At 43.5% G+C, this 123,133-nt stretch overlaps 3 protein-coding genes across 12 annotated transcripts in view; 2 read left to right on the forward strand and 1 right to left on the reverse strand.

The window, feature by feature from the left end:
* The window catches only part of slc12a7b (solute carrier family 12 member 7b), a 66,187-nt gene extending 24,708 nt beyond the window's left edge, over nt 1-41,479 (forward strand). For 6 of the 10 annotated variants that reach the window (XM_023972293.3, XM_070435693.1, XM_023972297.2 and 3 more), the window contains 25 exons: nt 6,893-6,987; nt 7,446-7,583; nt 16,803-16,949; nt 18,755-18,809; nt 19,058-19,188; nt 19,347-19,588; nt 19,758-19,969; nt 20,861-21,028; nt 21,364-21,462; nt 21,792-21,849; nt 22,316-22,490; nt 22,608-22,726; nt 23,027-23,125; nt 25,383-25,502; nt 25,617-25,721; nt 28,245-28,413; nt 28,823-29,018; nt 29,201-29,370; nt 29,586-29,717; nt 30,468-30,575; nt 32,361-32,474; nt 33,818-33,990; nt 34,566-34,580; nt 35,911-36,044; nt 37,700-41,479. In XM_023972293.3, coding sequence (XP_023828061.1) covers nt 6,893-6,987; nt 7,446-7,583; nt 16,803-16,949; nt 18,755-18,809; nt 19,058-19,188; nt 19,347-19,588; nt 19,758-19,969; nt 20,861-21,028; nt 21,364-21,462; nt 21,792-21,849; nt 22,316-22,490; nt 22,608-22,726; nt 23,027-23,125; nt 25,383-25,502; nt 25,617-25,721; nt 28,245-28,413; nt 28,823-29,018; nt 29,201-29,370; nt 29,586-29,717; nt 30,468-30,575; nt 32,361-32,474; nt 33,818-33,990; nt 34,566-34,580; nt 35,911-36,044; nt 37,700-37,791 — 3,266 coding nt within the window. In that variant the 3' untranslated portion in view covers nt 37,792-41,479. The remainder of the gene's footprint in view (nt 1-6,892; nt 6,988-7,445; nt 7,584-16,802; nt 16,950-18,754; nt 18,810-19,057; nt 19,189-19,346; nt 19,589-19,757; nt 19,970-20,860; nt 21,029-21,363; nt 21,463-21,791; nt 21,850-22,315; nt 22,491-22,607; nt 22,727-23,026; nt 23,126-25,382; nt 25,503-25,616; nt 25,722-28,244; nt 28,414-28,822; nt 29,019-29,200; nt 29,371-29,585; nt 29,718-30,467; nt 30,576-32,360; nt 32,475-33,817; nt 33,991-34,565; nt 34,581-35,910; nt 36,045-37,699) is intronic. The other 4 variants (XM_023972299.3, XM_070435694.1, XM_023972294.2 and 1 more) reach the window with 3 other exon arrangements.
* Nucleotides 41,480-48,841: 7,362 nt separating this feature from the next.
* Nucleotides 48,842-96,736, forward strand: gfod1 (glucose-fructose oxidoreductase domain containing 1). Its single transcript, XM_023972681.3, has 2 exons — nt 48,842-49,585; nt 89,216-96,736. The coding sequence occupies exons 1-2, from the start codon at nt 49,333-49,335 to the stop codon at nt 90,136-90,138; spliced, it is 1,176 nt and encodes a 391-aa protein (XP_023828449.1). The 5' UTR covers nt 48,842-49,332; the 3' UTR covers nt 90,139-96,736.
* Nucleotides 96,737-102,710: 5,974 nt separating this feature from the next.
* LOC111953426 (uncharacterized) lies at nt 102,711-106,599 on the reverse strand. Its single transcript, XM_023972680.2, has 10 exons — nt 106,425-106,599; nt 106,097-106,202; nt 105,520-105,715; nt 105,332-105,365; nt 105,134-105,237; nt 104,664-104,688; nt 104,444-104,551; nt 103,688-103,816; nt 103,401-103,524; nt 102,711-103,128 (listed from the first exon to the last, which is right to left on the reverse strand). Exons 1-10 carry the CDS (start codon nt 106,565-106,567, stop codon nt 102,955-102,957), a joined length of 1,143 nt encoding a protein of 380 aa, XP_023828448.1. The 5' UTR covers nt 106,568-106,599; the 3' UTR covers nt 102,711-102,954.
* Nucleotides 106,600-123,133: the final 16,534 nt, after the last annotated feature.

Below are 123,133 nucleotides of genomic sequence, written 5' to 3' on the forward strand. Positions count from 1 at the left end.
TAGCTAAAAAACGTTAGCTGACATGAGCTAGTTGATCTGGACATTTCTGACAAATTATAAATAGCTCTCTAAGGTATGCAATGACTGACATGACAAGAGGAAAACTGATTATGTACTACCCAATTTCAAAATTACACCATGTGTGTTCTACAATTACAGCGTTCAAGAGTAAGTTGAAAGCCGGACTGAGTAAGACTGTCTGCAACCATTTACCTTAGCAATGAAATATTAAACATTTTAGGCCAAGATGGTGCTGTAGAGGAGTCTCTATGGAGTCTCACTTCCTGTTGGCAACTCATTGGCTACTCACAACCTTTTTCAACTCAACCAAATTTTTGTGGGACATTGCTTTGTAAAATACACATTTTCCTTCATAAATTGACTAAAGGAGTCTTGATTCTGGTCTCTTTCTCAGTTCATTAGTGCTGTTTACAGTAGACTTTGTTGCCATTGTATGCTTCATTGGAGCACATTGGTTAGGTTTTACACAACTTTCACCAATGGCACAACAGCAAGACTAGTGAGCAACATGTAAGAATGAGTCAACCCAAGAAATATAGACGATTAATATAGACGAACCTGCCCCTTCATTGTCTGACCCTCAGGTCATTGTTTTGAAAAACTCCCGGGTGGCGCAGTGGTCTAGGGCACTGCATCGCAGTGCTAGCTGCGCCACCAGAGTCTCTGGGTTCACGCCCAGGCTGGGCTGGGTTCGCGCCCAGGCTCTGTCGCAGCCGGCCGCAACCGGGAGATCCGTGGGGCGACGCACAATTGGCATAGCGTCGTCCGGGTTAGGGAGGGTTTGGCGGTAGGGAGGGTTTGGCCGGTAGGGATATCGTATGTCTCAGTATGTAAAAAAAAAAAAAAAAAAAATGTAATAAAATGTATGCACTCTACTGTAAGTCGCTCTGGATAAGAGCGTCTGCTAAATGACTAAAATGTAAATGTAAAATGTAAAAAAAGATGAATGTGTCCTCAATAACAAACCTGGTTAAATTTAAGGCAATAATATTGTCAACCTTCGTATCAGAAATCTGTTGTGCAGCCTCTCGCTCTGATCAAAACATTTGGGAATAGGAAAGTTGTGAGAACTGGAGTTAAAGGGAATGTCGGCTACTGCTGTATTCCTGGATAACAATAATTGAGGCTAAATTCATGCAGTGCAAGGTATGCAACTTCTCTGATTGGATGGACTGGGATGGCATGGGTAGTTCTGGCATGTCTGCCTGTGTTGACACCTTGTAAATTGAATTTGAACAGCTAATCCTGTCTCACGATTGCAATTGAGCTGTATAAATTCATCTTTGACTTCATTATTCCCATACCATTATTACAGAGAATCAGACAAATTATGCTACCCTCTGCATATTGGCTACTTAGCTTATTCAAGTCTGTCTCAAAATACAAAAAAAAGCTGTTCACCTGACTCGCCTTCCAAAGATATCTATAAATGCACACGTTTTGTGCTCTTGTAGGAAGCAATCACTCCCCCATTGCTGACTACACATGATCTATAACTGGGCTAATAACTAACTAACTAACTAGCAAAGGATATGAACAAATGTACAAATGTGGTCGCTAGCTCTCGCTTTGATCTCAAAACAAGCGCATCTACTCACGACCGCTGATGCTGTAAATACAGTCCAGTTCAAAGTGAATGGCAGATCCATACAATGGTCTATTTGCATATAAACCTACCACAGCTCTGAGTCGTGCCTGTCAATGCAATAGAATCCTACTCCGATGCGCTCTGCCTGCAACAAAATCTCTTGTATAGTTAGTTTTGCATAGTTCATTTTGTTTCGGTATGTTGCAATGAAAGTGGCTACTATTGCGTTGATTCGATCACAATTCCCACAGTAAAGGGAAACATTGATAGTGTTAACTAACGGGGAAAATCTTGTGCTTCTCTGCGCGGGCTGATATTTCTTCTGGGCGACAGTTCCGGGGGAGCTTCGATGGAACATTTGTTGTAGGCCTTCATCCACAGCCTCAGTAAGATGTCTGCTGCAATAACAAGAGTTTTGACTGGGATAGGCCTAACTGTTGGGTCTTTCTCAGTCCCTATATACACACAGTGCTGCAAAGGGTAGGCCCAATGTTAGACACTTACATTACGATACAGAAGAGACTCAACCACTTAACTGACCACTTCTTGGTTAGCTTGTTTAATGCATGGCCAGGCAAAGCTCTGTGGTAGTTTGATCTTTATACTATGACCTAGATGCATCAATCCATACTATGCAGTCTCCGACCAAGAGAACACAGTGAAAATGGCACCGCATGGGTCCCATATCTTCTATGTGAGCTGAACTGGGTCCGGACATGGCGTGCGAGCATTTGTTGTGCACAGATTTGGAGAAGAATGACGAGAATTCAGGTATTCTTCTAGAGCAGCCAGCCGAAGTTACGCAACATGGGGAGACATGCAACATCGCTGCGGAGAATAACAACCGCCAGCCCCATCAATGGACATGGTATACTCTTTCCCGAACCGCACCCTTTCAGACCTCTGTGTGTATGTCTCTCTCTCTCTATATATCTCCCTCTTGTGTTCTCCGTGGCCTTCTCACCCACTCTGTTCTTTCTCTCTATTGCTCTCTCCAGCTAGTGCTCTGATTTGAAGAGGTAGGCCAGTCCATTGTCTGGGCCGGAGTAGCTGCCTATCTTGAGAAGGGATGAATTTGCACGTTCAACGCCAGCGATGATGTGCCCACATGTCCGTAAACTAGGTCACCAGCTTGGCCTTAGTAGGCTAGCCTATATGAAACTGGACCGTGTCTCCTGGGACTTTTCCAACTGCTCCCTCGATGTCCCTCCCCACTCCCTCCAACACTCACCCACCTACACACTCACGCATGCTGCACACTCAGACTCATTCACTCCCCCCCTCCTCCCCACACACACTTTTAGATTCCTACATATTGGTCTTGACGGGAAGAAGAAAAAAAAGTGTTGGGAGGTTCTCTTCTGCTGTTTTACCAGTCCAGTCAATTTAAAGGAGGATTTAGGACGGAGTGTCACTTTGTTACTGTCCAAAAGCGGAAGTTGCATCACAAGTTCTCTTTCCATTTCCCATGAAAACCGGAACATCCGGTTGTTGGGGACTGGGCACAGGCTAGTTGGCACATAGACCTATCCTGTGAGTGTCAGGGATAAGTGTCAATTCCTTTGGCATGGTGAGGATGTTTTGATGCTCACTGTGGGACTTTGTATCTCATCACCTGCTGTGATGTCTGCTGGGATGTCTCATGATTGAACATGATACAGGTTTTCTGCAGAGTCTTTGGGATTGAACGCCAATATATGGCCAATATACCACGGCTAAGGACTGTTCTTGCGCACGACGCAACCCGTAGTGTCTGGATACAGCCCTTAGCCGGGGAATATTGTCCATACACCACAAACACCAGTGGTGCCTTATTGCTATTATAAACTGGTTATCAATGTAATTAGAGCAGTAAAAATAAATGTTTTGTCATACACGTGGCATACGGTCTGATATACCACGGCTGTCAGCCAATCAGCATTCAGGGCTCCAGCAACACTGTTTAAAATCTACGTTTATAGCTCTGGGAAACTGAGGATCGGTACAATGCGTTAGGTGTTTTATGTTGATTAGATTTATGAACTTCACCTGAACCTTTTGAAGTTGTTCTTTTAATATGTATTGGTTTATGACATCAGAACACGAATAACAAATGTTGAATTGTCTCTAAGCAAATGATCCCGTGTCGCTCAGTTGGTAAAGATTGGTGCTTGCAACACCAGAGTTGAGGGTTCAATTCCCACTGGGGAACAAGTATGAACTAGTTCGAAATCCACTCACTACTGTAAGTCAATCTGGATAAGATTGGCTGCTAAATTACTAAAATGTTAATTTACGTAATTTTTACTTTAACTTTCCATAGGTCATAGGACCACCTGCTATTGGAGCCATAAATAGTTGCTATAATCCCCCATTGAAAAGCAATCCTGACTTCCAGGATTCTTGCTGGATCACTCCTCCATTGACATCCTTACACTGTGGTTCTCTTACACACGTGGCATGCTGCAAGTAGACAAGTACCACACTAATATTAGACACAGCACACAGGAATTAACCCTCGGTTCAAAGGGGATTTGATGACATTGGGATTTAGCATCATTAAAGCCTGTAGAGTGTACCGTCTGTCAGTGCAAGAGTGTGACATAGAATCGCTTCCTCTTGCCTCGGACGCCGCCACACATTTACTCACATTCCCTATATTTATGTTATCCTTCCCCACACACATGATCAATTTATTTGCCATAATATCTTCCCTCTACTCTGCTTTAAAGGCCCCTATCACACAATGGCATTCTGACTTTCTTTACAACTACCACAGGGCTTAGGCTGCAAGCTTCTTATTCCCAGCAGCTGGATCAAGCAGCAAAAGTTACACAGATGAAAGCACACAGCAGTCACAGGTCACACTTCACCAGGTCTGAATGAACGAATTTGGTTGACTCACATACTCACATAAATGGGTGTGGAAAGGAGACACTGGCTATTGGGTGTTGAAAGGAGACACTGGCTATTGGGTGTGGAAAGGAGACACTGGCTATTGGGTGTGGAAAGGAGACACTGGCTATTGGGTGTGGAAAGGAGACACTGGCTAATGGGTGTGGAAAGGAGACACTGGCTAATGGGTGTGGAAAGGAGACACTGGCTAATGGGTGTGGAAAGGGAGACACTGGCTAATGGGTGTGGAAAGGAGACACTGGCTAATGGGTGTGGAAAGGAGACACTGGCTAATGGGTGTGGAAAGGAGACACTGGCTATTGGGTGTGTTGAAACGTGAGACGCTCGCAAATGGTGTCTCGGTAGCGCTATACGTAGACCTACGGTATCTTAACCCCCATTTAGAGGCGGTCTGCTATTCCGCTTACTCTAAACATTTGCTTAGCCCAATGCTCTGCAGAATGCTGGTTAAAGGGCCGGCTCGGCTCACAGTTTGGTGCCAGAATGTTCTCCCCACACGCTGTTAGGCCTCAGGTGGGCGGAATGGCAGCGTAAGCTGTGGCCAGACACATGAAAGCAGCCAACTCTGACATTCCAGTCTGCTGTGTGTTGATATACAATTCCTCACAAGAGGAAATGTCATACTATTAGCCTCTGAAAACTAGCATTAGCTAAAGTAGCATTAGATAAAATATATGGGATGAATTATGCCTGCATATTTAAGATGACGATTTTATTGTTGCAAGGTGAACAATGTAGAGCCTTATATTGCCAAATAAATTGTCTAGTGATTGCTTAATGCGATTTAGTAGGCCCTAAAACATCTTATCAACCCTTTTTGAGGGAACTTTATTTAGCAAAACAGAATAATAAGATTGCGTAATTTGCTACAATTATCTCTAATTTTCTTTTGATTGTTGTAACAAAGTCGGTTGTTAGGCCTGCTTTGGTAACACAGACCAAAATAACTCATTCCCATTGTTTGTTTAGTCTTCACGCTCTGTCTGGGTCTGTAGTTTTTCCTCTGTTGATGGTATCGGCTAGCCAGACTGACGCTAATGCTTAAACAGAGCCCATTGGAAATGATAGAGTGGCTAAATAAGAATAATCTCCACTTGTCACTGCCCTCTGTAGCAGTCATCGTTTTAGAATTTTATTGACGTTCTCTTTTCTTCTGGTTTTCAAGCATTAGCCAACTCTATTTTTAGCCTTCGACCCAATGTAATCAATGAATATTTGTTGCTTCTAGCGAACTCTAATTACGTACTCGTACTACATGTTTTTGAACCATCTCAACCATGAGGAGGATATGTGTGTGTTCGTGGTTCATCCAGAACTCCATTACAAGCTGTAATAGCTGGATCAATGAACCATTACCACCAGACATCGATCACCATCATGGCCCCCAATGTCCCAGTAAAGAAAATCTATGGGGCTGAGCTGAAACTCAGTGAAGTGAAAGTTGGAGTCATTTTCTTGTCTTCCAAACAAACTGGGTCCGTTTCCCGGTAACGATGGAACTTAGGCGCACGAGTGTTTTTAGCAATGTGCTCTATCCTACGGCGGCCAGAGATTTAACATGTGTTTCCCAAAATGCCACGCAGAGAGAACGTTCGCTAAGTGTGTCATTTTAACATGTCGATATAGATAGGATCGAAAAATAGGGAACGCTGCTTTCGGATCAGCTTTCTCTATTCAAGTCTATTTTATCATTCGATTTATTTCACAGTACTGATGATGGATCAGCTCCTAGAGCAACGGTATCACCTGCGGCTGCAAATAGAACTCAACTCAATTGATTGAACATGAAATATATTTCAATATGATTCAAATAGGCCTATAGCCTGCTGTTTATATTTTAATGCAGTCATCTCAGTTTTCATTTGAAGAATTTTTAAACTGTACGTCGCTTGTTTCTATCAATTGAAAACAGATTGGCAACTTTGTATTTCTAAGTCAACATTCTTCTGAAGTTATCTGTGGTCACAGAGAGACGGATAAACCATATGATTCTATGTTTAGTGGAGATGTTCTGTGTAGAAAGTGACACGGGAGGGTAAAAAATGATCTAACGGCACACTTAGCTGTTCTACGAGTGGTCTGAGGCACGGGTAGATTACGAGTCGTTTTCAAGTGTAACGTTAATAGCAATGGTTTTGGGAAACAGCTGTGAGATTTAGAAATGCTCCTATAAAGATTCTAGCGATTTTAACTTTTGGGAAACCAGGCCTTGTTGGTTTGAGCTTTTACCATAGGTCTTCTGGTTGATCTCTGGTTAACAGCCAGTTAACCTACTTTGTCATCCATTTACACACCTCAGCCGAACAGTCATTTTAATATTATCTTTTCCACTTCATTTACTTTAATGGAGGTTTGTTTTCTAAAAAACTGTCTCTTCTGCTTCCACAGGCGATGGCATGCCAAAGGAGAGCAGTCCGTTCATAAACAACACAGACAATGACAAAGGGAATCTATACGATGGGAAGAACATGGCCCTCTTTGAGGTAACTGTCAACATCCAACAGCCTTGATTAATATATAAAATTATCTGTAGTATTTCATTTGACCTTTGACCTAAGCTTTGACTTAGGTCTGTTGGTCAGGGATTCAATGCTAAATGGAGTGGGACAAAAACTGTGCGGAAGGGGCTTTCTCTGTTATTTCTATCCACTGTCTAATGCCATTTGGCTGCTCTAACCTCTCTATGGTAGTGATACATTATATTGAATCCTATGAATAACATGAATTATGGACTGTGAAATCTATTTCTACTACTCTACTATAATTTGATCCAGCGAAGCTTTTCTAATCTCCTTTGATTTCTCTACAGTTTCTAAATTCCTCTTGACCGTTTCTCCCATCATTGCAGTTCTCAAGTTATTTCCTTGACCCATATGCAGAGAGCTTGAATGCTAAGAGGTGTTATGACACTTTTTGTGTTATGGTATTTTTTTGCTCACAGGAAGAGATGGACAGCAACCCCATGGTGTCCTCTCTGCTCAACAAGCTGGCTAACTACACCAACCTCACCCAGGGGGTGAAAGAGCACGAGGAGGCAGACGACGATGAGGGGTCTGCCAAGACTAAGAAACCAGTCAAGGTAAGCCTGTCGTCTCCACATTGTGTGGACAATAACGTTTTAAAATTCTATTTCTAAATTTTGAGATCCACTTAGTGACACAATCCACTTCCGTGCACATCCGACTCCTACTGCCTGATATTGGTGATAATGACAAAGCAAATGTAATCCTCTCAACGTGGGGACTTTGTGGCTGTTCTGAAGTGTGGCGGAAGAAATAGCTTTGTTTGGACTGTTGGTACTGTAGATGGAACAGCCTATGGTTTCAAGTCTATAAAATGTCTTCAATTGGTTAGTGTATCCCATCATGCGTGTTTTCTGCTGATTTTATTGTACCCTTTTTGAAAAACTGCTGAATTAATGATTGCAGAACAGGGTCTTTGACCAGAGCAAACATTCATTGTGCAGCACGTGTGCAGCACGAAGAACATGCAAACATTCCCACTTTGTTTGTCTACACTGTGATTGATCAGTGTTGCCTTTATACTTACTAACCCAACTTCTTCTATCTATCCTAGACTATGGTGACATGTATTACAACACGAATAAGACCTTACTTTGTGAATCAGATGTCATTTATAACAATCTTTGCAGATGAATTATTGAATACCATTATAAGACATCATTGCACAAAATATGAATCACTGAATTGTCTGTCACTCCCAAACAGAACACAACTGCATTGGTACCAATTTATTTTTGAGTGTATCAACTTAAATTTCCCTGTATATATTAACGAACACCTAACTTTACAAGAGTCACACTACTCCTTTCGACAACAGCAGCAATTACAAACTCCAAGGGTACGTCATGAGGTTAGAGTAAGATCTTTCAGATACAAAGGCCCAACTGGAATACTTCAGAAATCAGGGCATTACAATCACACAGTGATTTAAGAAAGCCCGTTTTCACATGTTAAGAACAAACTGTGTTTTTAACTAATAGAAACATGTGCAGATATTTGTAAATAAAAATGTATGTACTATGACTTCAGAAAGTATTCATACTCCTTATTCCATATTTTGTTGTGTTACAGCCTGAATTCAAAATGGATCCAATATTTTTTTTCTGACCCATACCCCATAATGACAAAGTGAAAACAAGTTTTTAGACATTTTTGCACATTCCTTGAAAATGAAATACAGAAATTTCTCATTTACATAATTATTCACACCACTGCGTCAATACTTTGTAGAAGCACCTTTGGCGGTGATTACGAGTATTTTTGGGTACACCTAGATTGTATAATATTTGCCAATTATTCTTTCAAAAATGATTCAAGCACTGTCAAGTTGATTGTTGATCATTGCTAGACAGCCATTTTCAATTCTTGCCAAAGATTTAAGTCAAAACTGTAACTATGCCACTCAAGAACATTGAATGTCATCTTGGTAAGCAACAACAGTGTAAATAGATATAGAATAAAAATACTTAATGACTGGGTTGCGTCTCTGGCAACCTAACCGCTAGAATGAACGGCCTGCCGGCTTGGCTCGCAACCATAGATGTGTCGGGGCAAGACCTATATTTTTGTTGAGGGATGAAATAGTAACCTATGAATACAATTATTAAAATTAAAGTTTTTTTTATTTAATTGGTAACCCATTGGAGAAAACCAATTGTACACTCGAGGTTTTGCAACGGCTGTACACTCGAGGTTCTTACCATGGCTGTGCTGATCTATGGTACTCGGCTCCGCCTCATACCTATGACCGCAGCACAGCCGTGCTAAAAAAAGTTGTTTAGCACACTGTCTCGTGTACAAGTTCTTTATTCCGAATCTGTTTTAAAAAATGTATTATTTTTCTCCTGTCACAGCCATTTAACTCTAACTGTTTTAAAGTCACCATTGGCCTACTGTTGAAATCCCTGAGCGGTTTCCTTCCTCTCCGGCAACCAAGTTAGGAAGGACGCCTGCATCTTTGTAGTAACTGGGTCTATTGATACACCATCCAAAGTGTAATTAATAACTACACCATGCTCAGAGATATTCAATGTCTTTTTTTATTTTTTTTTACCCATTTTCCAATAATTGCCCTTCTTTGCAAGTTATTGGAAAATCTCCATGGTCTTTGTGGTTTAATCTGTGTTTGAAATTCACTTCTCGACTGAGGGACCTTAAAGATAATTGTATGTGTGGGGTACAGATATGAGGTAGTTATTCACAAATCATATTAAACACTATTATTGACATAGAATGAGTCCATGCAACTTATTATGTAATTTGTTAAGCACGTTTTTACTCCTGAACTTATTTAGACTTGCCATAAAAAAGGGGTTGAATACTTATTGACTCAAGACATTTCAGCTTTTCATTTTGTATTCATTAAAAACAATATCTACAAAAAGAATTCCGCTTTGACATTATGGGCATTGTGTGTAGATCAGGGACACATAATCTAAATGTAATCATTTTAAAATTCAGGCTGTAACACAACAAAATGTAAAATAAGTCAAGGGGTGTGAATACTTTATGTATGTATTATAGGCACTTAATTTTATTAGTTATATTAGTAGTTGTAGCAGTTGTCTTCATTAGTTGTATTGTTAGTTGTTTTTGTTAGTTGTATTAGTAGTTGTAGCAGTTGTTTTTATTAGTTGTAGGCCTTAGTAGTTGTACAACTTTTTTTTATGCTGTTAATGTACAGTACCAGTCAAAAGTTTGGAGACCTACTTTATCTGTATTTTTACTATTTTCTACATTGTAGAATAGTAGTGAATACATAAAAACTATGAAATAACACACATGGAATCATGTATTAACCAAAAAAGTGTTAACAAATCAAAATATATTTCAGATTTTTATTCTGCAAAGAGCCACCCTTTGCCTTGATGACAGCTTTCCACACTCTTGGCATTCTCTCAACCAGCTTCACCTGTAATGCCTTTCCAACAGTCTTGAGTTCCCACATATGCTGAGCACTTGTTGGCTGCTTTTCCTTCACTCTGCGGTCCAAATCATCCCAAACCATCTTAATTGGGTTGAGGTTGGGTGATTGTGGAGGCCAGGTCATCTGATGCAGCACTCCATCACTCTCCTTCTTGGTCAAATAGCCCTTACACCACCTGGAGGTGTGTTGGGTCATTGTCCTGTTGAAAAACAAATGACAGTCCCACTAAGCGCAAAGCAGATGGGATGGCGTATCGCTGCAGACTGTTGTGGTAGCCATGCTAGTGAAGTGTGCCTTGAATTCTAAATAAATTACTGACAGTGTCACCAGCAAAGCACCATCACACTTCCTCCTCCATGCTTCACGGTGGAAACCACACATGCGGAGATCGTCCGTTCACCTACTCTGCGTCTCACAAAGACACGGCTGTTGGAACCAAAAATCTCAAATTTGGACTCATCAGACCAAAGGACAGATTTCCACCAGTCTAATGTCCATTGCTTGTGTTTCTTGTCCCAATCAAGTCTCTTCTTATTATTGGTGTCCTTTTAGTAGTGGTTTCTTTGCAGCAATTTGACCATGAAGTCCTGATTCACCCAGTCTCCTCTGAACAGTTGATGTGTCTGTTACTCGAACTCTGTGAAGCATTTATTTGGGCTGCATTTTCTGACGCTGGTAACTCTAATGAACTTATCCTCTGCAGCAGAGGTAACTCTGGGTCTTCCATTCCTGTGACGGTGCTCATGAGAGCCTGTTTCATCAGTGCTTGATGGTTTTTGCGACTGCACTTGAAGAAACGTTCAAAGTTCTTGCAATGTTCTGCATTGACTGACCTTCATGTCTTAAAGTAATGGTGGACTGTCGTTTCTCTTTGCTTATTTGAGCTGTTCTTGCCATGATATGGACTTGGTCTTTTACCGAATAGGGCTAACTTCTGTATACCACCGCTATCCTTGTCACAACACAACTGATTGGCTCAAACGCATTAAGGAAAGAAATTCCACAAATGAGCTTTTAACAAGGCACACCTGTTAATTGAAATGCATTCCAGGTCACTACCGAAGCTGTCATCAAGGCCAAAGGGTGGCTACTTTGAAGAATCTCAAATATAAAATATTTTACACTTTTTTTGGTTACTACATGATTCCATATGTGTTATTTAATAGTTTTGATGTCTTCACTATTATTCTACAATGTAGAAAATAGTAAAAATATAGAAAAACCCTTGAATGAGTAGGTGTCCAAACTTTTGACTGGTACTGTATGTTTTATTATTATTTAATTGTTATTATTATTGGATAGTAGTTGACATTTTTATTGTTACTGTGTGTGTGTATGCACAGTTAATGTCAGAAGATTACATACACCTTAGCCAAATACATTTACACTCAGTTTTTCACAATTCCTGACATTTAATCCTAGTAAAAATTCCCTGTCTTAGGTCAGTTAGGATCACCACTTTATTTTAAGAATGGGTTAGGGTTAGGGTTAAGCCATTTTGCCACAACTTTGGAAGTATGCTTGGGGTCATTGTCCATTTGGAAGACCCATTTGCGACCAAGCTTTAACTTCCTGACTGATGTCTTGAGATGTTGCTTCAATATATCCGCATAATTTTCCTTCCTCATGATGCCATCTATTTTGTGAAGTGCACCAGTCCCTCCTACAGCAAAGCACCCCCACAACATGAAGCTGCCACCCCCGTGCTTCACGGTTGGGATGGTGTTCTTCGGCTTGCAAGCCTCCCCCTTTTTCCTCTAAACATAACGATGGTCATTATGGCCAAACAGTTCTATTTTTGTTTCATCAGACCAGAGGACATTTCTCCAAAAAGTACACTCTTTGTCCCCATGTGCAGTTGCAAACCGTAGTCTGGCTTTTTTATGGCGGTTTTGGAGCAGTGGCTTCTTCCTTGCTGAGTGGCCTATCAGGTTATGTCGATATAGGACTCGTTTTACTGTGGATATAGATACTTTGTAAATGTTTCCTCCAGCATTTTCACATGGTCCTTTGCTGTTGTTCTGGGATTGATTTGCACTTTTCGCACCAAAGTACGTTCATCTCTAGGAGACAGAACACTACTCCTTCCTGAGCGGTATGACGGCTGCGCGGTCCCATGGTGTTTATACTTGCGTACTATTGTTTGTACAGATGAACGTGGTGCCTTCGGGCGTTTGGAAATTGCTCCCAAGGATGAACCAGACTTGTGGAGGTCTACAATTTTTTTCTGAGCTCTTGGCTGATTTCTTTTGATTTTCCCATGATGTCAAGCAAAGAGGCACTTGAGTTTGAAGGTATGCCTTGAAATACATCCACAGGTACACCTCCAATAGACTCAAATGATGTCAATTAGCCAATCAGAAGCTTCTAAAGCCATGACATAATTTTCTGGAATTTTCCAAGTCAACTTAGTGTATGTAAACTTCTGACCCACTGGAATTGTGATACAGTGAATTATAAGTGAAATAATCTGTCTGTAAACAATTGTTGGAAAAATTACTTGTGTCATGCACAAAGTACATGTTGTAACCGACTTGCCAAAACTATAGTTTGTTAACAAGAAATTTGTGTAGTGGTTGAAAAACGAGTTTTAATGACTCCAACCTAAGTGTATGTAAACTTCCATATATGTGTGTGTGTGTGTGTGTGTGTATGTATATATATATGTGTGTGTATGTATAATAATTTGTTTTGACACTGCAAAATGTTAAATAAATAAATACTTGTTATGCTCCAAGAAAGCCACCACCACACCCTCCCATAAAGAAATCAAACGACTCTGGCCACCACAACGACATCAAAAACACATTCTTGTCATATTTCTCACAGACGGTTGTTTTCTTCAGGAAATGTGGTCAAAACAGCAAGAATTGAATGCATGTCAGAATCCGAAGTGGAGCCCTAGTTCTTTGTATAGTGCACTAATTTTAACCAGAGCTCTGGTCACATAGTGCGCTATATGAGATAAGCTTTCATTTCGGACGCATCCTAGGTCTGGGTGTTGTGCAATAGGCTTTGCAGAGCACCCCCTCCTGAAATAGTTAGATTTTTTTACCTTTATTTAACTAGGCAAGTCAGTTCAGAACAAATTCTTATTTACAATGACCGCCTACCCCGGCCAAACTCTAAACCGGACGACACTGGGCCAATTGTGCGCCGCCCTATGGAACTCCCAATCACGGCCTGTTGTGATACAGCCTGGAATTGAACCAGGGTCTGTAATGACGCCTCTCGCACTGAGATGCAGTGCCTTAGACCGCTGCACATCTCGGGAGACCCAAGGGGCATGTGGTCCCATGGGGTGAAAAGCATGGTTGATAATCATTCATGCAACCTCTTTTTCTACTGGGCTGAATTTATCTGGTGTTCTGTTGTGTTGTCCTTTAAAGGGGCAATCTACAGTTTGAACAATAACAAAGCGGACACCCCGCCACTGATTTGCTAAACAGCTGAGGGATGGGGCTGGAGAAATATAACCACTCTCAAAGTCATGGACTGACCATCCATGATATAAACATTATAGGTTTAACCATGTTTTCAGCTACACAGTGTTTTGTTTAAAATGACATTGTTTGCAAACAAATGCTTTTATTTTTGGTTTTGATGGGGTGTGACAGTTGAACTAAGCTCATGAAGCTTCGAAGTTATTTTCTTCAAGAATCAATGGTTATTTACAGTGCATTCAGAAAGTATTCAGACCCCTTGACTTTTTACACATTTTGTTACGTTACAGCCTTATTCTAAAATTGATTAAATAGTTTTTCCCCCATCAATCTACACACAATGCCGCATAATGACAAATCAAAAACGGGTTTTTAGATTTCTTTGTAAATGTATAAAATAAAAACGGAAATATCACATTTACATAAGTATTCAGAGCCTTTACTCTGTACTTTGTTGAAGCACCTTTGGCAGCGATTACATCCTTGAGTCTTCTTGGGTATGACGCTACAAGCTTGGCACACCTGTATTTGGAGAGTTTCTCCCGTTCTTCTCTGCAGATCCTCTCCAGCTCTGTCAGGTTGGATGGGGAGCGTCGCTGCACAGCTATTTTCCGGTCTCTCCATAGATGTTTGATCGGGTTCAAGTTTGGGCTCTGGCTGGGCCACTCAAGGACATTCAGAAACTTGTCCCGAAGCCACTCCTGTGTTATCTAGGCTGTGTGCTTATGGTTGTGGTTCTGTTGGAAGGTGAACCTTCGCCCCAGTCTGAGATCCTGAGCGCTCTGGAGCAGGTTTTCATCAAAGAGCACTCTGTACTTTGCTCGGTTCATCTTTCCCTCGATCCTGACTAGTCTCCCAGTACCTGCCGCTGAATGGTGCCATGTTTAGTCCAGACGTGACGCTTGGCATTCAGTCCAAAGAGTTCAATCTTGGTTTCATCAGACCAGATAATCTTGTTTCTCATTGTCTGAGAGTCGTTTAGGTGCCTTTTGGCAAACTCCAAGCGGGCTGTCATGTGCCTTTTTTACTGAGGATTGGCTTCCGTCTGGCCACTCTACCATAAAGGCCTGATTGGTGGAGTGCTGCAGAGATGTTTGTCCTTCTGGAAGGTTTTCCCATCTCCACAGAGGAACTCTGGAGCTCTGAGTGACATTCGGGTTATTGGTCCCCTCCATGACCAAGGCCCTTCTCCCCAATTCCTCAGTTTGGCCAGGCGGCCAGCTCTAGGAATAGTCTTGGTAGTTCCAAATTTAAGAATGGTGGAGGCCACTGTGTTCTTGTGGACCTTCAATGCTGCAGACATTTTTTGGTACCCTTCCCTAGATTTGTGCTTCGACACAGTCGTGTCTCAGAGCTCTACGGACAATTCTTTCAACCTAATGGCTTGGTTTTTGCTCTGACATTCTCTGTCAACTGTGGGACCTTATATAGACAGGTGTGTGCCTTTCCAAATCATGTCCTGTCAATTGAATTTACCACAGGTGGGCTCCAATCAAGTTGTAGAAACATCTCAAGGATGATCAATGGAAACAGGATGCACCTGAGCTCAATTTTGAGTCTCATAGCAAAGTGTCTGAATACTTATGGAAATAAGTTCTTTGTTTTTTTATACATTTGCAAACATATCTAAAAACCTGTTCACTTCGTCATTATGGGGTATTGTTTGTAGATTGATGAGGACAACATTTATTTAGTACGTTTTAGAATAAGGTTGTAATGTAACAAAATGTGGAAAAAGTCAAGGGGTCTGAATACTTTCCGAATGCACTGTATCATAAATTTACGAGTAAAAAAAATAACGATGTTTATGAACAAACCTCATTCTCTTCCACGGGTCTGACACAACCCAGCCCTTTATACTTCTTCTCTCACGGTTTCAGCCTGGAGGAACCTTTTATTAAGTTGTTCTTCCAAGCCAGTTTGTTGCTAAAAATCTAAAGAAAATACCCACACTGTTTTCCAAGTGGTGCTGCAATTCCACAGTAACCACAGCCTCTGTCCCATGCCAATTGCCCCATCACATGTTCTGCATGGAGACCAGATGCGGATAGGCATTTCTGATTGGTGCTAGAGTGCCAAGGATGGAGTGAGAATAACACCCCTGGCCTGTCCAGTCCTCCACTCTCAGAACAGGATAGTGGGACTTTCCTTTAGTTATAGGTTGAGAGATGGTCGAAAAGGTAGCTACAACTTTGAAGAAATAGGGGACGGTACTCTACATTCAGGTCCATTTCCGTTTCTTTTAACAATCGCGGTATCCCCTCCTTTTTTGAGCTGTTGCGATCCAATTTCTTGAATGGATCTGTGAGGGCGATACCTGTGATGAAAGTTCTGGAAAGTTTAATCACAGTGCAGGGTAGAACTGTTTGCTTCGCTGTACATTTTCCAGGAGGTGATAAGGTCAAGATATTGATTATACTCTGAGAATGGGACATTTTCCTCCAGCAACAATGCTTGTACTGTATCTCCATGACTCCTTGGTATATTTTTGACCTTGAATGCATGTATTTATCAAAAAACACTAATTGGTGGGGTGTTTGATTTCAATTGCGGGAAACAAGGATTTAATTCAATGTATCTTACAAATGTGTTATTAAGCTCCTGGCCAAGGCAATGCGTCATATGGCACCAGACCAGACAATAATATTTAATGGTTAAAGAAAAATGCATTTTCCGATGCTTTTCACTTGGGCATTTTGTCCTAATAGTGGGTTTGAGTAATATTTATAGTTGCGTGGTACACTATGATGGTGGATGGGATTTCCCCCATATCAAATTGTCATGACAGATAATAGAAAGCAATATCTTAAATGTAATCCATTATAAATACTACAGTAGGTGAATATGATTGATATCGTGAAACTGACCTCCTTTACCTGTCGTCACCCTGCCCCCTCCCTTCTCAGAGTCCTGCGTTGGGCACATTAATCGGGGTGTACCTGCCCTGTCTGCAGAACATCCTGGGGGTCATCCTGTTCCTGCGCCTCACCTGGATCGTGGGCACAGCTGGCATCATGGAGTCCCTGGCCATTGTGGTTATGACCTGTTCCTGTGTAAGTAATATATTAATATTCTTATTTATCCAAAGCGACCTAGTCATGTGTGGATACATTTTATGTATGGGGGTAATTTATTTATTTCAAAACCTCCCTTTGTACAACATTTTTGAAGGCTGTGGTCATTGATGTGAATACTAACAGTATGTATATTATAAACTGTGCAGACAATGCCATCAGAATCTGCTAAATTACCAACCCATTTTGAATTGGTGGTGTTGTGTTAGTGTGAGAATAAGATTGAAAGGGAGGCAGTGTGAGAAAGAGAGCGGGAGAAAGATTGAGGGGGAGTGAGTGATTTAGTCAGTCCTGGTCACTGATCCCCCTATATTTAGCCGTGAATCTCGACTTAGAGGGACGTAGAGCTCCCGCTACTGATGACACCTGGCAGCTTGATATCTAATCCTCTCTGTCTTGTCTCGCCACAAGCCTCTCTGACACACAGGGGCCTGGCTATATTTATTAACCCAGCCCCCTCAGACAATGGTTCCTCAAACCTTTGGTGCGGCGGGAGAGAGAAAGGCTTAAGGCTAGGCTCGAGATTGTGCCCTTCCTGTCTTTGCGCTATCGGACGGAAGTACTCTCCTCCTCGCCCATCGGCTTAAGAGCTATGAACAATAGAAGCCACGCGACTCCCAGTGTGTTACCTAATGACTGTAATGGATTGAGCAGCTTTAGTGTGTGTGTGTGTGTGTGTGTGTGTGTGTGTGTGTGTGTGTGTGTGTGTGTGAATCTGTTGCTGTTGCTGTCTCTGTCATCCAAGAGCCACTGCTCGTCAAAATGTGTCGACATGATCACTAAAGTAATAGTAGGCTTTAATTGTGATTGGCATACAGTTTAGCAGGGGTGTGAACCAATATTGTTTTGGACATGTGGAAGATGAGTTCACACAACTACGAATAAATGCTTTCTGTCCTCTAGTAGGAATATGAATGAAGAAACGGTTTCTAACTTTCTACATGGCTAAATGCAAGGTATGTCAGTAAAGAATTGAAAGAATAGCCTACTTGTGCAGGAGACATGAGCCAGTGTACAACGCTCACCTATTCGATGCAATCAGAAATGCATAAAGAACCTTCATTTACTTTAAGGTTGTTGTGGAAAGGGTTCTATCTGAAACCAAAAGGGTTCTACCTGGATCCAAAAAGGGTTCTTCAAAGGGTTCTCCTATGGGGACAGCCGAAGACCCCTTTTTAGGTTCTAGATGGCACCTTTTTTCCTGAGTGTGTCATTTGTGTCTTCATAGATACACACATTCATCCTGTTCACTTCCACCTGGCTAGACATAGACACTGGACAGCACTTTCCATTTCACTCATTCCACACAACAGACACCAATGTAGTCTTCTGTTGAATGCTGCTTCCATTCAAATGGATAAGCTGTCTTTAGGGGGTAAATTGCCAGCTAATTGGCTTTTCTCCAGTTCAGCACATGGCCTGAAAGAAAATCAGGAAGCAGGGGACAGGGATTTATTTTGGTCAATCATTGCCACCCGTGTCAGCTCAAGGGCAGGAGGAGTGTTATGTAACCACCAACCAGTCAGATACAAATATCTTTGAAACCCATGAAACACTCCCAAAACAGACCATTTTCACGAAAACGGGGTTCATATCAATTACCCAGCCGCCCACGATTGTGTTCCCAAAGATTTATAAGCCATAGCTGAGTCGTTTAGCCACTAAATATAGGATAAGCTCCCCTTTTTGATTCTTTTTCTGTAGATTCCATGAGGTTTAGATTCAAAAATACTGCTTCTGCTGAACCTAATCTAATATTTTGAGATTCTTTCCCCTCTTTGCAGACAATGCTGACCGCCATATCAATGAGTGCCATTGCTACGAATGGTGTGGTTCCAGGTAGGTTTCCAACATGGATAATGGTACATTTCTACTTTTTCAAAATACAATTGAGCTGCCCTATAATTCTCTTCACCTCAAGACATTACATTGAATTTCAACTTCAAATGAAGATTAAATCGATTAGCGAGTTGGGTTCCAGCACCAGAGGGAACAATACCACTACTATACCACTACACTACACCCTAAAGTGAGTTCCCCAAAGGCTGTGGTTGTGACTGACTCTGTCCCCCGTTGTTGGTCTGTAGCTGGAGGCTCCTACTACATGATCTCCAGGTCCTTGGGGCCAGAGTTCGGCGGGGCCGTGGGGCTCTGCTTCTACCTGGGGACCACTTTCGCTGGCTCCATGTACATCCTCGGTACTATAGAGATTCTACTGGTGAGTATCCTTTGCAAAGATACCATCATTTTTGTGACCACCTGCTCTGAACCGATAACAACACTGCAAGATAAGGCTGGTTTTTGAACGTGCAAAAATGCTGTACCTTTACTGAACTGAACTTCCCTGTTGACACCCCGTCTCCCTTCTCTTCCCAGACCTACATTGTGCCTAGCGCGGCCATCTTCAAGGCAGAGAAGAAGGAGGATGAGGCGGAGGCACTGCTCAACAACATGCGGGTGTACGGCACCTGCTGCCTCACCCTGATGTCCCTGGTGGTGTTCGTGGGTGTCAAGTACGTCAACAAGCTGGCCTTGGTCTTCCTGGCCTGTGTCATTCTCTCCATTCTGGCCATCTACGCCGGAGTCATCAAGACCGCCTTCGAACCGCCAGAATTCCCGTGAGTCTAAACTCAGCCTTGTATAAAAATACAACCAGAAACATCTAGAAGAGATCACACACATGACTCTTACCTCGGATCATAAGTCTCCTCAGAACGTCAAAGGTCTCTGTTTTTTTTGTTTGTCAAATGTAATATTTCAATGTTTCGTTCTATGTCCTCCTCCCAGCATTTGCCTGTTGGGGAACCGCACGCTGCAGAACCACAACTTCGACCAGTGCTTGAAGACGATGGAGGTGGACAACGTGACGGTCACCACCAAGCTGTGGTCCCTGTTCTGTGACTCTCCAGACCTCAACGCCACCTGCAACGAGTACTTCACCCTAAACAACGTCACTGTGATCCAGGGCATCCCTGGCCTGACCAGCGGTGTCATCAGAGGTGACGGGCTACCTTTACAAAGATTGTTTTAGACGGTGGCTATCTGTTCTATTCATGAATTGGCATTTTGTTACGGCAGATTTCCCCTAATGCATATAATGAGATCTACAAAACTGATTTGGGATTAAATTATCCCAACAAACTTTGATTGTGCGGTAAACTATACCTTAATGTAAAGCCTCTGCTTCCTCTGTCTTACGACCCCTATTCTAATGGAAACCCGGATTACGATCATTAGTTTATTTGTAAAGCATAATGCTCTATATGCTCCTCTGACTACTTACTATATTGCCTTTGAAGCGCTTGTGAAAATTAGATTAGGAAGATGTACAGGAAACGTGATCCATTCCTGAGATCCAACAGAGTGATGCTTGAAGAAAGTCTTGTCGACGTGTTCCCTGGCTTATTTACTGACAGGATATTTTTTATATGATAGATGGGACTGTCTTCAATTCAGTCAGCCCAGTATCATCTAGATCCATCATAGATTTATGCTGAGCTGCAGGGCTACCACAGCCTCCAGAAGACTTTACACGGTCATAGTTTTGGGTTACCACAACGTCCAAGATGTTCAGGACATTCCAAATCTCTGACATTGATGTCCACTCCCCCATCATCACTTCCAAAGTCCTCAAATTCCCGAAGTTATGGAATTGGGCATGTGCTGACAGGTGATTGATGAGTTCCATATGAACTCTGTGTTCTTCCTTCAGGATAGTGACTAGTGATCTTTCTCCCTTCCTCTCTCTCTTTCCCCTTCCTTCCTTCTCCCTCCCTCCCTCTCGCTCTGTTAACCACCCCCCATCTCCCCCATCCCTCTCCCACCGCTCTTTTCTCCCTATCTCCTAACCACCGCTCCACTCCCTCTCCTTCTGCTCCCCCCTCATATAGATAACATCTGGGGGGACTACGGTCCTAATGGCATGCTGGTAGAGAATAAGCACCAGGCATCGGAGCCGGCTGCAGACACATCCCAGGACATCTACATGCCATACGTGGCCAACGACATCACCACCTTCTTCACCCTGCTGGTGGGGATCTACTTCCCCTCCGTCACTGGTACGTTCACATGGACATCCACTTGTCCGGGAAGCGTTGCTAGGGTACACAATAGTGGATCTTTGTAGATAGAAGGTGCTCTTTGGGAAAGGGATTAAGACCAAGGCACGTTCACTTGGTTCAATTGGTTATTCGGTTAACACTTTAGAAGAACTTTCATTAATAAGTAGTAAGTAAGCTATTTATAACTTTTATAACTTTATTTTTTATTTTTACATGAACTGTTGTTGCTGTGTTGATGGTAGACAGTAACCCGACCTAGACCCACCAAAGTACAAGCAGCAGCACAGCTCTTACTTGATAATGTTATAATACTTGCTTTCCCCTCTTCACAGGAATCATGGCTGGATCCAACAGGTCTGGTGATCTGAGGGACGCCCAGAAGTCCATCCCCATAGGAACCATCATGGCCATCGCCACCACCACCTTCATCTGTATCGTTAATGACAGCAACAACAGCCCAACCATACACGTGTCTAATAGGACACATTTAAGCACCTACCAAATTATTATAAAACATGACAAGTCATTGTGTTGTTATATGTAAACTGTAAAGCTAAGTTGTGTTCATTTGGGCACTCCATAGGAAAACGTAGCAAAACATTTTGCAATGGTAATCACAATTGAGAATTCCTTATTGGACAAGTCCAGGTAGTCTCTCCCTGCTATACTCTAATCCATTTGGTGCTCAAATGAATGTGACCCTTGTTTATTTTTCACCTCTTGTCCTCTGGAGGCCAATTTCCTTAATTGCGTCACCCAGACATTTCCTCTGTAATACTGTTTGGCGCCTGCATCGAGGGAGTGGTGCTCAGAGACAAGTAAGTGCTGTTTCACTTTTCGCACTTGGTATGAAAGCAGGACAAATGTCTTGTTTATTTCTTGAGCCTCATCTGGACATTCAATCTTTGATTGAATTATTGTAGTTACCTTAAAAACTCCTGTTTTTCTTAAGTAGGAACAGACCATGGGTTAAGGTGTCTCCTCGTTAAGAGATAAGAGCCCAAATAAGTGTTTTGGACATAGAAAAATTGGTTTGAAAACATCACAGTTTCCCCTTAAAAAAGCTATTTGTCTGTGACACATAGTAGCCCCTTGTTGTCAGGTTAAGAGTTCAAGTTAATTACACTGGGCACACAATGGTCAAAGGGTTTGTGTCCAGCTGGCAAGGTATTTTTCTACTTTCATCAGCGTAGGTATGCATGTCTCCGTGTGTATTGTCTGAGTACTTTTCTAATGAATACATCGGTCTGTCTGTGTGTGTGTCTGTCTGTCTGTCTGTCCTAGGTTTGGGGACTCGGTCAAAGGGAACCTGGTGATTGGCATCCTTGCTTGGCCTTCCCCCTGGGTGATTGTGATTGGCTCGTTCTTCTCCTGCTGTGGAGCGGGTCTGCAGAGTCTCACTGGAGCCCCCCGGCTGCTGCAGGCCATCGCAAGAGACGGCATCGTGCCATTCCTACAGGTCAGAACACACACACACACTGTACACACACACACAGCGACACACACACACACACACACACTGTAGACACACACAGCAACACACACACTAACTCTCTGGCATTTCCCTGTGTCCCAGGTGTTTGGTCATGGCAAAGCTAATGGAGAGCCCACCTGGGCCCTGCTGTTGACTGGTGGGATCTGTGAGATCGGCATCCTCATTGCCTCTCTGGACGCTGTCGCCCCCATCCTCTCCATGTGAGTACCCCCATTTACTATCATCTCCATCTCCTCCCTCTTCTCTCCTGGTCTCACACCCCTCTCCACCTGTCTGTCTGACTTTCTCCGCCCCTTCCTCACAACTTTTTTTTTCCATCTACCTCTCTCCCTTTCTCTCTTTCTTTCCCTTCTTTCTTCCATCCCTCCCTCTCACACTTGCTTTCCCATCTACTGTAGCCTAAATGTAGTGTTGCAGAACTGGTCTCTGGAGGTTTACTGACAAATGGTAGTCGTGTGTAATCTCACCTCTCCGTCATTGTATATCTCTCTCCCTGTCAGGTTCTTTTTGATGTGCTACCTGTTTGTCAACCTGGCCTGTGCCCTCCAGACCCTGCTCTGCACCCCCAACTGGAGACCCCGCTTCAAGTTCTACCACTGGTAAAAGGAAGCCCCTCTCTCTCACTCTATATGGTGCTGCCCTCTCAAATTAGCTTCACTGTTTTCTCCTGCTTTCTCAAGTACTATAGCAGTCTCTGTTAGCCTAGCATCAAACCTCCTTCCCTACCTGAGAATGTTGTAATTGAGCTGAGTGGCAGATCCCCCCCCCCCCCCCCCCCCAGAACACATTCTCTCTCTCTCTCTCTGAGATGCTGAAACATTGGACCAACACTTTATATGTTGCATTTTATAATTTTGTTAACTTCTTTGCCATTCGCCTCATTCACGGGGCAAGCGGCAGCCGTGCTCCTGCCCGCTCACGTGCCGTTTTCCTCACACAGCCCAGCGCCCTTCTCCTGACCGGCGACACTAGCTGCCAGTCGGAAGCGAGATGCTTTTTCGTAGCTATTAAGAAGTAGAATGCCTAATAAAAACATGTCCCAAAAACTCACAACTCAAATTACAAAATCATCAGTACTGACTTACCACTCGTGTATGTAGTAAATAAGTAGTGAAACAGCATATTATTGAGTAGAACTTGTAAGAACTTGGCCAGGTCGCAGTTGTAAATGAGAACTTGTTCTCAACTAGCTTACCTGGTTAAATAAAGGTGAAATAAAAAAAATACTAAGTTAATTTCTTTTCATGAGTTTGTGGTGATATACTGGCACCTGGTGGCGACTAGAAGCAATTGCATAATATGAACTATTACAAATTGATGGTCCTTTAAAATAATTATTACTGCTTGTAAAAGTACTTAAGTCCTTGAATTTGACTTGCCACTGCCTCCACCCCTACTCGGCAGCATAAATCTCATTACCCTAAACTGGCCAAGTATTCAAGGTCCACCCTACAGCTCGTGTAGCTTGTATAGTGAATGCACACACACACACACCTGTATGGCGTGTCCAGCGATAAATGGATCTGTACTAAAACAGATCTGTCTGGGATTAAGGTTTCACAGTAACAGTGAATATATACCACAGTAAAGCCCAATTGTGAGCTGCTGAGCTATTCCATGGAACTAGCTCAGTTGTTTGCAGTGCTATGGTGCATTCCGATTTCTATGGGCACATTAACTAATCAATCAATTTTATTTATAAAACCCTTTTTACATCAGCTGATGCCACAAAGTGCTGTACAGAAACCCAGCCTAAAATCCCAAACAGCAAGCAATGCAGATTTAGAAGCACGGTGGCTAGGAAAAACTCCCTAGAAAGGGAAAGTCAGGAACCTAGGAAGAAACCTAGAGAGGAACCAGGCTCTGAGGGGTGGCCAGTCCTCTTCTGGCTGTGCCGGGTGTAGATTATAACAGTACATGGCCAAGATGTTCAAACGTTCATAGATGACCAGCACGGTCAAATAATAATAATCACAGTGGTTGTAGAGGGTGCAACAGGTCAGCACCTCAGGAGTAAATGTCAATTGGCTTTTTATAGTCGAGCATTCAGAGTTCGAGACAGCAGGTGCGCTAGAGAGAGAGAGAGAGTCGAAAACAGCAGGTCCAGGACAAGATAGCACATCCAGTGAACAGGTCAGGGTTCCATAGCCGCAGGCAGAACAGTTGAAACTGAATCAGCAGCACGACCAGGTGGACTGGGGACAGCAAGGAGTCATCAGGCTAGGTAGTCCTGAGGCATGGTCCTAGGGCTCAGGTCCTCCGGGAGGAAAGGGAGAGAGAGGGAATTAGACGGAGCATACTTCATAAATTCACAAAGGACACTGGATAAGACCGGATAATTACACCAGATATAACTGACCCTAGCCCCCGACACATAAACTATTGTAGCATAGATACTGGAGGCTGAGACAGGACGGGTTGGGAGACACTATGGCCCCGTCCAACGATACCCCCGGACAGGGCCAACCAGGCAGGATTATTACCCCACACACTTTACCACAGCACAACCCCCACACCACTAGAGGGATATCTGCAAACCACCAACTTACTACCCTGAGACAAGGCTGACTATAGCCCACGGAGATCTCCCCCATGGCACGAACCTGAGGGGGCGCCAACCTGGACTGGAAGATCACGTTAGTGACTCAACCCACTCAAGTGACTCACCCCTCCTAGGGACGGCATGGATTGACATGTGCTATCTTGTTTTGAACCGAGTACCCTGCAGAGTATCTGAATTAATATGATAGGTTTAATTACTTAAGGAATCAGCTTGTCATTTTTGGGCTGTCAAAATGTACTCCTATATGACTGACTGTGACCTCCATGCTCTCGTCCGTCTCTCGTCCCCCACAGGGCTCTGTCTTTCCTGGGCGCCAGTCTGTGTCTCTCCCTGATGTTCATCTCCTCCTGGTACTATGCCCTGGTGGCCATGCTGATCGCTGGCTGCATCTACAAGTACATTGAATACAGAGGGTAAGAGTTACCGGATTCCACAGTAGCATGGTACATTGGTTCCCTTATCACAAACAGGACGCATGTTAGATTGTGTTTCTGAGTCCTCCTCTTTCTTGTTCTCTCAATCTCCAGGGCGGAGAAGGAGTGGGGTGACGGTATAAATGGTCTGTCGCTCAACGCCGCCCGCTACGCCCTCATTCGCCTGGAGGAGGCGCCGCCCCACACCAAGAACTGGAGGTGCGTGTGTGCGTGGTATTAGGTTTATGTGCATATACGTTTGTTTGTGCCATCATTGATGCCGCATTTCTGAACAACCAGCAATAACCAACTTTGGGGCTGAACAACCAGCAATAACCAACTTTGGGGCTGAACAACCAGCAATAACCAACTTTGGGGCTTTCTCAACAGTATAATTTTATGCTGGAGAATGTAGTGAATTGGTACCATTTGTCATCTGAGTAATCCAGAGAAAGAGAGTTACTATTTGATGAATCGCTGAGCCTTCTATGTAATCTCACTGTAAAAAAAGATACCAGTAAGCCTAAGCATAGCAGCCCCAGGACTGTGCCTGTCCAAAAAGTGGAGCATTTACATCAGGAAAGAATGAGGTCAGTCTTTGGTCCTCTCCCTCATGCACCTGGCATCACCCACAGTCCCATTTCCAGGGAAAGCCCTAATCTACAGCGTCAAAATCAATATTTCTCCCTGTGCCATCTGGCCTGATGCGAATGGCAGGCTACCAAGTACTTACTCCCATACATCGCCCACGCTCGTCTCGCGACGCGCCCCTAAGCCTCTTTACACAGTAACTGGCACTGTGCCACCAGCCTTCGACAGCAGGACCCATACTGGAGCCGTTAGGAATCCTCCATGTCTGACAAGTAGTATGGAGCTGCGGCTCAGAGGATTGTTTCTTCATTCTATGTCATGTATTCTCAGGGAATTTGGTGATGTTTCTTTTCCCCTGTTCAGAGAAATTTGTATTTGAAGTTGTTATGTGTATGTCCCATCATGCATTCTGATATTACCAGGTTCTGACCACTAGATGGTGCTGTTCCTGGTGATTTTATTTTTATGGGTTGGTGTCCATAAACTTCTTACAAGGTAAGAAAACCAATAGTTGGAACCGGTTCAGGGAACAGCTGGAAAATAGTTAAATTATTTGAGGAACAGAACCCGAACTGAAATCGAAAGTAATCTATACTGTTCTGGAACAGAACCGTTATTTTAAAAGCATGGGAACCGGTTACCGGCATTTTTTTCCTGTCCCTCACTCTGTCACTCAGAAACATATTCCAGCGTCTGCCTGCCAGCGGGAAATCTTTGCCAGTGGGTGTGCGTATGTGTAGGCTAGCTGCCCCTCCCCTCTGAAGTATAGGTTACTATAGCCTACTGATGACGTTACAGGTGTAATTCAGAAATTAGGGGGAGATGTTTAATAAGAGAAGAATGGATTTACTTTTTCAATGCTAGTTAAGGCTACTATAGTTATCACTTTTTCACATTGGATGTTTTAACTACAAAAAGGTAAGATGTGTTTTTAATTCCAGTGCTGCTCTGCACACACAAGCTCGTCAGCTAGCTAACTAGCTAATGTTTTCTCTGGTCCAACCTTAAACCAACTCGGAAGTTCAACGACATTCAAAGTTACTCCACAGAAGCCGCTCCTCCGTAGGTATAATTCCGTGGGCCTAATTCAGATAATGCATGTCATAACAAGGTGCCCAGCTCTTCAAGGCAATCTTCCTCCATCCTCTCTCGCTCTCTCCTCACCATCAAATGTTCAGTTGCATCTTGCACCCTACACTGTGATTGGCAGCACTGTGTGTGTGTTTGTCTTTCATTATGACTAAACCATGCTGTTACGGAAAAATACAATTTGCACTTAATTACTTTCCTATACAGATGAAATCGCTTACCCACTCCACAGCACTGATTGATTGAGTCATTTAATGTTGAGAATCACCTAACAGCACCATCTAGTGGTCAGAACCTGGTAATACCAGGATGTAGGATGGGACATAAACCTAACAACTTCAATGACTAATTACTCTGAACAGGGGAAAAGAAAAATCACCAAATTCACTGAGAAAACATTACACAGGATGAAGAAACAATACTCTGAGCCGCAGATCCATTCTCCTTGTCAGACATAGAAACATGATACTGTATACTCGTTGTCTGGGTGGGATTGACGTGGGGTGTGGGGGGTCCGTGGGTCCTCATATCTTACTCATCATTAGAAAAAAGTTTGGTCCAAATCGGATGTTAGGTACTATATTTATTTAATATTATATGAATCCTAGATTCCATTAAAATGGCCAATTTGGGTCAAATTATATTTCAACAAAAGAATGTTGCAGGAATGCTAATCTTATCTGTTTCTAACTACAGAAATGATTTCAGAAAAATCTGAGATGTTGGGTGTCATGACTTGCTGAGATGACATGGGAACGACCCATTACTTAATCCAATCAGCTGCAGCCATCAGGAATCCCATCAATAGATGTTTAAAAGTTCACCTTTAGCCGTGCAGGCTTATAGCAATCTCATTTTGAACTCAAATGTCTGTACAAATGTCACTGCAATGTTCCCAGGTGTTAATACAGATAGCTAGACAATAATCTGAAATTCAGTGCCCTTTATCATCTCATCATCAAAGCAATGTGTTGGACCAGTATGGGTCTTGGTCAGCCTTGTATAATACAATACAGTATGACTTGTCTGATGTTTCACCGCACCTGTCTTCCCGGGTCGTAGGCCCCAGATGCTGCTGCTATTGAACCTGGATTCTGACCACACCGTGAAACACCCACGCCTGCTCTCCTTCTGCACCCAGCTCAAAGCAGGCAAAGGCCTGACTATCGTGGGCTCCGTGCTGGAGGGCACTTACATGACCAAGGAGGCCGAGGTCAAGAAGGCCGAGCAGGTACTGTAGTGACGGGCTCAGCTTATACACCGTGGACGCGTCTCAATAGTCGTAAGTGGCTTCCAAGCCTTGTCTGTTCTGACGTGTACCTGGTAGGTGAGAGAAATATGGTGGGAAAGCCTTGAACGTACCAGTGATTATGGAGGAACGGGGGTCTGGAGAGAGACACGTTAGATTACTAGATGTGTCCTATGTGTCTGACAAAGACCTGTTAAGAGAACCAACCAGAGAGGTTTAGTGGCTGCTGACATTTCCAGTTTTATTCCACTGGCAGAGACTGCCTGCCTTCTACTGGTAGACCAACATAGACATTAATTACCAGGTTGAGTCCATTCCGATTGTGTCAAGTCAGTCTGGCTGTGGTAACTAGTGGAAACCTTCTCTCACTCTTCGTGACTTTCTCCATCAGAACATCAAGTCGTCGATGACGACAGAGCGTACCAAGGGCTTCTGCCACGTGGTGGCGTCATCCAACCTGCGTGATGGTTTCTCCCACCTCATCCAGACAGCAGGCCTTGGGGGCATGAAACACAACACAGTCCTCATGGCCTGGCCCGGCACCTGGAAACAGTCCAACGACCCCGTATCCTGGAAGAACTTCATCGGTGAGTCAGTGTGACCCACTTGGATTTGAGACCACACCAAAACTGTCTTAACATTAGCTCAGGATGTTTACTTGTCATGTGAGCATAACCCCTATCACATGGTACTAAACCCCATGCAATACCATTACGTAGATGGCGTGCATGCATGCGCTTAACAGCATTTCTCTCTGTCCCCTCCACAGAGACTGTTCGTGAGACCACAGCGGCCCATCAAGCCTTGCTTGTGGCCAAGAACGTGGACAGCTTCCCCACCAACGCGGACCGCCTGGGCCAGGGCACCATAGACGTGTGGTGGGTTGTCCATGACGGAGGACTGCTCATGCTACTGCCCTTCCTCCTTCGCCAGCACAAGGTATCTATAGTGGCGCCATTCACAGTCTGTTGGGATGGAATATTAAAAACACGCATGCACCACCAAACGCTCTAACATATGCACACACTTAGTTATTAACACACACAAATAGTGGCACATATCATTATACACCCATAACCTAGACTAGGGATGACTTGTGTTCACACTCCCCCTCTCTCTCTTGCTCTCTCTTCCTGTCTCTCCACGCATCTCAGGTGTGGAGGAAGTGTAAGATGCGTATCTTCACGGTGGCTAATATGGATGACAACAGTATTCAGATGAAGAAGGACCTGCAGATGTTCCTCTACCACCTCCGTCTGGACGCAGAGGTGGAGGTGGTAGAGATGGTGAGCTTACCTGTAGACCTCTGGGGCACTGACATCTCCCTATTGACCGATAGCTTGAGATGACCACACCTGAGGTGTAGCTCAATCAAGTCAAGCACTCTTAAATGTCTCTCAAATTTGTCAGTTTCTTTTGATATTCTTAGATATTAAAAGGAAGAAACTCTCGTACTCTGGAGATCTTGGAAGTGCCTCAAACACTTTAAAACTAAGACAATGTTTAATTCAATAGAACTTCATCAAGGGTCTCCCAAGGGGCGCAGCGGTCTAATGCACTGCATCGCAGTGCTTGAGGTGTCACTACAGACCCGGGTTAGATCCCAGGCTGTGTCACAGGCGGTTGTGACTGGGAGACTCGTGAGGCGGCGCACAATTGGCCCAGCGTCGTCCGGGGTGAGGGGAGGGTTAGGCCGGCCGGGATTTCCTTGTCCCAATGCGCTCTAGCTGACTTCGGTCGCCAGCTGGATGGTGTTTCCTCTGACACGTTGGTGCGGCTGGCTTCCGGGTTAAGCGAGCGGTGTGTCAAAAAGCAGTGTCGGCTTGGCAGGCGTGTTTCGGAGGATGCATGGCTCTCGACCTTGGCCTCTCCCGAGTCCGTAGGGGAGTTGCAGTGATGGGAGAAGACTGTAACTACCAATTGGGGAGAAAAAGGGGTAAAAATAAAATAGTTTCATCAGGGTTTTGTTAAATATAAAAAATGTATAATGCTTAGTTTACCCTTTGGATAATGTGTGTGTGTGTGTGTGAGTACAGCACGACAGTGACATCTCAGCCTTCACCTATGAGAAGACCCTGGTGATGGAGCAGCGCTCTCAGATGCTGAAACAGATGCAGCTGTCGCGGACGGAGAGGGAGAGAGAGGTAACACCGCCCCCTGTCTGCAGGACACACTCATTACAACAGTGCAGCAATCGCCCTTCAAACATGTGCCCCAAATGGCACCCTATTCTCTTCATAGTACACTACATTTGAACAGGGCCTATAGGCTCTGGGCAAAAGTAGTGCGCTAAATGCGGAGTGGGGTGCCATTTGGGATGCACACCAAGTCAATATGGGAATTAAGCGAGTATTGATATAATCTGATATTGTTTTGCTACACCTTTATCAGAAAATGAATGGTATTTTCCTTTAGAACTTTATCTTGAAGTGTTTTAAATGCAATGCCGTTGTTTCAGGTGTCTTTCTTGAGTGCACTTATTTTAAGTTGGTCTGTAAAGAGAAAAGTGTCATGGGAATGTGATTTAGTTTGTCAGTGCTTTGGGTCACATTGAACAGCCATGGATATACCCTGACCTCACTTGGCTGGAAAGCTCTGATATTACATTAGGGAGGTCTTATAAGCATACAGTAAATAGATAGGACATACAGTAAATAGATAGGACATACAGTAAATAGATAGGACATACAGTAAATAGATAGGACATACAGTAAATAGATAGGACATACAGTAAATAGATAGGACATACAGTGCCTTCAGAACGTATTCACAACCTTTGACTTGTTCCACATTTTGTTGTGTTACAGCCTGAATTTAAAATCGTTTTTTTTAAATCACTGGCCTGCACAAAATACCCCATAATGTCAAAGTGGAATTATGTTTTTTGAAATTATTTCAAATGAAAAGCTGAAATGTGTTAAGTAAATAAGTATTCGACCCCTTTTTTATGGCAAGCCAGAATAAATTCAGGAGTATAAATTTACATAACAAACCACATAATAAGTTGCATGGAATGTGTGCAATAATAGTGTTTAACATAATATTTGAATGACTACCTCATCTTTGTACCCCACACATACAATTATCTGTAAGGTCCCTCAGTCGAGCAGTGAATTTCAAGCACAGATTCAGCCACAAAGACCAGGTAGGTTTTCCAATGCTTAGCGAAGAAGGGCACATATTGGTAGATGGGTAAAAAAAAGCAGACAATGAATATTCCTTTGAGCATGGTGGTTATTAATTACACTTTGGATGGTGTATCAATACACCCAGTCACTACAAAGATACAGGTGTCCTTCCTAACTCCGTTGCCGGAGAGGAAGGAAACCGCTCAGGAACCGCTCAGGCAAATGTTGCACAATCCAGGTGTGGAAAGCTCTTAGAGGCTTACACAGAAAGACTCACAGCTGTAATCGCTGCCAAAGGTGCGTCTACAATGTATTGAATCAGAGGTATGAATACTTATTATGTAAATTAGATATTTCTGTATTTCATTTTCAAAGAAATTGCTACAAATTCTAAAAACATGTTTTCATTTTATCATTATGGGGTATTGTATGTAGATGGATGAGAAAGCAAATCAATTTAATCCATTTTGAATTCAGGCTGTAACACAACAAACTGTGGAATAAGTCAAGGGGTATGAATACTTGCTGATGGCACTGTATTGTTTTAAACATTTTAGTCATTTAACAGACATGCAGTTAAATACCTTGCTCAAGGGCACATTTTTCAACTAGTCGGCTCAGGGATTTCGAACCAGCAACCTTTCGGATACTAGCCCAGCACTCTACTTGCCACCCCTGTATGTTATTGGTTTGTGTGTATCAGGGCTATCCTAGCCCACCTTGGCCTAGTGTTCATTGTATGACCTTTGGCCCCCTCTCCTGTCTGGCTGCGTATGCGGTACGGGGCAACACGGCCCTCAGATTCAGAGTATCACTGACTCGTCACGTAGCTCCATCAGGAGGAATAACCAAACCGGAGCCACGGGCTCAGAATCTGGCCCCAGTCGAGAGCTGGAGGACACACAGGAGGACGAGGTAGCCAACACCCACCATCTGTACCCCCAATGCCCCTGTGACTGCAGCCTCTCACCCCCACTGAGACTACCATTACACCCCAGTCACCAACCCCCAGAGACCACACTTACACAGCCACATCCACAGCTGCTAACAGTCAGGGACCTAAAGTAAGTTAAAGCCCAGTCAAACTGTCCAGTTAGTCATCCCCGGATAGACCCTCTATGGTAGATGGTGACCGTGGCTGTGTAACTGTGCAGGTTACTCACCGTAGTGGCAAAATGGACGTCATGGACTCACCTCATTCCGCATGCGTGCACTGTGGTGTAATCCTCCTTTTTGTTCATCTCTCCTTCCTCCCCTCATCCCTCTCCACCTGGTTAATTCTCGGTGGACGTCACCATTACTCCATCTCACTGTGTTGTAGCTCCAGACAGTACTTTGTACCTCACTCATTATTAATGGGATATTGGCCTGTTTAGAGAACACTGGTGTTTGGCACGTCATGGATTTTGATTTGATTGCGTTAGCCAGTCATAAATGTTTTTACTATGTTTGTTGATTGTCTTAGTGGTGTTGTTCTTGCTACCAGGCAAGGTTATTATAGAAACTAAAACTAATTAGGAAAAAACGATTTAGTAAACTGAAATAAAATCATAAAAAATCTGTTCGGAAAAACTACAACTATACTGAAACTATTATCTTTGACTCAAACTAACTAAATACAATTAAAAAAAACATGAATTATTATGTTCATTAATTTATGATGCCGATGTTTCTAATAGGCCTAGCTTGTGCCTCACTATCACTAGCTATCACCAGCTATAAGGGGAAAAATTGGCTAGGTAGCTAACTTGATTATGTTTACATGTCCTACTAAAAAGCATTGGATTGGTGTAAACATGGGCGAGAGAGTTTTCTTCCACCATACTTTTTGCACCAGTCTGTGCTATTATTTTAAAATCCCAGTCACATTGAGATTTACTTTATAATTTAAACCTAACTAATGACCTGACCCATCACCTTAAGTATTACTGCCCCTCATTTGCAAGAAGTGACATCCTAAAAAACACACAAGTAACTATACAACACCAATGGCCCCTAGCGTCCCATGCATGCTTTCTGTCTATAAAACTAATACTAAATCATATAAAAAAAGAAATATAAATATTTTTACTTAACCTAAGTAAAAATGAGTAAATCTAAACAGAATTTTCCCCAAAATTAAAAAATGAATAGAAATAAAAACAAAGATAAAAACACAACTATAATAACCTACCTGGTTTGTGCAACTCTATGGTTTCTAGCCTGTAGTCTCTCTCTTTTGTTCTCTCTCACCCTCTCATCATCTCCCTCTCCTTCAGGCCCAGCTGATCCATGACAGAAACACGGCGTCTCACGCGGCGCTTAACGACAAGGCCGACGCTGGCCCTGACCGGGTCCACATGACCTGGACCAAGGATAAGTTCCTCACCGAGCGCAACCGCAACCGCGCCGAGGCCAACATGGGCGTGCGCGACATCTTCAACATGAAACCGTAAGTCAGGTGCTACTTATGGAACCCTCTTATCCTTAAACCTTCCAGAGCCAAGTGGACAGTTGCTCACACTGCAGGTGCCCCGGAGCCTGCCGGTTTGAAATGGTTACATGTCCTGCATGGTGTGTGTTCAGGCTGCGTTGGCATGTTCCATGTTGACCTGTGTGACTGTGTGTGTGGACACATCCAGTGCATGCCCCACCACGCAGACCAAATGCATTGTCTGAACTAATGATCATCATGTCTTTGTGTGTCAGAACCCACCATCTCAAAAAGGCAGATATAACCACTAGTACATTACATAGCCCAAAATTGTAACAAGCCCAAATATGATTTGGATACTATAAAGACCATTTTTAAAGGGATAATTCACTTCCAAATCAAAGTTTGTCTGATGTTTTCGTGCTTCTTGACTACTTTTGAGTAATGAAAACATCTGACTTTGACCATCCCTTTAAACTGAGGGAAGTGTTTAACTGTGGGGGGGTTGGCATGTGCAACAGGAGACATGCAAGGGGTTTCTATAAAACATCTAAGTCGGTTTCTGTTGTTTTGTCTCGTTTTCCTCCTTCTAGAGAGTGGGAGAGTCTGTAAGTCACATTTCTCTTTGCCATAGTGCCGTAGGCTGTGTGTGAATGTCTGTGTACAGTAGTCCTTTTCTGTCTCCTCCATATTGTTGACCTCCCAGCCACTGGGACTCTGTGTGTGTGCATGCAAGTGTGTTCGTGTGTGTGTTTGTTTGTGTGTGCGTACCTGTGTGATGGGAGGGTACACATGTCATGTTATGTAGCATGTGCAATCAAAATTGCGCTTTCCATACAGACCTTAGCCGTGTAAACAATATTGCTTTATTTCCCATGCATCTGTTCTGTATAGGAATAGAACCAAAGAATTAAGAATATCAGTGGTCCAAAATCCATTTCAATTGGTCATTGCAATCAACATGATATTGTCCTTAAATCTCAACTGGGTGGAAAGCGTATGTTTTTTTTGGAAGTGCCTCATTGTATTTGTGATGTGGCGATTTCTGCTTCAAACCATTTGCATATCATGCTCTGCATTTTTGGTGTTGCTGTGCACTCTAACTCAAGAAGGGCTTTCAATATTACACCCAATATCACATTGAACTGGTCAATTGAATATTGGAATACTGTGTATACAACGCAGTGCTAGGAACCAGGTAGTTTGACTCCTGGATGCTAATTGGCTAAAAGCCGTGGTATATCAGACAATATACCACAGGTATGATGCAAAACTACTTGTTTACTGTTCTTTTTATGTTGGTAACCAGTTTATAATAGCAATAAGGCACCTCAGGGGTTTGTGGTATATGGCCAATATATCACTGCTAAAGGCTGTATCCAGGCACACCTCCTCAGGCCTTTATTGCTTAGTTATACAATGGAATATTTCATACCCACAGGCTTGCCCATTGTATTTGTCAGTATACCAGGTCTACAATAGTTTATCTTCTCTACCACCCTACTGCCACTGCTGCTGTTTGAAGTGTGACGCTGCTTTGACTGCCCATCCTGAGCCTTCATTCAGAGTGACATAATAACTCCCAAGGCTTCACTATCATAACCACCAGCTGGCCTGCTTCATGTTCTCATCTGTGTGCTAAAGGCTGCCAATCTGCCAATAGCACTGTAATTGTTCATTTAAAAAAAAACATGATCAGGAAGTGTTTTGTCAATCATTAATGAATGTTTAGAGTAATGAGTGTTACGTGAGAAGAGTGACAGATTAGTTTCCATGTTTCTAGTTAGGATTCAATGTAAAGAGCTTTGAGCTTCTGAAAAAGTGTTATGTAAATTCAGTCCATTAATATTATTGGAGAAGTCAGGGACAGAAGTTAGAGGGTCAGGGTTGTGTTGGGTTCAGCCTGCTCTTCTTCACTGTCACCCTTGTGTGGTATAGGAACCAGTCCAACGTGCGCCGGATGCACACTGCGGTCAAGCTGAACGAGGTGGTGGTCAACAAGTCACAGGGAGCCCACCTGGTCCTGCTCAACATGCCGGGACCGCCCAAAAACAGAGGGGGCGACGAGAACTGTATCCTTTACAGCCAAATGTCTGTTTATTCAAATTTTACTATGCATGTCTTTTGAATTGTACATTGCTTAATTGAATATGTTTACCCCAAGTTAACTTGAAAGGTATCGTCATCAGCGATCTGACAAGGTCGAGGATGATCTCTTTACAAAGGTTGTTTAGTTAAGTTGTTGATTGTACACTATATATACAAAAGTATGTGGACACCCCTTCAAATGAGTGGATTTGGCTATTTCAGCCAGACCCGTTGCTGACAGCAGTGTTCTCTCAACAACAACAAAAATCTGCACTGAGCAAATTTCAGGTCTGCTGAGTGCAAACTTGAATGTGTGATAATTCTGTGCAACTACAAATGATCTATAACTGGGCTAATAACTTACTAACTAGCAAAGGATAAGAACAAAATGTGCATGTGGCGACATGCAGCTCTCGCTTTGATCTCAAAACAAGTGCATCTACTCACAATCGCTCATGCTGTAAACACAGTCCAGTTCAAAGTGAATGGCACAGATCCATATATGGCAATGGTCTATTTGCATATAGGCCTACAGGAGCTCTGATTGTTTATGCCACACAGGTCTGTGTAGAGTACGGGTTGAGTAGTGCCTGTCAATGCAATAGAATCCTACTCCGATGCGTTCTGCCTACAACAAAATCTCTTGCATAGTTCGTTTTGTTTCGGTATGTTGCATTGAAAGTGGCTGATATTGCGTTGATTCGATCACAATTGCCACAGTAAAGGGAAACTATAGAACAGTGGTCACCAACCTTTTCTGAATCAAGAAGATCACTTTGAGTCAAAATGCAAGCTGACATCTACTGTTCAGATTTATTTTTTAACATGACTTAAAAAACATTAACCAATTAAAAACAGCCCTGTAGCAATGAGGTTTGTGCTGTAAGCTATAGGCCAAATATATTATCGCCGCATACTGGCTTTGCTTGAATTGCCCTGCCAGTGCATTGTTGTTCATGACAATTAAAAATATATTTCAAAATTTGAGGTAGGCTATATGACACCATATCAAAACAATAGGAACACAAAGCTTTATCGTTGGGTTTTTTACAGAAATGTTTGGCAATCGACTAGGAATGCCTTGGAGATCGAGTGGTTGGTGACCATTGCTCTCGAAAGTTGAGTGAAATTCAATCTTGTGCTTCTCAGAGGGAACATTGGCTGACAGACATTCAACGTGGCACTGTCATAGGATGCCACCTTTCCAACAAGTCAGTCCGTCAAATTTCTGGCCTGCTAGAGCTGCCCCGGTCAATTGTAAGTGCTGTTATGGTAGGCCACACAAGCTCACAGAACTGCCGAGTGCGCGGAGCACGTAAAAATCATCTGTCCTCGGTTGCAACACTCACTACCGAAGCAAGTCCCCGCAGCAATGTTCCAACATCTAGTGGAAAGCCTTCCCAGAAGAGTGCAGGCTGTTGTAGCAGCAAAGGGGGGGACCAACTCCATATTAATACCTATGATTTTGTAATGAGATGTTCAACGAGCAGGAGTCCACATACTTTTAGTCATGTAGTGTATCTTTAAAACGTACTATAACTAATAGCTTTATAGCTAATGTACTCCCCTTGTCACGTGACCTGCATAAACCCCTGTCATGTGATGTGACTTGTTTCCTCTTTGACCCTTGGTGTCTCAGACATGGAGTTCCTGGAGGTTCTGCTGGAGGGTCTGAACCGGGTCCTCCTGGTCCGTGGGGGCGGACGCGAGGTCATCACTATCTACTCTTAAACGCTTGCGGCCACAAAACCTTGGGGTTACTGGGGGATTGTCAGAGGGGGGGCCATGTTACTGGACAGAGGGCTTTTTAGCCTCAGAATGGACGACCAATCATGGCAGTGTGATGTCATAGCATCAGCCTGATTAGTGGAAAGAGCACATGTGTCCTGGGGCCTATCTATCACGTCGACCGACTGGAGGATAGAGCATTCTGACACTAACATTTAATCTGACACGTGTTAATGTTTATTGTATGGATGTTCTTCCTTTTTCCCCCTTCACTCCCTCTCTATGTTCAGTTTTCATGTCTGTTCATGGTAATTGTGTATCATAATCAGCAGAGGACCACAGGGTTAATATGGACATAGGCTGTGTCTGAAATGGCATCCTATTCCCTATATAGTGGACTACTTTTGACCCGTTGGCCCTATATCATTTCGTACACAGCCATAGTCTCTCTAGTTTGTCCATCTTTGCCCTCATTTTGGTTTTGGTTTTGTGCTCATCTTTCAAGTAAGATTCAGATTGAGGATGCACAAAGTAAATGTGCTGCCTTTAAGATCTCCCTTAGCTCAGAACCAAATCTACTTTCAATCCTGAAAGAGATAAATACGGTTCCTGCTCTCACCTATTATCTACAAACTCGGTAGGAACGTTGTTATCTAGAATAATATGCTTCTGTGACTCTCCAGTATCCTAGCCCACAGCGGAGCTCTGTTAGAACGGGAGGCAGCAAGTCCAAAAAAAGCATACTTTTATTTTAATTCTGTTCCACAGATCAGGATGTTGCTATGGCTTTCCTAAGCTCCATTGTCCCTTGGTTATTAAAGGTGGGGTCATATTTGGAGATGTTCTGTCCTACTGGTATCCTCGTATACCCCTGGAGCTACTCACAGCGGAGTTCGGTCAACCTCAATTCTAATTGAGGAAGTTAGGGGGTCTAACTCAGAAGCGGACCCACCTTGTTAATCCATACTAGGACTAGGGGGAACTAGGTTTATTCATATATTTAATCTGTGAAAGGGATTTATTGTTTATTTTGCTTGTTGCTAATTGTCGTCTTGTTGTTGAGTGCAGCACGACATCTGAAAGAGGTCTGTGTATGGGGTGGGGAGCTTTGGCAAGGATAGGCCAAGGATTTTAATGTGCAATAGATGCTGATGATATGGTGAATTGCAGACAGGCCTGAGACACAGAAGGTGGTCCACCTTGCCTGGTGGGGTCTCCTTAATTGACCCTGTTTTATTGGCTCTGTAACGTTGGTCAAACCCCCCGACTTCAGCCATTGCTTTAAGAAATAGCCATAGTATATATCCTAGTATTTAGCCCATGTTAACTGTGTTACACCCGATACACAGCATAAAGCATATTTATTTATGTTGTGATTATTGGAAATTGTATGCAAGGGAGCAGGGCATGAAAGTAGTTTTTTGTAAAGAGCCTATTTTCAGGTACAGGAGTGCTGCTTTAAATTCACATACTGTTCCACAGCTTCACTAATCTAGGACAACTGGTGTCATCAAGGTATTTCACCTACCAGAGCCCATTCGATATATACATCAACATATAGGAAAATCATGAGATGGTTTGACACTAACACTGAATCTGAATTAATCATCAACTAAAGAATTTGTCAACTTCTCTGTGACCCTCAAATCAGTCATTGTGTTGCTTGACAGTTAAAACAGAAGGAAATGTGCTTGTTGGAGTCATCCTCTGATGGCCTAGCCACTGTTGACTGTTCAGGTACTGTAGGCTCATTTTCAGCACGGTGTCGTTAGAGACATCGGCAATCAGCGTTTAGCACAGTCTTCGATGTACAGTACTGCACTGATACGGTAGATTGCATTGCATTGTTTGGCTCTGATAATAGAAGTATTTAGGCTGGGATGTTGTAATACAGTGATGCCACCACATTCAAATGGTTGTGATTTGTGAGTATCACGTCTATCACAGGACACCAAACCAAGATGCTGTACTGGAATAGAAAAGTGTCATTATGAAATAGCTATGTCCCATGTTGTGCTCCGAACCATCAATGTTTTCTCTCTCTGATGAGCACCATGCAGAGTGGGTAGGTGAGTAGAGCTTCTGAAACCATGCGGTCTCATAGGTCAATCATATAGGTGTGGTCCGTAGGTATCAGTTGATCATACTGTTCGATGTCAGGATTTGTTCTTATGTTATTTGTGTTTTTAATTGTACGTGCATATTCTCTAGGTTTCATGTTTTCAACTGACCATGATGAATAATTTTGACTTTGTATAGGAAGAAACGTGCCAAAAAGACTAAGACTGAAAGTATATGCTTGTCAATGTCAGCCACAGTACACGCGCCAACTGTCGCCCGTGCTTGTAGGGCAGGGGGAAAAGCAAGATCACCTTCAAATTGTAAATACAATATACGTTATTATAACCAGTTAATGCTTTTGATTTGGAGACGCACAGAGGTCAACACATTTGAACTCAAATTCTTACCTAACAGATCATTTTGATGAGCAACAGAGTTTGTGGTTAAAAAAATGAGTTCCTTTTAGGCTACATATCAACAGTGGAAGGAATGGCATCTGTGATTTCTAGGGCATGTGAAGCCCAGTTTTATAGGCAACTGGAAGTCGCCAGATATAAGAAACTATTGGGGCAAAGAAAGGAAGGAATCACTCATCAAACTCGTCTGTATTTACATCCACAGTTTATTTTGAACCCTTTTCGTAGCTGTGCAGTATTTTATAACCAGAACATTGTATTTTTCTACAGTATGTCATGAAAACAACCTAGCGTCGACCATCAGATAATGTTTTTATGTTTCCAGTGTGTTTTTGTTTTGTTTTTCTGACATACACCTGTGTAACTTGTAGTCATAGTGTCTGTTTGCACTTAACAGTTATGTTATACTTGATTTTCTGATACTCTTTAAGTGTTACTYTTCAGGACTGGAGTATTTCGATTTTATGGAGGTGTGGGATGGATGGGGGGGGGGGGGGGTGTATATATTCCATGTTTGCAGATCTGTTTTGTTTGTGTGTTTCTCAAACACATTGGAAACACAGACTTTGGCAGAGATTTCACCGAAAGGATTTTTGAGGAGCCAGTTGGAGAATAGGTTATGTTACTGATTTTAAGTTAATTGAAAATGTATTTTTATTTTAGGTTTTTAGCCACCAAAGATACAATCTTTGAGTCTGTGATATGAAACGTCACATTGTTAATAGTGTAAGAAATAAAGTTGAACTAAAAACAGCGCAGCTTGCTTACTTGAGCTGAATAGCAGCAAAAGAGATGACTTCAAACCTTTTTAGAGAACACAAAACTAAGACTTCTGGATGACAGTATGCAAGCGGTATATGTTTCATTTACCTGGTTAAAGTGACGAGAGAATGTAATCTACCTCATGGTGGCCATGGAGGCTTCATCGAAGGAGAAGCAACCTGTCGAATCGCTTTCTCTTTTCTCTGTACATAGTTACAATCTTTTATATGAAGCGATTATTAGCGATTGGGGAGTGAGCCTCCATTCTGAGGGAGAACCAGCGTGTGTGTGTGTGTGTGTGTGTGTGTGTGTGTGTGTGTGTGTGTGCACAACTCACATATTGTACTCTAGTAGGAGTTACTTTTGGGCGCATGCGTAGCGAAGGGTAGCCCTTTAAATTATATCTGTGCCTCTGAGTAATGAATAAATAAAAGTGCTGAAATATGTCTGAACTGTACAAACTCCTGTCATTTGTTATGTTTTTCACTGTATTGAAGTATTTATTTTAACATTGTAATATCTCCTAATCCGAGTAGTGTGTTGAGATAAGTATATTGTGTAGAATGGACATAGTGCATTCTGGAAGTATTCAGACCCCTTGACTTTTTCCACATTTTGCTAAGTTACAGCCTTATTCTAAAATGTATTAAATATAGTATTTTTTCTCAGCAATATACACACAATACCTCATAATGACAAATACATTTGCAAATGTATTACAAATACAAAAGAACTTATGTACACAAGTATTCAGACTTGAAATTGAGCTCAGGTGCATCCTGTTTCAATTGATCATCCTTGAGATGTTTCTACAACTTGGATTGGGGTCCACCTGTGGTAAATTCAATTGATTTGACATGATTTGGAAAGGCACATGCCTGTCTATATAAAGTCCCATATCTGACAGTGCATGTCAGAGCAAAAACCAAGCCATGAGGTTGAAGGAATTGTCCGTAGAGCTCAGAGAAAGGATTGTGTCGAGGCACAGATATGGGGAAGGGTACCAAAACATTTATGCAGCATTGAAGGTCCCCAAGAACAGAGTGGCCATCATTCTTAAATGGAAGAAGTTTGGAACCACCAAGACTCTTCCTAGAGCTGGCTGCCCGGCCAAACTGAGCCATCGGGGGAGAAGGGCCTTGGTCACTGTAGTTCCTCTGTAGAGATGGGAGAACCTTCCAGAAGGACAGCCATCTCTGCAGTACTCCACCAATCAGGCCTTTATGGTAGAGTGGCCAGACGGAAGCCACTCCTCAGTAAAAGGCACATGACAGCCTGCTTGGAGTTTGCCAAAAGGCACCTAAAGACTCTCAGACCATGAGAAACAAGATTCTCTCGTCTGATGAAAATGAGATTGAACTTTTTGGCCTGAATGCCAAGCGTCATGTCTGGAGGAAACCTGGCACCCTCCCTACGGTGAAGCATGGTGGTGGTAGCATCATGTTTTTCAGTGGTAGGGACTGGGAGACTAGTCAGGATCAAGGCAAAAATGAACGGAGCAAAGTACAGAGAGATCCTTGATTAAAACCTGCTCCAGAGCGCTTAGGACCTCAGACTGGGGCAAAGGTTCACCTTCCAAAAGGACAACAACCTTAAGCACAGAGCCAAGACAACGGACAAGTCTCTGAATGTCCTCGAGTGGCCCAGCCAGAGCCCGGACCTGAACCAAAAAGTGCTTCAACAAAGTAATGAGTAAAGGGACTGAATACTTATGTAAATATTCTATTTCAGTTTTTAATTTGTAATACATTTTCAAAAATTTCAAAAAAACTGTTTTTGCTTTGTCATTATGTGGTATTGTGTGTAAATTGATGAGGGGAAAAAAAGCTATTTAATACATTTTAGAATAAGGCTTTAATGTAAAAAAAAAAGGGGAAAAGTCAAGGGGTCTGAATACTTTCCGAATGCACTGTATGCTACTCTGACATGTAGAGTAAGGAATCATGTCAGCTCTGTTGATGGCATTTCTAACCGTTGGACAACTTTCAGTACATTGCACCATCCTGTCCTGAACGTGACCCAGGATATTGCATCTGTCACATGGAGACAGAACACTGTAGAATCTCTCCACCAGGGGGCAGCCAACCCTTTATACATCTATGTGGTCTGAAAAGCCACATCTTTTGCACGCTTATTTTGCGAGAGAGCAAAAATGTGTCCCACTGCATGAATAAGAACAGAGTGAATGAGTGACAGAGTTGATCAGATGTCTGAGTTTTGACAGAGTTTGGGTATGTGTTGTTAGATCAAACCTTTTTCTGTATCCAAAAGGGGTCATCAAGACTTCTATAGCCTCCAGAAATCACTTTTATCTGGTTTAAGATGTAGTGGTTAAGCAGTGCCGTTTGTGTAACCTTTTACGACCTTAGTCACCTCTGATAGATACTGCTGAATTGTAGTTTCATTAGTCTTTGCATTAAATGCCCCTGTGATGAACCCCAAGTTGCTTAACAGGAGGACAAAAAGGGAAGAGAATGGTTTGGATAGTTTCAGTGGACATGTCGGTTTTTTTCCCTGTCATGATGCTGTTCCTATCACTTTTGCTCTCACTAACAGGTAAATACTTATCTTGGAATTTGCATTTGTGTATTTACAGTGTACTATGTGAATTATACATTAGTATATTGTGGGTTAGTACATTGTCTGTAAAACACGTGATTGTATAGTCAGAGGAATTGTTCGTTATAGTACAATCATGACAAGCCATTGGTGCTGAAAAACTGTCCAGTAGGAGCCTGCTAAATCCTGAATGAGACCGAGGTTACTGGATACCTGGGTGACACAGTAACCATCTCCTGTCATTATGAAAAATTCTATAAGCATCGTATTACGGAATGGTGCAGGGGCAAGAAAATCGTCATGTGTGAGCGGCTGGCTGACACCCAAGGTTTCAAGCGGGGATTCTCCATGTCACTATGAGTAACCTCACGGCAGAGGACGAGGACTGGTATTTGTGTCTTGTATCCTGGTCCGTCTACAAGGACATTTACTATCCAGTTCATCTCTATCTCAAACCAGGTGAAGGATTTTTTTTGTCTGTGTGTGTGTGCGCTGACAGTCCTATATTCTCATGCTGATGGACAGAGAAAATATTTTGAGAGTACATTCAGGCCTCCATACTCGTGCTCCTAACTCTGGACTTCTATCACCAACAGGTCCTAACAACCAGAGCCAAGGTACATGGTACTGGTCACTCCTCCTAGCCAGCCAGCCAGACCGACCAGACACCCCAGTCAAATGGCCCACAGCAGGACGTGACCGCCGTCTGTCTGCAGCAAATCAACGGCACGAGCATCTCATACAATGAGAGAGAGAGAGACACAAAGACAAAGTGTGTTGCAATGTTATTCAGTTCGTTTGTGATACTGTGTCATACCACACACACAGATGACTCACCTCGACATGACCCTGCTGGGCTGGCCCTCTTGCTCAGACATGAGAATGGTTAGTCATGATGAGTGTGAAGATGCACATAGCCTACGTGGCCTGCTTTGGTCTCTGTTACTGTAGGTGGGTTAAAACAAGCCTGTGGTTGTAACTTGTAAATGATGCCCTTTACTAGTCCGTCTTCCTATACCTACAGGTTTATATGGACGGTCACCAGATGGATTCTCTTTGCCATCCTGCTAGCCTGCACTGTGACTGCTTCAAGCCCTGCACCCCTCACTCCCCGGTTGAGTTGCCCTTACCGATTGGCTAATGTCAGGTATTCTCCTTTCCCCATAAAATTAAGGTTTGGATTGGGGTTAGGGTAATCTGATCCTAGATCTGTGGTTAGAGGCAACTTTTCAAATTCTTACTACACTGGACAAGGAAAGAACCAGAACCTTGGCCGTGAACGACCTTTGACCTCCTCTCTTACAGTATATGAATCGTCAGCACAAGCTGGGCAAAGTACTGCCACTGTTTTCCACCTCAGTTTGCTCTGTTTACAGAATCAACGGCACACTCTGCCAAAGACAAACTGATATAGACACTGTGGATTATGTCAGCAAGTCCACAGTGGTTACAAAATAAATGGAAGATGTGGTGCTGAAGGCTGGACTAATCTGTATATTGACTTATTAGGCTTATGTGACATTCAGCTTTGTCCATTCAGACAGAGAATTTATTTGATTGTTGTTGTTGACTTATGTCAATTCCACAGCTTGTCAGTTCAACATAGAGATAGTGATCACACTATGCAACATATGCCAAAGCAGACAGCTCTGTGCCCTCGCTCGGTAGGCCTAGAAATACACCATATATACAAAAGTATGTGGACACCCCTTCGAATTAGTGGATTCGGCTATTTCAGCCACACCCGTTGCTGACAGGTGTATAAAATCAAGCATACATCCATGCAATCTCCATAGACAAACATTGACAGTAGAATGGCCTTAATGAAGAGCTCAGTGACTTTCAACGTGGCACCGTCATAGGATGCCACCTTTCCAAAAAGTCAGTTCGTAAAATTTCGGCCCTGCTAGAGCTGCCCCGGTCATCTGTAAGTGCTGTTATTGTGAAGTGGAAGTTTTTAGGAGCAACAACGGCTCTGCCGTGAAGTGGTAGGCCACACAAGCAACACTCACTACTGAGTTCCAAACTGCCTCGGGGAGCAAAGTCAGCACAAGAACTGTCCGTCTGGAGCTTCATGAAATGGGTTTCCATGGCCGAGCAACCGCACACAAGCCTAAGATGACCATGCGCAATGCCAAGTGTCAGCTGGAGTGGTGCAAAGCTCACCGCCATTGGACTGGAGCAGTGGAAAGGCGTTCTCTGGAGTGATGAATCACGCTTCACCATCTGGCAGTCTGATGGACAAATCTGGGTTTGGCAGGTGCCAGGAGAATGTCACCTGCCCAAATGCATAGTGCCAACTGTAAAGATTGGTGGAGGAGGAATAATGGTCTGGGGCTGTTTTTCATGGTTCGGGCTAGGCCCCTTAGTTCCAGTGAAGGGAAATCTTAATGCTACAGCATACAACGACATTCTAGACGATTCTGTGCTTCCAACTTTCTGGCAACAGTTTGGGGAAGGCCCGTTCCTGTTTCAGCATGACAATGCCCCTGTGCACAAAGCGAGGTCCATACAGAAATAGTTTGTTGAGATCGGTGTGGAACAACTTGACTGGCCTGCACAGAGCCCTGACCTCAACCCCATTGAACACCTTTGGGATGAATTGGAAGGCCGACTGCGAGCCAGGCCGAATCGCCCAATATCAGTGCCCGACCTTACTAATGCTCTTGTGGCTGAATGGAAGCAAGTCCCGGCAGCAATGTTCCAACATCTAGTGGATAGCCTTCCCAGAAGAGTGGATGCTGTTTTAGCAGCAAACGGGGGACCAACTCCATATTAATGCCCATTATTTTGGAATGAGATGTTCAACAACCAGGTGTCCACATACTTTTGGTCATGTAGAGTACCTCCTTATTATCATTTCAGATTGAGTAGCAGTAAAATAAAGTGAACTGACAGAATCTGGGAGATGACGCCCACTGTGAAGGGTCCATGCCTAGGAGCAAGGCAGCGTACAGCGAACTCAATCCTGATAAAATTCCAATCCTTGCTGGCACCCAGGGCATTGTGCTCTGCTGCAGAATTCAAAGTAGCTCAAGTCCGTCATATGATAAGATATGCCAACTGCCAATGAGGTTAGAAGATTTTGCTTTTTTTTTTTGCTTATTAAGCCTGTAGTATTATCCAGCATTGCAGTGTCACATGGTTTATCAGTCTCTCTGTGACATCCAATAACTTCACAACAAAGTTGACAACAAATGCAACGTTTCCAATGTCTTTGCAATTGTTACAAACAAGCAACACATATAAATATGCTTTAAATGAAAACTGAGATGACTGCATTAAAATATAAACAGTAGGCTATAGGCCTATTTCAATCATATTGAAATATATTTTATGATCAATCGAGTTCTATTTTGCTACTTATAGGCTACTGTCTGTAATTTGTCTCAATATATTTCATGATGATGATGCCTAACGTGTGCAATGACATGCCAAATCGGTGGTTTAGTGCCTTTTTATTGGGTAAGTGTTAGAATAAGCCGCCTCGATATTTGCAGCTCTCTAGGAGCTGATCCATTGTCAGTATTGTGAAACAATTCTAATGTTAAGGAAATATTTGAATGGAGAAGACTGATCCGAGAGCAGCATTACCTTTCAAACACGTATGTGTACATTTATTTCGCAACTCTTGTGCACACAACCCGGGCGGTCTGGTTAGCATGTTAGGCTTATGCTTGTTTTAACAATGCATATTTCCAACAACAGCCAAAGATGTAACATTCGTTTCCCAAAACACCACACATAGAGAACAGTTGCTACGTGCGCCGTTGGAGCATGTGTCGATACTGATAGGATTGAAAGAAAGGCAGTGCTGCTCTCGGATCAGCTTTTATAATTAAAATCTTACCTTATCATTATTTCGCAATACTGACAACGGATCAGCTTCTAGAGAAATACAGTACAGTGGCTTCAGAAAGGATTCACACCCCTTGACATTAGGAGTTTGCTTTGTTGCAAACAGGATGCATATTTTGGAATATTTGTATTCTGTACTGGCTTCTTTCTTTTCACTCTGTTAATTGTGTTAGTATTGTGGAGTAACTACAGTGTTGTTGATCCGTCCTCAGTTTTCTCCTATCACAGCCATTAAACTCTGTAAATGTTTTAAAGTCACCATGGTACTTAAATGCTCATAATCTAACGCCTGCCTCAGACCACTCGTAGAACAGCTAAATGCGTCGGTCGATGTTTTTTTTGGCCTACAGCTTCAATTTGTACACCGAAGATGGTGAAATCCCTGAGTGGTTTCCTTCCTCTCCGGCAACTGAGTTAGGAAGGATGTCTGTATCTTTGTAGTGACTGGGCGTATGTAATTAATAACTTCACCGTGCTCAAAGGCTTGTTAAACAAAAATGTACTCCTGAACTTATTTTTGCTTTCCATAACAAAAGGGTTCACTACTTATTGACTCAAGGCATTTCAGCTTTCCATTTTTAATTAATTAGTAAAGATTTTGAAAAACATAATTCCACTTTGTCATTATGGGGTATTGTGTGTAGGCCAGTGACAAAAAGTGGACGTGAATACTTTCTGAAGGCACTGTATTACCACCTACGGCTGCAAATATTGATGTGGCTTGTTCTAATGTTTACCCAATAAAAAGTAACAAACTCATAGATTTGGCACATCATTGCGGCATGTTAGCCTGAAACGAAATAGAGACAAATTACAGATAGCCTACAAAGTAGCAAAATAAAATGTATTAAACATTAAATATATTTCATGATTGAATAGGCCTAATGTATGTGAATGCAGTCATCTCGCTTTTCATTTGAAGCATATTTTTATACGTCGCTTGTTTGTATCAATTGCAACGACATTGGTAACGTTGTATTTGTTGTAGGCAGCTTTGTTTTGAAGTTTTGGCGGTCACAGAGAGACGGATAAACCATGTGAGTTTAGCGGAGATCTTCGGTGTACAAATTGAAGCTGTAGGCCAAAAAAAACATCGACCGACGCATTTAGCTGTTCTACGAGTGGTCTGAGGCAGGCGTTAGATTATGAGCATTTAAGTACCACGTTATAATAAAGATAGTTTTGGTTAACAGCTCGGAGATTTAACGATACTCCTACTAAGGTTCTAACGATGATCTTAGCCGTAAGATGCTTTTTGGAAACCAGGCCCTGGTCTTTAAACTATACTCCGTTATTGCACCTGCTGCGACTATGATGGGCGTCAAATTCTAACCGCTTCATGCCAGGGGCGAGAGGGTTAAAACTGGGAGGGATCACTCTCCGGAGCCTGACGTATCCAGCACAGTCATTGCAGAACTGGGTTGCAACGTTAATAAAAACTGCATAATACTGCTGGATCATCGGCGTTGCATGCATTTAAATACAGGCATCATCCCAGGCCTATTGAAAGCGACTGGAATGCTTTTTCACACCTCTACAACGCTAACAGGAAATTCTGACTTATTTTCTTGGTTTCTATATCTGTACAGAGGGCGTTGCAAGAAAGACAGAAAGTGACATGCCCTTCATTCGTAGCCGGACGCGGTTAATTCAGAATGGTGCATTTTAATTTGTGTATCTAGAATACGCGGATTTTCGTATAATTGTTGTGATAACGGCGGACACGACAATATCTATTACAAATCGATCAAAACGGATGCTAAAATGCGAGGTGCCAGGTCGATTTGAGCGGGTGGATGGCCAATCTGATGTTAACAATTGCGTTTCTCCCCGCGTCTGCCGCGTTGCTATGCTGTGAAGCTGGTCGTGAAGACCGGGCACTCGAGCCATGCTTCCCGGGGTCGGCGTGTTTGGCACCAGCTTGACCGCGCGTGTGATTATACCTCTTCTGAAGAACGAAGGATTCGCCGTCAAGGCTCTATGGGGACGGACTCAGGAGGAAGCAGAGGAGCTGGCCAAGGAAATGAACGTACCGTTTTATACCAATAGAATCGACGACGTTTTGCTGCATCAGGATGTGGATTTGGTGTGCATTAACCTGCCTCCACCTTTGACGCGGCAGATTGCTGTCAAAACATTAGGTGAGTCGGGGATGCTGTGACATGAGCTTCCTTGGTGTGATAGCCTATATATGGCGTTTGACTTATTCCCCATTGATTTCACGAGGACTGTTATACAGCTTATTACAACATTGCCATGTATTATTTTCAATGAACAGACGTAGAGTAAGGTAGGCTTTTTGCGGAGAAGTGTATCTGATGTTGCCGACAGCTGTGTCAGTCTCTCCCAATCAGCTGCAATCCAAATGAATGAAAATGAGCAGCCTATAGGAAAGTCACTTCTGTATAATCACTTTAAAATCCCTTACTAATAGGCCAGGGTTCGGGACACAATGTCCGTGCTATCTTAATTACATCTTCTTCAACATGAACCAGTTGACATTTGGTAAAGCAGGAACTTTTGCAATTGAGTCTACAGTTATTACATAATTATGACAGCAATGACTGGCTGACTATTTGAGAAGGGTGCAACTGCAGCTGCAATTTGGGGTGTTCCTGCATGTGGGAATTCCTGCATCTGCAGGAACCCCTCTTTATTCTCGTCCATTTTTATTCTACACTACATGACTAAAAGTATGCGGACACCTGCTCGTCGAACATCTCATTCCAAAATCATGGCCATTAATATGGAGTTGGTCCCCCTTTGCTGCTAAAACAGCATCCACTCTTCTGCAAAGGCTTTCCACTAGATGTTGGAACATTGCTGCGGGACTTGCTTCCATTTAGCGATGAGCGGTAGGGACGTTGGGCATTGATGTTAGGCGAATCGGCCTGGCTCGCAGTCAGCCTTCCAATTCATCCCAAAAGTGTTCGAAGGGGTTGAGGCCAGGGCTCTGTGCAGGCCAGTCAAGTTCTTCCACACCGATCTGAACAAACCATTTCTGTATGAACCTCGCTTTGTGCATGGGGGGCATGAAAGGGCCTTCCCCAAACTGTTGCTACAAAGTTGGAAGCACAGAATTGTCTAGAATGTCACTGTATGCTGTAGCGTTAAGATTTCCCTTCACTGGAACTAAGGGGCCTAGCCCGAACCATGAAAAACAGCCCCAGACCATGTTTCCTCCTCCACCAAACGTTATAGTGTGCACTATACATTGAAGCAGGTAACGTTCTCCTGGCAGCTGCCAAATCTGCCTTTCGTGCACTGCTTTCCTGCAGTTCCGTTAACGACGGCAAGGGAAGGTGTTCGGCAGGCGGGAGCGAAGGACACTGCTAGCTTAATCAGCTTGTCCTAAGGAGGACTCCGGTACACGGGAGGCGGCGGGGGGGGCAGCACCGTGTGCTACTGTAGCTACCTAGCAAGCTAGCTAGCACACAATGTCGCTAGCACACAGTGTCGCCACCACGTGGGGGGCGACACTGGTATACCGTGTCCCTCGGTTTTCTATGGTGCACAGCAGGCAGAAGGCGGGGGCGAGAGCTAGCTAGTTAGCACACAGTGTTGCTCCAGACTCCTGCCTGCTTTACTGGCGGGAGGCGGGGGTAACCAGTAGACTGTGTCCTTTGCTACTGCCTGTCGGGCACTGTTTTCTTGCAGTTCTGTTAAAGACTGTGAGGGCAGGCGTGAGGGCAGGCGTGGGGATGTTCATGCAGGAACCAATGGTATACTCGAGGTGGGGGTGTTCCTGTAGATGCCCACAGGCAGGAATGCCCCAAATTGCGGGTTGCAGTTGCACACTATTGGACTATTTTCCTCTAGTCTAGACCATGTGATAATGGATAAATCAAATGGACAGACTGACACATGCAGGTGTCCAGTGACAATGATGAAATAGGAAATAACAATGGGACGGGACATGGGAGACCTAAAGATAACCCCATGCTGGCCGAGCCAGCAGAGGGCAAAACACATCACTAAGGCAACATCACAGAGAATGATACCCTTAATGAATAAAACCCTCTTAATATGCCTACTTTCTGCGGTCCTTGGAGCTGTGGCCTTGTTACATAAGTAGAGGCTGAATATATTTACATGATGTAGGATCTTAATTTGATCACTCTTTTGTTGGTGAGAGTTTTCCTACATAGCAGGATATGCAATCTTGTAGTGTATTCTAGGTTTAAAAAGGCTTCTAAAGTTTGTAATTTCTACTTTAACATTTCATTTTTTTATGTTATTATTATTATTATTATTATTATAACTTGTTCTCCCAATTTCGTGGTATTCAATTGGTAAGTACATTCTTGTCTCATTTCTGCAACTCCCGTACGGTCTCGGGAGAGGCGAAGTCGAGAGCCGTGTGTCCTCTGAAACACAACCCAACCAAGCCGCACTGCTTCTTGACACAATTCCCACTTAACCCGGATGTCAGCGGCACCAATGTGTCGGAGGAAACACTGTACACCTGGCGACCGTGTCAGCGTGCACTGCGCCCGCCCGCCACATGAGTTTCTAGTGAGCGATGGGACAAGGACATCCCTGCCAGCCAAACCCTCCCCTAACCCGGACAACACCGGGCCAATTGTGCGCTGACCCATGGGTCTCCCAGTCGCGGCCGGCTGCGACAGAGCCTGAACTCAAACCCAGGAATCTCTAGTGGCACAGCTAGCACTGCGATGCATTGCCTTATACCACTGCGCAACTCAGGAGGCCACCACTTTAACATTTCAGACATGATTTGCCCTGATATAACATTTATAAATCATTTTAATCCACATAATAATTCACATTTCCTGTTGCTGCAGGATTATGTCCCTGCTGTAGCAAACTGGCTCAAATTAAGATCCTACATCTGTAGCTAGCATTTGAGTCAGACTCAGCAGATAGGAAATGATGGACTTTAAGGGGGAGTTTAGCAGAGTAAAACTAGTAGTAATTACAGTGTAACAGTGGCGTTTGGTGCCGTTTTAAGATGAGGGAAGACAAGATTTTTTTTCATGAGCACGGCCTTATTTCTATTACAGAATATTGGATGACTGTCATTCATATTCAATTCACCCAGCTCAATGTAACATCGATAGGTTTAGGCTACTATACCGATTATGAGGTTGCTACAACCTAGCCTATGAATGAAAGTTTACAATGTAGACACAGGTGCACAGGTCAAGACAATTTTTTTTGTAAACAAGGTAACACACAGTGACACATTCAATACCACCTTGCACACTCTTGCCTGCATCTATCTTGGGTGTAATCACTAGTCCAACAGTTGCAAACAAGAGTTTCTATTGGACAAATTCAGATATGTTTATCCATGTTTTCTTCCGTTTTAAGAAAAACATTTCAACAGAATCGGCGGAATGAATACACCGCTGATCACACGCAAACACAGTTCACTTTCATAGGAGCCACATACAAACAGCATGATCACTCATTGTAGCTAACATAGCATCCCTCTCTGTTTGAGCCGGGTGTTTGAGTAGGCTAAACTAGCTAGCTACCACAGTTTAGTAAGTGAAAGTGAAAAAAATACTATGATACTCTCTCTCTTGCTTCTCCTTCATTTTTGAAGAAATGTATTTGTTCAAAACTGTTTAACTATTGTCTTTCTCTCTCTTTGAGTCAACTACTTACCACATTTTATGCATTGCACTGATATCTAGCTATAGCTAATGCCTTCAGTACTAGATTTATTCTCTGGTCCTTTGATTGGGTGGACAAAATGTCAGTTCATGCTGCAAGAGCTCTGATAGGTTGTACGACGTCCTCCGGAAGTGAATTACTGTGTAAGTCTATGGAAGGGGGTGAGAACCATGAGCCTTCTAGGATTTGTATTGAAATCAATGTACCCAGAGGAGGACGGAAACTAGCTATCCTCCGGCTACACCATGGTGCTACCCCACAGAGTGCTTGTGAGGCTACTGTAGACCTTCATTGCAAAACAGTGTGTTTTAGAGGGGTTGTGTTAAATGCATAAGACACGCTTCAATTGAATGCATTCATTCAGTGTACAACTGACTAGGGAAAGGGAGATACCTAGTCAGTTCTACAACTGACTGCCTTCAACTGAAATGTGTCTTACGCATTAACCCAACCCTTCTGAATCAGAGAGGTGCACCTGGGGAACAGTGGGTTAACTGCCTTGCTCAGAATGACAGATTTTTACATTGTCAGCTCAGAGATTCAATCTAGCAACCTTTGTTACTGGCCCAACTCTCTAACCACTAGGCTACCTGCCGCTAGGTATCTCCCTTTCCTTAATCAATTATTTGGTGATGTGAATATTTTATTTTATTTTACTAGGCAAGTCAGTTAAGAACAAATTCTTAGTTTCAATGACGGCCTAGGAACAGTGGGTTAACTGCCTTGTTCAGGGGCAGAACGCCCGATTTTTACCTTGTCAGCTCAGGGATTCGATCTTGCAACCTTTTGGTTACAAGTCCAACGCTCTAACCACTAGGCTACCCTGCTGCCCCTATTTAGTATAGTTTTATCTTAAAATGATAGCTTTTTTTAATGTTTCACTATTTTTATTTTTATGAAATCCACTGAGGAGGAGGGTCCTCCCCTTCCTCCTCTGTCCTCTGAGGAGCCTCCACTGCAGTGTCAGATACTACACAGGTATAAGAGCAATGTGAAATGTTGCCCGGATGAGTACTGGCCAGTGTGTGTTCAACATATGCCCATGTAGCTGATGTGATGTCAGCCCTTCCTAACCTGGAAGGCTTGTGCTCACTGTCCAGACCAATGTATTTGGTTATCGTTAATGTGTGAAGATTACATTTTACTTCTCATTTACCTTTCTTTTGAAATTGTTGCCAAAGCACCAGATAGCAGCCTCAAGGACACAGCAGTGGTAGAACTGGATGGTGGCGTCTCTTCGGTAGAAAATGCTTGGGGTCGTTAAGGTTCATTGACCATAGTAACAAAGATGGAACAATTGAAACAGATGTTTCACCGGATGTATGAGTCTGAAGCATCCGGTTAGCATTTCCACTCACCACCAAATATGGTGATGAGAGGAGGCCCAGTGGCCGGCAGTGGGAGAAGATGGAGTGTGATGGGTTTTGCCCGACATTCTGCAGATTTTCGCATTGATGAAACATTTGATCTCTATACGGTTTTCTGTTCCCAAAAGTTGAACCTGTTACGAACAAAGTGGACTCGGTTTTGTAGACTTTACCCGTTGCCAAAGTTTTTTTTTTTAAGTGTGTCATTTAGGAGTTCAAGGGCTAATTGAGTTATTGCACAGTTAACAGAGTAGGCGTTCCCTACCCTTTTTGTGGTACCTTAAATTGTCATGCTGGTATAACCAGAGCCTGAAGATATCAACAGTCACTGAGTAATCAATGTGTCATCATTGTAACTTTTGGAGTGAAATCATTGTACTCGTGTGTTAAAGGTGTGCTGATGTGCGTACAATGGTATTTGTCATAACTTAAACTTTACTCTGGCGTGTGTAAATAAAGTTGCCACCAACCGTGACCACTCACGTGTAAACATGTCCTCTAGCTTCTGTTTTGACAGTCTTTCGTAGAGCCCCTTATTACATTTCCCACCCCAGTTTTGTTGGTTTAGGTAAATTTAGTGACAGTCCTAGCAGATGATTGATGAGAGCAAGGCAAGCCTCTGTTTACTCCATGACTGGGCTAATGTGAAATATTAGAAAGTGTGACCACACACCACTTAGGATTCTGTTCCATTTTATGCTGTGTGACTGTCTTCGTGTTCCCTCCCCACCTGAACAGGTACTGGCATTTTGAGTCCTTTACGTTCTCATTTCTCACTATGATGTCAACCTGGAATGCTGTAGCCCTGCCCATCCTTGACCAGTTTCCTCCATGTCTCAAACATTCTCATCTCCATCTTCACTCTTCACACACACCACACAACACACACACACACACACACACACACACACACACAGCGGCCCATGATGGCTCAGGAACTTGCTTTGACCACCAACCCACGCTGACTTGGAATAGTGGCCGTTGAATGCAAAGCTACTTCCCCTTTTCAGGGTGTGTGACAAGGCAATGCTTATCTCTCTAACACCGGCTTGTTTACCTCGTTCATCGTGTCGATAAGCCTTAATCAGACGGTTGCTGAACTGGAATTTGCACTTGGAAGGCATTTGCCGACTGTCTAACAAAAAATCATGGATGGGGCCGGCCTGACAATGGACATTGAACCAAACTAAGGGGACCAGGGTAAAACACTGGCATGAGGCAAGTGATGTTTCCCAAGCAACTGGTATTGTTATGCGGTTTTACCCCTCAGTGTAACAATCTTGGTCACATTAAAACAAACGGGTCTAACCAACAAGGCCACATCTCTTCTTCAAAAATAATTTCTTCTTTGTTTTTGTTTTCTTCCTCCTTCCTACTATAGCATTACTACGGTATCTGATGTTGGGAGTCTGAGACATTTCTCAGGGAATTGGCGCCCTGGCAAGCAAACACGCTGGTTGGGATTAGTAGCTCATCTTACAGTCTTCAGTTAAAGGACTTGCGTTAGCACCTAGAATGTATTGCTCGACAGTGTAAAGTGCATCAGTGTTTAGAAACTCCCTTACTCAAGTTTTACCCAAATTCATTAGCATTTCTTCTGCACTCGAGCCCGAAGAATTTCCATTTGCTGCTGTGCATTCTAGCAACTAGCTGGAGGATAAGATCAGATTGTGTGATGCAGGACAGATGCTAGATGCAATCAGAGACTGGAAGCAAATGTATTTTGAGGAAGAGGTGCAGGTGTACTTTCCCTCAATTTTGCAGATTTGTCTTGTAGGCGGGAAGAAAATATAGGCGGGGAGACATTTAAACCTGTTTTGATGCACACTCACTATCTAGCATGTTCATCTGGTGTAGAGCGCGTGTGACACAGGTAGAGCCTTGAGCCTTGAGCCTTCCTGTGCAATTCATGAATGAATACAAAGCCAAGTAGTGAAACCACAGGGTTGACTTGGTACAATAATTACCAATCATTACCAAGCATACAAGCATTCATTCAGTGTACAAATTTAGTGACAGTGCTAGCAGATGATTGATGAGAGCAAGGCAAGCCTCTGTTTACTCCATGACTGGGCTAATGTGAAATATTAGAAAGTGTGACCACACACCACCTAGGATTCTGTTCCATTTATTGCTGTGGTGACTGTCTTCGTGTTCCCTCCCCACCTGAACAGGTACTGGCATTTTGAGTCAGTTTACGTTCTCATTTCTCACTATGATGTCAACCTGGAATGCTGTAGCCCTGCCCATCCTTGACCAGTTTCCTCCATGTCTCAAACATTCTCACTCAAACATTCTCACTCTCTCTCACACACATACACACACACACAGCATTCACTCACTATCTAGCACGTTCATCTGGTGTAGAGCGCGTGTGACACAGGTAGAGCCTTGAGCCTTGAGCCTTCCTGTGCAATTCATGAATGAATACAAAGCCAAGTAGTGAAACCACAGGGTTGACTTGGTACAATAATTAGCCTACAAATGGCATCTTATCAGTACATTGACCAAAGTATCACCTGTTAATCTTTTGGCTTATCTGTCTCTTCTCTCTATGGCATGTCAATCTGTCCGTCTGTTTCTAAGTGTCCCTGGTTAGTTGAGACTGCTCACTCCCACTTTGAAGTAGTTTCAAAGGAACAGAAAAACCTACGGAGACGTGATGGGCGAGGTGAACTAGTTGGGCCTGGGAGGGAGGAGGAGGTTGACAGACTTTATAGTCTTCTCCACATCCCATTTTCCTTTGACCTATATGTCGTTATCAATAAAACTTCACAATACGGTGCAGAGCATTCGATTTGACTCCTGGGGGGCAAGGAGACCCACAGCTCCTCTAAAGCCATTGACAACTACGTGCTGTTTTCAAGGGATTGTTAAATAAATGTTAGCAATATTTGGTTTTAATATCATCACTTCTCAAAGAGCATAGTCAGAACAACACATTTCAGATTATTCCACATTTGGCTCTATCATCAGAGTTTTATACAGCAAGCAACTGCATGCTTTTCATGACCAGTAAAACTCAATCGATCATGTAATTTCAGATATGTGAGGGTAGCCTATCCATTTGGCATGTAGCTAGCTAGGATCAGCAAACAACATGTCATATCGCTTCCTTCATCAGAGATTAGGCTTTTGGAAAGAGCTTGACATCGGCAAGTCCTCGTCCTGGTAAAGTCGGACTACTGTTATCACCACTAACATGGCAAGCAAATCTAACAATATTTGGATATAGCCATCTAGTTTACCTCCTGAAAGTTAGCTTGTTAACCAGCCATATTGAAGTGATCTGTTATTAGCTAGCTAGCCAATTTGACGTGGTCCATCAATCCATGTAGCCTATCATATCTGTCAGCAGCAATCGTGATGAAACAATCTTAAAAACAATGTTGAAAGTGGGATGTTAGCTAATTTAGCTAGGTAGACCTACATTGGTTGGAGGAAAAAGTACATTAGGTCTACTTACCACGATGTTTAGCCAATTATACAAAGTTTTTACCCGTAGCTTGCAAGGTCAACATTATCAGCTAACAGTAAATCGGCAACACAGGAGGCTGTTGAGGTGAGGAAGGCTCATAATAATGTCTGTCACAAAGCAAATGGAATGGCATCAACCACATGGAAACCATTTGTTTGATGTATTTGATACCATTCCACTAATTCCACTCCAGCCATTACCACAAGCCCGTCCTCCCCAATTAAGGTGCCACCAACCGCCTGTGATCGGCAAAAGTGCCCTTCTGCTGCTTGGCAGGCAGAGCCAACAAAGGATGGGAAATTAATCCTAAACCACAAACCACATACTTGTCAGTTACAGTTCACTTTTTATTTTTATACCACTCAAATATCCAATTGTAATGAACAAAAGTATATACAAAACATGCAACAATTTAATTGATTGTACTGAGTTACAGTTTATATAAAGAAATCTGTCAATGTAAATAAATTCAGTAGGCTCTAATCTATGGATTTCACATGACTGGGAATACAGATATGCATCTGTTGGTCAAAGATACTGTACCGTAAAAAAATGAGTCACACAATTGGCCTTAGGATCTTGTCACGGTATTTTTGTTCATTCAAATTGCCATCGATAAAATGCAATTCTGTTCGCTGTCCGTAGCTTATGCCTGCCCATACCATAATTCCCTAAAACGACGTTAGAGGCGGCTTATGGTAGAGAAATGAACATTCATTTCTCTGGCAACAGCTCTGGTGAACATTCCTGCAGTCAGAATGACAATTGCACGGTCCCTCAACTTGAGACGTAACATTGTGATGTGTGACAAAATTGAACATTTTAGAGTTGCCTTTTAATGTAATGATCATGCTGTTTAGTCGCTTCTTGATATGCCACACCTGTCAGGTGGATGGATTATCTTGGTAAAGGAGAAATGCTCACTGACAGGGATGTAAACAAATTTGTGCACAACATTTGCGAGAAATTTGTTTTTTGTGCGTATGAAAAAATTCGATGATCTTTTATTTCAGCTCATGAAACATGGGACCAACACTTTACGTGTTATGTTTATATATTTGTTCCGTGTAATTGTGTCCAATATTGAGTAATATCGTGAGGCTACCCTCACGCATCTGAAATTACATGATCAATTGATGTTTACTGATCATGAAAAGCATGCATTTACTTGCTGTGTAACTAAATGTGCGCAATTGTTTTGCATGGAATAATCAGACATTTGATGTTCTGATCTATGCTCTTCAAGGGGTGATGATATTGCAACCAAATAGTTAACATTTATTTAACAATCGCTTGACAAAGGCACAAAGTTGTTAATGGTTTTAGCGGAGCAGAGGTCTCCTTGCCCGCCAGCAAGAAAATCGAACGCTCTGCACCTTATTCTAACATTTGAATGATAACGACCTACTCAGACTTTTCTTATCAGTGCATGCAAAGGAGAAGAGACGAGGAAAGGAGGCCACTCTAGTCTATTGAGATGCAGCCTCTGCTCTCTGGCTCAGTGTTGGGGTCTGATGCAACTGACCTTTGCAGCACCGTGTGAGCCTGCCTGCACTCCTAAGCCTGACCCTGGCTTCAGCGGCCGGGGCTATCGGGTAACAGGTCAGCGTCCTCTGAGACGCACAGACAGACACTTCCTCATCAATAGAAGAAGTCCAAGCGGAGCTACCTGCTAGTGGTGTGCAGCTGTAGTGATTATAAACTGGGTGGTTCGAGCCCTGAATGCTGATTGATTGACAGCTATGGTATATCAGACTGTATACCACGGGTATAACAAAACATTTATTTTTACTGCCCTAATTACATTGCTATTATAAACTGGTTACCAATAATGCACCTCGGGGGTATGTGGTATATGGCCAACTGCGTTGCGTCGTGCATAAAAACAGCCCTTAGCCGTGGTATATTGGCCATTATACCACACCCCCTCAGGCCTTATTGCTTAATTATATCCTGTGGAAAGTAGGCCTCCTCTAGCCTAAACACTGCCCAGATACTATACTTCCAATACATCTGGTACCTACCAACTCTGCCTGGATTGGATATCGTCATGTCCCCTGCAGTTACCTCACATGCGTGTAGGTTAGGCTAGCTGAAACCGGCTGACCTCTGTGACACTTTCTGTGGGCTTAAAGCCTTGCAATTGCTCATCCTACTCTGGTGGATATACTACAGCCACCTATCATGCTGTGGAGAAGTCTGAAGGGTTATGTGAATGTACTAGAGCAGCCCTCCACATGATATCTTCCTCTGGGTGCCTTCAGGGCACATTGTGGTCTAAATTAACTATTGGTCTTCCACTTCCTTCCATGCCCTCTGTTCTAGGTCCCTATTGTGAAGACTCAAGCTGTGTGTTTGTAGCTTTTTTTGGCTCTGTGTTAGACGTATAGGAGACCAAATGACAGTGCCATTCCCATGCTTTTCCTCAATGTCGCCACTTGTTGTTTGGGAGTTTCCCGGCCCTTCATGTTCGATCCTGTTGGACGTCCATTTACATGCTAATAGAAGCTGCAGAGAGAGAGTGGGAAAGAGGGAGAGAGAGGGAGAGAGGCCCCTGGTCTTAAGGTCCTGTGAAATTGCCTTTGTTTGCTAACTGAATCGCAGAACAGGAGCTCTTTCAGGATACCTTCTCCCGGTGCTGAAAAGTGAGCGTTCCTCAATTGGGGGAAGAGTTTACTCTTCGAAGCCCGTCTCTATGAAATGAGGGTCTGTTCTTTCGTTGCTTTGTGCCTCCACTTGTTGTTCATGTTTTTTGAAAGTGCCGCAATGGTTACATTTGGCCATGCATCCCACAAACGCAGTGATGTCTGGATGCATAATTCCTTTTTTTGCTGCTGCCATTCCTTAGTTCTATTCATGTTGTGACACGCTGCACTAATCGCCAGAAATTGTGCCCGTCATCCAAATATCCATCCAAACATGTTCTGCAGGATTGCCTTGTTGTTGCCAAATAATGTATCTGCTGACTGTTGTGGGGGCATCTTGATTGATGTTCCTTTGACCAGAAGCGAAGCGTAGACATTTGCCATAAACCACTCCTTCTAGGTAAGGTTAAACAGGGCTAATCTTGTCTACACAAAGTACAGACTTGCAGCTACTGTACCAGTCAGTAAGAAATCAGGGATGATGTCATTTTTCTGCACTGCATACACTCATAGACACAGAACCTATTGTTTCAAGATTTTGAAAAGTGATTTATTGTTGTTAGGATCTTTTAAAAATTTTTATTTGCTGATATTATTATCATTACCAAGGTGGAATCCTCACGTAACAGCGATTCCATGCCAGCTTACCAAAGATATTTTCTGGATATCTCCGATTGTTCTGGCAATTCTTACATAGAAACGTCATTGGGATGTTTGAAATCCTTTTTCCATTTGTATCACTAACCATTTTTGAGAGAATCATGATGAAAGTGGCCATTTTAGGCCCTTTAAGACCATTTGATCTGTGAACCGTACATGATACAGACATCTTGGTGTCATTATACTCCTTATAGTGTGCTCTATAATATGGAGTATGTCCACATTCTGAAATAAATAAAAATCACAAAAATATTATCTCAAAAGTACTCTTAGTTTTTGCCATTTTAAGATATTGTTTGGAACAATATACTGTACAAGTACATCACATTTCCAGAGTGGGCTCTCTGCTAAATCTAATCAATTTTATGAGCACCACCAACACTGTGAATGGGAAAATGGATTCAAATGGAACTTTCTGAATGTGCAATCCTAAAGGGCTGTGATTGGTTAATAACCTATAAAGTCATTTTCTATTCATAAACTGGGTGGTTCGAGCCCACAATGCTGATTGGCTGAAAGCCGTGGTATATCAGACCGTATACAGTGGGTATGACCACAAAATATTTTTACTGTTCTAATTACGTTGGTAACCAGTTTATAATAGCAATAAGGCACCTTGGGGGTTTGTGGTATATGGTCAATATACCACGGCTAATGGCTGTATCCAGGCACTCCACATTGCGTTGTGCGTAAGAACAGCCATATACCGCACCTCCCCGGGCCTTATTGCGTAAGTATGGGTCACATAAATTGTTACAATGTCTAAAAATAAACAACAAAAAGGGTACTTTTGAAATATTATTATATTTTGATGTTGAACAAATGAATGTGAAAATGTTGATTTCAGAATCTAGATATACTGCATATTTGAGAGTACACTATAAGGAATATAATGACACCAAGATGTTGTCTGTGTCATGTACGGTTCACAGATCATAGGGTCTTACAGGGGACATGTATAGGTCTAAAAGGGCCACGTTCATCATGATTTTCTCATAAATAAAGCATGTCAAACAATGAAGTTAATATGTGCGAATTGACAGAACAATCTGAGATACCAAAAATATTTTTGGGCTACGCTGGTGTGGAATCACCCACAAATGTCTTAAATATCCTTTATGTGCATTTGCACGGGAGCAGCCGCACTTGTGTTTCATAATTGGACAATGGGGAATAGAGACAGGTGGCAGGCCCATATGAGGCAGTCCCATGAGGGGAGAGCAGACTACTCTGGAAGGCCCCCAACATTCACCTGCATTCCTAAAGAGCCTTAACATAAGATTTGGTCTGACAGTGCGGTACCCCAGTCAGATTAACAATTATAGGATGGTATCAGTAATGCATCTACAACTGTGTTTTAATGCTTATAGATGGGGTTTGTAACACCATTGAAAGAAGAGACTTCTTTTAAGACCTACTGTAAGAACAGGAAGGCCATGTTTGTATCAGATCTAGCCGCAGTACATATCTCACTTCCTGTACGAGTGTGTTTTTGTGTGGTCGTGCTCTGGTATTTGAGAGAAGTGTGAATTCAAGTTGAATCTTGCTAGCAGCAATGAACAACAGGAAAAAGGAAGTTCCCTGCTATGACAATGCTAATAATGGCCACAACCTACATACACCATGGGCGGCTGTCGATGAGAGCCTATTCAGGGTGCGACATCCGAGGAACAATGCCTCAGTGCCGTACTCAAAAACGTCCCTCTTGAGTGATTCGTATTTGCATACCCTGGTCTTGCTACTTGGGCCTCGCTGTCTAATTTCTCCACCAAGACGTTTTCTTCCAATCTACCAGCTACACAATTCTTCAGAACATCTACTTATATTCCATTTCTGGTCCTTGTCACCCTCAACCCTTCCATTTCCATCCTACATAGACCAGTAATTGTGGTAAGTTTCTCTCATTGAGGTCAAGCATCCTGGCAGTCCTGCATTGTAGCAGTACCGTGATTTCAGGTCTCCATTGTCTTTATGCCGCCTCAGAATGCAGATGACCATCACAGAAGACCAGTCCCAGGGGTCCTTCTGTCTGCTCCGTCTCTACAGCACAGGCTGAGCCAAGCAACCTGCAGTCGTCCCCAAAGCTGAGAGGGAAGCTTCTGTGCTCACCACGCACGTGCTCCCCTCTCCCGTGAAAGACAGACATGTGTTTTCCCCCTCAAAGAGATTGTCTTCACAGGGGGAGAGTCCAACATTATGTATATGCAGATTTATTTTAATTTGTAGCCATTGTGGGATGCAAAATAATCGTTTTTTATAAATGGTATTCAGTGACTATGTAGGCGCTTACTCTTGAAATTTCCCACATTCATCATTGCCATTGATGCAGAGTCACTTCACTTTTTTCTCTGTCTCATTCATGTAGTGTTATTTTAATGTCAAGCCTTTTTTAAGGGTGCCCATCTCCATCCTCGGTACTACCATCACATGCCAGGCACAATGGCCCTTTTCCATGAAGGGCTTAGTAATTAAGCAGTCCTAAGCTCTGTCCTCTGATACACTGATCTGCTGTGCATTGATATCAAATCAAATGTTATTTGTCACATGCACCGAATATCGCGAAATGCTTACTTACAAGCCCTTAACCAACAATGCAGTTCAAGAAATAGAGTTAATGAAATATTTACTAAATAAACTAAGGTAATTTAAAAAAATAAAAAGTAACACAATAAAATTACATAACAATAACGATGCTATATACAGGGGGTACCGGTACCGAGTCAATGTGGGGATACATGTTAGTCAAGGTAATTTGTACATGTAGGTAGGGGTAAATTGACTATGCATAGATAATAAACAGCGAGTAGCAGCAGTGTAAAAACAAAGGGGGGGGGGGTCAATGTGAATAGTCCGGGTGGCCATGTGATTGTTGTTCAGCAGTCTTATAGCTTTGGGGTAGAAGCTGTTAATTAAGGAGCCTTTTGGAGCTAGACTTGGCACTGTAGTACCGCTTGCCGTGCGTTAGCAGAGAGAACAGTCTATGACTTGGGTGACTGGAGTCTTTAAAAAAAAATTGGCCGTTCCTCTGACACCACTTTGTATGTAGGTCCTGAAGAGCAGGAAGCTTGGCCCCAGTGATGTATTGGGCCATACACACTACCCACTTTAGCGCCTTACGGATGCCGAGCAGTTTCCATACCAGGCGGTGATGCAACCGGTCAGGATGCTCTCAATAGTGCAGCTGTATAACTTTTTGAGGATCTGGGGACCAATTCCAAATATTTTCGGTCCCCTGGGGGGGAAAAGTGTTGTGCCCTCTTCACAACTGTCTTGGTGTGTTTGGACCATGATAAGTTGTTGGTGATGTGGACACCAAGGATCTTGAAACTCTTGAACCGCTCCACTACAGCCCCATCAATGTTAATGAGGGCCTGTTCGGCCTTCCTTTTCCTGTAGTCCACGATCTCCTTTGTCTTTCTCACATTGAGGGAGAGGTGGTTGTCCTGGCACCACACTGCCAGGTCTCTGACCTCCTCCCTATAGTCTGTCTCATCGTTGTCGGTGATCAGGCCTACCACTGTGTCGTGAGCAAACTTAATGAGGTGTTGGAGTCGTGCTAGGGCACTCAGTCGTGGGTGAACAGGGAGTAAAGGAGGGGACTAAGCATGCACCCCTGAGGGGCCCCGGTGTTGAGGATCAGCGTGGCAGATGTGTTGTTGCCTACCCTTACCACCTGGGGGCAGCCCGTCAGGAAGACCATGATCCAGTTGCAGAGGGAGGTGTTTAGTCCCAAGGTCCTTTAGCTTAGTGATGAGCTTTGTGGGCACTATGGTGTTGAACGCAGAGCTGTAGTCAATGAACAGCATTCTCACATAGGTGTTCCTTTTGTCCAGGTGGAAAAAGGCAGTGTGGAGTGTGATTGAGATTGTGTCATCTGTGGATCTGTTGGGGCAGTATGCAAATTGGAGTGGGTCTAGGGTTTCCAGGATGATGGTGTTGATGTGAGCCATGATCAGCCTTTCAAAGCACTTCATAGCTACCGACGTGAGTGCTATGGGGTGGTAGTCATTTAGGCAGGTTACCTTCACATTCTTGGGCACAGAGACTATGGTGGTCTGCTTCAAACGTGGGGATTACAGACTCGGTCAGGGAGAGGTTGAAAATGTCAGTGAAGACACTTTCCAGTTGGTCTGCGCATGCTCTGAGTACACACCATGGTAAGCCGTCTGGCCCCGCGGCCTTGTGAATGTTGACCTGTTTAAAGGTCTTGCTCAAATCGGCTACGGAGAGCGTGATCACACAGTTGTCCGGGAACTGCTTGCCTCAAAGCAAGCATAAAAGGCATTTGGCTCGTCTGGTAGGCTCGCGTCACTGGGCAGCTCGTGGCTGGGTTTCCCTTTGTAGTCCGTAATAGTTTGCAAGCCCTGCCACATAGAACACCGGCTCTGACGCTCGTTAGAAGATTCAATCTTAGTCCTGAATTGACGCTATGCCTGTTTGATGGTTCGTCTGAGGGCATAGCTGGATTTCTTATAAGCCTCCGTATTAGTGGCCTTTAGCTCAGTGCGGATGTTGCCTGTAATCCATGGCTTCTGGTTGGGATATGTATGTATGGTCACTGTGGGGACAACGTCGTTGATGCACTTATTGATGAAGACAGTGACTGAGGTGGTATACTTCTCACTGCCATTGGATGAATCAAAGAACATATTCCAGTCTGTGCTCTCAAAACAGTCCTGTAGCGTAGCATCCGCGTCATCTGACCACTTGCGTATTGAACGAGTCACTGATACTTCCTACTTTAATTTTAGCTTGTAAGCAGGAATCAGGAGGATATAATTATGGTCAGATTTTCCAAATGGAGGGAGAGCTTTGTACGCCTCTCTATGTGTGGAGTTAAGGTGGTCTAGAGTTTTTTTTCTCCTCTGGTTAAACATGTGACATGCTGGTAGAAATGAGGTAAAACAGATTTAAGTTTGCCTGCATTAAAGTCCCCGGCGACTGAAAGGGCCGCTTCTGGATGAGCATTTTCTTGTTTGCTTATGTCCTTATACAGCTCGTTGAGTGCGGCCTTGGTGCCAGCATCGGTTTGTGGTGGTAAATAGAAGGCTACGAATAATATAAACTCAGCAAAAAAAGAAACGTCCTCCCACTGTCAACTGTGTTTATTTTCAGCAAACTTAACATGTGTAAATATTTGTATGAACATAACAACTGAGACATAAACTGAACAAGTTCCACAGACATGTGACTAACAGAAATTGAATAATGTGTCCCTGAACAAAGGGAGTTCAAAATCAAAACTAACACTCAGTATCTGGTGTGGCCACCAGCTGCATTAAGTACTGCAGTGCATCTCCTCCTCGTGGACTGCACCAGATTTGCCAGTTCTTACTGTGAGATGTTACCCCACTCTTCCACCAAGGCACCTGCAATTTCCCTGACATTTCTGGGGGGAATGGCCTTAGACCTCACCCTCCGATCCTACAGGTCCCAGACGTGCTCAATGGGATTGAGATCCGGGAACTTCTCTGGCCGTGGCAGAACACTGACATTCCTGTCTTGCAGGATATTACAAGACAGCTCCAAATCGATCCCACTCCAGAGTACAGGCCTCGGTGTAATGCTCATTCCTTCGACGATAAACGCGAATCCGACCATCACCCCTGGTGAGACAAAACCGTGACTCATCAGTGAAGAGCAGTGTTTGATAGTCCTGTCTGGGTTTGTGCCCAAAGGCGACGTTGTTGATGTCTGGCGAGGATGATCAGCTGTCCGTCCTGTCTCCCTGTAGCGCTGTCTTAGGCATCTCACAGTACGGACATTGCAATTTATTGCCCTGGCCACATCTGCAGTTCTCATGCCTCCTTGCAGCATGCCTAAGGCACATTCACACAGATGAGTAGGGACCCTGGGCATCTTTCTTTTTGGTGTTTTTCAGAGTCAGTAGAAAGGCCTCTTTAGTGTCCTAAGTTTTCATAACTGTGACCTTAATTGCCTACCGTCTGAAAGCTGTTAGTGTCTAAACGACTGTTCCACAGGTGCATGTTCATTAATTGTTTATGGTTCATTGAACAAGCATGGGAAACAGTGTTTAAACCCTTACATTGAAGATCTGTAAAGTTATTTGGATTCTTACGAATTATCTTTGAAAGACAGGGTCCTGAAAAAGGGACGTTTCTTTTTTTTGCTGAGTTTAGATGAGAACTTACTTGGTAGATAGTGTGGTCTACAGCTTATCATGAGGAATTTTACTTCAGGCGAGCGACACCTCGAGACTTCGTTAATATTAGACATCGCGCACCAGCAGTTGTTGACAATTAGACACAGACCCCCGCCCTTCGTCTTACCAGACTTAGCTACTCTGTCCTTCTGATGAACGGAAAACCCAGCCAGTTATATATTATCCGTGTCGTCGTTCAGCCACGACTCTGTGAAACATAAGATTTTACAGTTTTTAATGTCCATTGGTAGGATAGTCTCGATCGTAGATCATCGAGTTTGTTTTCCAGTGATAGCACATTGGCCAATAGAACTGATGGTAATGGCGATTTACTCACTCGCGTGTGAATCCTAACAAGGCACCCCGCCCTTCTCCCTCTGTATCTTTGCCTTTTCTTCACGCCAATTGACGGGGATTCGGGCCTGTTCTCCAGAAAGCAGTATATCCTTTGCGTCGGACACATTAAAGAAAAAATCTTTGTTCAGTTCGAGGAGAGTAATCGTTTTGTCCAGAAGCTGTTTTTGATAATAAGAGACGGTAGCAGCAGCTTTATGTACAAAATAAGTTACAAGCAATGCAAAAAAAAAAAAAAATGGCACAGTTGGTTAGGAGCCTGTAAAATGGCAGCCATCCCCTCTGGTGCCATTATAGGCAGACCCTGATTAACATTCTATAGAAGTAGTGCAGGCCTCTTATATAAACAAGGCAGGTTGCAGTCCAACACAGACACCCTATAGAAATGGTAGATTATGTTAAGAATAGAAAGACTATCCATGCTGCAAGCTTGAAACACATTTCCTGTTTTTTTTTCTGTTGTACCATCATCTCATTTACTTACCGCCCTGACATGGACTTTTTATTTTAATGTGTGGTCTGTGGAATGACTGTGTGTCCTACTGTAACAAAGGTTGAGTCAGGTTGACATCCTCTTAGCAGGATCGTTTTCGTCTGTATAGCTCTGTCAGAATGAATTGCGTTCCGTATATATTTTAGATATTCAAGAAGAGGGATTGGTGCTTTAGTAAGGACATGAGCAGTATTGTTTTTCTCACAGCCTTCTGGGTTGGTCTGCATTGGAGTTGTAAGGCAGAATTTACACAGCAGAAAATAAATCAGGGCCGTATCCTATAGAAACTACCAGAGGTGGTCAAGCCTGTAATTCGAGTGTATGATTGTTTTTATTTTCACTCTGCTCTGTGACACTGAGCACGTAAAGGCCTCTCTGCTGTCACAATGGAGCCTCGAGGCTGTAGAGTAGAGATATGCTACTGCGGACTGGAACGACACAAGCGATAATGCATGAACAGGAGCGAGGAGAGTTTTCTCATGTTGGCTATTTATCTTGCTCACGGATTATCTTGCCATTCAAATGCATGCAGGCCCAGAACCATATCGTTCAAAAGCACAGCGTTTCTTGAAGATAAGGATGCTTGATTCATATGTTGAAGACGAGGCATCTTCCAGTGTTGAGCCCTGTGAATAACTGCTGCGTAACCCTCAAATCATTTTGTTTGTTTGTTTACTCTTCTAAATGATCCTCTCCCTGAGGTGCAGTGCATATGTCATCGTGTTTATCCGACATCTTGAGGCAGGAACCACACAAATTATTAATTGTGGCGTTCCTGTCAGCAATGCTTTTCTTTCACACAAAAGCGGAGCAATCTGCTGAGCTCTGTAGCATAATGCTCTGCCTAGGCATTTAAGGAAGGATAATGCTGATAAAATTGTTGATGTAAGTTACCAAATGGCCAAAGCAAGAAGAGCAATTAAACACAACCTATAATATAGAAATATCTCGCAATGTGTCAAGGAGGTTATCTGGGGTCATTTACATCAAAATCAAAGCTTATCTTGAAGGGCCGGGAATTGCCAGGGACCTCACAATACGATATTATCATGATACTTAGGTGCAGATAGATTGTCAAGTTTTTATATGTTTTGAAATTCGATACTGTGATTTTATTGCGATTCAATTTCCAAACATATTGCTCACCATATGTCTGCTGCAGAGAGACACGAGAGAATCATGAGAAAACAAGTTTTGATCAGTCATGGAGATGAAAGTGCTGAAAACTAATTGGCTCCCTATTTAAAAAGAAGATGGAGAACAAGTTATGAAGGACAAATAATGGAGTTTTGGTGCAGGTACAGCCAACAAGCACAACAATAATATTGTGATATTGTCAAAACTATACGATATATCGTCTAAAAGAATATCCCAATATGTAACTGTAGATTTTTTTCCCACCATCACTATTATCTTGTGACCCTGTCTTAACTTTAGCCTCTGAGAGAATAATGTCTCTATGTTCTCTATGTGGTAGTAATCAGTCATCCTAAATGGTTGTTGTTCTCAGCACTGATTGTCCATAGAGGCTGAAAGATTGCCAACCCTCTTTCCTGTAGAGATAGGATATCTGTGTATTCTCCCTCTCTTGCTCTTTAACCCCCCTCTGTTTCTCTCTCTCTCCCTTTTGACCCTGAGTGGGAGGATGACAGAGGGCATCACCATGTCGACGATGACTACCCCCCCACCGTCTCTTTCCCAGTTACCCAGCCGAGCGTTCATTGTGTTTCTCTCCTCCCTTGAGGAAGTTCATTTCTAGCCATCTTTGCAGAAAGGACTGGCAGTGAGGCGTACAAGGCAAGCGAAGCTGTATTCACCCACAGCTGTTATACTGCCTTTTCCCTGCAGTCACTGTGAGTCAATGGAGATGTCTGGCTCCATTACTCAGACCTGGCTGTTTCATTCAGTTGCCTGTAGGCTTTTGACATCGATGGTTATTAATGAATGTCTCTATACTAACATTAGATGGCTTTATTGAACTGTGTAAATATCACTCTGAGGGTGAGAAAGTTTGAAGGGCACTGTTGTTAGTGAACCGTCACTGTGGATCTGTCTTCTAGGATGATACAATTTCCCAGCAGCCTGAATATGTTCCTCCTTCTCGCTGGACTGGACTGTCCCCCTCTCTCCTCCTTTGCCCTTTCCTGTAGTCCGACTACTTTTCCACTGCTGCTTTTACCATATTTTTAAACGAGTTTAGGATTGAAGTGAATGAGAGTCACATGTGAAGGAGCAAACAAAGTCACATGCCCAACCAGCCCTTGTATAAGGAGAAGGATGAGGGTCCTAGAAGGTCACTTGTTTTTCTTTTAATCTCATTACCTCCAGCCATGTTTTGAGGACAACTTTATTGTTGGTTGTATTTTATTATGTTAAATAGTATAGTACTATAAGTTTTTGTTACTGGAAAAAGTAACTCGCTGGCTGTGAGGGACCAATGCTATTCCTGTAGTCCGTTGTTCATCTTTGCCTTGGCATTCAAGTCACCACTCTTTCACCTCAGACACCTTCATTTTTTTCTGGAACAGCTTTTTTTTGAAAGCCGTTCCACTACAAAGGCAATGTCAAAATGAGGGTTGAGTTCACTTCATGTGACAGCACGGCTTGTCCCAAAAGATGGGCCTTAACGTGCACATTGGACTGTATCCTTAATTGACCTAACATGCTCCTTGTCTAGCCTGTTCTCTGCTGGTGAGCAAGCTGCTTCATCTCCTGTGAAAGGATAGGCACCATTTCCCAGTAGACAAAGGAACTGATCAATCACCTAAATTGTTCAAGACGACCGGCAACCACTACACCACTATTATTTTCAACATGGGCGTTATGTGCTAGGCYGSCCCCCCCCCCCCCCCCAAATGTTGTGATCAATAATTACTCACTCTCCGCTGGGCCATAACAAACCATTTACCCCCTCAAAGTAGCCTATAATTGTTTTGACATTTATGCTGGCAGATTAATTAAATGGAGAGTGCTTAAGGCCAATATAGATAGCTAATTTACATAGCTAGCGCCTGCACGACATGCGTTCATTAGCATGAAAATGGACAGAGTGACTCACTGAATAGTAGATATATCATATCATTCTTTTCCTTTGTGTGGTTCCATGTTTTCAGGGACACGTGTAGTGCTGTTCCACAGGAGATGGCATGAAGGTAGGTCTAATGATTAGGTAGGCAGGGGGGTTAGCGGTTAGCGCACATGGCTAATTAGTCCCTCAGGAATAAATCAAATCAAATGTTATTGGTCGCATACACATATTTAGCAGATGTTATTTCAGGTGTAGCGAAGTGCTTGTGTTCCTAGCTCCAGCAGTGCAGTAATATCTAACAATTCACAACAATACACACAGATGTATAATAATGAAATTGAGAAATATATAAATATTAGAATGAGCAATGTCAGAGTCCAGGAGTATGAGTAAAAATATGCACTACCGTTCAAACGTTTGGGGTCACTTATAAATGTCCTTGTTTTTGAAAGGAAAGCAATTTTTTTGCAATATAAAATAACATCAAATTGATCAGAAATACAGTGTAGACATTGTTAATGTTGTAAATGACTATTGTAGCTGGAAACGGCAGATTTTTATGGAATATCTACACGGGCGTACAGAGGCCAATTATCAGCAACCATCACTCCTGTGTTCCAATGGCACGTTGTGCTAGCTAATCCAGTTTATAATTTTAAAAGGCTAATTGATCATTAGAAAAGCCTTTTGCAATTATGTAAGCACAGCTGAAAACTGTTGTTCTGATTAGAGGCAATTAAACTGGCCTACAATTTCCCGCTACAATAGTCATTGACAACATTAACAATTTCTACACTGTGTTTCTGATCAATTTGATGTTATTTTAATGGACAAAAAATGTGCTTTTCTTTCAAAAACAAGGACAATTCTAAGTGACACCAAACTATTGAACGGTAGTGTGTGTGTATATCAGCAAAAACAGTTACGTCCTCTCACTGTCAACTGTGTTATTTTCAGCAAAATTAACATGTTATGTTCATACAAATATTTACACAAGATTCAACAACTGAGACATAAACTGAACAAGTTCCACAGACATGTACCACATGAGGGAGGAGGATGTCTTCCCTGTAACGCACAGCGTTGAGATTGCCTGCATTGACAACAAGCTCAGTCCGATGATGCTGTGACACTGCCCATGACCATGACGGACCCTCCACCTCCAAATCGATCCCGCTCCAGAGTACAGGCCTCGGTGTAACGCTCATTCCTTTGACGATAAATGCGAATCCGACCATTACCCCTGGTGAGATAAAACCGCGGCTCGTCAGTGAAGAGCACTTTTTGCCAGTCCTGTCTGTTCCAGTGACGTTGTTGCCGGTGATGTCTGGTGAGGACCTGCCTTACAACAGGCTTACAAGCCCTGAGTCCAGCCTGTCTCAGCCTATTGCGGACAGTCTGAGCACTGATGGAGGGATTGTGCGTTCCTGGTGTAACTCGGGCAGTTGTTGCCATCCTGTACCTGTCCCGCAGGTGTGATGTTCGGATGTACTGATCCTGTGCAGGTGTTACACGTGGTCTGCCACTGCGAGGTCAATCAGCACAGTACGGATATTGCAATTTTTTTCCCTGGCCACATCTGCAGTCCTCATGCCTCCTTGCAGCATGCCTAAGGCACGTTCACACAGATGAGCAGGGACCCTGGGCATCTTTCTTTTGGTGTTTTTCAGAGTCCGTAGAAAGGCCTCTTTAGTGTCCTAAGTGTTCATAACTGTGACCTTAATTGCCTACCGTCTGTAAGCTGTTAGTGTCTTAACGACAATTCTACAGGTGCATGTTCATTAATTATTTATGGTTAATTGAACAAGCATGGGAAACAGTGTTGAAACCCTTTACAATGAAGATCTGTGAAGTTATTTGGATTTTTACGAATTATCTTTGAAAGACAGGGTCCTGAAAAAGGGACGTTTCTTTTTTTGCTGAGTTAAATACACACAGTACCAGTCAAAGGTTAAACACCTACTCATTCCAGGGTTTTTCTTTATTTTTACATTGTAGAATAGTAGTGAAGACATCAACACTATGAAATGACACGTATGGAATCATGTAGTAGCCAAAAATGTGTTAATCAAATCTAAATATATTTAAAATTCTTCAAAGTAACCACCCTTTGCCTTGATGACAGCTTTGCACACTCTTGGTATTCTCTCAACCAGCTTCATCTGGAATGCTTTTCCAACAGTCTTGAAGGAGTTCCCACATATGCTGAGCACTTGTTGGCTGCTTTTCCTTCACTCTGCAGTCCAAATCATCCCAAACCATCTCAATTGGGTTGAGGTTGAGCGATTGTGGAGGCCAGGTCTTCTAATGCAGCACTCCATCACTTCCTTCTTGGTCAAATAGCCCTTACACAGCCTGGAGGTGTGTTGGGTCATTGTCTTGTTGAAAAACAAATGATAGTCCCACTAAGCGCAAACCAGATGGGATGGTGTATCGCTGCACAATGCTGTGGTAGCCATGCTGGTTAAGTGTGCCTTGAATTTTAAATAAATCACCTACAGTGTCACCAGCAAAGCACCATCACACCACCTCCTCCATGCTTCACGGTGAGAACCACACATGCAGAGATAATCCATTCACCTACTCTGCGTCTCACAAAGACACGGCGGTTGGAACCAAAAATCTAATTTGGACTCATCAGATCAAAGGACAGATTTCCACCGGTCTAATGTCCACATTGCTCGTGTTTCTTGTCCCAAGCAAGTCTCTTCTTATTATTGGTGTCCTTTAGTAGGGGTTTCTTTGCAGCAATTCGACAATGAAGGCCTGATTCACGCAGTCTCTTCTGAACAGTTGATGTTAAAATGTGTCTGTTACTTGAACTCTATGAAGCATTTATTTGGGCTGCAATCTGAGGTGCAGTTAATTGCCAATTTTTGAGGCTAGTAACTCTAATGAACCTATCCTCTGCAGCAGAGGTAACTCTGGGTCTTCCTTTCCTATGGCGGTCCTCATGAGAGAGCCAGTTTCATCATAGCACTTGATGTTCTTGAAATTTTCCGGGTTGACTGACCTTCATGTCTTAAAGTAATGATGGACTGTCATTTCTCTTTGCTTGCTTGAGCTGTTCTTGCCGTGTATGGACTTGGTCTTTTACCAAATAGGGCTATCTTCTGTATACCAACCCTACCTTGTGACAACACAACTGATTGGCTCAAACGCATTAAGAAGGAAATAAATTCCACAAGGCACACCTGTTAATTGATATGCATTCCAGGTGACTACCTCATGAAGCTGGTTGATAGAATGCCAAGAGTGTGCAAAGCTGTCATCAAGGCAAAGGGTGGCTACTTTGAATCTCAAATATAAAATATATTTTGACTTGTTTAACACTTTTTTTGGTTACTACATGGTTCCGTATGTGTTATTTCATAGTTTTGATATCTTCACTATCATTCTACAATGTAGAAAACAGTAAAAATAACGAAAAACCCTGTAATGAGTAGGTGTGTACAAACTTTTGACTGGTACTGTATATGTGATGGGATGTATAAACATTATGGACAGTATGTGGATAGAATATTTAGGATAGAATAGTATATATACAGCAATAGTTGAATAGGATGGTATTGACTAGAATACAGTGTATACATATAAAATGAGTAAAACATTATGTAAACATTATTAAAGTGACCAGTGTTCCATTATTAAAGTGACCAGTGATTCCATGTCTATGTACATAGGGCAGCAGCCTCTTAGGTGCTGGGTTGAGTAACCGGGTGGTAGCCGGCTAGTGACAGTGACTAAGTTCAGGGGAGAGTACTGGGTGGAGGCCGGCTAGTGATGGCTATTTAACAGTCTTATCCCTTACAAAAAAAGATAACAGTTTTGAAACTGCAGTAAAAGTGCAGTAACTGCAGACGACTGTGGTATTTTGGACGCAGTATTTGCAGCTTAGCACAGTTATACTGCATTTTAACTACAGTGTACTGCAGCTATATTGCACTCTGACTGCAATCTTTTTTCGTAAGGGGATGGCCTTGAGATAGAGGTTTTTCAGTCTCTCGGTCTGAGCTTTAATGCACCTGTACTGACCTTGCCTTCTGGATGATAGCGGGGTGAACAGGTCGTGGCTCGGGTGGTTGATGTTCTTGATGATATTTTTGGCCTTCCTGTGACATCTGGTGCTGTAGGTGTCCTGGAGGGCAGGCAGTGTGTCACCGGTGATGCGATGGGCAGACCGCACCACCCTCTGGAGAGTCCTGCAGTTGTGGGCAGTGCGGTTGCTGTACCAGGCAGTGATATAGCCCGACATGATGCTCTCAATGGTGCATCTGTAAAGGTTTGCGGGCCTTAGGGGCCTTGCCAAATTTCTTCAGCCTCCTGAGGTTGAAGAAAGCTTTTCACCTTCTCCACTGTGGTCCCGTCGATGTGGATGGGGGCGTGCTCCCTCTGCTGTCTCCAGAAGTCCACGATCAGCTGCTTAATTTTGTTGACGTTGAGGGAGAGGTTATTTTCCTGGCACCACTCCGCCAGGGCCCTCACCTCCTCCCTGAAGGCTGGCTCGTCATTGTTGGTAATCAGGTCTACTAATGTTGTGCCGTCTGCAAAATTGATGATTGAGTTGGAGGCGTGTGTGGCCACGCAGTCATGTGTGAACAAGGAGTACAGGAGGGGGCTGAGCACGCACCCTTGTTGGGGCCCCTGTGTTGACGATCAGCATAGTGGAGTTGTTGTTTCCTACCTTTACCACCTGGGGGCGGCCCGCCAGGAAGTCGAGGACCCAGTTGCACAGGGCAGTGTTCAGACCCAGGGCCCCGAGCTTAATGATGAGCTTGGAGGGTACTATGGTGTTGAGTGCTGAACTGTAGTCAATTAACAGCATTCTTACATAGGTATTCTTCTTGTCCAGATGGGATAGGGCAGTGTGCAATGCGATGGCAATTGCATCGTCTGTGGATCTATTGGGGCGGTATGCAAATTGAAGTGGGTCTAGGGTGTCAGGTAAGGTGGAGGTGAAATTATCCTTAAAACTTCTTATGGCTGAGATCCCGTAAATGGGATCGACTTCACAACCAACAGCCAGTGAAAGTGCAGGGTGCCAAATTCAAACAGAAATCTCATAATTAAAATTCATCAAACATACAAGTATGATACACCATTTTAAAGATAAACTTGTTGTTAATCCCACCACAGTGTCCGATTTCAAACAGGCTTTACGATGAAAGCATACCATGCGATTATGTTAGGTCAGCACCTAGTCACAGAAAAACACAGCCATTTTTCCAGCCAAAGAGAGGAGTCACAAAAAGCAGAAATAGAGATAAAATTAATCACTAATCTTTGATGATCTTCATCAGATGACACTCATAGGACTTCATGTTACACAATACATGTATGTTTTGTTAGATAAAGTTCATATTTATATCCAGAAATCTCCGTTTACATTGGCGCGTTATGTTCAGTAATGTTTTGCTTTCAAAACATCCGGTGATTTTGCAGAGAGCCACATAAATTTACACAAATACTCATAATAAACATTGATAAAAGATACAAGTGTTATGCATGGAGTTATAGATAGACTTCTCCTTATTGCAACCGCTGTGTCAGAGTTCAAAAACGCTTTACGGAAAAAGCACACTATGCAATAATCTGAGTTCAGCGCTCAGAGACCAAAACAAGCCATACAGATACCCGCCATGTTGTGGAGTCAACAGAAGTCAGAAATAGCATTATAAATATTCACTTACCTTTGATGATCTTCATCAGAATGCACTCCCAGGAATCCCAGTTCCACAATAAATGTTTGTTTTGTTCGATAAAGTCCATAATTTATGTCCAAATACCTCCTTTTTGTTCGCACGTTTAGTTCACAAATCCAAATCCATGAGGCGCGAGCACTAGGTCCAGACGAAAAGTCAAAAAGTTCCAGTACAGTTCGTAGAAACATGTCAAACGATATATAGAATGAATCTTTAGGATGTTTTTATCATAAATCTTCAATAATGTTTCAACCGGAGAATTCCTTTGTCTTTCAAAAGGAAAAGGAACGCAGCTACCTCTCACGGGCGCACGCCTGACTGAGCTCATGGCATTCTGCCAGACCTCTTACTCATTCAGCTCTTATTCTCTCCCCCTTCACAGTAGAAGCCTGAAACAAGGTTCTAAAGACTGTTGACATTAGTGGAAGCCTTAGTAAGTACAATATGACCCCATAGACGCTGTATATTGGATAGGCAAAGACTTGAAAACCTACAAACCTCAGATTTCCCACTTCCTGGCTGGATTTTTTCTCAGGTTTTTGCCTGCCATATGAGTTCTGTTATACTCACAGACATCATTCAAACAGTTTTGGAAACTTCAGAGTGTTTCCTATCCAGATGTACTAATAATATGCATATCTTAGCTTCTAGGCCTGAGTAGCAGGCAGTTTACTCTGGGCACCTTATTCATCCAAGCTACTCAATACTGCCCCAAGCCATAAGAAGTTAACTACCCTCTCAAAGTGCTTCATGATGACAGAAGCCGAGTGCTATGGGGCGTTAGTTATTTAGTTCAGTTACTTTTGCTTTCTGGGTACAGGAACAGTGGTGGATATCTTGAAGCAAGTGGGGATAGCAGACTGGGATAGAGTCAAGTGGAAGTTTGATTGCGCACATGACACCTTGACAGGACATAAATGTATTTTGCTAAGCATAAGACCAAGACTGTAGATTGTTTAAACATAATCTCCGCAAAAAAAGAAAGGGGGGGGGAACCCACTTAACGCCACAGAGGTAATTACACATCCCTCCAGTCATCAACACTGGGGAAAGGAAAACAACTTTCTTTTCAGAAAGAGATGGGGAAAGAGAGAGCTAGAGAGAGAAGAGCATGCAAACTGATGGCTACACCTAACTTACACCTATCTAAACTCAGCAAAAAAAGAAACGTCTCTTTTTCAGGCAGTTAGGCTGAGAGGGCTTGTAAGCCTGTTGTAAGGCAGGTCCTCACCAGACATCAGCGGCAACAACGTCGCCTATGGGCACAAACGCACCGTCGCTGGACCAGACAGGACTGGCAAAAAGTGCTCTTCACTGACGAGTCGCGGTTTTGTCTCACCAGGGGTGATGGTCGGATTCGCGTTTATCGTCGAAGGAATGAGCGTTACACCGAGGCCTGTATTCTGGAGCGGGATCGATTTGGAGCTGTCTTGTCAATTCCTGCAAGACAGGAATGTCAGTGTTCTGCCATGGCCAGCGAAGTTCCCGGATCTCAAACCCATTGATCACGTCTGGGACCTGTTAGATCGGAGGGTGAGGTCTAGGGCCATTCCCCCCAGAAATGTCAGGGAAATTGCAGGTGCCTTGGTGGAAGAGTGGGGTAACATCTCACAGCAAGAACTGGCACCAAGATCTGGTGCAGTCCATGAGGAGGAGATGCACTGCAGTACTTAATGCAGCTGGTGGCCACACCAGACACTGACTGTTACTTTTGATTTTGACCCCCCCTTTGTTCAGGGACACATTATTCCAGTTCTGTTAGTCACATGTCTGTGGAACTTGTTCAGTTTATGTGTCAGGTGTTGAATCTTGTTATGTTCATAGAAATATTTACACATGTTAAGTTTGCTGAAAATAAACGCAGTTGACAGTGAGAGGACGTTTCTTTTTTTGCTGAGTTTAGATCTATTGGTATCAATCAAATGTATTTATAAAGCCCTTTTTACATCATCAAATGGAAGAAAGGGCTTATACAGAAACACAGTCTATAACCCCAAAGAGCAAGCAATGCAAATGTAGTGGCTAGGAAAAACTCCCTAGAAAGGCAGGAACCTACTGTAGGAAGAAACCCAGAGACGAACCAGTCTCTGAGGGGTGGCCAGTCCTCTTCTGGCTGTGCTCGGTGGAGATTATAAGAGTACATGGCCATTATTAAGGCCCGATCATTCTTCAAGATGTTCAAACGTTCATAGATGACCAGCAGGGTCAAAGCCTGCACCACTGTATGCTGCTACTAAATGCAAAGGCAGATGTTGTGGTAGTACTTCATCTATTATCAAATTCACTGTCCTTTAAATGGATCAGTATGCACCATCTATGCAATGTAATGGCTGCACTCTAATCATGTGGGAAGGATCTGGTAATGGCTCCGGGGCATTAGTGGGAGTAAAATCTGGCTAATTGCTAATGCTTATGCCCTCGATCATCATCCAGACTTAGGACTGCCCTTGACCGCTAGCTATTGGAGCTCCTAGCATCATCCATACCCTTTATGAGCACAGCCAGATGTAAATAGGTGTTACTTTTCAAAGCCCTCCTGTTTGAATATTCTGTTCTAGCAGAAAATGCCCTAGACCTATTGAAATTGGACGCTATTTTATTTGACCTATTTCATTTGTAATACAGCAGTAAGGTCCTGTGTGACTTAGTTGGTAAAGCATGGCGCTTGCATCGGCAGGGTTGTGGGTTCGAGTCCCACAAGGGACCAGTATGGGGTAGGTGTTTTGTTTATTTTGTTAATTGTGGTGGAAAAGGTCAGTTAGTGAGCGTATCCCAGCACTAATGGGCACAGATTAAGAGGGTCAGCCTGGGAGAAAGGAAAGTGGTTTGTTGGGTAAAGTTTCCCACTGCCATTGGAGCTACCTTTGCAGTGTTGTTTTTTGCTTCAGGGCCAGTTAAGCAAACATTGTTCTGTCCCTGGAGATAGGCCTATCCATCACTCCTTGGATGGACCATTTAAATGCTAATGTCTGACTGGACACTGGACTGGAGGAGGCAAACCCAATGGAACAATGAGAGCAAATTAGGCAGCAGAAAGCTCTTTGTTTGAGGATATAGCGAGAATAACTTGTTTTCCTTTGCTCAGTAATACCTCCTCCCTCTTGTAATTACTTCAAGACAAATTACATTTGGGCAAACAGCAGAAAGATGAGCTTGTTGCTAGGTGTCTGGTTTTCGTCTTTCTGTCGTAACCTTCCCTCCTTTGACAGCTGATGCGTTTTCTAAACGTGTCCTATTTGTGAAATCCCCAGGATGATAGTGGCATGATGCCCAGGACCACAGCATATCTGACACTTCCAGTGAAATACAGTGACTGGCCTGTGTGGCTCTGTATCATTCCACCTTTTATGATAAACATGGTTACTGCATAGGTTTGTTGCTCAACTTGGTTGATTTCTTTTCATTTCTGATTTCAGATAAATCCCTTTATCAGCATGGCCTCGCAAGCCGCCTGATCTCGAATGCTTACCTGATCGTTCGCTGCACGGTGATCAGTCTGGTAATTACAAGGGTAGTATCAAAATCAAACAGGTGTTCAGTGAAATGCTTACTAACGAGCCCCTAACCAACAATGCAGTTAAAAATATATATATATGAGTAAGAATAAGAAATAAAAGTAACAAGTAATTAATGAGCAGCAGTAAAATAATAATAGCGAGACTATACACAGGGGGGTACCGGTACAGAGTCAATGTGCGGGGGCAACAGTTAGTTGATGTAATATGTACATGTAGGTAGAGTTATTAAAGTGACTGTGCATAGATTATAACAACAGAGAGTAGCACTGGTATAAAAGATGGGGGGGGGGGGGGGGTCTGAGGACCAATGCCAAATCTTTTCAGTCTTCTGAGGGGGAATAGGTTTTGTCGTGCCCTCTTCACGACTGTCTTGGTGTGCTTGGACCATGTTAGTTTGTTGGTGATGTGGACACCAAGGAACTTGAAGCTCTCAACCTGCTACACTACAGCCCTGTCGATGAGAATGGGGGCGTGCTCAGTCCTCTTTTTCCTGTAGTCCACAATCATCTCCTTTGTCTTGATCACGTTGAGGGAGAGGTTGTTGTCAGCACTTCCTCAGCTAAATAGTTTTCTGTCCTACTGACCTAGAATGTTGCACATTCTTAGCATAAGTTTGATTCAATTCAATGTCATCTACTGTTTGGCACTCCATTAGCTAGTCTATATCTTTGTGTCTTTGCTTTGAGTTAAAGCCACTATCTTTTGCTCATTCATGCGATCATAATGGATTTTTTTTGCCCCCCTTCTGCAACTTTTTATCGTTATCAACAATATCAGCACATTCTCTCCCATCCACCAGTGTAAGTTGATAATGAGTCTTTAAGCTTCTGAAAAAGCCTTGGTTGATTAAACACTGATTGGGCAGAACATTGTGGCCTTGTGTTCAATGGCTGGGCTAATTACCTTTCCACCGGGTTGCTAGCAGACCACACACTTTGATCTTTGGAAGCCCACTCATTCCACTTAGTCTTGTACACTGCGCCACCACACACACGGACAGACACACACACACACACACACACACACACACACACACACACACACACACACACACACACACACACACACAGTCATATAGCACCCACAAGTGAAAAAGACTGCAAGGTAACAGCGGGTTAGCTCCTGTACAACGGCAGCATAATTCGACTGGCGGCAGGTAGCCTAGCGGTTAAGAGTGTTGGGCAGACAGACACATTGTCTTGACTCTTTGCCTCAGAGAAGCATGTGCACATGACAGCGTTCATGATTGACCGGTTTTCCCCGTTTCTTTTTCAGCCGCTTCTATTTTTGGCATCCTAAAGTAGAGGGGCCTTGTGTTCAGTTGTCACACAGAAGCATCCATTTTAATATTTTAATCCACTTGGATTTTCCACATTGGCCCCTCGGTCAGTACAGTTGTTGCCCAGTTGTTTTAGCCAAGCTTATCCTCCAGCGCTACCCCAGGACGTTTAGCCTAATTTGGAGCTCTGGTTATTAACTGTGTGAAGGTGAAAACACAACTACCAGCTAAACTCCAACCATAATTAACATTAGCCTTACGGCTCTCTGTTCACTATCCCAGAAGGGAGGTTGTTGACCTGTCTGGTGTGCCTGGATGTGGACACTCCTCTCTGGGTGTGTTTGCTGCTGCAGCTGGGTGTGGATCGATGGCGCAGGGTGTGATAGCCTATGTTGCCTAGGGGGGACCTGTAATTCAATACCACAGACACAGACTGCCTCCAGCTTCTGCTCTCTGTAGCAAGCTTCCTCCACCACCACCTAACTCCCATTTCCCCTCCTCTACAGTCACCCTCCTCTGGCTTCCTTCCTCAACCTTATTGTTAATGTGCACGAACGCTGGATAAGTGTGTTCGTGCGTAATTGGACTGCAATGTACTTCGGTGCACATATTGGTGTTTTGTCATTGTATGCAGCTTGTGCATGACACGTGCTTTTGCCTTATTGTGCTTTTGCATCATTAATTTGCACTACATATTTTGTCAATATACGCCACATGATCTCATTCCAAAATCATGGGCATTAATATGGAGTTGGCCCCCCCTTTGCTGCTATAACAGCCTCCACTCTTCTGGGAAGTTTTTTGGAACATTGCTGCGGCTGACTTGCTTCCATTCAGCCACAAGTGCATTAGTGAGGTCGGGCACTGATCTTGGGCGATTAGGCCTGGCTCGCAGTCAGCGTTCCAATTCATCCCAAAGGTGTTCAATGGGGTTGAGGTCAGGGATCTGTGCAGGCCAGTCAAGTTCTTCCACACCGATCTCAACAGACCATTTCTGTATGGACCTCGCTTTGTGCATGGGTGCATTGTCATGCTGAAACAGGAAAGGGGCTTCCCCAAACTGTTGCCACAAAGTTGGAAGCACATTATCGTCTAGAATCCCATTGAATGCTGTAGCGTTAAGATATCCCTTCACTCGAACTAAGGGGCCTAGCCCAAACTATGAAAAACAGCCCCAGACAATTACTCCTCCACCAAACTTTACAGTTGGCACTATGCATTCAGGCAGGTAGGGTTCTCCTGGCATCTGCCAAACTCAGATTTGTCCGTCGGACTGCCAGATGGTGAAGCTTCATCACTCCAGAGAACGCGTTTCCACTGCTCCAGAGTCCAATGGCGCCGAGCTTTACACCACTCCAGCCAATGCTTGGCATTGCGCATGGTGATTTTAGGCTTGTGTGAGGCTGCTCGGCCATTGAATCCCATTTCATGAAGCTCCCAACAAACAGTTATTGTACTGACATTGCTTCCTGAGGCAGTTTGGAACTCGGTAGTGAGTGTTGCAACTGAGGACAGACGATTTTTACACGCTACGTGCTTCAGCACTCGGCGGTCCCGTTCTGTGAGCTTGTGTGGCCTACCACTTTGAGGCTGAGCCGTTGTTGCTCCGAGACATTTCCGCTTCACAATAACAGCACTTACAGTTGACCGGGGCAGCACTAGCAGGGCTGAAATTTTACGAACTGACTTGTTGGAAAGGTTGCATGCTATGACGGTGCCACATTGAAAGTCACTGAGCTCATTAGCTAGGCCATTCTACTGCCAATGTTTGTCTATGCAGATTGCATGGCAGTGTGCTCGATTTCATATACCCATCAGCAACGGGTGTGGCTGAAATAGCCGAATCCACATACTTTTGTTTATATAGTGTCTACGCAATGTTTGTGTTTGTGCAGTTGTGTGTGTCTGCATGTCACTTTCGTACCATCATTAATACCAAACACACTATTCCCAGGGCTTATCTTGCTGCTGTCACGCCTGCCCTGGCTCCTTGATGTACATCTGGTGCGGTGGGGATGGGTTGGTCATTAGAATATTGGGATTTATCTGGCACAGTGGAGCGGTAAGCAGAACAGCTAGCGCCACGGGAAGCCCGCCCGGCCCTTTGTCATAATGATGCTGCTGCTGCATTTCACCCTTCTCTGAGCGCACAATTCATTTACACCAACCTCCATATTCTCCCATAATCCCCCTCTCTTTCAATCAGAGTGCAATCTGAGCAAGTCACTGTGATAGGCTAAGTGGCATCTATTGTGCATCACATGTCTTCGTTAGCCCCATAGAAGAGACAGAACCAGTTTTACCTGCCTCTGTTCCAGGGGGAAATGGAATGATGATACGCAGGTGTGTATTTTAAGCCCTGAGGTAATGCGGTCAGCAGAGGGATTTAGGAGGCCTGGGGTGTCTCACTATGGAGCAGTGTGGCGCTACTATCCTAGTCCCTGGTGAAGCTTGTGACAGTGACACATCTGGGACAAGTCTAGTGATTGGGGGAGGGGAAAGCCCCCATGTCTACTTTCCAGTCACTCTTCCTGGTCTGATCACAACCCCTAGTTCCTCTTCCTAACCCATCAGTTGTTGCAGATCTGAATGAACTAAACTCAGCGAAAAAAAGAAACGTCCTCTCACTGTCAACTGTGTTTATTTTCAGCAAACTTAACATGTGTAAATATTTGTATGAACATAACAAGATTCAACAACTGAGACATAAACTGAACAAGTTCCACAGACATGTGACTAACAGAACTGGAATAATGTGTCTCTGAACAAAGGGAGGGTCAAAATCAAAAGTAACACTCAGTATCTGGTGTGGCCACCAGCTGCATTAAGTACTGCAGTGCATCTCCTCCTCATGGACTGCACCAGATTTGCCAGTTCTTGCTGTGAGATGTTACCCCACTCTTCCACCAAGGCACCTGCAATTTCCCTGACATTTCTGTGGGGAATGGCCCTAGACCTCACCCTCCGATCCAACAGGTCCCAGACGTGCTCAATGGGATTGAGATCCGTGCTCTTCACTGGCCATGGCAGAACACTGACATTCCTGTCTTGCAGGAAATCACGCACAGAACGAGCAGTATGGCTGGTGGCATTGTCATGCTGGAGGGTCATGTCAGGATGAGCCTGCAGGAAGGGTACCACATGAGGGAGGAGGATGTCTTCCCTGTAACGCACAGGGTTGAGATTGCCTGAAATGACAACAAGCTCAGTCCGAGGATGCTGTGACACACCGCCCCAGACCATGACGAACCCTCCACCTCCAAATCGATCCCGCTCCAGAGTACAGGCCTCGGTGTAACGCTCAGTCCTTCGACGATAAACGCGAATCCGACCATCACCCCTGTTGAGAAAAAAACGCGACTCGTCAGTGAAGAGCACTTTTTGCCAGTCCTGTCTGGTACAGCGACGGTGGGTTTGTGCACATAGGTGACGTTGTTGCCGGTGATGTCTGGTGAGGATCTTACTTACAATAGGCCTACAAGCCCTCAGTCCAGCCTCTCTCAGCCTATTACGGACAGTCTGAGCACTGATGGAGGGATTGTGCGTTCCTGGTGTAACTCGGGCAGTTGTTGTTGCCATCCTGTACCTGTCCCGCAGGTGTGATGTTCGGATGTACCGATCCTGTGCAGGTGTTGTTACACGTGGTCTGCCACTGCGAGGATGATCAGCTGTCCGTCCTGTCTCCCTGTAGCGCTGTCTTATGCGTCTCACAGTACGGACATTGCAATTTATTGCCTTGGCCACAGCTGCAGTTCTCATGCCTCCTTGCAGCATGCCTAAGGCACGTTCACGCAGATGAGCAGGGACCCTGGGCATCTTTCTTTTGGTGTTTTTCAGAGTCAGTAAAAAGGCCTCTTTAGTGTCCTAAGTGTTCATAACTGTGACCTTAATTGCCTACCGTCTGTAAGCTGTTAGTGTCTTAACGACCGTTCCACAGGTACATGTTCATTAATTGTTTATGGTTCATTGACCAAGCATGGGAAACAGTGTTTAAACCCTTTACAATGAAGATCTGTGAAGTTATTTGGATTTTTACGAATTATCTTTGAAAGACAGGGTTCTGAAAAGGGGACGTTTCTTTTTTTGCTGAGTTTAGATAGGTGTAAGTTAGGTGTAGCCATCAGTTTGCATGCTCTTCTATCTCTCTCTCTTTCTCTTTCCCCATCTCTTTCTGAAAAGGCAGTTGTTTTCCTTTCCCCAGCATTGATGACTGGAGGGATGTGTAATTCCCTCTGTGGCATTAAGTGGGTTCCCCCCCTCTTCTCTCCTCCTTTTTCACGTTTAATTCCTCCCAGTGACAGATGATGGGTAATTGAGAATGAAGATGCCATTTTTGGAGCCTAGTGACAATTAGGCTGCTCAATCATATTGGATCTGTTTGAATGTTTTTGTTTTGAAGGAAAATGGGCACAAAGCCCGTTGGAAACCATGACTGATGTCGAAACTGTGTGGTGTCCACGTGCCAGTGGCTTACTGCTAATCAGTGGTCTTACAGTGTTCGCTGCTCATTTTCCATGGTTGAATTTGTGGTTTGTTGGCCCAGATTTGATTGAAGTTGTCTCTGCTGCCTCTCCTATTAAATGGTCCTTTATCGTGCTACTGTATGATGTAAGAGTTGTCATTGCTTAAGAGCTGTTAATATTGAATGTGTAGAGCATGTCCCATGGGAGATGGGAGATGTTCCAGTAGGAGCTTCCTTATTAACCAGAGCTATAAGACCTCATGACTCACTCTGATTTAAACATGGATTTGCGTTAATGCCGTAAACATTTCTGTGTTGGTGAACAGTAGTAGCTTATATTTAAAAAAAACTGTTTCTGCCTATGACAGGCTATTGAGACTGTGATGAAAATGTATATTGAGACTCGATATGTCTCTGTTCACCTACAGTATGTCCTTGTCTAGTAAATTTAAAGTCATAGAGTGGGTATCTCTAGGGATACATGAGAATCAGGATTCTGACAGGCCTCTTAAAATCAAAAGGACCCAAGGACGTTTATGGCTGCTCATGACACTTGATGACGAAGACAGATTTGATCTTCCGTCTTCAAAACATCAAAAACCCAGGTTAGGTTTAAGGAGAGGGGCGGTGTCAGCTCTGCCCTCTGAAATGCCAATCTTGTGTCAACCACACGCTTAGCTTTGGGTGGAATTCCCACTACCCACTGCCAGCTTCCTCACTCTGGCAGGTACAGCTAGTGGGTTCTTTGAACTACTGTATGCCTGGCGCTTAACGTGCATTATTGATGGTAAGGGGCTGTTCTGCGATGCCAGAGGCTTTTTCTGCTCCATTACTGGACTCCCACTGGGACGTAGACACTACATGTGAGATGAGATGCACACTTCACATTGGCTAACACAGTTAGTACTGACTCCCTCTATTTCTACTAGGGACACTTCATCCAAACTAGCGTTGGCTAACACGGTTAGCACTGACACCCTCTATTTCTACTAGGGAAGCGTCACTTTAGTTAGCGTTGGCTAACACAGTTAGCAATGACCTGCTCTATTTCTATGTGCCCTAGCTGTATGAAGCCTCTGTCTGCCTGTTGCAGAGCTCTAGTCATTAGTGCTAGACTGGCTTCTCTAATCCGCCAGCAGCACCCTGGGGACAACTGCAGGAAGTGTTTACCGCAGGCCACATAATTCTCTCTCTCTTTCCGTCTCTCTCTCTCTCTCTCTCTCTTGGTTGATTTCCCTTTACCACTTTAGCTCTCTGTCTCACTCACATGTGCACCTCTCTATTTCATTCTCTCCCCCTCCCCATGTCCTCTGCATACTCTCTTCCTCACACTCAATCCCGCTCCCTCTAGCTTTGCTCTCATACACACACTCCCCTTTCCACTTAGGTGCTGTTGAGCTCGACTGATGACCTTCAGTGTGACCTCCAGAAACTAGCTAGCAACCTCTCAGACAGGAAGTGAGGGGAAGGCCACTCATGACTTGATGAGCTGTCTGCACAGTAAAGGCCTCAGACGTAACGCATCAACACAGCGTGAGCTGGTGTGAGAATGGATTTGTAAAAGGGCCGCTTTTCATAGGCGTGAGAAATTGTGACAGGAACATTAAAGGCTAAGACCGGCTCAGTTTAGCTTTTCGCTAGCAGCCTGGCTGTCTGTCACTAGCTCTCACTCACTGCAGGCCTGTGCCAAGTTGTTTAACTGAGAGCCGGCGGCGCTTAACTTTTCGCAGGGGTGCAGACCTGGGGTCAGGCCTCCTCGATAAGGGTGCACTGTAGCCAGCCTCGGTGCCTTTGTCCAGGGGGAAGGTTTTTTCCGTCGCACCGGAGAACTGGGTCAAGGGGATTAATTTCCTGGCCTGGCTGGATCTAGTCGTTCGGCGCTAATGGGAGATTAGCTGGGAAGTTTCAGTTCCAAAACGTCTCTGGGTGCCGCCTGCCTGTTCTTCACATGGGTTGGGGGGATATTTAGGAAGTGATTGGTGCCTCTAAATAGGGGTAGTTGGGATGCGGAATGGGCAAAGGAGGGGGTTTGAAGGGGGTGGATGTTTTCCCACCCCTGCTGTTCATCAATGTGTCTGGATTAATTACAGGGAGCATTGTGTTCATGGGGGGCAGACTGGCCAGGAATCAGGTGGTGTAGGGGGGTATCATTGGCCTTCTATTACCAGAACTCTTTCATTACCATTGGGTGGTGGAGGGTCTTTTTTTTAAAAACTTTTTTGTATATACAATCTTTTGATTGGCCACCCACAATTCCCCATTGCTTTTATTTTGTTGGCTATCTGGTGTCCATTTTGTTTCTCAAAGTCACTGCAGACTCAGAGTTATGAATAGGGTAATTGCTCAGCTCGGAGTAATGTGCCCTTGAGTGTAATGGGCTATTAGCGGCTCTATGTTAATTGTTTTAGCCTTTCTCGTGGCACAGTCAGGGCAGTGTGTGAATAGCCTCTCTCTCCCCCAGTCTGCTCTGCTGTTACATGGTTCATAGAAGCTATGTTTTGCCCAGCTTTCTTTTTGCAGCAGCTATATTCCTCATAGATATCTGTAATGAGGTTATGTGAGCGAGCACAGCACCACTGGGGGTTCGGTAAGTAGTGGAATTAAAAGAGGGCCTAATGAGGTTTCTCTCTCTCTATCCCTCTCCTCATCCCTTTGCTCTCTTCACTCTCATTTGCTTCCCACAGCAGTCTAAAGTCAACCCTATCTGTACAGTAGGCACACTCATGACAGACAGTGAACGCTTTCCTCTCAGAAAAACAACAGTATTGACAAAGCTTCTAGAATGTTTTCTCATGTTTCATTTTCAGAATCACTTGTTGAGCCGTGGGTTTAAAATAGTTTTGGAGAGGCTATGTTGGAATATTTGTGTCAGCTAGTCTGTTTTTTGCACTGATTAATGTCTCTTCAAGTGATGTTTTCATGGAGAGGAGGATATTATGTCTACGTGTGAGTAACATTGGCCTCTCTCCCACTACCTAGGTATCGGTAAGAATGTGATCTGTGACCGCACCGCCACCCCACTGGATGCCTTTCGCATGATGTCGGCCGCCCAGTACTACCCCAAGCTGCTGAGCATCATGGGAAACGTACTGCGCTTCCTTCCCGCCTTCGTACGCATGAAGGAGCTAGTGGAGGAGGGCTACGTGGGGGAGCTGCTGGTCTGCGAGGCCCAGGTCCACAGCGGCAGCCTGTTGGGTAAGAAGTACAACTGGAGCTGTGACGACCTGATGGGCGGTGGGGGACTGCACTCAGTAGGCAGCTACATCATTGACCTGCTCACTTTTCTCACGGGCCAGCGGGCGGCCAAGGTGCACGGCTTCCTCAAGACTTTCGTCAAGCAGACGGAGCACATCTGCGGCATCCGACAGATTACCAGCGACGACTTCTGCACCTTCCAGATGGTGCTGGAGGGCGGCGCCTGCTGCACCGTCACACTCAACTTCAACGTGCCTGGTGACTTCCGCCAGGAGGTGATCGTGGTGGGCACGGTGGGCCGGCTGACGGTCAGCGGCACGGACCTGTACGGCCAGAAGAACACCATGGAGGGAGGGCCGGAGCTACTTCTGAAAGACAGCACCCCTCTGGAGAATGCCTCCCTACCGGAGAAGGCTTTCAGTGACATCCCCTCACCCTACCTGACAGGAACCATCCGTATGGTGCAGGCGGTGCGGCAGGCCTTTGAGGACCAGGACGACCGGCGCACGTGGGACGAAAGGCCGCTGACTATGGCGGCCACATTTGAGGACTGCCTGTACGCACTTTGCGTGGTGGACACCATCAAGAAGTCCAACCAGTGCGGCGAGTGGCAGAACATTGAGGTGATGAAAGAGGAGCCCGAGGTAAGCCCGGCGTACCTTATCAGCGAGGCCATGCGGCGCAGCAGGATGTCGCTCTACTGCTAGCACTGGCACCAAAATGGCTGCCTGGTGCTAGAGACTGGGGGTGAGAGAGCTGTCACTGTGCCCTGATTGGTTCGCAACCCTAAAAAAGATGTGAACAGTGATGAACTCTCTCCGATCTCATTGTCCTCTCTTCTGCATGATCTATTCTGGATTACTACGCCGCGCATTGTGACTCTGAGAAAGGAGAGGAATAAAGAGCACCTCCAAAAAGAAAAAGGCGTTGCTATGGATGCTACAGTCGGGTCAACAGAGTGGTTTAACTGTACCTCTAGAGAGGTGAATGTTTAATCCCCAGGGGGCTTCGGACCCTGTCTCTGTGTATGTCTGCTGTGTGTGAAACCAGAGAAGAAAAACGCAGAAAAATCAATCGTTTGTCTGGTAGGGCTTTTAGTGAGGTCCCCTCCTCCGGTTAAGTATGCAATAAATCCAATCAGAGCTCCAGGCCAGTGGAATTATGTCATCCTAAGCAAAAAAAGTGTGATGGGTCCACACTCATTCACACTCAGAATTATGTAATCCTGCCTGAATCAAGGGAATGCCTTTTTTGCCTGCTTCTCGTTTTTGTAGTAACGTCCATATGCAATAGACCGACACATAATCTGTGGATGGTGGTGCAATCCCATGCTAAGCCTAGGCACATGTCTGCTATCCCCATGTTTTCAATCTCAAGGTCATGCCTGTTGCTAAGCTAATATCCTTAGCTTAGCCAGCTAGGTTAGCGGTGCATGCGCTAAAGCTTCTAACACAACAGCAACGATGTAGAGTAAAACAATCAGTAATAGTGTCCCTGTGGGTTAGTGCATGGATGGGACACTTCCACGCATTAAACATTCCGATCTGCTTGTAAAGGCTAGTGTTTTGTGACTCTTTATAGTTTGTGTGAATATGTAGCTTAGGACTACTAACAGAAGGGCAAGTAGAACATGGTCTATTTAAGAGAAGACCTCTGGTTTTCACCTTGTCATTTACTCATCACTATCCACACAGGTCACAAGAGATGATAGTAGTACAGTAGCAGAAATTCACGAAGCCAAAACATTTTTGTATTTTATTCAAGCTCGATCTTATTGTTTCCCCAGTGTTGATTGTGTTCTCAAATTATGCTACTGTATATCTCGCCATCTGCATTTGCCTACTTTTCCATAGTCTTGTATAAGTCAAAAAAGTTAATATGGTTTCAAATGTGTCATGATATAAATGTACTGTATGTATTTGATTTGTTTTTAAACTATCTGCGAAAGACAGGAACTGGAACATGTTTTGAGACACACACTGTTCAGTGTAAAATTATTTATTTTTCATTTTGGACTGATTCGTACTGTATCGGGAGAAGATGTCTAGTTCGTGGGCGACAGTTGAGGTAAGAGAAGCCTTTTAGTATTCTGTTTCTCTGTGTGTTGGTCCATACTGTGGGATGTCTGAAGACAATGACTACTTTAGTTGGAGTATATAGACGTTTTTTTAGTCATGTGGTCCTAAATTGTAATAAATGTTAATAGGTGCAGCCATTTTAAGATTTGTAGCTATTTAACCGTTATCGTCTGTCCAGTCACCCATTTTTCCCTGTGTTCATGTTTCATTCGATGTGGTATATTGTGTTTTACAGTGGGTTTTGGAACATTTAATATTTTTCTGACCATGCTCCAGTTAGTTTGTTTGGCATTTGTGTCGTGCAAGTTATTTTTTTCAGTAGCTTTTCAACCAACAAGACACGCTTCTCACATGCTGCTGACCTTTCCCATGTTCTGTAAATACTATCTCACTCTGATTGGGTGACATGATGTGTTCTGCATAGAAACATGATAAGATGTCACCTGTTATACCATTGCAGATCATAATAGCTTATCAATACTGTAGACTTTCCCCTTTGTCCAATGAGGACCTTTATACCATAAACATGCCTTGATCTTTTCAATGAAACCTGGAAAACATTATACTGGAATAAACTCTCCAAAGTTGCACACTATGGTATAAGAACACCCAGTTACTTGATGGACTTTGCCATCTAAAGGATGGAGACACAGAGCAACGTCTAAAGATGTGCTCTTTCCAACTCTCTCTGTTAGTCCCCTATATTCCTAAACCGGGTCTATGGCCTAATTTCAAACAATGCTCCTCTAAAGCTGCACCCAGAGAACAGGAGAGGAAGTCCCCTGTTGAGGCCTTATAGGGAGGACGTAGGAACTGTGGTTTAGTCTCCAGTCTTCCAGTCTGGATAAAACTATAGCTTTACATATATGACAGGAAAGAAATAAGGACTAAATTAAATCAAACACTTGAAGTAAATCCTTGAACACTTCACATTTATAACGTATGCTGAATCAAACATATTATCATGTAATATCAATGTAGGGGAGAAAAGATCATTGCAAAGTAGAGAGGAGTCCCTTTAGCAGTTTGATCCAGCACCCATGTGTATTTAGGCTGAATCCTACATCTTGCTGAGGTGCTGTAGAGCAGTGCTTCTCAAACCTCTCCTCTGGAACCCCCAAATGTTTTCCTGATTCACCTTGTCAAGGGGTGCGTTTCTCTGCCCAGACATTACAATGCCTGGATATGTGGATAGCTGATAGGTATTTTACGTATGTTAGAGCAATCTGGTGCCCGACGGCACTGTTGATGAGGTGGCACGTGACCATTGGTGGAATGGCTGGTGGTCCCCGAGGTGAGGTTTGAGGATCACTGCTCTGGAGGCACCTTACCATTTTCTTCTACACTGAACAAAAATATAAACGCAACATGCAACAATTGCAAAGATTTTACTGAGTTATAATTCATATAAGGAAATCAGTCAATTTAAATAAATTCATCAGGCCCTAATCTATGGATTTCACATCACTGGGAATACAGATATGCATCTGTTGGTCACAGGTATCTTTCCAAAAAAGGTTGGGGCGTGGATCAGAAAACCAGTCAGTATCTGGTGTGACCTCCATCATGCAGCGCGACTCCTTCGCATAGAGTTGATCAGACTGTTGATTGTGGCCTGTAGAATGTTGTCCCACTCCTCTTCAATGGCTGTGCGAAGTTGTTTGGTATTGTCGGGAACTGGAAAACGCTGTCGTACACATCGATCCAGAGCATCCCAAACATGGGTGACATGTCTGGTGAGTATGCAGGCCATGGAAGAACTGGGACATTTTCAGCTTCCAGAAATTGTATACAGGTCTTTGCGACATGGGTTCCGTGCATTATCATGCTGAAACATGAGGTGATGGCGGCAGATGAATGGCACGACAACGGGCCTCAGGATCTTGTCACGGTATCTATGTGCATTCAAATTGCCATTGATAAAATGCAATTGTGTTCGTTGTCCATAGCTTATGCCTGTCCATACCATAACCCCACCGCCACCATGGGTCACTCTGTTTACCACGTTGACATCAGCAAACCACTCGCCCACACAACGCCATACGCTGTCTGCCATTTGCCCGGTACAGTTGAAACCGGGATTCATCCGTGAAGAGCACACTTCTCCAGTGTGCCAGTGGCCATCGAAGGTGAGCATTTCCCCACTGAAGTCGGTCACAACGCCAAACTGCAGTCAGGTCAAGACCCTGGTGAGGACGATGAGCATGCAGATGAGCTTCCCTGAGACGGTTTCTGACAGTTTGTGCAGAAATCCTTCGGTTGTGCAAACCCACAGTTTCACCAGCTGTCAGGGTGTCTGGTCTCAGACGATCCCGCAGGTGAAGAAACCAAATGTGGAGGTTCTGGGCTGACGTGGTTACACGTGGTCTGCGGTTGTGAGGCCGGTTGGACGTACTGCCAAATTCTCTAAAACGACTTTGGAGGCGGCTTATGGTAGAGAAATTAACATTACAGTCTCTGGCAATAGCTCTAGTGGACAATCCTACTCTCAGCATGCCAATTGCACGCTCCCTCAAAACTTGAGACATCTGTGACAAAACTGCACATTTTAGAGTGGCCTTTTATTGTCCCCAGCACAAGTTGCACCTGTGTAATGATCATGCTGTTTAATCAGCTTATTGATATGCCACACCTGATGGATTAGCTTGTCAAAGGAGAAATGCTCACGAACAGCGATGTCAACAAATGTGTGCACAACATTTGAGAGAAATAAGCTTTTTGTGCATATGGAACATTTCTGGGATGTTTTATTTCAGCTCATTAAACATGGGACCAACACTTTACATTTTGCGTTTTATATTTCTGTTCAGTGTTAATATCCAGCCCAGTTGATGTAAAATATTTAAGTTGTTGAATATTTAATGTCTGAAATTATAAGATTTAATCCATCTGATGTCTGCTGACTGATTTATACATTTGAATTTAATCCAGGAGTGTCAAACTCACCAGGGGTGTCAAACTCACCAGGGGTGTCAAACTCACCAGGGGTGTCAAACTCATTCCACGGAGGGTCTAGTGTCTGCAGGTTCTGTTTTTTCCTTTCAATTAAGCCCTAGACAACCAGGTGTGGGGAGATCCTTACTATTTACTTAATTCATCAGTCAAGTTCAAGGCAGGAGCGAAACCCGCAGACACTCGGCCCTCCTTGGAATGAGTTTGACACCCGTGATTTCATTTCTTTATGCCAATTATTATTTTATTTTTATAAAGTGTATGTTTCAGGTCACAGCTAATATTGGTTACGTTTTATGATAAAATGGATATGTATTTGAATGGACAACTGCTGTATTACCGTCAAAGCTGCAACACCTGGAGTATTACTACTGCGGTCAATACAACTGGAAAACGTGTATCACTGTACCCGAAGGTATTACCCTTATAGCACTGTAGGGGTGCCATTCTCTGAGACACTGTAGTCACTGTCTGTCTAGTATGGAGAAAAAAAAGAGCAGTCACATTACTTATTGTCATTGCTCACTTCGCTTGTGGGTTCTTACGATCCAGCTCTTGGCTTCAAAAAAGAACAAAACTTGAAACACGGGGGAGATGTTACAGTGTGTGTGTGCTTTTTCTGTGTTTGCTGAAATGTATATATTTTAGATCTCCTTGCTGTGCCAGCATTTACAAACACTTGAGGAGATTGGGGCTTCCTGCTTCAATATAGCTAGTAATCTAGCTATGTGTGATAGATTTGTGAAACAAAGACTCAAATGTGGTTTGGCCACCTGACTCTGCAATTCCCCTCCCCCTCTCCCTGCCCTCGTTGCCCTAAGGGGGTCACTGTTCATAATGAGAGAAGCAACCTCAAAGAGGTGCTTCTTGTGCACCCTCAGTTTGTCACCTAGCAACCACTGTGGCAGCCACTGTGCCAAAACTCAGCCCATCTTGGATTTTTTTCTCTCCACTCATTCTCTCTCCTGTTCCTGTCTCTGTTTCTCTGTCTGTGTTTTGTGTTTCACTGACACACTTTCTTCCTCTCTCAACATTTCTCTTCTTCACTCTCTTTTATTCTCTGTCTCTCTAGAGAGAGCCAGGTCACAGCCTGGAGGACAAACTCACTCGGTGCTTCTGCAGACCACTGCTACCTTAGCATTTAGTTCACCATTCTGATTAAAGAGCCACTTATATTTAAGCTGTAAGAGGAAATATGACATTGATAGATTTCCCCCACATTTCACCTACCATACAAAGTGTACTTTGTCATTCATTATGTCACAGACAAAGCAACCACTGGGCAAGGAAGCTTACATTAAGCCTGCTTATTTTGATGAAAAAATTATTGTTGTAATTGTATTATGATGATGACGATGATGGTCATTTGATATGTTATGTCTTATCTCAATATAGACATGATGGCAATAGTCAGTAAAGCAAATGACTACTGCTGTTAGTTGGGTGACTGTTTCCCTTCATACTAAGGAAACCCTAAACTCTACTCCTACTTGCCCTAGTGTCCATTTTCTTGACTCCAGGCTGGAGTAGCCAATCAGGCAGTAGCCAATCTGGTAGTCCCAGGCCACTTTTGTTTACTGTGCTCATTAGGTCAGAAGTGGTAACTATGGTGACCGCTGAAAAGGGTGACACACACACAGGAACCCTCCCCAACAGGTTAGTAAATGCTGGTAATCACAGTTGCTGTACCGTTCAATTGCTTAGTTCATGTTGAAGGAAATGTCCATCTTGATGATGTAATGACGCTTGTTGACTATTTATTATACTATATGTATATCGTGGACGCATGGACCTTTGTAAATATTTTGAACCAATAGGCTCATATTAATCCGTCTTAAACTAGAGAATGTACTGTAGGAATATATTTATATTTTCTATATATCAGAAAATGACAGTTGTGATTTGGGAGTTGGGTTGAGAAGAGGTGGTGGGTGTCACATTAATAACGGTCCTCGTTTCTCTCTTTGTGGAATATGGAAAGGCATGATCATGTGCATCTGTTAATGGAGTCTTCATTCATTCCTTGGGCTGGCTCTGTGAACCCTTTGTCAGTGTTCTACCGTTTGATCTCCCCCCTCCAGTGCTCTGCATCGCTATTGTGTATGTGCGCATGTTAATAGTAAGCGAAAGTGTGTGAGTGTTGCTAGGGGGGGTAAATGTGTCTTGTTCTGAACACATCACCCTGGTGTTCATGAAAGCCTGCAACATGGTTTACCGCTTTAAAACTTGTCTGATGCTGCAGTTTCTAGGGATAAAAAAAATAGATACCTACCTACACCTTGTCATGGTTTCATTTCTTCACTGCATCACAGCCTTATCACTGCACATAGTCTGGAATTACTCAGACATATCAGTAGTTGCACATTTTACAACACACACACATACATGAACCCACATTTACACATCATGCATCGCACAACTTGACCAGGGTCAGGGAGGCAGGTAAGTGTGACTTGGTAGAACGTGTTTGCGGAATATGTGTGTGACGGTGTGTATCGTATGTAGCCATCTATGTGTCTTGGTAATTTGCTACGCTCTGGCCCTGTAGCGTGTGACCTGTAGTGATTTTGAAGGACTGCTCAGGCCCTTCATCACGCTCCTCTCCCTCCATCTCTTCACATACATTAGCCTTTTCCAGTTGCGGCAAACCAGAATGATAAGATTAGCTTGAATACTGACATACACATTGATGTTTTGAACCTCCTGATATCAGTAAAGACCATCTCTAAGGAGGTGCTGACAGAGGCCTTCTGCTGCCACCTAGTGACTGGAATAGAAACTCCCTGTTCTCTCCACAACCACTATTAACATAATGCAGAACTATTTAATGACGCTATTTTAGGGCTTGTGGTTTTCCTTCCTTCTAATCTGGGACTTAATCAGATGTGGGACATGTGTAAGCAATTGACTCTATATAAGCTGAAAGGTTTCTGCCTCCTTATTTGCAGCTCTTGTAAAAGTTGTCTCCCTCATGTTTCACCCCAGATAACCTCCTATTCAGTGAAGGGGAAACAACCAAAAGGAATGAATTAAGGCCCACACCCACAGTTCCACCAAACAACATCAAACAGACAGTTTCCCTGCAGAATGGCGTCAAACGTGGTTTCCATATGTTGGATGTGTTTAACACCGTTCCATATATTCCATTCCAGCCATTACAACGAGGATGTCCTCCTAAAGCGCCTCCCACCAGCTTCCTCTGGTGTGCAATGCATAAGAAGCAGGTTAAAACCCGCTGTAAATTCATATCAATGAAATGTGTGGCCGTGGTACTTTTATAAGGAGTTCAAGGGGGGCTAGAGCAATCTGCGGGTAATGCAAGGTACATTTAAATGCCAGTGATCTGGAGAGAAAGAGAGAGATGGTTTGATGCCCCTACAGAGAACTGAGTTTTATATACCCCCCCCCCCCCCAGCTTTGTCAGAATGCTTTAATAGCCACATCAATCTGGGTTAATCTTATCCTGTCATAGTGTCAGAGGTTTGAGACGACTTTAATATGGAGAGAATGATGCCCCGTGGGGAGAGAGATTGGGAGCAAGAGAAAGAGAAGCGAGAGAGACTGTACTGCACATCAAATGTATAAATCAAACGCACAAAAAAAATATGCTGTGACTGATTTACGTATTTGATGTGCAGTAGTCTCTCTCGCTTCTCTTTCTATTGCTTCCAAATCTCTCTGTCTCTCACTCTCCATATTAAAGTCGTCTCAATCCTCTAACACTATGACAGGATGAGATTAACCCAGATTGATGCGGCTATTAAAACATTCTGACAAAGCGGGAGAGTGGGATATAAAACCCTGCCACGGTTCTCTGTAGGAGCATCAAACCATCTCTTTCTCCTCTCTCTCTCTCTCGCTTTCTCTATTTCCATATCACTGGCATTTAAATGTACTTTGCATTACCCGTACATTCATTTTTCTACCTTTAATTCCACTCAACCAGACACACACTTACTACACACTCCTTTGAACACCCCCTCTCTCCTGTCACTGTGAGTGACACTCAGGTAGTGAGACACTGGTTCACATTTTCTCCCTCTCGGTTTGAGATTGTGTGCATGTAGCAAAACCTGAGGGGATTATGATGTATTGTAGATGAAGACATGCCAGTGGTTCTGTGGTTATTCGCATGCTTGGGTAGATACTTTATATTTATGTTTCACTTTCATGGTCTGTAGCTAGGAGATTATAAAAAGATACCGTCCTAGAGAGCTGCTGTGTGCAGGGTTTTATTTCTGCCCTGTTACAACATACTGGATTCCACTTAGCTGCTCATCAGGACTTTGATTGGCTGAATGAGGTGTGATGGGGGCTGGAGCAAAAGCCTGCACATTCAGTAGTTCTCCAGGAGAAGGGTTGGCCACCACGGCTGTTCTTTCATCTTCAATGTGCTTTGACATGTCACCTTATAATGCTGTTCACCACTGTAGAACCTCTAGAGTGGGAGGAGCAGTGTCCAAATTTGGTCATAAACATTTTCAATTCTTAGTAAGAGAGGACCTCGCACTTACATCTGATTACATTGATGTTGAATCTCTTTTCATAGAAAATCCCTCTTCATTTTTTTGATGGTAATTGGATGCATATATCGGCTTCCCGATTCTGACATTGGTAGTTTCATTGATATCCTTGGATTTGATTAATAATGAAGATAACATTTGTTTTCTATTGGGGGATTACAACATACATTTATTTAAAAGTGAGAACCACCCACTGACATTGACTTTTTGAATACTTTATACTCCAGCTAACTATATCCCCTCATCTACGGTGGCAAGAAAAAGTATGTGAACCCTTTGGAATTACCTGGATTTCTGCATAAATTGGTCATCAAATTTGAGTCACAAGTCACAACAATAGACAAACAGTGTGCTTAAACTAATAACTCACAAATTATTGTATTTTTGTTGTCTATATTGAATACATCATTTAAACATTCACAGTATAGGTTGGGAAAAGTATGTGAACCCCTATAGGCTATTGACTTCTCCAAATGCTAATTGGAGTCAGCTAACCTGGAGTCCAATCAATGAGACGAGATTTCAGATGTTGGTTAGAATTGCCCTGCCCTATAAAAAAAACTCACAAAATGTGAGTTTGCTATTCACAAGAAGCATTGCCTGATGTGAACCATGCCTCGAACTAAAGAGATCTCAGAAGACCTAAGATTAAGAATTGTTGACTTACATAAAGCTGGAAAGGGTTACAAAAGTATCTCTAAAAGCCTTGATGTTGATCAGTCCACGGTAAGACAAATTTGTCTATAAATGTAGAAAGTTGCTACTCTCCCTCTCAGCACTGTTGCTACTCTCCCTAGGAGTGGCCGTCCTGCAAAGATAACTGCAAGAGCACAGAGCAGAATGCTCAATGAGGTTAACAAGAATGGGAGGACCCCACGTAAGAAGCCACTGCTGTCCAAAAAAAACATTGCTGCACATCGGAAGTATGCAAAAATGCACCTGGATGTTCCACAGCGCTACTGGCAAAATACTCTGTGGACAGAATAAATTATAGTTGAGTTGTTTGGAAGGAACACACAACACTATGTGTGGAGAGAAAAAAAGCACAGCACACAAACATCAAAACCTAATCCCAACTGTAAAGTATGGTGGTGGGAGCATCATGGTTTGGGGCTGCTTTACTGCCTCAGGGCCTGGGCAGCTTGCTATCATCGATGGAAAAATGAATTCCCAAATTTATCAAGACATTTTACAGGAGAATGTTAGGCTTATTTTCTGCCAATTGAAGCTCAACAGAAGTTGGGTGACGCAACAGGACAACGACTCAAAACACATTAGTAAATCAACAACAGATTAGCTTCAACAGAAGAAAATATGCCTTCTGGACTGGCTCAGTCAGAGTCCTGACCTCAACCCGATTTGAGATGCTGTGGCATGACCTCAAGAGAGCAGTTCAGACCAGACATCCCAAGAATACTGCCTAACTGAAACCGTTTTGTAAAGAGGAATGGTCCAAAATTCCTCCTGACCGTTATGCAGGTCTGATCCGCAGCTACAGAAAACATTGGATTAAGATTATTGCTGCCAAAGGAGGGCCAACCAGTTATTAAATCCAAGGGTTCACATAATTTTTCCACCATGCACTGTGAATGTTTACACGGTGTGTTCAATAAAGACATGAAAACGTATAATTGTTTGTGTTATTAGTTTAAGCAGACTGTGTTTTTCTATTGTTATGACCTAGACGAAGATCAGATTTTATGACCAATTTATGCAGAAATCCAGGTATTTCCAAAGGGTTCTTGCCACTGTATAAGCCCACAAGAGTGACCATGTTTCTTGATGTTTTTACAACTTGTGGTCAATTCAATTGATTGGACATTATTTGGAAAGGCACACACACCTGTCTATATAAGGTCCCACAGTTGACAGTGCATGTCAGAGCAAAAACCAAGCCATGAGGTTGAAGGAATTGTCTGTAAGGCTCAGAGACCGGATTGTGTCAAGGCCCAGATCTGGGGAAGGGTACCAAAACATTTCTACAGCATTGAAGGTCCCCAAGAACACAATGACATCCATCATTCTTAAATAGAAGAAGTTAGGAACCATCAAGACTCTTCCTAGAGCCTGCCGCCCAGCCAAACTGAGCAATCGGGGGAGAAGGGCCTTGGTCAGGGAGGTGACCAAGAACCCGATGGTCACTCTGAAAGAGCTCTGGAGTTCCTCTGTGGAGATGGGAGAACCTTCCAGAAGGACAACCATCTCTGCAGCACTCCATCAATCAGGCCTTTATGGTAGAGTGGCAAGACGGAAGCCACTCCTCAGTAAAAGGCACATGACTGCCTGCTTGGAGTTTGCCAAAAGTCACCTAAAGACTCTCAGACCATGAGAAACAAGATTCTCTGGTCTGATGAAACCAAGATTGAACCCTTTGGCCTGAATGCCAAGCATCACTTCTGGAGGAAACCTGGCACCATCCCTACTAGAGTTCGACCGATTATGATTTTTCAACGCCGATACCGATTTATTGGAGGACCCAAAAAAAACGATGCCGATTTTTTTCCCCCTTTATTTGTAATAATGACAATTACAACAATACTGAATGAACACTTACTTGAACTTTAGCCTCAAATAAATAATGAAACATGTTCAATTTGGTTTAAATAATGCAAAAACAAAGTGTTGGAGAAGAAAGTAAAAGTGCAATATGTGCCATGTAAAAAAACTAACGTTTAATTTACTTGCTCAGAACATGAGAACATATGAAAGCTGGTGGTTCCTTTTAACATGAGTCTTCAATATTCCCAGGTAAGAAGTTTTAGGTTGTAGTTATTATATGACTTTTTCTCTCTATACCATTTGTATTTCATATACCTTTGACTATTGGATGTTCTTATAGGCACGTTAGTATTGCCAGTGTAACAGTATAGCTTCAGTCCCTCTCCTCGCCCCTACCTGGGCTCTAACCAGGAACACATCGGGGAACAATTACTCCAAGTCTCAGAGCGAGTGACGTTTGAAACGCTATTAGTGCGCACCCCACTAACTAGCTAGCCATTTCACATCGGTTACACGAGCCTAATCTCGGGAGTTGATAGGCTTGAAGTCATAAACAGCTCAATGCTTGAAGCACAGCGAAGAGCTGCTGGCAAACGCACGAAAGTGCTGTTTGAATGAATGCTTACGAGCCTGTTGCTGCCTACCATCGCTCTATCAAATCATAGACTTAATTATAACATAACACAGAAATACGAGCCTTTAGTCATTAATATGGTCGAATCCGGAAACTATCATTTCGAAAACAAAACGTTTATTCTTTCAGTGAAATACGGAACCGTTGAGGGGTTTATAAAAAAATACATTCCTTTGGTTAATACTGGAGGATTTTGGAGAGGGAGATCTCTGGATTTCCTCTCCTCTAAATTTACGACAGGGTGCAAGCTGTCAAACCGGCCCAGTTCCCTCAAACCGGCCCAGAGCTCTGGTTACTGTCAACCATTGCCAAGCTGATCTGACATATTGGATCCTCACAGGACAGTCATGACAACTATTTGTTTTTTTGTGATTGCTGATCGGTTAATTTGTACATTTATAATTAGTAGGTTTTGTTATCTGTTTTAACAAACCTTTGTATATTTTTGTACTATGTATTGTATATAGTTTTTTGTGGTTTTTATAGAAACCCTTGGGGTTCCAACAACACTTGTATACCGTTTATGTATTTATTTTTATCTGTATTGTTGTTTATCACTTATTTTCTTTGGTGCAAATAAATTAAAGCTTAAACCATGCCCGATGGGCCTTCACAATAGCGTAATATTCAAAAACATATTATTAAAAACACATTTAGAGAGAAACTAAATGTTAGTGTTTTATTGACAGAACCAGCAAACATATTTCATGAAGCCTTTTCCTGAGCCCTCAACATCAGCTATCCCACCAAGAGCCCAGGCTTCTCAGTCCAAGGCCCACATTGTAGACAGGCAGTGAAGTAAAGAGACCACCAACGCATGTAGGCGGATCCCTTTTTTTAGGAAGAGGATTCCGTGGTGGGGAAGGGCAGCTTCAGGTACTGGTACCACTGTTTGAGTTGCCGCGGCAACAGCAGCAGGACTTTCTCGGTGAGGAAGAGCAGTGCTTCCTGCATGGCTGGTTGAAGCAACTGATTGGCAGGCATGGAGAGGACCAGGAGACAGAATTTCTCCTTCAGGAGGTAGATGAGAGACCGGGTCATGTTCATTAGGACCCAAATGGGGGGAAAAAAGACAAACAGGGTGCTTCTTGTCCAGTAAGAACCGCTTGTTCTGAGTTTCCATTACAAAACATTTTACTACGGTATGCACTAATGAATACAACCCAGGTTGAGTATGTTTCTGTGTCTTCTAGGAAGGGGGAACATTTCAAAATGTTGTAGTTATAAATGCAATGCATAGGTCGGACACAATTGCCTATTCTCTGTGAGAAAGACTTCCATACCTTGGAGTAGGGGACCCTTTTGTTGGAGAAGCTTTGAAACGCTGAGATCTTCTGCAGTATGCTGTTATATTTGGGGTCTCTGTCTCCGGACAGTTCTGTGGCCTCACTCTGCAGTGTTGCAAACCTGTTCATACATGATTAACATTTATTTTGTTCTATTTATAATTATATAACATTTTCTTACAGGAAGTGAAGACGAAGAAAAGCAGTCAAGGAGTTTCAAGCAACTTGAAATTGTTGAGTTACACCACATGATGTTTGTATGAGAGAGGAGAGAAGGGGCCTACCAGAGACCAGTGGTGGATTTGGGCTCCTTCAGCTCTCTCTTCAGAGAGGCAAGGAGCGAAGACAGACCAGCATCGGTCTTGGAAGCCATTAGAGCATCGAAAAGAGTTCTCATCCTCCCCTCGCGGTTCCTGAGGACAGAGAATGGGATTACAATAAGTCGCTGAGTAGGGCATTTTGACGACAAAGTATCACTTTTTGGTCATTACATTTTAATCCATAAATTTGATTCCCAGTGAAAAGGGTCAGCCTGAATCCAACTCCTTTTTTGTTGTTTTCAAATTGGTTGTGTTTCTACTTCCTGTCATTGCCATAATGGACAGAGAACTAACAGACTGTGCCTTTAATGGTTTCCTATTCATATACCCTCTATGTCAACAGGTGTGGTACTGTGTGGCTCAGTCAGTAGAGCATGGCACTTGTAACACCAAAGGTTGTGTGTATAGATTCCTGCTGGGGCCACCCATACATAAAATGTATGCATGCATGACTAAGTTGCTTTGGATAAAACGCCTGCTGAATGGCATGTATTATATTAACAGGAACATCATCCAGAACAAATGATCCTCTAAAAACGACCTGACTGACATGTAGATACTTCAAGTTTAAACTTTATTTGTCCCAGAGGGCAATTGGTTTACGCAGAAAAGGGGCATAAAACAACATTGAACATATAAAATCCACACGGATCACAATGTATAGTTCTAGTGAATACAATGAGCTTGTACATCAAGTCATAGGGCTGACAGTGTCCTCACTTTTTCTTTTCAAACACTCCTGACTTGATCTGGATGTTTCGAACCTTCTTCACATTCAGGTATTGGACCTTGGCTCTCTCCAGCTTGCCTGACTGGTCTACTCTAGGCCTAGGTGAGGGAATGAAAAGAGCAGCTTAATCTTTACATCTCAACTATGTGAATAAATTATCAATTTTACATACAGATATCAATACATTTTGTTGGTTTGTTTCACACTCACTTGACTGTTTTCTTCTCTAGGGATGCTGTCGGAAAAGAAAACAACAGGTGACTATAGAAGCAAAACGTGAGAGATACTGTATCCACAACAGTGAACGGATTTATCTTTGTAGAACACATTGTAAAAATACTATGGCTAAAACGAAAGCCTTGCCATTCCCAAAACAAACATATCATTTTGCCATTTCAAGGGATTTGTACTGAAGTGATGTGTTTGGCAAAGGGTGGCACGTAGTTGGTGAGGCACACAAATGCCACATCAGAATCCAAAACCCACAAGCCACAATGTAACCAGGGTGACACTGCCCATGGAGTCTAGTCTCACTATGATACTGTTGCCTGCATGTATTTCCTGTGCCTTAGGGCATAGATCACATCAATAAGTGTTACAAGGCCACAATGGCTATGTCTGCTAAGTGGGAACATGACACAGCGTTGTTGTTGTGTTTGTGTGGTATCGTATAGACTGACTGTTCTCATCCAGCAGCAGTAGTAGCCATGGGGGTATGTCTCCATCGCCGTCTGGATCTCTCTGGCCAACCTTACGCCTGGGCCCAGACTGCAGAGCTTTATATCTGTGATTATAGACCAGAAATGTACTACAGTATGGAGGGATAGATCTGCAATAGCTGATGTTGTCATGTCAATTATTGTTCATCATTCTCTTACCCTGTGGTTCGGATGGTGGTTATCTTTGAGGGCTCTGAAATTCACAAGAGAGTCAGTTTAATGATCGACACACACTCAAAGCTATTTGGATATCGCAATTCACGTATGAAGGTGAGGTTGGAAACCAAAGAGGGCTTGTATGAAAACACCACAAAACAATACACTGTATATAGAAAACAGACTGTCACCTGCGGCATCCTGGTGACCGATGAAGGTATCCCACACGTCAGGGGTGCCGTTGTGACATTCATCGGGGGCCAGAGACACCAGATGTCCGGTGGGATTCACTGGAGGGTTGTAGTAGCTGTGTGACTGCTTCAGGATGATGTTGGTCTTCTCTGTGTCCTTCATGATGACGTTCACATAGCTGCTGTTGAGAGGAACCTGGAATACAGGCTGTCAGTATTAAATCACCAATCAATCAATCAAATGTATTTCATAAAGCCCTTTTTACATCAACAGTTGTCACAATCTGCTTTACAGATACCCAGCCTAAAACACCAAAGAGCAAGCAATGCAGAAGCACAGTGGCTTGGAAAAACTCCCTATATTAACAACACAACATACAGTAATAATAGATAGGGTTGCAAAATTCCAGGAACTTTCAATAAATTCCCTGGTCTTCCAGAAATCCTGGGATTTTGTAAAAACCAGGGAACTTATTGAAAGTTGCTGGAATTTTGCAACCCTAATAATACATCACACACATATGTTGTTGTTTTTGTTGTTTATTTAGTTGTTTTTGTTGTACTAGCTGAGTCTCACCAGTGTCTTCAGGTCTTTGTTTCTCATGTGAGAGATGCCGCACAGGACCATGTAGACCCACTGCAGTTTCTCTGAGAACAGCTTCTGCTTCCTGTACTGTATCCTCCTATGAAGAGAGCAGGGAAATACAACATACTGTATGTCAAGCAGGGGAAAAGGCCAACAGAAAGTCACAGACAGAACTATGAGGAACATTTCTTATCAATAAGAAAAATCCACCATTGCATGGGAGTATGAGCGATAAAACTGCAGCAATCTATGTGTTGTAGCAGTATTGGGTTTATTTTCAAACTTTAGAAGAAATAAACCGGGACAGTGTACAACATACTGTAGGTTCTCTTCTTCCTCTGGGTCCATTGCATGTTGGTTCATGGTCATGGGGGTTGGTGGCACAGTCTCTTTATCAGCTGAAGAGAAAGAAGGATCAGAGTGCATGGACGGGGCGAACATAGTAGAATGTAGTAGTAGCATTGTAATTCATTCGTGCATTGTGCTTTAGGTGACCAACCTGACATGGCTCGGTCACATGGTGTCATTAGCGATGACTGTTTATCCTTTACAATGAGAACATATCAGAGACAGCAACATGTATTCTTCGTGTTACAGCAAGCGGTCCTAACATTCTATACAGTTCAAGAATGAGGTTTTCAACAGTGAATAGAAACCTAAGGCTGGAATTCATCGGCGGAAGTCTAGAACAATCACATCTCAGTGCCATAATAATACTCAGCAACAATTCTAATAACTAAGGGGAACTAAACAAAAACACATTTTGAAGTTAATCAGAATATACTTTTTTTAAATGTTTTAAACTGGGTTTCTCCTGAGTTCTGTTTTCCCGCAGTGCATTACCTGGTCCCTGAGGTAACATACGAGGGGGCGTCCAGCGTGGAGAGAACGTCTAATGGAGGCCATCTCCCTCACGTAGTGCTTCAGTTGGAGGAAGCCATCCAGGGTCTGGCTCTCCATTGGAGGGGCTGTGATGTCCTCCTAAAGAGTGTTGAAATATATACTATTCAAATATCAAATACATGAATGTGATAATGAAGAAGGATTTACTGCATGATAATGAATTATGTTTGGTCATAATTCTATAGTTAAGTCCCTCCCACCTTTCTCTCTCTTTCCTCCTCTCTCACCTTTTTAGCCTTCTCCTGAGAGAATTTGCTGGAGATCACTCCACCTCCTGACTTTTTGCCAAACTTCTTGTCCCAGTGTGTCTGCCATAGAATGACTCTGAGTGAGGACCAGTCATTTTAAACAACTATAAACAACACAATGAGTTGATTATGTGTGTGTGTGTGTGTCCGTGAATACAGATGTATGTGTGTGGGTGTGTCACCTTCAGTGACTCCTGATCCTCTGATGTTAACCAGGTTGAGAAGAGATCAACGTTGTCAGAGTAAAGCATTCCCACTGTTTTGTATGGTCTATCCAAGGGACAAGGCATTGCTTTAAGTTGAATGTTTAAACACACACGCATCATGGATACCATCACAGTTGAAATGAATTACATGAAATTCATATTATACAATGCCTTCAGAAAGTTTTCAGACCCCTTGACTTTTTCCACATGTTACAGCCTTATTCTAAAATGTATTAAATAAATAAAAATCGTCAGCCATCTACGCACAATACTCCATAATGACAAAGCAAAAACTGGTCGAAGGAATTGTCCGTAGAGCTCCGAGACAGGATTGTGTTGAGGCACAGATCTGGGGAAGGGTACCAAAACATTTCTGCAACATTGAAGGTCCCCAAGAACACAGTGGCCTCCATAATTCTTAAATGGAAGAAGTTTGGAACCACCAAGACTCTTCCTAGAGCTGGCCGCCCGGCCAAACTGAGCAATCGAGGGAGAAGGGCCTTGGTCAGGGAGGTGAGCAAGAACCCAATGGTCACTCTGACAGAGCTCTAGAGTTCCTCTGTGGGGATGGGAGAACCTTCCAGAAGGACAACCATCTCTGCAACACTCCACCAATCAGGCCTTTATGGGTCGGCCAGACGGAAGCCACTCCTCAGTAAAAGGCACATGACAGCCCGCTTGGCGTTTGCCAAAAGGCACCTAAAGGCTCTCAGACCATGAGAAACAAGATTCTCTGGTCTGATGAAACCAAGATTGAACTCTTCGGCCTGAATACCAAGCGTCACATCTGGAGGAAACCTGGCACCATCCCTACGGTGAAGCATGGGGGTGGTAGCATCATGCTGTGGGGATGTATTTCAGCAGCAAGGACTGGGAGACTAGTCAGGAACGAGGGAAAGATGAACGGAGCAAAGTACAGAGAGATCCTTGATGAAAACCTGCTCCAGAGTGCTCAGGACCTCAGACTGGAGTGAACGTTCACCTTCCAACAGGACAACAACCCTAAGCACACAGCCAAGACAACGCAGGAGTGGCTTCGGGACAAGTCTCTGAATGTCCTTGAGTGGCCCAGCCAAAGCCCACGACTTGAACCCAATCTAACATTTCTGGAGACCTGAAAAATAGCTGTGCAGCAACGCTCTCCAGACAACCTGACAGAGCTTGAGAGGATCTGCAGAGAAGAATGGCAGAAACTCCCCAAATACAGATGTGCCAAGCTGCAGCGTCATAGCCAAGAAGACTCATGGCTGTAATCGCTGCCAAAGGTGCTTCAACAAAGTACTGAGTAAAGGGTCTGAACACTTATGTAAATGTGATATTTCAGTTTTTTATATTTAATAAATTAGCAAAAATGTCTAAAAATAAATTGATAAGGGAAAAAAACGATTTAATACATTTTAGAATAAGGCTGTAACCTAACAAAATTTGGAAAAAGTCAAGGTCTGAATACTTTCATTGAGCACTGAACTTTAACAAAGTGTAGGAAATGGTCAAAGATATAATATGTCTATATTTGTCTTTGTATTATGTTTCATACTTGTTAAGAGGGGAGAAAAAGCCTGTTTTGAGCATCTCCTGTCTCCTGTCATAGTTCTTCTTGGCCTGGCCATTTTGTATGAGGACATACTTTGTGTCACTGCGGGTGACAACCTTCTCAGGTAAGTAGCTGTGCTCTTGGAAAACACAAAGCAAAATGTGGTAACAGTCAGTAATTCATTGCATGAATTCAAATTTCGTCCAATAACTCCAGTGGCTTTTCATGAAGTATTGTGACACATTGTACAGTAGCCTAGTAGGGCCATTCGCTCACCTTTTTTTAAGTTAATGGTAAACTTGTGCTTGATGTAAGTGATGAGCTCTTGGTCTCTCTCAATAAGAGCAGCTATTCTCATGATTTCTCCAGCCATGAGGACGGAGGGGGACAGTTGGCTGGTTGACAAATGAAGGTAGTAATGTATGTCTTTATATTGCAAATCAGTGGTCATTTCTACTTGTTCCATTTCTAGTGTGTGTGTGTGTACATGCAAGTCTTGGAAAGAAAAACATATATATGCTGTATTACTTCAATAAACGCAATCTCAAATAGCTGCCTGTCCTTTTTAATAGCCGGCCAACACCACACATTTCAGCTAATAAACTCCTATTTCAAATAAAAGTTGGGCCTACATTAACTGTTTACAACAGTACCACGAGTCATTAAATATGAGTCTTGTAACATGATTCTATATTTGTGAATTATTATTTGTGCTCAAATAATTGTGTAGGCATAAACAGTAATAAAAGGTAACTTAGCCTTATGGTCATTTTTTGCATCCTCAATCAGCATTACATATTTTTGATGCACCTGGCCAAAAGATTACATTTGGCCACGCTCTTCACACGTCAATTACATTACATGAGGTGAAAATTAAATAGGCCTGCAAACAGAAGTTTGCGACAAAAATAAACTTTAGGAAAATCCTACCGTTTGGCAAGCGTGTTGATAGTCATCTGTTAGCATTTTGGAAGGAACGTAAACAAAGTTCTTTACATCCACCGCGTCACAAAGCGTGTTCTGTAATTTTGATTATATTTTGATTATCATGCCGGTGAACGCGCGCCAATCCTTTCCCTCAATAATTTGACCTACAATGAAAGAAAAGTTTTCCAATTGCATTTTCCAGATGAATGTGTCAGAGTTACTCTTAAAAATTAAGTGGGTGCATGGACAAATTGAAAAATAGCCCATGATATGACACTGCCCCTAAATTGGCATGGTGAAATGATGAATAGAATTTTCATTTTCAGTGGAAATGAGTAGTATTCCAACAATGTCCAGCAGGGGGAGCAAAATTAAATGCAAAGATTGTCAGTGAATTGGACTATGAGGTTTTTGTCCTGGCCGAAGTTTTACACTTGAGAGTTGCTCAAATATACATCAAATCACACACTGCAAAAAAGTGGAACACTTTATATGTTGTCACTTATGACATTCTTTCTGTCATTTAATGAGTCTGTCAAACTAGGTCCAAGGTAGCTTACTACATACAGCCCAATGTAGGTTACTGCAGCCCAATGGAGACTAATGTAACCCAAGGTAGGTTACTGCATCTACTGCAGACCTTTTGAATTAGTCTGACTCTTCTTCAGGATTCTTTGAGACTATATATTGTATTGACACCTCTGCTGGCCTAACCAAAGAAATTACCTTTGTAGTGGAGACTGATAAACAGTAAAGACAAGTCATTCAATCATGTCATATTATGAAGCCCTGATGCTCTCTGTGTACTCTTCTGTACGGTACTGAGGGGTCTTACGAGGACAGCCACACATTGAGACAGGCCGGTTCTGTTTTTTCGTTTAGGAGCTCAGGGACGGACCTCTGGGCTAGAGGCCCCATGGAGGGAGGGGGGATGATTGTCCTGAGACGACCCCTCCAGGCAGGACTGATGGTTTTTCCCGCTATCTCTGGGCCTCTCCAGGTGCAGGGGGTAACATGGTAACATTGTAATCCCACTCTACCCTGCAACAGGATGGATCATTTCCTGGTGAGTACTGAGTACCAACCTTTCCAAGCCCCCCACCACCTCCCTCTCATCCTCCTCTTCCAGCCTCTGACTCATGGTGCAATCCCAGCTGCATCTTTTTCCCTCTCACAGTGCTGGGAATAGTAAGGGAAATGTTATTGTCTTGTGTAGTGCATGGGAATGTTTGATAGTAATACAAATAATTTGGTGCTTAGTAACTGCAGTCTCATGTCCATAAGGGGAAGATGTATTTCTTCACATGTAAGCTTTGCCAAAGTTAATCTCTTTAGAGATATCGCTCTATAAAATGGAGTAATTATTTTTCCAATGACTGCTGAAATACAGTTCACTCCTTATGCAATAGCTTGGGACAGTCCGTAGCTGTTCTAAATGCACGCAGATACATTAAAAGAATGTAATCTCTGGTGTGCAGTAGTCGACTGTATACATTTACTGATGACTTCTAAAATAGTTGCAGTCTTATACCTCCTGCGCTATACAATCACACTGCTTCCATTTGGGGTTGCTTATTATTGTAATGTCTGCAGACAGTGAGTACTACTATACTGAGCAAAGATATAAACGCAACATGCAACAATTTCAGATTTTATTGAGTTATAGTTCATATAAGGAAATCAGTCAATTGAAATTAATTCCTTAGGCCCTAATCTATGGATTTCACATCACTGGGATAACAGATATGCATATGTTCGTCACAGATACCTTTTTAAAAAAGGTAGGGGCGTGGATCAGAAAACGAGGGAACTGGAACACGCTGTCGTACACGTCGATCGAGAGCATCCCAAACATGCTCAATGTGTGACATGTCTGGTGAGTATGCAGGCCATGGAAGAACTGGGACATTTTCATGTACAGATCCTTGCAATATGGGGCCATGCATTATCATGTTGAAACATGTGGTGATGGCGGCGGATGAATGGTACGACAATGGGCCTCAGGATCTCATCACGGTATCTCTGTGCATTCTACTTGCCATTGATAAAATGCAATTGTGTTCATTATCCGTAGGTTATGCCTAACCATACCATAACCCCACTGCCACCATGGGCACTTTGTTCACATTGTTGACATCAGCAAACCCCTCGCACACACATACACGTCGTCTGCGGTTGTGAGGCCGGTTGGACGCACTGCCAAATTCTCTAAAACAACAATGCAGGCAGCTTATGGTAGAGAAATTAACATTACATTCTCTGGCAACAGCTCTGGTGGACATTCCTGCAGTCAGCATGCCAATTGCACGGTCCCTCAAAACGTGAGAGATCTGTGGCATTGTGTTGTGTGACAAAACGGCACATTTTAGAGTGGCCTTTTATTGTCTCCAGCACAAGGTGCACCTGTATAATGATCATGCTGTTTAACCAGCTTCTTGATATGCCAACCTGTCAGGTGGATGGATTATCTAGGCAAAGGAGAAATGCTCACTAACAGGGATGTAAAAAATGTATGCACAAAATTTGAGAGCAATAAGCTTTTTGTGCATATGGGAAATTTCTGGGATCTTTTGTTTCAGCTCATGAAACATGGAACCAACACTTTACATGTTCAGTTTTTTTACATGTTCATGTTTTTTGTTCAGTGTACATGCTATAGACATGTTAAGTATTCACAGAATCCCAGTGCCACTGGAGAATGTCAGGCGACCTCTATCAGAAGGCCTTGTCTCTTCGGCTGAGCTGCACCACTCAGTGCTGACGGCCCTTAATGTCTCACATGAGGTTTCACAAAAAAACGTCGTTTCCACTGGCAAGAGACTCTTATCATGTGGTTTGGAATTGCACTGTCGGCCGTCACCTCACACTTTCCACAACTATTTCAGCCAGGCAACACAAGACCGGCTAGTTGTCGCGGAATTATTGTTATCCTTTGAACTGGATGATAAAAGCTTCAAAACATGTTCTGATTTACATTGAACACACTTAGGTTTGGATCGTAAATACTTTAATAAAACCATATGGAAATATTACTTCTAGTCCAACATTACCTACAACTTGGAACCTCGTCAGGGGATTGAACTTGATAAGAATTTAAGCTTTGGCATCAATTTGCCTTCATATAACTGAGGCCCCAGAGGGGAAAAGCGAGAGGGTTAGTGATAAAGTTTGATAGAGCATCTGTAATGATATAACCATGTAGTATGAATTTATTATTAATGGACCCCCATAAACTCTGTTTATTATTAATGGACTCCCCCATAAACTCCTGTTTATTATTAATGGACTCCCCCATAAACTCCTGTTTACCAATTTGGTGTTGTTGTAGTCGTTGTTTCCATAGCAACCGAAAGGACCCCAAGGAATTTCAAGAGGAAATTGTGAAGTGTAGCATAGTCATGGCTCATAGCACACATTCTGTCACAAAGGCAAACATATATCGGTCGGTCCTGGTCAGTCCCTGGATGGGAGACCAGATGCTGCTGGAAGTGGTGTTGGAGGGCCAGTAGGAGGCACTCTTTCCTCTGGTCTAAAAAATATCCCAATGCCCCAGGGCAGTGATTGGGGACACTGCCCTGTGTAGGGTGCTGTCTTTCGGATGGGACGTTAAACGGGTGTCCTGACTCTCTGAGGTCATTAAAGATCCCATGGCACTTATCGTAAGAGTAGGGGTGTTAACCCCGGTGTCCTGGCTAAATTCCCAATCTGGCCCTCAAACCATCATGGTCACCTAATAATCCCCAGTTTATAATTGGCTCATTCATCCCCCTCCTCTCCCCTGTAACTATTCCCCAGGTCGTTGCTGCAAATGAGAATGTGTTCTCAGTCAACTTACCTGGTAAAATAACGGTAAAATAAATAAATAAAATAAATATAAAATGGCAGAATTCAGATATGATGTCATTGTTTTAGCACTATCCACTGAGTCTTTAAACTAAGGCGTGTACATTATACAATAATAGTGAAGACTGCAAAACTATGAAATAACACATATGTAATCATGTAGTAACCAAAAAAGTGTTAAACAAATGAAATTAGATTTTATATTTGAGATTCTTCAAAGTAACCACACTTTGCCTTGATAACAGCTTTGCACACTCTTGGCATTCTCTCAACCAGCTTCATAAGGTATTAACCTAGAATGCATTTCAATTAACAGGTGTGCCTTGTTAAAAGTTAATTAGTGGAATTTATTTCCTTCTTAATGTGTTTGAACCAATCAGTTGTGTTGTGACAAGGTAGAGTGGTATAAAGAAGATATCCATATTTAGTAAAAAACCAAGTCCATATCATGGCAAGGACAGCTCAAATAAGCAAAGAGAAACAATAGCCAATCATTACTTTAAGACATGAAGGTCAGTCAATCCGGGAAACTTCAAGAACTTTAAAAGTTTCTTCAAGTGCAGACGCAAAAACCATCAAGCGCTATAATGAAACTGGCTCTCATGAGGACGGCCACAACAAAGGAAGACCCAGAGTTACCTCCGCTGCAGAGGATAAGTTCATTAGAGTTAACTGCACCTCAGAAATTGCAGCCCAAATAAATGCTTCACGGAGTTCAAGTAACAGACACATCTCAACATCAACTGTTCAGAAGAGACTGCGTGAATCAGGCCTTCATGGTCGAATTGCTGCAAAGAAACCACTACTAAAGAACACCAATAATAATAAGAGACTTGCTTGGGCCAAGAAACACAAGCAATGGATATTAGACTGGTGGAAATCTATCCTTTGTTCTGATGAGTCCAAATTTGAGATTTTTGGTTCCAACCGCTGTGTCTTTGTGAAACGCAGAGTAGGTGAACAGATTATCTCTGCATGTGTGGTTCCCACCGTGAAGAATGGAGGAGGAGTTGTGATGGTGTGGTGGTGCTTTGCTGGTGACATTGTCAGTGATTTATTTAAAATTCAAGGCACACTTAACCAGCATGGCTACCACAGCATTGTGCAGCGATATGCCATCCCATCTGGTTTGCGCTTCGTAGGACTATCATTTGTTTTTCAACTGGACTATGACCCAACACACCTCCAGGCTGTGTAAGGGTTATTTGACCAAGAAGGAAGTGAATGAGTGCTGCATCAGATTGCCTGGCCTCCACAATCACCCAACCTCAACCCAATTGAGATGGTTTGTGATGAGTTGGACCGCAGAGTGAAGGAAAAGCAGCCAACAAGTTCTCAGCATATGTGGGAACTCCTTCAAGACTGTTGGAAAAGCATTCCAGGTGAAGCTGGTTGAGAGAAGGCCAAGAGTGTGCAAAGCTGTCAAGGCAAAGGGTGTCTACTTTGAAGAATCTCAAACATACATTATATTTTCAATGGTTTAACACATTTTTTGTTACTACATGATTCCATATGTGTTATTTCATAGTTTTGATGTCTTCACTATTATTCTACAATGTAGAAAATAGTGAAAATAAAGAAAAACCCTTGAATGAGTAGGTGTGTCCAAAGTTTAAACTGGTACTGTAGTTCAATGTGCCAATAAATCAGCACAATCTACATTTTCGTTTCGTTCAAATTGCCGGCGTCTTGAAGATACAATTTACATCATGAATACTCTGCTAATGACCATACAAAAAAAACAGTAACGGAGATCTACGCCATCTTTATGGACCTCCGTTATTGGACATTTGTCAGACATAGGGCTGAGAAGTCTGCCTTTGAACCATATGCTCGGTGCACGCTTGTCGAGAAGAGATAGTAGGTGAGGGAGAGAGGAGGAGACCAGGAGAGGAGGATACAGGCCATTTGTTGCATTTTTATGTGTTTATACTTTGGACCCCCCCCCCAACTGTCTGATATGGGAGAACTCTGTTACTGTAGGCCCATAACTCCTCACTTGAAAGGTTATGGTTGAAACTGACAGCAAGTTCAACATATATACTTCATGACGAATGAGACTAGAAGCAGGGGAATAAAGGAATGACCTCCTGTGGAAGGATGTAGTGTAGCTGTGGAGGCAGGTGACTGTGTGTGTGTGTGTGTGTGTGTGTGTGTGTGTGTGTGTGTGTGTGTGTGTGTGTGTGTGTGTGTGTGTGTGTGTGTGTGTGTGTGTGTGTGTGTGTGTGTGTGTGTGTGTGTGTGTGTGTGTGTGTGTGTGTGTGTGTGTGTGTGTGTGTGTGTGTGTGTTTATACAGATAATACGTGTGTACATGCTCAAATGTCTGTGTACACTGCTTCCACATGTGTGTGTAAGGATATTGCCATGGAGGAAAGGAGGTATCATGCTACTGCTGCAGGGCTGTTTCCCTCCCAGGCCTCTCTGCCTCCACACAGCTCTTTAAATGGGAGGTTTGTCTCCATCAGTGTCCGCCTGCAGGCTTCTGGAAAGAAAGAGCAGCCAGGCAGCCAGGGGGGACTAGCTTCTGTGGAAGTACACTTTCGGGTTGCTCAAATCCTTGAATTTCGATTCACACTCCTATCTTGATCAAGGTTCCAGCCCTTTGAATGTGGTGATTTGAAGGTGATTTTTTAGTCTGCAAGAATGACAGATATCAGGAAATACAGCATTGCATCCTGTGTAGATCATCCATTGGTGTCTATTGATGATTTGCTCAAAATGTCTTAAACACTAGGCAGTACACCAACACAATAAGGTCAACATATTATAGACTATACACATTTTCTAAAGGCTTTGGCTTTCAAAACCCTCATCTGTTAATTGTAGTGCCTTCTTCCATTAACTAGAGTGGCTACTAGCTACCTGGCCATAACTGTGATCTAATCACGTCCATAAGTGGTGTATTTCATTCCACTCTGTCACGGATCCCCCTTTTCATTACTCACACCTGTCCCCTATTCACACTGATTAGTACTTGTAGAAGTGTGCCCTTTGGTTTCCATTGGGCTGTCGATTATTGTTACTATGTCCGTTGGTGCGTGTGAGTACCTGTGCTGTGTGTTTTAGCTTTCGTGCCATTGTGGATTGCGCAGATTATTACGGGTCTCGTCTCATGTGTTAATCATTGTGCGCGTGTGTAATTTATTCGAGGTACTCCTCGTTCTTTTGTTTGAGTTTCAACCCTGTGTTTTGTACGGTGTTTGTTTGGTCTTCGTCCCCGTGCCCTTACACACGCATGCCGTAATTTGGGCTTAATAAAAAACCCTATTACACATTTCTGCGCCTGTCTCCCGATCCTTCATGCCAACGTGACAGAATAATTGACCATTAAGGGAGACAGCGGTAATGGCCCGTCCAACGACGCTGCGACAGGTCTGTCCGACGTGTCCGCAACTTCGGCTGCTGCAACTGGGCCGTCCGACGTTGCCACAACAGGTCCGTCCAACGACGCAACTTCAGCAGCTGCAACTTCCCGTCCGACACCGCCACTGCAACTGGCCCGTCCGACACCGCCACTGCATCTGGCACGTCCGACGACGGCGCAACTTCGGCACCTGCATCGGGTCCTGATCGACACGCACTGCGTTCCTGTGATCGCCCTCAAGACCAGCGCATCAGGGGGGAGGTACTGTCACGGATCCCTCCGGAACTGTCATTACGCACACCTGGTCCCTATTCCCTTTGATTAGTAATTGCATAAGTGTGCCCTTGGTTTACAGTTGTCCTGTCAATTATTGTTCCAATGTCTTTTGGTGCGTGTGAGTACCTGTGCTGTGTGTTTTGGGCTTTCGTGCCACGTATATTGTGCAGATGATTACGGGTCTCATCCCAAATCAAATCAAATCAAATGTTATTGGTCGCATACACATGGTTAGCAGATGTTAATGCGAGTGTAGCGAAATGCTTGTGCTTCTAGTTCCGACTGTGCAGTAATATCTAACAAGTAATCTAACAATTACACAACAACTACCTTATACACACAAGTGTAAAGGAATGATTAAGAATATGTACATATAAATATATGGATGAGCGATGGCCGAACGGCATAGGCAAGATGCAGTAGAGGCTATAGAGTACAGTATATACAGTACATATGAGATGAGTAGTGTAGGGTATGTAAACATTATATAAAGTGCCATTGTTTAAGTGACTAGTGATACGTTTATTACATCCAATTTCTAATTATTAAAGTGGCTAGAGATTGAATCTGTATGTTGGCAGAAGCCACTCAATTTAGTGATGGCTGTTTAACAGTCTGATGGCCTTGAGATAGAAGCTGTTTTTCAGTCTCTCGGTCCCAGTTTTGATGCACCTGTACTGACCTCGCCTTCTGGATGATAGCGGGGTGAACAGGCAGTGGCTCAGGTGGTTGTTGTCCTTGATGATCTTTATGGCCTTCCTGTGACATCGGGTGGTGTAGGTGACCTGGAGGGCAGGTAGTTTGTGCAGACCTCACTACCCTCTGGAGAGCCTTACGGTTGTGGGCGAGGCAGTTGCCGTACCAGGCGGTGATACAGCCCGAAGGATGCTCTCGATTGTGCATCTGTAAAAGTTTGTGAGTGTTTTTGGTGACAAGCCAAATTTCTTCAGCCTCCTGAGTTTCTTTACCGCGCTGTCTGTGTGGGTGGACCAATTCAGTTTGTCCGTGATGTTAACGCCGAGGAAGTTAAAACTTTCCACCTTCTCCGCTACTGTCCCGTCGATGTGGATAGGGGGGTGCTCCCTCTGCTGTTTCCTGATGTCCACGATCATCTCCTTTGTTTTGTTGACGTTGAGTGTGAGGTTATTTTCCTAACACCACACTCCGAGGGCCCTCACCTCCTCCCTGTAGGTCGTCTCGTCGTTGTTGGTAATCAAGCTTACCACTGTAGTGTCATCTGCAAACTTGATGATTGAGTTGGAGGCGTGCATGGCCACGCAGTCATGGGTGAACAGGGGGTACAGGAGAGGGCTGACAACACCCCCTTGTGGGGCCCCAGTGTTGAGGATCAGCGGGGTGGAGATGTTGTTTTTCCTACCCTCACCACCTGGGGGCGTCCCATCAGAAAGTCCAGGACCCAGTTGCACAGGGCGGAGTCGAGACCCAGGGTCTCGAGCTTAATGACGAGTTTTGAGGGTACTATGGTGTTAAATGCTGAGCTGTAATCGATGAACAGCATTCTTACATAGATATTCCTCTTGTCCAGATGGGTTAGGGCGGTGTGCAGTGTGGTTGCGATTGTGTCGTCTGTGGACCTATTTGGGGCGGTAAGCAAATTGGAGTGGGTCTAGTGTGTCAGGTAGGGTGGAGGTGATATGACTAGTCTCTCAAAGCTCGTTATGATGACGGAAGTGAGTGCTACGGAGCGATAGTCGTTTAGCTCAGTTACCTTAGCTTTCTTGGTAACAGGAACAATGGTGGCCCTCTTGAAGCATGTGGGACAGCAGACTGGGATAGGGATTGATTGAATATGTCCATAAACACACCAGCCAGCTGGTCTGCGCATGCTCTGAAGACGCGGCTAGCGATGCTGTCTGGGCCAGCAGCCTTGCGAGGGTTAACACGTTTAAACGTTTTTCTTACGTTGGCTGCTGTGAAGGAGAGCCCACGGGTTTTGGTAGCGGGCCGTGTCAGTGTCACTGTATTGTCCTCAAAGCGAGCAAAGAAGTTCTTTAGTTTGTCTGGGAGCAAGACATCGGGGTCCGCGACGGGGCTGGTTTTCTTTTTGTAATCCGTGATTGACTGTAGACCCTGCCACTTACGTCTCGTTCCTGGGCCGTTGAATTGCGACTCTACTTTGTCTCTATACTGACGCTTAGCTTGTTTGATTGCCTTGCGGAGGGAATAGCTACACTGTTTGTATTCGGTCATGTTTCCGGTCACTTTGCGCGAATGCTGCCATCAATCCACAGTTTCTGGTTGGGGAAGGATTTAATGGTCACCGTGGGTACCACATCACCGATGCACTTGGTAATAAACTCGCTCACCGAATCAGCGTATACATCAATGTTATTGTCCGATGCTATCCGGAACATATCCCAGTCCACGTGATCGAAGCAATCTTGAAGCGTGGAATCGGATTGGTCGGACCAGCGTTGAACAGACCTGAGCACGGGCGTTTCCTGTTTTAGTTTCTGTCTATAGGCTGGAAGCATTAAAATGGAGTCACGGTCAGATTTGCCGAAAGGAGGGCGAGGTAGGGCTTTGAATGAATCGCAGAAATTAGAGTAACAATGATCCAGTATTTTGCCGGCCCGTGTTGCGCATTCGATATGCTGATAAATTTAGGGAGCCTTGTTTTCAGATTAGCTTTGTTAAAATCCCCAGCTACAATAAATGCAGCCTCAGGGTATGTGGTTTCCAGTTTACATAGAGTTCAATGAAGTTCTTTCAGGGCCGTCGAGGTATCTGCTATGTGGGCAATATACACGGCTGTGATTATAATCGAAGAGAATTCTCTTGGTAGATAATGCGGTCGGCATTTGATCGTAAGGAATTCTAGGTCAGGTGAACAAAAGGACTTTAGTTCCTGTATGCTGTTATGATCACACCACGACTCGTTAATCATAAGGCATACGCCCTTCTTCTTACCAGAGAGATGTTTGTTTCTGTCAGCGCAATGCGTGAAGAAACCAGGTGGCTGTACCGACTCTGACAACGTATCCCGAGTGAGCCATGTTCCAGTGAAACAGAGAATGTTACAATCTCTGATGTCTCTCTGTCGGCCACCTCTGTCGGCGCCAAACACAAATGGTCTTCGTTCCGTGTGATAATCACTGTGCGATTGTGTATTTATTCGAGGTACTCCTCGCTCTTTTGTTTGGGTTTCTACCTTGTGTTTTGCATGCGTGTTTGTTTGGTCTTCGTCCCCATGCCTTTACACGGCACACTGTAATTTGGGAAATAAAAACCCGTATTATGCATTCCTGCTCCTGTCTCCCGATCCCTTATATAAACGTGACACCCTCTCCCCAAAGCCTGTCATATAAATCTTGCTCATCAGTAGCCGTCTTGTTCGTGTATCATAAGTAAAGCAAATACTGTGGGTTATCTGCTGTGAAGATCATCACGGGGGTGAGATGGACTAACCATGTCCAGTTAGACTCAGCGGACCCCCGCCTCCCTGTAACCAGAGAACTTCCGAATCGGGAGCCCCCGCACGCTACTGTACCCTGCCAGGTTGCCAAGACCCAATGCCAAGCCTGCTGCGCCAGGCCCGTTGCTCATTCTGATCATACTGTGGAGGGGTGTGTGTGTGTGTGTGTGTGTGTGTGTGTGTGTGTGTGTGTGTGTGTGTGTGTGTGTGTGTGTGTGTGTGTGTGTGTGTGTGTGTGTGTGTGTGTGTGTGTGTGCATAGCATGCGTGTGCACGTATGTAGCCTTTCGTCACCTGTGCTCTTCCGTCACTCAAACAAAGCCCCTTGTATCATCAGTCGTTTTCATTGAGTCCCTGGACAGCAGGAAGTCACAGTGTGTATGAAAGAGAAACTCACGGCTGCTGAAGTGGAGCCCGTTGTCCTTAGGGAGCTGTAGTGGGAGTATGTGTGGAGGGCAATCTGGCTGGGTAGGGGCAGCATTCATTATGTTGAAACGATATCCCCAGGACCTGAGAATACAGGCAAATCTGCTGAGAGTCATGCATCAATTCAGGCCAACGTACTGTATGAAAGCCAAGGCAGGTTGGCTGATTCACAGGTTAATGTCACGTTCCTGACCTGTTTTCTGTTGTTTTTGTATGTGTTAGTCGGTCAGGGCGTGAGTGTGGGTGAGCATTCTATGTTATGTGTTTCTATGTTGGTAAATGGGTGACCTGATATGGTTCTCAATTAGAGGCAGGTGGTTTTCATCTCCTCTGATTGAGAACCATATTAAGGTAGGTGGTTTCACATTGTTTGTTGTGGGTGGTTGTTTCCTGTGTCTGTCTTTTTGCACCACACGGGACTGTTTCGTGTTTTCGTTCGTTTGATGTAGTTTGTACCTGTTCGTGCGTTCTTCGTGTTGATGTAAGTTCTCAAGTCTAGGTCTGTCTACGTCGTTTATTGTTTTTGTAATTCTCTAGTGTTCTTCGTGTTTTTTGGTTTCGTTTAATAAATCAATATGTCACATCACAATGCTGCGCTTTGGTCCAATCCCTACTCCTCCTCTTCGGATGAAGAGGAGGAGGAAAATCGTTACAGTTAACATGTTGTATTGCCATAAGCTGCTGATATTAGTCCTGTTGTTTGTATTACTGCAGTCTAAATTTCCTCCATTACAGATGGTTATCCTGTTACTTTTACAGGAGTCCCTCAGGCACAGTGTTCCTCAGGCACAGTGTTCCTCAGGCACAGTGTCCCTCAGGCACAGTGTAGGGGTAGAGAGGTTAGTAGGACTAACTAAGCTAACTAAAAAGCAGCATTCCCCAAGAGAGGATGGCTTTCACTTCAGCAGTGATAAATTCATGAACTTGGTCATGATCATTAGAAAGCAAATTACGGACTCCTCTATAAATCTGCATATTCCTCCAAAGCTCAGTTGTCCTGAGTCTGCACAACTCTGCCTGGACCTAGGATCAAGGTGTTTTAGTAATATATCTCTTGACACAATGATGAAAAAAGTAATGGCCTCTAAACCTTCAAGCTGCATACTGGACCCTTTTCCAACTAAACTACTTAAAGAGCTGCTTCCTGTGCTTGGCCCTCCTATGTTGAACATAATCTATCCACCGGATGTGTACCAAACTCACTAAAAGTGGTAGTAATAAAGCCTCTCTTGAAAAAGCCGAACCTTGACTCAGAAAATATAAAAAACTATCGGCCTATATCGAATCTCCCATTCCTCTAAAAAAAAAAATGAAAAAGCTGTTGCGCAGCAACTCACTGCCTTCCTGAAGACAAACAATGTTTACGAAACGCTTCAGTCTGGTTTTAGACCCCATCATAGCACTGAGACTGCACTTGTGAAGGTGGTAAATGACATTTTAATGGCGTCAGACCGAGGCTCTGCATCTGTCCTCGTGCTCCTAGACCTTAGTGCTGCTTTTGATACCATCAATCACCACATTCTTTTGGAGAGATTGGAAACCCAAATTGGTCTACACGGACAAGTTCTGGCCTGGTTTAGATCTTATCTGTCGGAAAGATATCAGTTTGTCTCTGTGGATAGTTTGTCCTCTGACAAATCAACTGTACATTTCGGTGTTCCTCAAGGTTCCTTTTTAGGACCACTATTGTTTTCACTATATATTTTAACTCTTGGTGATGTCATTCGGAAACATAATGTTAACTTTCACTGCTATGCAGATGACACACAGCTGTACATTTTGATGAAACATGGTGAAGCCCCAAAATTGCCCTCGCTGGAAGCCTGTGTTTCAGACATAAGGAAATGGATGGCTGCAAATGTTCT

Source organism: Salvelinus sp. IW2-2015, linkage group LG27 (genome assembly GCF_002910315.2).
Source record: "Salvelinus sp. IW2-2015 linkage group LG27, ASM291031v2, whole genome shotgun sequence".
In the NCBI taxonomy this organism is placed as follows: domain Eukaryota; kingdom Metazoa; phylum Chordata; class Actinopteri; order Salmoniformes; family Salmonidae; genus Salvelinus; species Salvelinus sp. IW2-2015.

Bases quoted from the DNA above. Each gene is read 5' to 3' on its own strand.
- LOC111953426 (XM_023972680.2), bottom strand. From the start codon at position 106,567: ATGCTACTACTACATTCTACTATGTTCGCCCCGTCCATGCACTCTGAT. The intron at 103,817-104,443 runs GTGAGGACACTG...CTCTGTCCTCAG, and splicing joins GGAGTGTTTGAAAAGAAAAA to GAACCGCGAGGGGAGGATGA. The intron at 103,525-103,687 runs GTAGGCCCCTTC...ATGTATGAACAG, and splicing joins AAATCCACCACTGGTCTCTG to GTTTGCAACACTGCAGAGTG.
- gfod1 (XM_023972681.3), top strand. From the start codon at position 49,333: ATGCTTCCCGGGGTCGGCGTGTTTGGCACCAGCTTGACCGCGCGTGTG. The intron at 49,586-89,215 runs GTGAGTCGGGGA...CCCACTACCTAG, and splicing joins GATTGCTGTCAAAACATTAG to GTATCGGTAAGAATGTGATC.